Here is a 129423-nt window from a genome sequence, read left to right on the forward strand (position 1 = left end):
TTACAGAGAATAAAGTAACATGCCATTTGTTGGTCACACAAGTTTGTGACTCCAAATTCAACAGTTTCAAATACAAATGAAATAAACTAACCACATTTGCTAGCAGTTAATTCTACTTAGGCATCTTTTTCCTCCAGGGAATGTGGGGCTGCTGTTCTTTCTTTCTTGACTGTAGTATGTAGGGCAATGCTGATTTCTCCAAGTGTTGTGAATTTGGGGTCAGAAGACCTGGAGTCTATTATTTAGGTCTCAATTCTGTTCCACAAACTTTAATTGAATACTGTTTATCGAGAACTGTGAAGGTTGTGAGATTTTACTCTATTGATTAAATAACAATTTAGCCTGTCACAGTTTCATGATTGCTGATGACATGAGACTCTCAGATCAGGGATAAAGGACTTTATTACTCATGACACAGCAAGCAGAATGAGTAGCATATTTTTATCATTCTTCCTTGTCTTCAAGTCCCGCAGAGGCTACACTGATGGGCCTTAATTGGTGCCTGCACATGGAGTGGACTCCATTTCAGTAAAGGAAACTTGAACTTAGGGAACTTGAGTCTTTCATACTGAACAACAAGCATGCCTGCTTTTTGCTCTAGGGGAAACACTATCTCCGCCTTCAAAGGCTAAACAAACCTCCTTGGAAAGACATTCCAGAGCAAAGAGCAGTCCATGTCTCTGGTTCCAAGACATGCAGAAATATGACAGACACATGGAAAATTGTCTCCCAGCAGTGGTAAGCCTGCTCTAGCACTTATAAAAACTAAAGAAACATGACCTCAACCCTCAAAGACTCCAGTAAAAGAGATCCATTAGCTGGTATGGGACTATAAGCAAAGAACTTCACTTTTCAGTGCTTCTCTTTCTGTGATTATAAAATAGCAGTGATATCTGCCCACTCACTGCTTATTTTGAGAAATAAAGGAAAAAGAACAGTCTGACAAATGCTTTGAGTTTAATGATGGACATTCTAAAATAGAAAAACATCAGATAAAAAACATACTGGTTTCTAATCACACTTTATTCTCTGATGCCTTTGTAAGAAGCATGAAAAACATATAGATATTTCATTCAGACACGGTAGAGATACTGATTTTTTTTTTTAAATGCTGGACATGCATATAGCCAGTATCATCAAACTACAAAGCTGACCAAATATGCTTAAATGCTCTGTTCCATTTGAAATCACTGTGCAGATTTCTGGAAGAAATCAAATATGTTTGCTGTCTCTTTATCACATCAGTTATAGCTGAAAAGGACTACTGATCTGTGATCCCAGAGTCCTCCTTCCCTGCACCCGTTGTCATCCACACACACAGTTGGCAGGACTGCTGGCCTCTCTGTCTTCTAGTTGGGGGGTAACTCATCTCTTCTTCATTCTCCCAGTCTTAACTTCCTCACTGCTGCTTACCTAGTTTCCACAGAATGTCAAAACTAGATGTGCTTAGAGACACAAGAATCATCAGACTGCACAGACTATCTTTAGAAGTTTACCCAAATTCAGACATAGAATCTCTAGCATTCTATGGTCAACTCTAATACCACATGCATTAAAAGATGTCCTATATTTCCCTGAAGTCAGGATTTACCTGTGTGCTCTATAACCCCTGAATGAAAGTGCCTAGGGCCACACCCCAGATCTAACTAATCAGAACATCTGAAGATGAGCTAGAAATATGCATTTTGGGGACACCTGGGTGGCTCAGTGGGTTAAGGCCTCTGCCTTCGGCTCGGGTCATGATCTCAGGGTTCTGGGATCGAGCCCTGCATCAGGCTCTCTGTTCAGCAGGGAGTCTGCTTCCCTTCCTCTCTCTCTGCCTACTTGTGATCTGTCTGTCAAATAAATAAATAAAACCCTTTAAAAAAAAAAAAAGAAATATGCATTTTGAAGAATACCACAGGTGATTCTGACAGCCACTATGTTTGAGAACTGCTCCTTTAAAATCATCACCAATAACTTCAATAGTTATGTTTAGTTTAAATTACAGAAATACAAGATAGGAACATAAGCCATTCACTGAAAGGTTAAATAAAATAAAAGCAAGAGGCAAAAATATATTTTTTAAAGACTTTATTTATTTATCTGACAGATAAAGATCACAAGTAGGCAGAAAGACAGGCAGAGAGAGGAGGAAGCAGGCTCCCTGCTGAGCAGAGAGCCAGATGTGGGGCTCGATCCCAGGTCCCTGGGTTCATGACCCAAGTGAAAGCAGAGACTTTAACTCACTGAGCCACTCAGGCGCCCCAAGGCAAAAATATTTTTAATTAAATAAAATGATGTCTAAAGACCAAATGTATCTTAATAATATACGTACATAAATCTCCTGATTACCTTTATTAAGAGGCAGAGTCTACAAAGATTAAATATCTGACAATAGGAAAATGGTTAACTAAAATATAATACATCCACTCTATGGAATATTTTGCTGTTGTTATAAATGACCATTATGAAAACTATTAAGTAATATGAAAGTATTTATGAGAAAATAAGCAAAAATGTAGAGCACAAATTGCATGCACATTATACTACAGCTAAATATATGTATGTATTAGGCGAAAACTAAGAAAAGGTCTGAGTTATAAAAATTTTAAGTGAATTGCCTCCTCCATTTTTTAAAAAAATATATATATAATGTTGTCATTTTCCTAGAATTTAAGCTGAAGAAATAGATCGTGCTAGAACCTGAGAATCCAAATTGCAATTTAAATCTTCTGACAAACGTATCAAGGAGATTAACAGCACTATTTTGCAGGTATTATGGAACAAGACAATCAGTGACAGTGACTAATTCCTCTTACCTTGATTTCTGATGGAGCCAGATTTCACTCTAACATTTTAAAGTCTTCTCATTTCCCATCATCTTCTCACTAATATCCAACTACATATCAAGACCTCTTCTCAAACTAGAAATCAAAATTCTCTCCCTCTTCCCTTCCATCCCTTAATGACCTCAGTTACTCTCCAGAGAGTGCCTGCATTTCTGCTCCCTATAAATCCACAGGTCATCTGTCCAAACTTAGAATTCACAATAAATCTTGCTCTGCAGTGCGAAAGCCACTGATTGACCTATCAAAATTGAACATACTTGGATTTTTTGTTGTAGTTGTTCTTCTTAGAGTTTCAACTTAGGAAGAGAGAATTTTTTCCTCTACTTTTAAGTTGAAAACATCCAATATTGAAAACCTCAGGATGAAATACTCTTCTTAAACCATCCCCTTATTTTATAAGCAGTAAAACAGTACAAGTAAATTAAGTCCTATATCAGGATGCCATGAAAGTTTGTTTTCAAGTTGCAATACGCAAGAGCTCAGGCAAGACGTTGAATGGCAGCCAACATCCAGCCAGAGCTCTGCTCACCAGATCTGTTCTTTTGCTGAGGTAACACCTGGAAGGGAATGCACATTCTCTGATGGGAGAAGAAGTCTGCTGTATGTTTGTCTATTTTTAAAGCTCTTTGATTGCGTGATTTTCACTCCATCAAAAATGCCTGCCCAGGAAGAGTTTTAATATAACAGACAACCTGTGAATACAGGATTATTCCCTTTCTTAGCATCTTCCCACCCCCACCCCCGACCTCCCCACTCTTCTAACTGTACTGGGAAACAAAAGTGCTGGATCAGACCCTGCCGAAACTAGTCTTAGTGCTCAACTTTTTCAGGGCACACAGACTCTTGAACAGAGTAAGACCCGGATTCCCCTGACTTAAGGGAAATATCCTCAATTCTAGTATCTGTCCCACCCAAGCACAATTCCAGGGAAACTCAGTAATAATGATGCTGGTGTCCCTGATAATGGCATAGATCCTCAGGGTATAGCGTATAAGATGTAAGCTAGCACTATATACCTACAATAAGTCTATTTATGAACCTTTAATTTCATAAGCTACAGTGTATATATGTTTTTATATATGGACAGTCATCAACATAAAGAATTACAAATATTATTATCATCATCATTGCATCTCTCATCTAAACTCTGAATAAAGAGGAAATCATCAAACATTAAATTGTAGGTGGGGATATTCCAAAGCAATGCACTGGGTGGGCTTTGTACTAGTTACAAAACTGTATTTTCCGCTTAGCTGATCCTCACCCAGATGAATGAATATTTACACCCATGCCTGGTACTGAAACCACAACTTGTGACAATCATGTGCCCATACAGCTGTCCCAAACCACCACAAGACTGCTTTTATAGCCAAACCCATTTTACAGGTATTATTAGTTCTTTACTCATTGGTATTTTTCATAGACGTGCTTATTTTTAGCACTTCCTCCAGTTCAAATCCAACAGAAAGTATAGCTTTCATTTAGTTATTCAAGATTTGTGTCCATTTTGTGGAGTCTATCAAAAAATTTTCTCATGTGCTCCACCTTAGTGACTCAAACAAGTAGTCTCGAATATATTAAATTATAGTGAAGAGACAGCCCCGGAATTAACCTTTGAAAAGAGTCAGTCCCAGCAACTTCCAGAAATATGCAGGGTCTCAGAAATTCATAACACTGATTTTAAGTGTTAAATCTGAACTAATTTCTGAATTAGACTGTTTGGGGCTACCACTCTATTCCAATTCCTCCTGGGTCTAACTCAAATCAAGGCTCAAACCCCATGTAGCTCCTTGAATTCTCTTGCAAGTCTCCTGCCTTGGAAAATCTGACCCTCCACCTAAATTTGCAAAGATTGCCAGTCCAGAATCAGTGGCTACAGGATTTAGAGAGAGTCTGGGAGGGGAAACCAACATTTGACTCTTCTGCTCCTCAAGGAGAAAAGGAGAATATCATAGGATGGTTATAGCCAAAGATTTACCAGAAAAAAGAGTTGATTCTTAAAGAAACAATTGTCAGCAATACGGCGTGTGTAGGAAACATGGTGATGGACATAAAGAAATATGATCTCACAGTGCGGAACACAGCATGTGTGCCACAGAGAGACCATAGGCTCCAGAGACAGACATACCTGACTTCAAATCCCAATCTGCCCTTTATTACCCATGTCCAAGTTCCTGAGTCTCTCTGAGCCTCCTTTACCTAGGGAAAAGTATCTAATTCAATACAAGGTATTTGTGAAAACAAAATGAGAGTCCAGCCCAGCACAGAATGGGTACCCAATAGAAGTTAGTGTTTTGCTGCTTGCCTTCCTAGGAATTTGCAAACTAGGTGTTAATGAAAAGAATTTCCGCATTTCTAAGATTAGCCTTTTGTGGAGCGCTCCTCTTCAAGGCAGTCTAATTAACACCCATTCTCCACTTCACCCCTGCATTCATCAGCTTAATCACTAGCATGAGGTCATGGAGCACTTCCAGGCCTCCGAATTCTTAATCCCAATGTAAACTTTGGATATCCGCTTGTGACCGTAAATTTAAATGAAATGAAAACACAATACTTTATTTGTAGTTTAAAAAAAAAAAAAAAGAAGAAGAAGAAGAAGTCGATCTTCAAACTTGTACCCTTCCCCACCTCACCTTCTCGGTTCTAACGTGTTAAAAAGATATTTCTAATCAATTATTTACTCTGGTTTTCATATTAATTTATACAGCATACATTTATGCTGTGGTACAGCTGCTTTTTTATAGAGTATAAATACTTATTGGTTTTTCCCCTGCAGGTCTTTATTTTAAAAGTCTTTAAAGAAATAAAATATTAGAGACTTTGCAGTGCTGCTTGCACATAACAATAAACTGAGGACGTTTTTAAAATTCTGACGCATGGGACAGACCTCAAACCAATTAAATCAGAATCTCTGGAGATGGTGTCCAGGCACAGGAGGGTGTCTGAGGCCCCCAAATAACTTTATTGAGCAGCCTGTGGAAAGGGGGATGGAGGGACATGATTCCTTCTCTCCCCTTTTGCTTATTACACTTCAGAGCCCTGCTCCCTACTGATTAATCTTTGAGTCCCAACTGGAGCCAAAACACTGGCTGGGAACTTGGAAGAGCCACATCATCTCTTCCCAGGAAGGAGCCCTTTGAGTCTGCAATGACTTTCCAGGCACAGCCTGGCAGCATTTCCTATGACACAGCTGTTCCTTTCAAGCCTCCTTATGACTTGGCCTGACCCGTGTCCCGGCCAACCGGGGCTCCTCTCCTAACCTGGTGCTAAGAATGCCCCCATCTTTTGGTCATTGACTTGGTTCTGTCTGCCATTCCTCCGGGTCCTGGTTTCCTCAGCAGAGCAAGAATCACCAGGCGTGTTGTCAAAATGCAGATTCTGGTTGAGAAATGTAGAGGCAGGGCTCCGCGATTCTGCATTTTAAAAAATCTAATGCTGCTGATGCTGATCAATCAACCACACTAAGGTAGCAAAGGCATAGATGGTCTTTTTCATCTCTAAATTCTAGGGCAGAGCACAATTCTATTGTTTCAAGACCAATTTTCTTTGTCCCTTCCAGAGCCCTTGGCAAATATCAATGACCATTCATATCATTCTTTGTCTTTGAACCCGTATTTCACCTTAGAATCCTTCTTAGCACAGGGACCTACTCAGTATCCAATACTGTCATCTCTGGTAGGGATATAATGGGAGTTCAGAGGAGGAAAGAATCTGCTTCAACTAGGGGCATTCCCAAAGGGAGTTGGTTTTGTTCAGACCAGACAGACAATTCAATAGGACCTCTTTCTTTGAGACACCAAGCTCCAGTGATAATAAACCAGTGTATTTAAGTGTTCATACACTTAGGATAACATTAAATATTCATTTTATCTGTAACTACATAATCATAATTTGTGCTTTATTGATACTTCTCCTGAAATCTTTGTTGTCTTCCTGATTTGCTATTAATAAAAGGAAAACAACAATTTCAAATGGTACTCAGAAGTGGCATTGATAGAAAACCCCTGGGTGACATTTATGATGGGCTCAGCTCTTGCTGATGACAGGAAATTGGGTTTGAAATTTGAAGTCATTTTTGTCCCACACTCTGCCACGATCCAAAGAACATGGTCTCTTCTTGACTCTGTTTCTTGTTTGTTTGTCAATGGTATTTTGCTGGATATTGTTGTGGCTTAACTCAACACTTCCAAAATGTTTGGATTTTAGTAATATTTTCTAAAACATTTTGGGGACCAACATAAGGTTGTTAATCTTTAATTTGCTCGACAAAGATATAAAAACAAATAACTGCTATCCACTAACTCTGTTATTTTATTTTTAAAAACCACATATTGATACCAAAAAATAATGTAGGAAGGAACAAACCTCAGAGTGAAAAGCACTTCCTTAAAATGAATAAATTTAGCTTTACAGGAAAAAGCACTACCTTATCCTTCTCATTTCACATGGTCTAATCAAAATTTTATTGATCAGTGTCCTTTGGGTACTACATGCTTAAGCAACTGGAGCTTTTGAAATCAGGTAATGTTTTTCTCATCAGTAGCAAGGACCAGGGACTTTGTTCAAGGAATGAATTGGCTCTTTTGGAGCCAGGCTTCATTACCTGCCTAACTTAATCTTGTGCATATCGTGCTTTTAGTGCTCTGCGTAGTGGACATCCAGCTGCTCCTGGAAAACCAGTTTCTGTATCTGTTTGTCCCATCTCAGCTCCCTTCTCCTACTTGCTTGTCCATACTGATAGGTTCTAGCATGTTCAAGTTATGACAATCTGGCATGAAATGCCAGGTTATGGGGGAGAAAAAAGGGCTTTTTCCTTTTTTCAGTTTTTCCAGAAGTAGAATCTCTGAATTCCATCAAGTTGCCACAGACTGTTTTACACTGTGTGGGTTGCATTCGTGAGCCCATTTATGGGCAGCCTACACAGTGTAAATACCTAGAAGAGGAACAACATTCTGAGTCTCTGTCAGGATTTAATTCTGCCATCATTTTTAAGAACTTGTGTTAGCTTTGAAGAGAAGGCAAAACTACATTTTCTCCTTTTTTTATAAAAGATTGATTTATTTATTTTAGATAAAGAGAGCATGTGGGGGGTGGGGAAGGCAAGGGGAGAATCTCAAGCAAACCCCACAAAGAACTGAAGCCAGAATCAGGGCTCTGTCGCACAACCCTAAGACTACAACCCACCCAAACCAAAAATCAACACTCAATCAACTGCACCACCCAGGCACCCCTCCCAACTTTTTAAAATGACTTCACAATAGTAAAGGTGAAATCAAAGCAAGGACTTTAGGAATTAGATATATTAAATTTATTATAATATATCTAATATTAAATTAGATATATTAAATTTTGAAATCTTTATTAGTTAGCCAATTGTGAAATTGGTAGGATCCTTCCTTCTGAATCATGACAATGGGATGAATCATAGCGAAGAAAATTCAAGGCCACAGACTCCAGAACCCAAGCAAAGAAGGAGCAGGAATCGGCCCAGACTGTAATCAAGAGCAAAGCAGAACTGGCACAGAAACTTGAGCTGTTTTGAGTCTGGTGATTATGCCAAAATTAAGAATACAGTAGATGAGAATTAGGTCATTATTTGAGGATCAGGAATACAAAAGACCAGACACAGATGGATACTATGTGAAGCCACTTCGTTCTGGCTGTCTGGGAAAGAAGGCCTAAGAGATCCTACATAGAGTTTCCAGAAATGTTCTCCTCTATGAGCTGTAGCCTACAAAATAACTCCCGTTTGCTCAGACTATCCATTTGCCTGTCTGTAGGGAACCACCCGAAAGAATGAGGAAAGTCTCTGAGACTGATTCTACACACCAAACTGGTCCAACTGTATTGACTAAAGGAATACTTTGAGAAAACGAGTCTGTAGATCAAGCCATCTTGTTTTATTTTTAGATATACCCTGCATTGAAACTTTGTGTTTAAATTATCTCAAGAGTAAAATTACTGATGTATACAACAATATAAGTAGATTTGTTCCTGTTGCCTTTGATTCTCATCTGAAGCCCCAGAGCAGAGAACAGTGTTAAGAATCATATTACCTTGGGGCACTTGGGTGGCTCAGTCAGTTGGGCATCTGTCTTTGGCTCAGGTCATTGTCCCAGGGTCCTGGAATGGAGCCCTGTATCGGTGCCTTGCTCAGCGAGGAGCCTGCTTCTTGCTCTCCCTCTGCCTGCCGCTTCCCCTGCTTATGGGCTCCCTCTCTCTCTTTCTTTCTTCTCTCTCTCTCATAAATAAATAATTTTTAAGAGTCACATTACCTATAAATTTGTTCCAGGATCACCCAAAAAGTTAATCTAGAAACTAAACCTGAAAAATAAAAGGAGGCAAGGTGATGAGGAGTGGAGGAGTTGTTCAGAGAGCAGTCAACGTGTAGTCATTTTCTCTACGCATCTCATGATAGAATTCTGAAGAGTATTTACAAACACACAACCCTTCAAGCCAGATGAGGGGAGAGTTTCCAGAGAATCTCTCAAGGAGTCTGGCTTGTAGCCACCAAGGTTGGTGGGTATAGAGACTCTTCCATGGAAAAATATCCAGGCAAGAGGCCAACCTGGACCTGGTGTTCAAAATGGAACAATGAGACAGGGTCATCGTAGAAATGGTCCACACTTCTAAGAGCTGAGCAATGACACAGGTTTTCTGGTGGCCCCAGTGGGAGGTAACAAGGTCTAAGTCAAGTTCTCAAAATAAAGAATCTCTGTAGGATGTACTGTTGAAGCAGGGACTGAGGAGCAATAGTAAGAAACCAGACAGAGATTGTATTGTTCACAACAGGGACATGATGAATGTCTCAAAACTACTGGGCATCTGCCCTGTAAGAGACCCCCAAAGTCAGGTTATCACTCTAACCAACCAGTAGTGCCTCTTCTGACTCATACCTCTCCTCCCTTGGAACAACCCCTGGAAGACCCAGGGAACTGGGAAATGAAAGAGTATGACAGGAAAAGAATGAAGAGCTCTACCATGCACTCTTTTGCCTCTTTCCTTATTACATGTCCTGAACTAAAACTGGGAGAAAAGTTATTTTTTGTTTATATAGAACAAGACATTTTCAAACCTGAAAGAAGACCGCACAATAAAAACAACAAGGGGGGTGGGGCACCTGGGTGACTCAGTCAGTCAAGAATCTGTCTTTGGCTCAAGTCATGATATCAGGGCCCTGGGATCCAACCCCATTTGGGGAAATCTCTGCTCAGCAGGGATTCTGCTTGTCCCTCTCCTTTTGCCCCCTCCCCTTCACCCCTGCTCATGCTCACTCTCTTTCGCCCTTTTCCTCTGCCTCTTCCCCTGCTCATGTGTGCACAGTCTCTCTCTCTCTCTCTCTCTCTCAAATAAATAAATCTTTTAAAAACATAATAAAAATTTTTTAAAAAATAAAAACAGCAAGGATACTGGAGACACTTTAGAATTTAGTTAGACTTTTTTAGGTTCAGGGAAAAACTCAAATAGATGAAAGGCAGTGGTCAGGGAAAAAAATTAAATTCAGTTCATATAATGTTATGGGCTACACTATGTTCCACAAAATTCATATGTGAATATGAATATTAAAGCTCTAAACCCCTGTATCTCAGAATTTAACTATGGAGACAGGACCTTTAAAGAGGTGAGTAAGTTAAAATAAAGGCCATTAGGTAAGCCCTAATCCAACCTGATTGGTGTCTTTATAAAAAGAGGACATTTGGACATACAAGGAGACACCAGAGACATGCCTACATAAAGAAACCACCATGGGAAGAGGCAGCAAGAGGGCAGCCATCTGCAAGCCAAGGAGAGAAATCTAGAACAGTTTCCTCCTTTATAGTCCTCTTTTTCTGTCCTACTCTTTCCTTTCCCAATCCCCTATCTCAGTGTGTTGCCTCTGAGTCCTCCAGATATGTGAGGAATGAGGTGTGGACAGATGATGTACTACTGGTTTGCTGGAGTGATAACCAGACTTTCAGGGCCCTTTGCATGGCTGATGACCAGTTGCCTCTATCTTCCAGGTTTTCTTCAGAATAATGAGAAAATAACTTTGTCATTAAGCCATCTAGCCTCTGATATTTTCTTTTGGCAGTCCTAGCAAACCAATATATCTAAAAAACCAACCAGTAGAGGGGAAAAAATTCTTCTGCTTATTTTTTATTTGTTCTTAATGTAAGCTTTATGCCCAATGTGGGGCTTGAACTCATGGTCCTAAGACAAAGAATTGCATGCTTTCCCAACTGTGCCAGCCAGGCACCCCAAAAATTCTTCTGCATATTAATTTAAATGCTATATGTCTTATAGCTACACAAAACTTCTGAACCATACCTCTTTTAAAATTAACCTAATTTAAAATTAACCTAAGGGAGGAGCAAGTTGGCAGAGGAGTAGGGGACCTAAATATCATCAGGTTCCAGGAGTTCATCTAGATAGTTGCCATTCTGAATAGCTACAAACTCAACAGGAGATTGAAGAGAAGAAGAGCAGCATTCTAGGAACAAAAAATCAACCACCTTCTGGAAGGTAGGACATGAGAAGAAGTAATCAAGGTGATATACAGGAAGATAGACAGAGGGGGAAGGGGCTGGCTCCTGGCAAATGGTAGAGCAGTGGAGCACAAAATAGGAATTTTAGAAGTCTGCTCCAGTGAGGGACATCACCCCAGAGGCGAAGTGGGTGATGGAGCCTCACAGGGACAGCGTGGTCTCAGTACTCCCAGGGTCACAGAAAGACCACGGCTGTCTGAGTGTAGCAGGGATCCCAGGTATCAGAGTGGAGAAGCCGGCTACAGAAACAGAGCCAAGGAGTGGGCTCTCAGCTCAGGGTTACCTTAAACCATGATCCGAGGCAGAGTTGGACCACTGCTCTTCAGGCAGGGACCCTGTGCGTGGCAGAACCAGGGACACCCCCTCCTTCCTAATTCTGGAGGAGCAGCACGGGAACACACTGCAGGAACCTGCTGGGTTTGGAGACTTCAAACAGGGCAGTGCACCAGATATCAAAATGCTGGGTCACAGGCTGGGTTAGCTCACAGTGCAGCTGCAAGCCAGGGAGATGGAAGTCATTGATGGCTTTTTTCCAAGGGTACACTGAGGAGTGTGGCCCTGAGTTATCGGCTCCTATGGGGCCAGAGATTGGGAGGCTGCCATTTTCATTCCTATCCTCCAAAGCTGTACAGAAAGCATTCAGAGAACAAAAGCTCCTGCTCCAAGCAGATTACTTAGCCTGGCCCCTGGCAAGGGTGGTGCAGTTCCTCCTTGGGCAAAGGCCTTTGAGAATCATGGCAACAGGCCCCTCCCCCAGATGCTTAGCAAGAGCATTCAACAAGACCAAGCTCATTTATCAATGAGAACTGTGGAACTCCAAAGCTAGGGAAAAGCAACGTGTAAAATTCATGGCTTTTTCCCCCATGATTCTTGAGTCTTTCAAAGTTAAATTTAAAAAATTTTTTTTCTTATTCTATTTTTTAAATTTTCCTCTTTCCTATTTTAATTTTTTAAACTATTTTATCTTCTTAATACCTTTTTAAAAATCTATTTTAATTTTCATTGTTATAGCATATTCTACTCCTTCATTGTATCTAATCTTATTATTTTACACATATAGGGGTTTTATTTCTTTTAAAATCTTGGGATACAGTTTCTCCTAATAGACCAAAATATGCCCTAAATCTAGTGCATGGCTTTGTTCTACTCTCCAGTCTGATCACATTCTTTCTTCTTTTCTTTTTCTTTTTTCAACCAACTTCTTATCTTATCAATTTTTTTAAGAGTCTTTTAAAATTTTCATCTTTACAGTCATATTCCATCCTGTCATCATATTTACCCTTATTTTTGTGTATATATATAGGATTTTTCTTTCTTTATAATTTTGGGAGGTAGTTTATTCTAACAGACCAAAATACACCCAAAATCAAGTGTGTGGCTCTGTTCTATTCAACAGCCGTATATGTGTATATGTATATGTATATGTGTATGTATATACATAATTTAAAGTGAGGGGGTGGAAAACAATTCGCCATGCTAATGGATATCAAAAGAAAGATGGAGTGGCAATCCTTACATCAGATAAATTAGATTTTTAAGCCAAAGACTATAATAAGAGATGAGGAAGGACACTATATCATACTTAAAGGGTCTGTCCAACAAGAAGATCTAACAATTTTAAATATCTAGTCCCCTAACATTGGAGCAGCCAATTATATAAACCAATTAATAACAAAATCAAAGAAACTCATCGACAATAATACAATAATATTAGGGGACTTTAACACTCCCCTCACTGAAATGGACAGATCATCAAGCAAAAGATCAACAAGGAAATAAAGGCCTTAAATGACACACTAGAACAGATGGACATCACAGGTATATTTAGAACATCCCATCCCAAAGCAACAGAATACACATTCTTTTCTAGTGCACATGGAACATTTTCTAGAATAGATCACATCCTGGGTCACAAATCAGGTCTCAACCAGTACCAAAAGATTGAGATCATTCCCTGCATAATTTCAGACCACAATGCTCTGAAACTAGAACTCAACCACAAGAGGAAAGCTGGAAAGAACTCAAAAACATGGAGGTTAAAGAGCATCCTACTAAAGAATAAATGGGTCAACCAGGAAATTAAAGGAGAATTAAAAACAATCATGGGAACAAATGAAAATGAAAACACAACTGTTCAAAATCTTCAGGATGCTGCAAACGTGGTCCTGAGAGGAAAGTATATAGCAATACAAGCCTTTCTCAAGAAACAAGAAAGATCTCAATACACAACCTAACCCTACACCTAAAGGAGCTGGAGAAAGAATAACAAAGAAAGCCTAAACCTAGCAGGAGAACAGAAAGAATAAAGATCAGACAGAAATCAATGAAATAGAAACCAAAAGTACAGTAGAACAAATCAATGAAATGAGGATCTGGTTCTTTGAAAGAATTAATAAGATTGATACACCCCTGGCCAGACTTTTCAAAAGAAAAGAGAAAGGACCCAAATTAATAAAATCATGAATGAAAGAGGTGAGATCACAACCAACACCACAGAAATACAAACAATTATAAGAACATATTATGAGCAACTATACACTAGCAAATTTGACAATCCAGAAGAAATGGATGCAATCCTAGAGACATATAAACTATCAAAACTGAACCAGGAAGAAATAGAAAACCTGAACAGACTCGTAATCAGTAAGGAGATTGAAGCAGTCATCAAAAACTCTCCCAACAAACAAGAGCCCAGGGGCAGATGGCTTCCCAGGGGAATTCTACCAAACATTTAAAGAAGAATTAGGACCTATTCTCCTGAAACTGTTCCAAAAAATAGAAATAGAATGAAAACCTCCAAACTCATTCTATGAGGCCAGCATTACCTTGATCCCAAAACCAGACAAAGACCCAATCAAAAAGGAGAATTACAGACCAATATCCTTGATAAACAGATGCAAAAATTCTCACCAAAATACTAGCCAGTAGGATCCAACGTACATTAAAAGGATTATTCACCACAACCAAGTGAGACTTATTCTTGGGCTGCAAGGTTGGTTCAACATCTGCAAATCAATCAATATGATAAAATACATTAACAAAAGAAAGAACAGGAGTCCTATGATACTCTCAATAGATGCTGAAAAAGCATTTGACAAAATACACCACACTTTCTTGATCAAAACTCTTCACAGTGTAGGCTTAGAGGATACATACTCAATATCATCAAAGCCATCTATAAAAAACCTACAGCAAATACCATTCTCAATGGGGAAAAACTGACAGCTTTCCCCCTAAGGTCAGAAACACAGCAGGGCTATCCACCATCACCACTGCTATTCAACATAGTACTAGAAGTCCTAGCCTCAGCAATCAGACAACAAAAAGAAATCAAAGGTATTTGAATCGGCAAAGAAGAAGTCAAACTTTCACTCTTTACAGATGGTATGATACTTTATGTGGAAAACCCAAAAGACTCCACTCCAAAGCTGTTAGAATGCATGTAGGAATTCAGTAAAGTGGCAGGATATAAAATCAAGTTTACATTTCTATACACCAACAGCAAGACAGAAATTAGACATAAAAGAGAAATTGAGTTGATCCCATTTACAATTGCACCCCAAAACACAAGATACCCAGGAATAAACCTAACAAAAGAGGCAAAGAATCTGTACTCAGAAAACTATAAAATATTCATGAAAGAAACTGAGGAAGACAGAAAGAAATGGAAAAATGTTCCATTCTCATGGACTGGAAGAACAAATATTGTGAAAATGTCTATGACACCTAAAGCAATCTACACATTTAATGCAATCCCTCTTAAAACACCATCAATTGTTTTCAAAAAAATGGAAAAAATAATCCTAAAATTTATTTGGAATCAGAAAAGACCCCAAAGAGCCAGAGGAATGTTGTAAAAGGAAACCAAAGTTGGTGGCCTCACAATTCCAGACTTCGGGTTCTATAACAAAGCTGTAGTCATCAAGACAGTATGGTACTGACACAAAAACAGACACATAGATCAATGGAACAGAAAAAAGACCCCCAAAATGGACCCTCAACTCTATGGTCAACTAATCTTCGACAAAGCAGGAAAGAATATCCAATGGAAAACAGACAGTCTCTTCAACAAACGGTGTTGGGAAAATTGGACAGCCACATGCAGAAAAATGAAATTGGGCCATTTCCTTATACCACACAGGAAAATAGACTCAAAATAGATGAAGGACCTTAATGTGAGACAGGAATCTATCAAAATCCTTGAGGAGAACAGAGGCAGCAACCTCTTCAACCTCAGCTGCAGCAACGTCTTCCTAGGAACATCGCCAGAGGCAAGGGAAGCAAGGGCAAAAATGAACTATTGGGACTTCATCAAGAGGAAAAGCTTTTGCACAATGAAGGAAATAGTCAACAAAACCAAAAGACAACTGACAGAAAGGAAAAGATATTTGCAAATGACATATCAGATAAAGGGCTAGTATCCAAAAATCTATAAATAACTTAATCAAACTCAACACCCAAAGAACAAATAATCCAATTATAAAATGGACAGCAGACATGAACAAACATTTCTGCCAAGAAGACATCCAAATGGCCAACAGACACATGAAAAAGTGCTTCACATCACTCAGCATCAGGGAAATACAAATCAAAACCACAGTGAGATACCACCTAACACCAGTCAAAATGGCTAAAATTAACAAGTCAGGGGATGACAGATGTTGGCGAGGATGCAGAGAAAGGGGAACCCTCTTACTCTGTTGGTGGGAATGCACGCTGGTGCAGCCACTCTGGAAAACAGTATGAAGGTTCCTCAAATAGTTGAAAACAGAGCTACCCTATAACCCAGAAATTGTACAATTGTACTACTGGGTACTTACCCTAAAGATACAAATGTAGTGATCCAAAGGGGCACATACACCCGAATATTTATAGCAGCAAAGCCCACAATAGCCAAACTATGGAAAGAAACTAGATGTCCAACAACAGATGAATGGATAAAGAAGATGTGGTATGTGTGTGTGTGTGTGTGTGTGTGTGTGTATACATATATATATATATATATATTCCATTGTATGTGTGTATATAAATATATAAATGTGTGTGTATATAAATATATACCCACATACAATGGGATACTGTTCAGCCATTAAAAAACCGAAATCTTGCCATTTGTAATGAGGTGGATGGGACTACAGGGTATTATGGTAAGTGAAATAAGTCAATCAGAGAAAGATAATTATCATAATATCTCTCTGATATGAGGAATTTGAGAGGCAGGGCGGGGTTCATGGGAGATAGGGAGGGGAAAAATGAAACAAGATGGGATTGGGAGGGAGACAAACCATAAGACACTCTTAATCTCACGAAATAAACTGAGGGTTGCTGGCGGGTGGGAGGAGAGGGAGAGGGAGCCTGGGTGATGGGCATTGATGAGGGTATGTGCTCTGGTGAGCGCTGTGAAATGTGTAAGCCTGATGATTCACCGACCTGTACCCCTAAAGCAAATAATACATTATATGTTAATAAAAAATAAATAATAAAATTAAACTAAATTAACCTAAACATTCAAGTTAAAATGCAGTTCAGTATCTTTTCAGAAATTTTACCATCACACTAGAACAGGGAAATAAAACTCTGCATCTTCAAATCTTCATATTCCATAATGTCTGAAACTTGCAGCCTCATACTGCTTCTTATCATGTGTCAGAAAAATAAAGAAATTCCCTCTACATAAAGTAAATGATCTTTTCTCATTAACATAAACGTATATTTAGACAGGAACACTATCTCCAAGGCTTTAGTTATGTTTCTGTAGCTCTGTAGAGAATATTGAGAGCTCAGTTTCATACCATTTGTAGAAAAGCTGCAAAAAAGAATGACTAAGATACAGAGCCTCAGCTGAAGTCTCCTCCTCAGCCACCTTAATACTCTATGGGTAAAAGGAAATCTTGATGGAATTCATGTCCAAGTACTTACTCGGTATCTCCACACAAATGCCCTACACTCTGTAGAATGGCAACATCTAGAAAGCTGAACATCTTTGCCATCATGGTCTTGCTCTTCTTTCTACCTCCTTTCATCTCAGTTCTAGTGTGGGTGAGAAGATTCTGCGAGATGACATATTTGTGTGTAGCCCCTAGTACGGTGCGGGGCATAGCAGCTACACTCAGTGTCACCCAGTGAGAAACCCGGCAGCCTCATCAACAACTCCCTTTCTGTGGCTTCCTACACTAGGCAGTCCCCATACCCTGCCAATTTTAGATTAAATTATAACATGTGATTCTCTGTAGCCAACATAATAGTATGACATGATTTATTCTATTCAATCAGAGCTTTCAGCTATTAAATAATCATTTCCTCCAAACCCTCAGAAAGACCATTGTATAGAAAAGGTGCCTCCTCTAGTTGACAGAAGTCAAATATAAAAATGTAATGGAAAATTCCAAGAAATAAATATTTAAGTTACTTTTATCTTCAAACTTTATAAGGCGCCAAAGCTAGACCAGCTGGCCCCACCTGTTTCCAGACCATACTCCCTCCCTCTGGCAAGGAGCACCCCACTGGAGAGTCTTTACCAGCTCACCCACCATGCTGCTGGGCCACCAACTGGACTAAAACTGGCTTTCTTATTTGGGCAGCTTCCCTGACAAGCCCCGACTCCCTTCCAGCCAGTCCCCGTGGAGGTGTTATCTGTTTTTAGAGAATATCCATGTCATGGGTCTAAACTAAATGAATGAATTTTCTACTGATTCTGATTATTATAGATTCTCTTCATAAGAGAGTTATATGGGGGCACCTGGGTGGCTCAGTGGGTTAAAGCCTCTGCCTTTGGCTCAGGTCATGATCCCAGGGTCCTGGGATCCAGCCACGCATCAGACTCTCTGCTCAGTGGGGAGCCTGGCTTCCTCCCCTCTCTCTGCCTGCTTCTCTGCCTACTTGTGATCTCTGTCTGTCAAATAAATTTTTTAAAAAATCTTTTAGAGAGAATTATATGGTAGTAACAGCATAAGCTCCAGAGGTAGACCGACCTTGATTCAAATCCTGGTTCCATACTGGTAGCTATGTGACTCTTCCACCTTTTTTTCTTATCTGTAGAATAAGAATAAAATTTACTTCATGATGTGCTTGAGATGATTCAGGAAGATAATATTTTTTATATAGCCACTAATGTGATAGCTGGAACAGTGAAGTTAATAAACATAGTTTATTTATCTCCTTTAGTAATTTATTTTTGGTTCTTTCATCTTGCATTTTAAATTACCTTGAAGATCTTGGAATAAAGACTGGAATCCTCCTAGCAATGACTTCAGCTTACACTATGTATTGTTATAAATTTCTTTATTTACTGTCTTGTACTATAATTCTTTCAAGTGTGTAGGGACAAAGTATTCAATTGGGTAGTTTCCTCAAGTTTCTGGGTGAAAATCAACTCAAAAGAAGAGTGAATGAAATCCTTTAGCTTCTTATTTCTTTGAAGAAGAGTCTTGCTACCATGAGAAGGTTTTCTTAATATATAGTACCAAAAAGGAAATTCTCACTTCAGTAATGTAAACTCATCCTGTGTGGCCACCTATTGAGCAATAATAATAGAGAATGTCAGGTCTCAAACCCAATCCTGTACTTCTTTATACACCAGATATATTGTGAACTATTAAGTCCCTAGCAGAGGCACAGTACTTCTAGCCATTCTTGAGGTACAAACTACATTCAGGTCATGGCCTCTGCTCTCAAAATACAATTACAGAACAATGGAGGAATGTATAAGATAAAGTAAACTGCATGTCTGAGTCTCAGTGCTGGGAAAGCTCAGAAGAGATGGGAAAGTCTTCTAACTCACAGTAGCGAATAGCTTCAGCTTAGGGTAAAAGGACATCTAATTCAAGAAATAGATGTCCATTGGTGTCTCAGTTGCTCAGTTGGTTAAATCTGACTCTTGATCTTAGGGTTGTGAGTTCAAGCCCTGAGTTGGGCTCCATGCTGGGGGTGAGGCCTACTTGGGGTGGCGGGGAGGGAGCAAAACATAGAAAACAAATTAAACACTAAACACACTGCATTCATCTGTGTTTGGATAGCTTCGTTTTTTCTTCTCAAAAACCCTAACCTCACCCTTGCACACAGGCAGGAGCTTTCTCTGTGCAGCCAACCTGAATGCACCCATCATTTTTCACATTTTTCCTTTGCCCACCTTTACCCCTACTTCCTCTGCTTTTCTTCTCAAGTTTTTCCTGTGTCCTCTCCCAGCCTCACAAACAAGCTCTGTGTGAGAAATTCAAGAGTTCTTGGAGAATAGAATCAGAAAACATTGGTATGTTAGAGCTGGTGGACATTTGACACCTCATAGAGTTACTTACTCTTCCCTTCATCTGCTGTTTGCAGTCAAGGACTTTCCACCTTCTGGTATCATTCAGTCATTTTTCACTCTTTTTTATTCACTGAAGAGGATGTGAGCCACCCTATCATATACAAAGTTCCCAGTGACTGTTATTTCTGCCAAATTTCCCAGATTCTTAAGAATTTCATCCCCTGCCTCTTTCCACGTAAGCAGTTTAGACAGAATTGAGAAATGGCCAATTTGTACAATGCCTTTTGTACTTGTAGACTTTTCATTCTTCGCCCATGTTCCTCTTCAGCGACCACCTCCAACCTAATTCCTCAAAAATTCCTCATTTCCTTTATCAACTGTTAGCATTAGAGTCTCAGCCACCTTGAGGTTTAATGGTCCACAATAGTATAATGGTTCTCCTTAACTAGATAGATTTAATTGGATTCAAAGTCCTCTGTTACAAATAAAGGTCACACCTATTTCAGACATCAGTCAAGGAGGATTTGGGGAGCCCCAAGATTTTGGTGGGGACCACACCTGAAGTTTTTTAGTTTTATAGTTAATACTATTTGACCTATCTTTGAGTAGTATATAAATAGGCTTACATAAAAGCTACTGTTGAATATTGACTTAACAGAATATATGAAAACAGATCCCCTACATTCAAAAGTATGCCAGCTAAAAATATATTACCTCCCAGTTCCAAAGGTACTCTTTAATGTCTACACTGAAAACTGGAGCTAGAATATTAAAATATATCTCCTTGGTCAGTGAGAATGATGTTAACCTTTGTCAGTATAAGGACCTGGAGAGAGAAAGAGAAAGAGAGAGAAAGAGGGCTTCTCTTTCTGGGTCTGGTGTTTTCCATTTGCTTCTGTTTTCTATCTCACTGTTGCTGGCTTCATATGTAGGGTTCATCCAGTGGCACACACCCCCACTGAGTTTCAGTGACACACATATAGATGGCTTCCCATCAAGTTTCAGTGGCATCTCTATTGACAGTTTTCCAGTGGGTCTCACCAGTGTCCCAGACATCACCATTACAGCCTTGGCCCACCTGCATTTAGTAAAAGTGTTTCCTGCTTGCCCCAGCATCTGTGGATTAGTTCTGGCCTGGCAATCCATCAAAATTCTTGCAATCCAGTGATGTGAAACCACATCTTTCCCAACATGGCCTGATTTCCAGCCTTGGAGAGAAGGGTTCTTTTTCACATTGCTCCTTCCTTAGGTACCCTCTCTGAGTACCTGGAGAATTTTTTGGTTGTTGTTATTTTTTGTTGTTTTTTCCCCCTTTATAGATTACCAGCTGTTATACTTAATAATTCTTTATATTTAACTTTCCCTAATCAAATTACTATATGGTGTCTATTTCCTGATTGGACCTGACTGATATAAGATGAGAGATAAGAGATCTTCATCTCTAAAGAATAAATCTTCAAAGCATTTGTTTAAAAACCCCAAAAATGCAAACAACCAGAGAGATAGTTTGGCTTTCTGCCAGAGTAATCTATTGCAAATGAGGCTTATATCTTGGTTATAATAAATAAGATGGGGGGGGGGAGCAGTAAACATTTAAATCCAAGAACAATAGATTCTCATATTAAACCTACAAATAAAATAATATAAAATAAAATAAAAATTCATACATAGATATATAAGAATCTTAATCAACTGTCAAGTTTCAGTATTGTGCTTAAATGAATGTCATCTGGGGCACCTGGGTGGCTCAATGGGTTAAGCCTCTGCCTTCGGCTCAGGTCATGATCCCAGGGTCCTGGGATCGAGCCCCACATCCGGGTCTCTGCTCAGCTGGGAGCCTGCTTCCCCCTCTCTCTCTCTGCCTGCCTCTCTGCCTACTTGTGATCGCTCTCTCTCTCTCTGTCAAATAAATAAATAAAATATTTTTTAAAAAATTAACGCCATCTGAATTTAGTTTAAAAAATCATCTGGGGGGAAAAATTATCTAGGGGAATAGGGAAGAGGAGGCTTTCTAAGTTGAGGCATAATTTACATATAACATTATATTAGATTCAGGTATACAACATAATGATTCAATATTTGTACATATTGCAAAATGATCACCATAATAAGTCTAGTAAATATTCATCACCATACATACTTACAATTTTTTTCTTGTAATGAGAAATTTTAGGATCTACTTCCTCAGCAACTTTCAAATATGCAATACAGTATTATTAACTATAGTCCCTGTGTTGTATACTACTTCTCCATGATTTACTTATTTTATAACTAAAAGTTTGTATTTTCTGACCCGATTCACCCACTTCACCCAACCCTGACCCCCAGTTGGCATCCACCAATCTGTTTTCTATATCAACAGATATAGATAATAAAATTTGTTTGTTTGTTTCTTTGGTGTTTTGGTTTTAGGGTTTTGTTTGATTGTTTGTTTTTTAGGTTCCACATATAAGTGAGATCATACAGAATTTGCCTCTGTCTGACTTATTTCATTAGTATAATGCCCTTGAGGTCCATCCATGTTATTGCAAATGGTAAGCTTTCATTCTTCTTTTTTTTTTTTTTTAAGATTTTATTTATTTATTTGACAGAGAGAGACAGCACAAGCAGGGAGATCCACAAAGGGAGAGGGAGAAACAGACTCCCCACTGAGCAGGGAGCAAAACACAGGGCTCCATCCAGGATCCTGGGATCATGACCCAAGCTAAAAGCAGATGCTTAACTAACTGAGCCACTCCATTCATTTTTATGGCCCAAAACTATTCTATGCACCACATCTTCTCTATACATTTATCTATTGATGGATACTTAGATTGTTTCCATATCTCAGCGATTGTAAATAATACTGCAATGAATATAAAGGCACAGATATCTTTTCGAGTTTCTTTCTTTCTTTTTTCCTTTCTTCCTTTCTTTCTTTTAAATAAATACCCAGAAGTGGAATTGAAGATCACATGGTAGTTTTATTTTTAACTTTTTGGGAAAACTTTTCCACAGGGGCTCCACCAATTTAAATCCCCACTATCTGTGCATGAGGGTTCCCTTTACTCCGCATCCTCCCCAACACTTGTTATTTTTTGTCTTTTGAAAATAGCCATGCTAACAGACATGAAGGGATTTGGTGGTTTTGATTTGCATTTCCCTGACGATGAGTAGTTTTGAGCAGCTTTCATGTCCTGTTGGCAATCTGTATGTCTTCTTTGGAAAAATGACTATTCAGATGTTCTGCCCACTTTTTTTTTTTTTTTTTAATCAGACTGTTTTTTGTTTGCGTCATTGAAGTTTATGTATTTTTAATGTATTTTGGATATTAACCTCTTCTCAGATATTGTATGTGCAAATATTTTCTCCTATTCAGTAAGTTGCCATTTCATTTTGTTGATGGTTTCCTTTGCTGTGCAGAGACTTTTTAGTTTAATGTAGTTTCACTTGTTTATTTTTGCTTTTGTTTCCTTTGCTTTTGGTATCAAGTCCAAAAATTCATCAAGACCTATATCAATGAACTTACCATCTATGTTTTCTTCTGGGAGTTTTGTGATTTAATTAGGTTTTACACATTAGTTTCTGCAAAAATATTAGCAGAAAATAGGCCACAGGCCATGTTGGAAATATAAGATTCACAGTCATGTTATTTTGCACACGGTATTCAGAATTCCAAATTTTGAATGACAGAGAAAAAGAATCATAATACCTGTGGCAGGAATTTGTTATAAAGGTCAGTACCTAGGACAATGTTGGCCAAGTAGCAACTTCTCCAAAAGGCTATTTCTTTGTGGTTATTACTATCATTCATAACTTCTTTTTTACTATATTGATTAGTATGGAAAGAAGATTTCACTTGCTAGTAACAGAAAATCCACCTCAAACTAGCTTAATAAAAAAGGACTTCAGGGATTACATAATAGCAAAGTCAGAAGGTAAAGAGTGCTTCAAAATTGATTGATCTGGTGACTCAGCAATATCATTAAAGACTCATTTTTGTCTATCACTCTTTCTGGCTACCCACTGGTGCTGGTTTTCCTAAGGCTGAAACTTTTTGTAGAGTTAGGTGGCTGCCAACCATAGTAAGTGTAGTGCATCTTCGTTCACTCTTGGTGAAAAAGTGAGCTCTGTCTTCCAAACAAGAGTACTGGGATTCACCCCTATTTTAGCTTACCCATGTATCAGGAATGGAGTTAGCTTCCCAAATAGCACATAAGGTGTAAGGGGGAATAGGAAAAAGCAATATGGATGTTGCATAAATGAACCAAAATCTCTTGCTTAAATAATTTAATTTCCCTCTGTCAAATCTTCCTTAATCCTTGAATATATTCACATTATGATTTTACAGAGACAGTGAATAAAAATATGGCAAGGAGTAAAGAATATGACAAAAAAAATCTTACATAGCCTTACCATGTGCTCAGTGTTTTAAATGCTTTACATATACTCACCCATTGGATCTTCAAAACTACCATAAGATTAAGACAAGAAGCTATTCAAGAATGGAATCAGAATTTAAAACCTAGGTAATATGGTTCAAATAACTATATGCTAACCCTTCTGGCACACTGCCTTTCAACAAAGAGGTGATTTTCAATTCCTCTGATGTGCTAAACAAAGAGCTTGGTTCTGTGATACCCTCTCCCCAGAAGTGATCAGCATAGAGCAGTGGATGAATAAAGGATTAATGAATAAATGAATGATAATAATAATGAATAATAAATAAATGACATGGGAAAGAAGTGTTCTATGAAGATTTTTTCCCCCATTCAAACACTATTTTAAAACCTCCATACAAATGGAGTGATTAGAAACAGTTCTCTACTCACCTCACTCCACTTTCTAACCTTTATGGCATCCTCAAATTACGGTCAGAGATGATGAAGTACTTTGGAGCTAGGTTCTCCAATGCCGGTGGAAATCTGCTAACAGCGTCAATCAACTGCTTGATATTGAGAACATCAACCTGTTTGAATCTCAGTTCCTTTCTCTTTGAAGTGAAGGGATTCAACCAGATTATCTAAAGAATAGCATGTACACACACACACACACACACACACAGGGTTACTTCTACACTGCTGACACTACTTCAGTCTTTCCCACTCAAACAATAGCTTGTGCTTTTCCTTAGAACCATGTTTATTGACTCTTTCATCACAGCTCTGGCATCCCTCCAAATATGATAAATTAGAAGGTAATTGGTAAACCAAAGAATAAATAACACACAAGGAACCTTGAAATCTTTCAGTGAGCTTCAACTAGTTAAGCCTCCCAGTGTCCCCCTTGAGTCAAGCTAAATATCTCCAAAGGGCAAATATCTTTGAAAGTCTGACTTATATTATTAAAGCCACAGAAAAACGCGGAGTTTACAGATTATTTTTTGTCTTTCCCTCTCTTCTCTGTAATTTCTATCTTGTTGTCACTGTGTCTTAGAGTTTATAGATGGGCTAAGATGGTTTTTTAATCTCCTCAAGAGAATTAGGAGTATGAACTATTAATCCTGCTAATATTAGAAACTATACCGGGAATAAATTACTGTACTGTGTGTGTTTGCATGGAAAAGTATTGATGACCTTAAGCATCTCACAGAAATTTTAATTTCATGAATTCATAAATCCAGAAGAAATATGTTTCCGATAATGCAAATTTTTTTCTACCATTTATAAATTCTGGATCTCTGTGAAGGAGTCAAGTAATTTTTATTTTCTTTATTCCGATATCTAAACCATTTGTCTGGGTTTCTCAGTTTAGAGCAAGAAATGCCTGTGAGACTCATTCTTTTGGTTAGTGCTTCTCATTAACTTGGACAGGAGGAATCCCAGTACATAGATCAAAATAAAAGGGCCATTTGGCAATAAACTGTATGTATTGCTACCTTGGCCACTAAAAGAGAAAGTTGAATACATAATACCTGAAACAGACCTTTCTTTGGTGAGGTGACTTTATTCCCTGATGAAATTTTGTCAATTTACAGAGATTTTCAGTGGAGAATTAGATAGTTCACCATGTACCCTGTAGAAAGTACCATGAGGTTTGTTTATGTGCAACTCACTCAACTATACATAACAGATTAGAAAGGGAAAAAACTGAAAGATAAGTGAATCTTCACAAACAAAATGTGCACTGTCATCTATCTTAACTAATGATATTCCGTCTTCTCTGAGTCTGCCCTATTTTTCAAAATTATCACTGAAGAAAAGGCATCAAGTCTAATTCTCTCCTCCACTTCTCAGCAAGAACCCACCTTCTACATTGACCTTCTTTTCCTTTCCCATCATCGTGTTGTCTCTGATTACATCACTCCCACAACCCTATCCTAAAGCCAAATTAGGCCATGTGGAGCAGGGATTGGAGATGGTATATTCCCAGTTCATTAACTTCTTATCAGTCTGGAAGCTTGCAAAATTGGGCATAAGAAGAGATAAGACTTGGTAGGGAAAACATCTGAACTTCTTTTTACCGCCTCTAAAATTCCATATTATCAGCGAATGAGAGGATCTGTATTAAATGAAGGGTCCTATAATGGGCATCCCGGCTGTGCTATAGTAAAGTTGTTAAAAGCATGGACTTTGGAGACAGATGCCTATTTCCATTTATTAAGCTATGTGCACTTGATTAAATTAGTTAACTCCTTTATGTCTTTATCTTTTTTCTATAAGAGAGCACTCTCCTCATAGGGTACTTACCAGAATTAAGTGAAATAATACATGCAAAGTACTTAGAATTGTGCCAGGCCCACAGTAAATGTTATGTAGTTATTAGCCATTATTATCTAATCTGAGACTTTAATGCCCTTGCAGGATTCCCAAGCAGTCGTCATTCATCTTATGCTTGATTTTTCCCAGTAATTGGGAACTCATTACCTCCCAAGGTGATCTATCTCATCTTCTCACTATTGGAGTATTGATGTTTCTATAGTGAGTCAAAATTTGTTTTTCTCGTAGTTCCTACTTAACTAGTCTCAGGTCTACCTTGGAGCTACAGAGAAGAATTTAATTGATATTTGAACACTGTCATTTTGTTCTCATTTTCTTAAAGCTAAACGTCCTCCATTCCTGCAATCATATACATGTAATATGGATGAGTATTTTGCAACTAGTTTGTCTATGATGATCTTAAAGAGTGGTACCTAGAAAGTTAGAAATGAAAGCAAGACTAGCATTCCCCTTATTCTCAAGAACATCCCAAAGTCCTATTCATTTTGGAGCTTTTTAGCATCCCCAGATTACTACCTCAAATAAAACTCTTAAGCTGTGTTTGTATAACTTCTACTAAGCTACATCTCATCATCTCCTTTCTGGGCTCAGGCCACTTTTCCTGTTTTTTTTTTTTTTTTTTTTTGTTTGTTTGTTTGTTTCTAGGATGGTGGTAGGAGTGGCATTAGTAATTAGACAACTTTATAACTACTACTTTTTTTTTAGATTTTACTTATTTATTTGAGAGAGAGAGAGAGAGAGCATGAGAGGGGAGAGGTCATCGGGAGAAGGAGACTCCCTGCTCAGCAGGGATCCTGACGTGGGACTCCATCCTGGGACTCCAGGATCATGATCTGAGCTGAAGGTAGATGCTTAACCAACTGAGCCACGCAGGCGCCCACTACTATTAAAGTACATGTTGGCACTGGCCTGTAACTTGAGTTTCCAAATATTTTTGGATTTTAGTTCTATCAATCTTTTTATCATACATCACTAAGTGTCCTCTTTATTTTGATAATCAAAAATATATAGACATCGTAAGATGAGGAGGACAGAATACTGGGAAGCCACAGCTCTACTTTTATTCCTATTCTCAAAAATAACAGGTCTGAGGTACTTATTAACTGCACAGTCTATCTATGTACCCCACACACTTATTTTTTAAGGAAAAATACCAGGAACACTAAAACAGTGTCTATCATCAAGACTATAAATAATCCTCTACAGCATTAAAAAGCAAATTAAGATTTTCTGAGAAATTTTACTTATAAAGCTTTGGAAACAAGCAAAAAGTCACAAGTTTAGCCCAAAAGAAATCAAAGTAGAAAGGCATAAAGTATGTTTTTAACACTTGGTCCTTTGCTTGTTCAGTCCCTGGATATCTAGGCAGCTCTTCCTGAGTTGCTCAGGCTCTGGGGACTGCCTTTCAGCCCACAAGCACCTTGTATCTCCGGTTTTACCTTTGGTATTGGGAACAGGAAAACGCTGTTCGCCTACCTGTCTCTTCCTTAAGGTCATGAGCTCCTTAAGGTCAAGAAAAAGCCTTTTAATAATCCCTATATCCAGCACAGAACCTAACACATAATAGATAATAAATATTTGTTGAATAAATAATTGAGCAAGCATGCTAACTATATATCCTTACTCATATAAGGCCAGTCATTAAATGAGGCTACACCCTAAGTATAGGAACTGTAAAGACTAAGGCTATTTTCCTTTCCCTAACTCTTCCTACTTCAACCACATTTCCCTTTCCCCATTCATTATGGCCAGAAATTCCATTAAATGGGGACACCTTCAACTCTACAACTCTCTAAGATATAAAATGCAAATATCCCCACCAGAGAAGCAGTACTTTGACATAAATTTATATTAAGTTGCAAATTAGTGATACTAACTACTCCCTCCAGTGCAGTTTACAGAGATTTCAGTGTTAGCAGAAAAAGAATATCCATTATCCCTGCAGAGTCCAGCCCTGCTTTAGCCATGGGCTAATAAAACTGTAGAGCTTTAGCCCGCCAGCAAGTAGAGGCTAGAAAATTCTGCTGCTTCCACACATATTATGCCTGGACCAAGGATCCACCCTGAAGTTTCCCATGTGATCATCTGAACCAAGTTCCTCGATGGGACACCTAACCCAGGCAGCCCAGCTGGTGAGCCAGCTTCTAGCTTCAGAGTTGCAAGTATCTGTGGCCTCTCATGGAGGAGAGAGCCTATCCCTGAATCCCAGTTAGCAATGAAGAGCCCTGACCTTCTTTTTTTTTTTTTTTTTTAAAGATTTTATATATTTGTCAGAGAGAGAGGGGGAGAGAGAGCAAGCACAGGCAGACAGAATGGCAGGCAGAGGCAGAGAGAGAAGCAGGCTCCCTGCCGAGCAAGGAGCCGGACTCGGGACTCCATTCTAGGAGCCTGGGATCATGACCTGAGCCGGAGGCAGCTGCTTAACCAACTGAGCCACCCAGGCGTCCTGAGCCCTGACCTTCTTCACCAGGTACTGTCCCCAGAGGATACTCTGCTTTCCCGGGATTCTTCTTAGGGGGACCTTGGGGATCTGCCCCTGAGAACCCTGCTGTCCTAAGGTGGTGATGATAGCTTCCTTACTTGATTAGGAACTCCTTGGCCATTCACCTCTGCCTAAATGGGAACCTGACTTTTGCCTCTCTTTCTCTAGTTTGGATTTGGATCACCCTCCCATCTCCTCCTGCCTTGGTCATTGTACCCTAATCTTTGCCATCTGGCTTGGTGCCATTTTGCTCCTTCCTCCCCCACAGTAATCACCATATTTCAATCTGCCTGGTCACGTGGTTTATGACTCTGAGAGGAAAAAAGGAGGGGGAGGGAATAGGAAAAGGAACTGCCAGAGACAACAAAGATAAAAACTTCCATCTGTCTCACATGTTTTGTCTAGAGCCAGAAATGCTCCATGGCACAGGTTTTAAATTCCATGCACTCGGACAGAATTCCCTCAAAAAGCATCTCTAACTATAGCTTCTCCATCTTGCCTCAAGACCGTCCTGCAACCAGCACCCTACCAGGTTGAGACCAAATTCCCAGGACTAGCCAGATCTGCTCGAGCTTGGGCATCAGCCAAACGCACATGCCAAAGCAAATAGAAGAGGGAAAGGGCATAGAATGGAGAGACCAAAGGGGCATTCCCCAGTTAAGCCAACACACTGCTTTAAAAAAAAAAAAAAAAAAAAAAAAAAGCCGCGTTTATAAAATTACACTCCTGCAACAATATAAATTCTTTTTTTTAATTTAAAAAAATTTTTTTAAGATTTTGTTCTTTTTATTTGACAGAAAAAGACACAGCAAGAGAGGGAGCACAAGCAGAGGGAGTGGGAGAGGGAGAAGTAAGCTTCCCGCAGAGGAGGGAGTCCGATGTGGTGCTCAATCCCAGGATCCTGGGATAGTGACCTGGGCTGAAGGCAGACACTTAACGACTGAGCCACCCAGGTGCCCCCAAAATATAAATTCTGGAGAAGAAAATTTTCCTTCCACTTTTTGTTTTATTTTGCTCTATTTACAGTATTAGATAGGTTTTACTTATCCATTGCATATAAGAAAGTTTAAAGTTTGCTCTCGGTAAGAGAGTTGTAAAACACAAGTGCTGAAAGAAATTAATACTTCACTCTATATTAGATGAGTAAATGGAATGTTTTTCATTACATGCTTATTTCATCTTTTTAGATGCCCTAAAACGTATTTCCTTTTCACAGAACAATTTCATCATGAGTAGAAATATCTCCGGCTTACTTAACATCTTATTTAAGAGAGAACGGTACGTTAAAGTAGAAAACCAGACTGAGAATCAGAAGCTTGAAATTCTAGTCCTTCTAACAGTGGAACTTCGGGTAAAGTCTCAAAGTCCTCATCTATAAAACGCAGGAATTGAACAGGCTTTCCATCTTTTGTTGTTGTTGTTGTACAGTCATTTTCCTGTCCAGCAACTTGGTGTGCTAAGAGTGTGGTACAGTAAAAAAAAAAAAAGAAAGAAAGAAAAGAAAAGAAAAAGAATGCACTTGGATTCAAAAGACTCAGCTGCCTCTAACTTAATGACTTTGAATGTCTACCCTCTCCTGTTTCCTCATCTGTAATAAAAAGGAAATGGAACATATGGGGTCTCAGGACATTTCCAGCTCTAAAATTTTATAACAAAGACAAGTGTCTGCGGTGCATATGCTGCCTTCCATTAGCATGTTTTGCTCCAAGTAGCCTGAGAAGAATGGATGCATTTGTGAAACATTTCCCCTGCGTGCTGGAACACACATGCCCTCAGCCATACAAACAGGGCACCTTATTTCCCAAGGAGAAAGCTGTCTTAGGAGCCTTTCTGGCTTCATTTTTCTTCTTAGTCTCCGGGACCATGCTCTGGAATCCAGTACAGGCTTCATCATTACTAGGCTTCTTCCTAGTGACCTCTGTAGGCCTTAAAGCAAAGGCAACCTCACTCAAATCTAGTCTTTGCCTGCTGTTTATAAATATACTGCTCAGGTTTAAAAAAAAAAAAACAAAAAACAGTGCCTTCTTTAAAGCTAAAAAAAGAAATTTTTCAAACAGACTTTAACATTTTCTTACATGAAAATGTGCTTAATCCAAGAATATTTTTGTGTTTACAATTTCTGATGCCTTAACTCTTCACGAAAAGAATCTTTGATTCAAAAGGAAGTCAGAGCTACAGGCACGGGTGGTTTACAGAACATTTTCTGGTAGTCTTTGCTTCATTTCAATATCTTGCCACGATTGGCTGTTGAGAGCTACAAATAAGGAAGTCTTCAATTTAGGGGATTTCTCAGTGGAAGTTCCCAGTGCAACACAAGGGAGAGCTCAGGACGGTTTGGGCAACATTGCTAGAGCCTGCAGATAAAGCTTCTAGACTTCGTAACTGACCACTTCTTTCAAGAGCACTAGTCTATGAAGGAAGACTGATAACCTGGAGAAGAGGTAACCAAAGTTTTAGTTGTTCCTATCAATTTAATTCTCAACCTAGCAAGGTGGCGGGCATGTCTTAGACTAAAGTATTGCAGATTTGTTCTACTCTTTGCATCAATTACAAAGTGAGTAATTTATGACATGATTCGATAATGTCTTTGTATTTGTTGTCATAATTGGAAATTTGGCCCTTAAAAGGTGGAGTCCCTAACCAAACCAAGACTAAAGAAAATTTTTAAATGCTGTGATCTTTTTACATTCTTCCCAACTTTTAAGATCAAATTTATGTCTCTACTTGAAATAATTTTTTAAATTTATATCTGGAATATATGAGCCTTCTCCAATAACTGGTTTTTATAACATAATGTAAGACTTAAAAAGATATGTATTTGGCATAATTAAGTTGTATGTAGCTTACTAGGTTGAACAGTAAACTAATACTATATATATATTTATACTTTGGGGGAACTAAATTTTTAAAGATCAATTCTGGCCTGATCCAGTGTGTCCCTTCAAAAATTAACTCAAGGTTAGTATTTTTTCATCTCCTAAGAAACACACGTAAATGAATATTTTTTAGAGTAAAATATTAACCTTACAGACAACATTGCGTTTCCTATCTTAGAACATTTAAATTTTGGCCATTATAGTAATCCAGTCTTATTTGCACAAATTGGCCTTTATTTTCACAATCAAAAATGAATGCTGCAGCGCCTGGGTGGCTCAGTGGATTAAAGCCTCTGCTTTCGGCTCAGATCATGATCCCAGGGTCCTGGGATCGAGCCCCACATTGGGCTCTCTGCTCAGCAGGGACCCTGCTTCCTCCTCTCTCTGACTGCTTCTCTGCCCACTTGTGATCTCTGTCTGTCAAATGAATAAATAAAATCTTTAAAAAAAAAAAAAAAAGAATCCTAAAGATTATGTAGTATTTTCTCAAGAATAATCCTAAGAGGGGTGGCTCAGTCATCATGCCTCTGCCTTCAGATCAAGTCATGATCCCAGGGTACTAGGACATGTTTCCCTACTCAGCGGGAGCCTGCTTCTCCCTCTCCCACTCCTCCTGCTTGTGTTCTCTCTCTCACTGTGTGTGTGGTCTTTCTCTGTCAAGTAAATAAATAAAATCTTTAAAAAAAAAACAATAATCCTAAGAAAAGTTGATAGTTTGAAAAGACTAAACAGCAAAAACCATTATCAACATAGCTGCTGTTTATTGAATGTCTGTTGGAGAAAGACAGTAACAGAATCTTCCAGCTAGTAAGTGGTGAAGCCAGGGCTCAAACTTGAGTTCATACTGCTTCTTCTTCTTCTTCTTTTTTTCTGACTCTCTGTGACTGCTGCTCTACCTTCGTACAATACTGAAATAACATTTTGAGATGTCTTTGCCGAAGTGCATAGTGATGGGGAAAAAAGGAAGATGACTTGGCCAAGGTCACAGAGCAGCAAAGTCATTCATAGAAGCTTAGAAGCCATTCCATGATCTCCCTTTCCTCACTCTCCCACCCCATTCCCCTCCTTCCTTCCAGGATGCACGTCCACCCATGCACACATTTGTCTACTTCCATGCAGCAGGGGACATGGGGCTGTAGACTAGGTCCAACCTGATGGGGTTCCTCCAAGCAGCTACTTTGGGCCCCAAAGCACACAGAAACACATAAAGAAGTGTTTATTTCTTTTGAACACTTGTGACAATGAAAGAGATGGCCAAGTCGAAAATTTTAAATCAATTTGTTAAATTCTTCCCAGAAAGTTCTAGTTGGAATTCCATGGGACTTACACACTAATTAGAGGGAAATGATCATCCTTACAGTAAAGAACCTTCCTATCTGCACAATTTTTTTTCTCTCCATGTATTAAAACCCCGGGAAATACCATAAGTTATTCATTTATTACAAAATATATTTCAATGTATTTTATTTATATTTATTATAAAATATACCTCAATATATTTTATCTTCTTTGTGTATAGGGCTGGGGATGTTTTTTTGGATAGGGACGTTCTTTCCACTGTATTTTCTAACCAATTACTGCTAGCATTTAGAAAAGTTCTTTATTTCATATTTTTATCTTGTATCCAGCTATTATGTTGATCCTCTATTTGTTCCAAGTTACTTTAGGTAATCCACATGTGATGCCTAGTTAAGAAAAATACAATTTTTCTTCTCTTTTTTTTCTTCTCACCAAAACTCCTAAAACAGTGTTTAATAACAGAGGAGACAGAAGTTAACCTTGTCTTGTTCTGATCTCAGTGGGAATTTCCCTAGTGGTTAACATTAAGAATGATGATGGCTGTTGGTTTGAGATAAACATATTTATCATAAAATACAAATAACTACAAAATCCACTACTCATACTGTTTTACAAAAGGTATATTAAGACTTCATGTTAACCTATATTCAATGTCTTTTTGGTGTTATTAGAGATAACTGTAAGGTTTTTGTACTTTAAGGAATATAGTGCTCTGCTATTACACAATGCAGTAATTATAGGGGGCGCCTGGGTGGCTCAGTTGGTTAAGCCTCTGTCCTCAGCTCAGGTCATGATCTCAGGGTGCTGGTATCAAGGTCTGCGTCAGGCTCTCTGCTCAGCGGGGGGCCTGCTTCTCCCTCTCTCTCTGCCTGCCTCTCTGCCTACTTGTGATTTCTCTCTCTGTTGAATAAATAAATAAAATCTTAAAAAAAAATTCAATGTTATCAAAAATCATTCCTCCATAATAAAGGTAGGTTTATAATTATAAAATATATTTAGTTATTGCTCTAGTTAAAATAATAAATCGGTTGATCAAAATGAACCAAGCCAAACCTACACATTTCCTCATTCTCTCTTTAATCCACATGCTTAGATGTCTCTTCTCTATTATTTTGGCTTCCCAATTCAGTTCACAACTCAAATTAGCAGAAAAGAATGAAAATAATGTGGCATAGCCAAGGAACCCTATCCAGGCAGAGCAACCAGATACTCAAACAAAGCAGCTGTTCCTATGCTTTGTGCAAAAAAGCTTTCCCCCTATGATGACTGTGCTAGTTGCAAGCCACAATTGTGTTATAATCAACAGCAGTATGCAAAATGTGTGTCCAAATTAATTAATCTTACACCAATTTATATTAAGAAAATGTATGTTAAAAGAAATCTGTAAATTGTTGAGATCTTTTGCTTTCATTTTCACAAGTGAAATTACTTTGTATTTTTATTTTTTGATTAAAAATACCAAAGTTTTCCATGTTCTAAAAAGTTTAATGAGAGTTATCTGCTCCTTGAAATGTTTAAAGAGCAAATCTTCACACTGTTTATCCTTGGCACTCACTTTTGGAAGTAATTCTTTAAAAGCTTTCCAATATTTTCTATTGTTATTGATCTAGTTGGGTTTAATGCTGTTTTTTCCACCCAGTTAAGATGGTTTATAAATGATCTTTTTCATCAAATTTTTCAAAGGTATTAGCATACACAGCATTCTCTTGTACTTTTTTTTATCATCTCCATAACTATGTGGATAAACTTTTTCACCAATAATTTTGTTCATTAATGTTTTCTCTCTCTCTCTTTTTTTTTTTTCCTGATTGAACATGTCAGAGAATTTATCCCTTGGATTTATCATTTTATGATCAGCTCTTTTTTTTAGTAGTTTTTGCTTTTATCTTTACCTGCATTTTCTCTTTTGAGATTCATCTGTTTAAGGGGGGAGGGGGCTAAAGGAGAGGGAGAGAGAATCTCAAGCAGACTCCCCACTGAGTAGGGAGCCTGATGTGGGGCTTGATCTCTGGACCCCGAGATCATGGCCAAAATGAAGAGTTAGAAGCTTAACCAACTGAGCCACCCAGACACCCCTCTTTATTTTCTTAATGTCTCTTATTAGACTACGATATTTTACTTTTTCTCTTTTCAGTTTTTGAGTTAAATGCTTAGTTCATTTATTTTTATTATTTCCTGTTCTTAATGAAAGTACTTAAAGCTAAGAGTTTTCTGAGCACCATTTTAACTATGTCTTACAACTTTTGATAGGTCACTTTCACATCATTGTTATTTTGTTTTTAATTGTAGCTTTATTTCCTCTTTGATCCAAGAGCTATTTAGGACAACCAAGTTGTTTTCAGTTAATGGCCTTTGTTTCGAACAGTTTTAGATTTAGGGAAAAATTGCGCCAACACAACAGAGAGTTTCCATATTATCACCCTGCCTTGTCTCATCACGTAATTTCCCCTATTACTAACATTTTACATTAGGATATACATGTGTATGTGTTACAATTAAGGAACAAGTATTGATATGCTTTTATTAACTCAGTCTATAGTTCATTCAAATTTTCATATTTCTTTCCTATTTTAAAAAATTGAGGTAAAATTCACATAACATAAAATTAAACATGGTAAATTAAATAATTTGGTAGCATTTATTGCATTCACAGTGTCTTGCAATGAACACCTCTATCAAGTGTCAAAACACTGTTATTACCCCAAAAGGAAACCCTTTATTGAATTAGTTAAGCAGGTGCTCTGCATTTCTTGTTCCCCTCAATGCCTGGCAACTGCCAATCTGTCTTCTGTCTTTATTGATATGTCTGTTCTTGGTGTTTCATATAAATGAAATCATATCATATGTGTGTTTTTCTGATTGGCTTCTTTCACTGAACGTAATGTTTTCAAGATTCATCCATATTGTAGGATATATCCGTACTTTATTCCTTTGATGGCCAAGCAATATTCTATTGTATGTATGTACCACAATTTGTTTATCCATTTATCAATTTTTGGGTAGGGTAGTTGTGCTATTTTTACTTTATGGCTATTGTAAATGGTTTTGCTATGACCATGTATTTGTTTGAGTACCTGTTTTCAATTCTTAGGAATATACCAAGTGGTAGAATAGTGGGTTATTCTGTTTGACTTTTTAAGGAAGAGCCAAATAGTTTTCCACAGTTGTCAAGCCATTTTAAAATGCCCACCAGAAATACATGAGAGCTCTGATTTCTCCACATTCTTGCCAACTCTTGTTATTTTCCTTAGTTGTGTTATCATTATTATTATCTTAGTGCAGGCAAAGCGGTACCTCATTGTGGTTTTGATTTACATTTCCCTGATGACTAATGATATGGAGAATCTTTCATGTGCCTGCTGGCTATGAGTATAATCTCCCTGGAGAAATGTCTGTAAGTCCTTTAGCCATTTTTAAATTGGGTTGTTTGTCATTTTGCTTTTGAGCCTTTTGTGTTCCTTATGTATTCTGGATTCTTAGAGTTTCATCAAGTATGTGACTTGTAAATATTCTCTCCCATTCTGTAGATTGTCTTTTAATAATGTCTTTGATAGGGCCTTTCAATGCCCAATTTTTCTATTAATTTTTTATGAAGTCAAATTTATTTTTTCTTTTCTTGTTCATGAGTTTGGTATCATATCTAAGAATCTAGTGCCAACTTCAAGGTCATAACGATTTACCACTATGTTTTTATCCAAAAGTTTTATAGTTTTACTTGTTAAATTTAGATCCATTTTTAGTTAATTTTTGTAAATAGTGTAAGGAAAGAGGTCCAACTCATTCTTTTGATTATGACTGTGAGTTGTCCTAACTAACATCATTTGATAAAGAGGCTACTCTTTCTCCATTGAATAGTCTTTGTGTCCATATCAAATATCAATTCATCAAATATGTATGGGTTTATTCTTCACTCTCATTTATAGTCCATAGATCATATATCTATCCTTATACTGATACGTCACTGTTTTAGTTACTGCAGTTTGAGTTTGAGTCCTTCAACTTTATTTTTCTTTTTCAGTATTCTCTCGGCTATTCAAGGTCCCTTGTAGCTCCATCTGAATTTAAGGATCAGCTTTTACATTTCTGACACGAAAAAGGCCATTGGAATTTTGATATAGATTACATTAAATCCATAGATCATTTTGAGAAGCATTGTCATCTTAACAATATAACTTCTTTTAATCCAATGGGAATGTCGTCCCATTTATTTAGATCTTCATTTCTTTCAGCAATGATTTGTAGTTTTCAATATACGAGTGTTTTACCTCTTTGGTTATATTTATTCCTAGATATCTTATTTTGGAGATGCTATTATAAATGGAATTATTTTTTAATTTCCTTTTTGGATTGTTCATTGATGATGTATAGAAACAACTGATTTTTGAGCATTGCTCTTGTATCCTGCACTGTTGCTAAACTCATTTACTAGCTCTACTAGCTTTCTTGTGGATTCTTTGGGACTTTCTATACATAAGATAATTTCATCAGCAAATAGAAATATTTTTACTCCTGGCATGCCTGGCTGGCTCAGTCAGTAGAGCTTGCATGCAACTTGGAATTGTGAGTTTGGGACCCATGTTGGATGTAGAGATGACTTAAAAACAAAATCTTTAAAAAACAGAGAGAGAGAGAAATATTTTTTTTATTTTTATTTTTTCTTTCTTCTTTTTAAAAAATATTTACTTATTTATTTACTTGAAAGAGAGAAAAAGAATGAACATAGAGGGAAGAGGCAAAGGGTGAGAGAGAGAGAATTCAAGAAGATTCTGTGCTGAGTGTGGAACCCCATACAGGGCTCCATCTCAGGACCCTAAGATCACAACCAGAGCTGAAACCAGGAGTCTGATGCACTCCGGCCCCCTTATTTTTACTTCTCTCTAATTTATATGCTTTGTATTTCTTTTTCTTGTTTAATAACTCTGGCTAAAACTTTCAGAACAGTGTTGCATAGTAGTGGTGAAAGGATGCATCCTTGTCTGTACCTGAAATTATTGGGAAATGTTCCAGTCCTTCACTGCTGAGTACAATGTTAACTGGAGGGTTTTCATAAATACTCTTTTTCATTTTGAGGAAGTTCCCTTCTAGGCCAGGTTGCTAAGTCTTGTCATTTTTTTTTTTAATATTCATGAAATGGTATTGGATTTTGTCAAATGCCTTTTCTGCATCAATGGAGATCATCATGTGGAGTGTTTTTCCTTTATTCCGTAATGTGGTGTGTTGCACTGAATAATTTTTTTCTTCTTTAACCACCCTTGCAGTCCAGGGATAAATCACACTTGGTCATGATGCATAATCTATTTAATATGCTATTCGACTCTGTTTGCTAACATTTTGGGAATTTTAAATTTTTATTCATAAAGAAAAACATTAGTTTTTAGTTTTCTTTTTTCTGTTGTTTGTTGTTTTTATCTGGCTTTGATATCACAGTAATGCTGGCTTCATAAAATGAGTTAGGAGTATTCCCTCCCCCTCTGTTTATTTGAGTTTGAGAAGGATTGGTGCTAATTCTTTTTTAAGTGTTTGTTAGAATTCTCCAGTGAGGTCATCTGTTTCTGGACTTTGTTGGGAAGTTTCTGATTATTGATTCAATCTCTTAATTTGTTATAAGACTGTTCAGATTTTCTGTTTCTTCTGATTTAGTTTTCCTTGTGTGTTTCTAGGAATTTCTATCTCTCAACTAGATCATCTTATGTGTTGGTCTGTGATTCATAGTAGTCTCTTATAATCCATGTTATTTCTATTTGGCTGGTGGCAATGTCCCCACTTGCATTTCTGGTTTTAGTTATTTATTATTCTCTTTCCTTTTTTCTTCTAAGTCTAGAAAAGTTTTGTCAAATTTACACATCTTCTCAAAAAACCAAGTTAGACTTCATTGATTCTATTGGGTTGGGTGTTTTTGTTTTGGGGGGGGGGTTGGTCTATTTCATTTATCTCTGTTCTAATCTTTATTATTTCCTTCCTTCTATTAGCTTTGGGTTTAGCTTGCTCTTCTTTTTCTGGTCCTTGAAGGGTAATATGCGTTATTGATTTCAGAGCTCTCTCCTTTTCTAATGTAGATGTTAACTACTATTAATTTCTTTCTAAGCACTGCTTTCAGTCATCTCATAAGGTTCTGTATGGTACAATTTTGTTTTCATTAATCTCTAAGTAAATCTAATTTCCTTTGTGATTTCCTCTTTTGATCAGTTGTTTAAGAATGTGTTGCTTAATTTGCACATATTTGAATTTTCTAGTTTTCCTTCTGTTATTGTTGTCTAGCTTCATTTCATTTTGGTTGGGAAAGATACTTTGTATGACTTCAGTCTTTTTAAATATATTGAGTCTTTTTTTGTGGCTTACCATTTGTTTATCCCGGAGAAGTTTCCATATCTACTTGAGAAGAATGTATATTCTGCTCTTGTAGAGAGCTGTGTAGAATGGCCTATATATGTCTCTAGGAGCTTGTTGATTTATAACATCATTTAAGTCCTCTCTCTTTCTTGATTTTCTATTTTTCTACCCGTTATTAAAAGTGGTGTAGTAAATTCTCCAACTGTTATCGTAGTACTGTCTATTTCTCCCTTCAATTCTATCAATATTTGTTTCATATATTTGGGGGATCTATTGCTTGATGTGTAAATGTGTATAATTGTTAGATCTTTTTGATTAGTGACCCTTTCATCAATATATAATGTCCTTCTTTGTCTCTTGTAGCAGTTTTTGACTTGAAAGGTATTTTGTGTTAATTTAACTGCCATGGGGGCGCCTGGGTGGCTCAGTGGGTTAAAGCCTCTGCCTTCAGCTCAGGTGATGATCCCAGGGTCCTGGGATCAAAACCCACATCAGGCTCGCTGCTCAGCAGGGAGCCTGCTTCCCTTCCTCTCTCTGCCTGCCTCTCTGCCTACTTGTGGTATGTCTGTCAAATAAATAAATAAAATCTTTAATTAATATATATATATATATATATATATATATATATATATGACTGCCACATGTTTCTTTTGGTTACTGTCTGCATGGAAAATCTTTTTTCCATCATTTTACTTTCAAATTAGTTGTGTCTTTGGATCTAAAGTAAGTATCTTGTAGTAAGCATATAGTTTGATCATGTTATATTATCCATTCGGCTAAGTTTGCCTTTTGATTAGAGAGGTTAATTCATTTATATTTCAAGAAATTACTGATAAGGAAGGACTTACTTCTGCCATTTTGCTATTTGATTTCTGTATGCCTTATACCATTTTTCTGTTCCTCACTTCTCACATCAGTGCCTTCTTCTGTGTTTAATTGATCCTTTGCTTTGTACCCTTTTATTCCCTTATCATTTTATTATATATATATGTATACTTTTTTTAAAGATGGTGTCTTAGTTTTCATTCCCTTCTCATCTTATTTTATATATATATATACATATATATATATATATACATATATATTTTTTAAGATGGTGTCTTAGTGCTTACTGTGGAGATTATAAATAGGAACTTAAATTTATAATTATTCAATTTTAATTAATGCCAACATAGCTTCAATAATATACAAAAGCTTTACTCCTATACAGCTTAGTTCCTCCCTTATGTTGTTGTAATCACAGACTTTATACATTATGTACCCCTTAATATAGATTTATAATTTTTAAAGCATTTGTCTTTTAAATCATAGGAAATAAAAGAGGAGTTACAAACCAAAAATACAATTATTTTTGTTTTCATGTCCATCAATGTAAATGTCAATGTCAAATTTTTTCTTTGTAATGCTTTGAATTATTGTCTAGTAGCCTTTTATTTGAGCCTAAAGGATTCCCTTTATCATTTCTCATAGAGTAAGTAAATCCACTAACACTGAACTCCCTCAGTTTTTTATTATCTCAGAGCATCTTAATTTTTCCTTCATTTTTTTTTTTTTAAAGATTTTATTTATTTATTTGACAGAGAGAAATCACAAGTAGATGGAGAGGCAGGCAGAGAGAGAGAGAGGGAAGCAGGCTCCCTGCTGAGCAGAGAGCCCGATGCGGGACTCGATCCCAGGACCCTGAGATCATGACCTGAGTCGAAGGCAGCGGCTTAACCCACTGAGCCACCCAGGCGCCCCGATTTTTCCTTCATTTTTGAAGAATGATTTTACCAGATAGAGAATTCTTGGTTGACATGTATTTTTTTTAGCACTTTAAATTTGTCATCCCACTGCCTCCTAGACTCAATGATTTCAAAGTGAAATTGGATGTTAATCTCACTGAGGATCCCTTATGCATAATGAGTCACTTTGCTCTCAGTACTTTCAAGATTCTTTCATCTGCGGCTCTAAACAGTTTAATTATAATGTGCTTCAGTATAGGTCTCTCTGAGTTTATTTTATTGGAGTTCATTGAGTATAACATTTAGAAATCGACAGGAGAGAAAATGAAGAATAAGAAGAACCATTTGGAGGCTAGTATGGTACATAAGAATTGATGGTGCCTTGAACAAGGGGTTGGCAGTAAGGACAGAGAATGGAAATGAAGACAGTGTGTAACAATGAAGAGAGAAAGTATATGCATGCAAGAAATGTTGCAGAGGAGAACTCATGTGAATTACCTTATTGGGTGACTGATTAAATGTCAGAAAGTAAGAGTTTTATATCTTTGTTCTATGGGGCAATTTTTTTTCTTTCTTCCTCTATTAATGTGAAAATAAACATACAGTTTTGAATTCTATGTATAGCTACTTACCTTCATATTAAAAAAAGAACCCTAAAATAATATATGTCCAATTATCATAGAATGACATCCTATCTATCATTGGCTTATTTCTATAAGAAGAAGATTTTAAAAAATGATAAATTAGAACTTTTCACTCCCTGCCACCTCTCTTCCACCCACTTGAGTTTTTGTTGCTATAAACAGGAATTTTAGAATACATTATTATTAAATTATTTATTTATACTTGTGCCCTATATCTTCAAAATTACTTTTAATAGCCTCATTATATTTGCTGCAAATTTTCACTTAATCCAGTAGTTATTTCTAATATTTACAAATATTTCTTTTATCTCAAATTTTACCTTTCCTTTGTTAAAAAATGTGATTCCCTTCTTGACTATCTAAAGTGTTTCTTCAACTATTTCAGGAAATGGGTAGTATATTTCTGAACCTTGACGTATCAAAGAATATCTTTGTTTTCATTTCCTATGTGAATGATAACTTGGGTGGCTATAGACTTTGTCGGTTAAAACTTTCCCACACAACTGTAGATGTTATTCTAATCAGCTTCTGAAGTTTAATATTGAAAATAGTCTATTTTTCTTTCATTGCAAATAATTTATTCTTTTCTACCTGTATTCTTCTTCTTTTTTTTTTTTTCCCTGCCTGTATTCTTATTGAATTCTTTCCATACCTTAGATATAGAAAAACTTCCCTTACCCTCTCAAGCCTGGACTCCAGAGTGTTTTCAAAGTACCCTATTCTGACCCTTATTATAATACTGTAATAACCATTGTGCAGCAATTACCTTCTTTTTCTACATATGTTACCCACCACAGACACTAAGTTCTTTTAAAGTAGGACTGTGTTTTGGTCATCTTTGTATCTCTAACTTTTAGCATATAGCAAGCACTCACAAAATATTTGCTGAATATATAAATAAATTGATAAATACTTTCATATCAAAACTTTTATCAGGATATGTCAAAGTGTTTTGTCTCTTTTCATTAATACATTTCAAAACTTATTGAGTCCTTTGCATCTCCAATTGCTTTGGATATATCTTCTGATATATCTTTGGTTGCTATTTCTTTCTTTTTTTTTTTTTTCTTAAAGATTTTATTTATTTATTTGACAGAGAGAGAGATCACAAGTAGGCAGAGAGGCAGGCAGAGAGAGAGGAGGAGCAGGCTCCCTGCTGAGCAGAGAGCCCAATGTGGGACTCGATCCTAGGACTCCGAGATCATGACCCAAGCCGAAGGCAGTGGCCTAACCCACCGAGCCACCCAGGCGCCCTTTGGTTGCTATTTCTATTCTATTTACTCTCTCTCTTCTTCAGGAAGATGTTAGAGCACTTTCTTTCCACTGTCCCATTTCATGGTTTTCTTCTGTTTGTCCTTTCCATTGAGATTTGAGAGAGTTTTTCAGGCTTTTACTCTAATCATTGATTTAATATTCTGCAGTATTGATTGCATCCTTGATTATGACCAAATAGTTATTTTTAATTTTGCAATTGTGTGTTTTATTTCCTTACAGTCTTAACTTATCCAACTTTGTTTTTATTTCTCCCTGTCTCTTAACTAGGTCCATCTTTTCCTTAGTGTAATATTTTCTAATAAGACATCTCTTTTTTTTTTTCACAGAAAATGCAAAGCACATTTTCCCATTTACTTATGCTTCTGGTAAGCCATTTTCCAAAGTGTTCCTTTTCTCTGCATTTTGAAAACTCTTTTTTTTTCTTCCTTTATGCAGCATAACCTTTTCAAAGGGATGCTTTGTTTTCTATTTTCTCATTCCAATCATTCTGTGGCCCTTACTAACCAGATGTATGGATTTTCCTTGGCTCTTTTCTGCCTGCTTTCTCTTAGTTCCTCAGCACAGATATGAAGCTGAGAGACATGTAGACATGCACAGGTCACAGGGACTTTTTTGGCCTGAACCTGACATTTATTAATTTTTCACTATAGGTATTGACCTGAGGTGAGATTCCTTACCATTATTGCCTAGGTATTTTAGTATGAAGAGGAGGATTCTTGGTTAATCAGAAACAATCATTGGTCTTTTCCTTGTTAGGAACTCTATAGGAAAAATCAAAGTCTCAGGGATAGTCAAACACAGAGCTCTGGGTTTGCTCATTGCTTTCATTATTCGCCTCACATAAAGCATCACATTTATCCACTTCCATTGGGCTTGTGTTAGTATACTCCAAATCATAGCTCCAAAGATAGTAATAAAGAGAAGTACTCATGGGCACACTGAGGCAAAGAGAGGTAAAATACTATGTGCAGGTCACACATAGTAGTGGGGTTTCTACCCAATTCACTAGCAGGTGCCATGAGGCCGATCATTTTACCACTGTTGTTTAGGCCAGCAGATTTACTCATTCTCAAGCAACAAAGGTTATGTCCATTTCAGCCCCACAGTTCTTGGAAATGACTGGTAATCCTGCCAAATTTTGTTCACTATGATGCCTGTGGGTAAGCTTACAGCTATTCTTTTGATGTTAGCTGTTTTGTTGTTGTTGTTGTTGTTGTTGTGTTTGTTTGTTTTCTTACTCAGAAAAAGGCATCCTTTGGGAAAGACTCAAGCCCAAGAAGGCAAAGCTTGGCAAGTGACCAGCCGTGTCAGCCAGGTGCTCTGTATATGGCAAAGTCTGCTCAGCCGTATGTGCTGGATCTGGTCATCAATTCTTTCTTCCAGTGCTATTATGAGTTCTCATATTTTTCTGATTTTTTATTAGGCATTTAATTTAGAGTCTGAGACACAAACAGCTAGTCCAGATGTCATCCTAAATCGGAAGTCAACCAGATTCTATTAATAGTGATACTTCACATCAAAGATTTGACAGAGATCATTGATGCATACCTGACATTCCAAGTTGTAGTAAGTGCTTATACTGGCAGCTTTCCTTGTCTCTAGATTTATATTCAGAACACTCAGTAAAATATTAAGCATTTTAGAAAATAGCACTTAAAATATTTTTAATGAGTCTGCAGTTCTCATTTGCATCCCATTCTACCCCATAGTACTGCTCGCTAGCCTAAGGTATATATAAATACAATATAAGTCGAGGAAAATTGAAGTGAAATTATGTCATTCTTCTAAAGGACTAAACCTCAAATAAATGTCTCCATTTGATTCCTAATCTTATAAAATATACTGTATGTCAGTTCTAAAAAATTCATCATCATTATAGACAAAGGAAAATGATTGATGTTATCTTAGCCTAAATTTTGTCTATTTACCCCAGCATTCATGCATGTTTCACACACTAGAGAAGTATGCAGCCATTTCTGTTTATGACTACAACATCATGAGATTGAAAAGAGAGAAAAATATATATTTAAGAAATGTGTATGTTTAATTTTTTTATTCCCTTTTCAAGGGTCTTAACACCTCCACTTTCAAAATGCTTATCATTTAGTTTTAGATTCTAGATATATTATTAACATCCCATTATTTCAATTAGAAATTATCAAAGCAGCTCCTTCAATTTGCTCAAAAGTTGGGTGAGATGGACTTCACTAAAATAAAAAAATTCTGCTCTGCAAAAGACACTGTCAAGAGAATGAAAAGATAAGCCACACACTAGGAGAGAATATTTGCAAAAGGTACATCTGATAATGGACTATAAGCCAAAATACACAAAGAACTTTTAAAGTTCAACAACAAGAAATCAAAGAACACAAATTTAAATGGGCCAAAGACCTTAACAAATATTCCACCAGAGAAAATATACAGATAGATGGCTAATAACCATATGAAAAGATGCTCCGCATCATATGTCATCAGGGAATTGAAAATTAAAACAATGAGATAAACCCCATGCCTGTTAGAATGACCAAGATCTAAACACTGACAACACCAAATGCTGGCAGGGATGTGGAGCAAAAGGAACTCTCATTCATTGCTAGTAGGCATACAAAATGGTGCAGTCACTTTGGAAGACAGTTTGACAGCTTCTTTCAAAGCTAAACATACTAATTATATATATCATCCAACAATCCCACTCCTTGGTATTCACCCAAAGGAGTTGAAAACTTATGTCCACACAAAGACCTGCACACTACTCTTATAGCAACTGTATTTATAATCGCCAAAAATAGGAAGCAACCAAGATGTCCCTCAATAGGTGATAAATAAATGGATAAATAAACTGTGATACATCCAGACGATGGAATACTATTCAATGCTAAATTCAATACTATTCAGTGCTAAAAGACAAGCTATGAAAAGACATGGAGGAAGCTGGAATGTACATTACTAAGTGAAAGAAGTCAATCTGAAAAGGTTACATACTTTTTGATACCAATCATATGACATTCTGGAAAAGGCAAAACTATGGAGACCATACAAAGATGAGTGGTTGACAGGGATTGGGGGTGCGAGGGATGAATAGGTGGAGCTCAGAGGGTTTTCAGGACAGTGAAACTACTCTAGTATAGTATGATACTAAAATGATGGATACATGTTATTATATATCTGTCCAGGATGAACCTTAAAGGAAACTATAAACTTTGAAAGACAATGTTATCTTTATGTAGATTCATCAGTTGTGACAAACATTCTGCTCTGGTGGGAGATGTTGATAATGGAAGAGTTTTCTGCATAAGTTGGGATAGAGAGTATATAGGAAACTCTGTGTCTCCCACTCAATTTTGCTATAAAACTAAAACCACTATAAAAATTATTTTTTTAAAAAGTGCTTGACTGTCATATTTAACTTGATTGCTTATTATAAGAAACTGTTCAACTGATCACAATGATATATATGAAAAGTTTCTATTTGTTTAAACGTTTTTTACAATACATTTTGGCTTTGACTTTTAAAACTAAGCCCAATATTAAAAAGAGCACTGTAACTTGGTAAGTTTTAAATCCTTGGATTTACAAGCCTAAGGAAAGAAGTACAAACATCCATGGTTCAGAAGTGTAAGGAGAAAGTGTGGCAATCATAACCCGAGTCTCCTGCTCTAACAAAAAATACAATCCCAGGAAGAGCAAGATGCTAAGCTCCCCGAGAAGATAGCAGCTTCGAAGTTACGTAGGACTGTATGATCAGAAAAAAGAGAGCTCAAGAATTCCAGACTGGGCTTGAATCTTTCAGGATGAAGAAAGAATCATTGGCTAAAGACTTAATCAAGCATGGGTTGGCCAAAATCTCCAGGACAAGAAAGTTCTCAACTTCAGAAATTTTGTGAAGCTTATGGATGTAAAGCTATGTTCTAGAGGAGGCTGTGCCTGATAACAACATATAGTATTCATGGTCATTTTAATCCAAGCTATCAAACTTTACTTCAATGTCCTGAGGATGCTTGTGCTTGGTGATGGGGTCTTTTTCAAACCCTCCCAACCCATGTCAGGTAGATATGTGCAAAAGTGGTGAGATTTTTAAAAAATATTTTTAAGTTAAATAAATAACATAGGTCATTACTATGGAAGCTTCAGAGACGCTTCTGAATGCTACATGCATTCAGCCAGGTGCAATCAAGCTCCAGTCAATGTGGAAAGTCCTAGACTTCAGGGCTCTCAGGAGGCTTCCGCAAGTGCTGTGGATCTGAATGTTCTGTTTTAGTGCAAGGAATCTGAGGGAAAACCTTTTTGGTGCAAGGATCCAGCCTGACATGAGTGACTCTGGACAATATCTTTCATTTGAAGAACATTCTAAAATTTACCATGTGGTTTTGCTCACGTTATTGGATTGACCCTCACAACCACCCATTCAGTGAAGTAGGTTATCACTATCTCTATTTGTCCAGTAAAATATTAAGATTCATTAGGTTAAGCAACTTGCCTGAGCCCGGAGTTATCAGAGCTAAAACTGAGAGTTCACGCACTTCTAGGGGTATCTGTCTAAAATTTCTATCTTTGAGAGTGTTCAAGTCGAGCTAGGAAATGGAATAATGAAGTCTTAATTCATGAGAATTTTCTGTAAAGGTTTACTTGTATCTGGCAACCAATTCAACTTTAGCAAGCACATTTACTGAAAGGTATTACAACTGGGGAGAAACCAAATGGGTGTGCGTGTGTATGTGCATGTGTGTTGTGTTTCTCAGTGTGGACTTTAATCACCTTAATCACATTCACCTGAGAATCCTATAAAAATGCAGGTTCCAGGCTTCACCCCAGTTGCCCTAACTCTACCATCTCTAGGGGTGAACTAGTAAACCTACATCTTTAACAAGCGTCTCAGACGATTCTTGTGTATGCTAACCCACATACAGGGTGATATTAGACCTGGCTATTTTCTGTTTAGGAAAAAAGTCTTCCTAAGTCCCTCAGGTGGCCTTTAACCTTGACATTGTTGACTTTCGGCCGCTGTACTTCAGCTAGGCGAGGCCCGGCGGGGTGAGGCGGGGCGGGGCGGGGCGGGGCGGGACCGTGCTTGGGTGGGCGGGGCGGTGCTTGGGTGGGACGGGAGGGGTCCGGCCTGGCCTGGCGCGGTGGAGGGTGAAGGGTTAAAAGCTCCGCGCGCAGGCGCTGCCCTCTGAACTGGAACGGAAAACAACTTCCGGCCGACACATTCGGCCGGGCGCCGCCGCTCCGGGGTGTGAGAGACAGGCGCGGAAACCCTGAACTGTGAGTAAGAAACTTCGCGAACGAGTTGGTTTGTCGGAACCCGTCGAGCACAGCGGCGGGGAAGTGGTGTGTGTGAGCGAGGGCGGTACGCTGGCAGTACGGGTGCCGCAGGGGAAGAAGCCGACGAGCCGCGGAGACGACCTGTGCTCAGAGTGCAGAGGAACGTTGAGCCCGAAAAACTACCCGAGGGTGCGTCCCGGAGCGGACCCGGGAGGGGCTTTCCGAGCCCGCGACGTCAGCGCAACAACGTTCTCCCCGCCGCGACGCTCTCTGGGGAGGGATCCAGCCCTGCTCCGCGTCCACGGCTCGCGGTGACTTGACTTCCACGCCGGGGAAGAGGGGAGGCAGGGCTTGCGATGTCCGGGTGAGCAGTGGGCCCCGTCTCGAGTGTCCCAGACTCCCTTCGGCGCAAGGGTTGTCTTCCGGGAGCTAGTACTGTCGTGGTGGTTCTTTCGAAAACTTTCAAGTTGGTCTTTCTGTTCTTCCCAACGTGGTTGCTCAGTTCCGCTCTCTGCTTCCCTGTGGGGTGTCATCACAGCCGTGTCAGTGAGAAGTGGGGTAACTTCCCCGAGGGTCACGGAAAGAATGGGTGGGCGAGTGGAAAAAGCAACTGGGAACCCGGGCGTCAGGTAGGGTCTCAACTCGGATGTAAACTGAGTAGCAACGAGTTAAGGTGTAAAAATCTCTGCCTGTCAAGAAGTGAAGAAAGTAAGGGGAAGATACTCAAACCAAAGACAAAGAGTAGGTGTGTCTCCCTTGTTACAGTGTAACAAGCAAAAATTGAACAGCCTTGCTATGACGAGGGTCCTTATCTCTCCGATGCTTTTGACAAGTTGTCCAAACGGAGAAATAAATGGTAGTAATGCGAGTTAGGTGACATGAAAATGAGGGAAAATGAAAAGATCTGCCTCCTTAACGTGGTGGAATACGCATTTCAGACGAGGGGGAGCGGAGTGCTTAACCACGTTAAGGAGCAGTGTAATCCATTGAAAAATTATTTTTGCATCATTGGGAGGAGAGGGAAACCCTAAAATGATACTACCATGTATGAAGCCAGCAATTTATAGAGAAAATGAAACTTTTTTTTTTCTCAGCTTTCCCCAGTCGTAGTATTTCATAAGGCCTTCCGGGTCACTCTTCCATGTGCATAAATATGTTATTTCATTTTCTTGTGAAAGTGAGAGTATATATGCATACTGCTCTGTTATCTGCATTTGCAGACAAAAATATAAGGTGAAAGTTTTCCCATACAAAGCTCTGCTTTATCTTAACGTCAACGTGGTATTCTTTGTCAGGGTGTACCATAATGTAGTTAACTATTTCTTGACATGACCTTTCAATATATTTTGCCCATTATGCTTCAGAATTATTTATCTGTATTTTATTAGGATCCAGGTATAGTAATCCTTTGTGAAATATATGGCAGATATTTTCAAGAACTGTCAGTCTTTTGGTTTAAAATGCCCAGATTTTTAATCGCTTAAGAAGACAGCTCCCACTCAAAAAATGATTAAACTGGTTTCCCTATATTGTCTGTTAATTCTTTTATCGTTTTTTTATGCTTTACTCGTTAAAATATCTGAAAATTATTTTTGTACAACATATAAGGTAGGGATTTAGCTGTTTTTCCTGAAATCATTTGTTAGAATCATTTCTTTATGACTAGAATACTACCTCAGTATAATAAACTTCCGTGTATACATGGGTCTTTTGTTATTATTATTATTATTATTATCATGTTGCTTTTTTCTGTTTGTCTCCTCCTATACAAATACAAAACTCACATCGCTATAAAGAATAGAGGCAGGGGGCACCTGGGTGGCTCAGTGGGTTAAAGCCTCTGCCTTCGGCTCAGGTCATGATCCCAGGGTTCTGGGATCGAGCCCCGCTTTGGGCTCTCTGCTCAGCAGGGACCCTGCTTCCTTCTCTCTCTGCCTGCTTCTCTGTGATCTCCGTCTGTCAAATAAATAAATAAAATCTTAAAAAAAAAAATCTGATTGTACCATTTTTTTAGTAATTCATAAAGCAAGTCCTTCGTTTGTCTTTTTCAAAATTTTCTTGAATATTATTGCATTCTTTTGGGGGTAAAGTTTAAAGTATAAACTGTTCATGTTTCATCAAAATAATCCTTTTGGAGGTTTTAGCTATTATATTAACTACTATTTTGTGGCTGGTATGTAGATAAGTGATTCTACATCTGGCCAACTTTCTGAACTTAGTAGTCTTAATCAGTTGTTTCCCTTGAATTTTCTAGGAAAAATCATCTTAATATAATCTTATCTTTACTTCTTCTCTTTGATTTAGTGAATTGCTAGCTTCTCCGGCACAGTGATATGTAATAACAGTGATTCTGGTCATCCATATATTATTTCTTAGTTTGTGGCTGTTATTACTATGTCATCATTAAATAAGGGGTTTAATATTAACTTACAATAAATTTTGTTTATCAAGGAAGTGTCTGTAATATTTCTAGTTTACTAGGATTTTTGCAGGTTGAATTTTATTTTATTTTAGAGAGAGAGCAAGAGAGGAGGGGGTAGAGGAGGGAGAGAGAGAAAGGATCTTAAGCAGACTTCATGCTCAGCTCAGACCCTCAAGCAGTGCTCAGTCTCAGAACTCTGAGATCATGACCTGAGCAGAGATCAAGATTCAAATGCTTAACTACTGAGCCACCCACGCACCCCACAGAGAATGGATTTTAGTCTAGGGTTGTGTGTTTATGTGTGTTTACATTGGCACATTGAAAGCAATTTTGAATAATAGATGTTGAGTGTTTATTTGGTCTATGTATTTCTGGCTATTAAGATGATGTCTTTCATTACGACTTAACTATTTTTATCAAGAGTGGAAGTTGAATTTTGTCGTATGGCTTTTGGCATCTCTCATGACCTATTGTGTGCTGCCTTTTTTTTTTTTTTTCGACCTATTAGGATTATGGGTTATTTTAGTTGAATTATAGTTTGTGAAACAACCTTGGGCTTGGTCATGGCGTAATACTTAAAAATACAGGTTTCTTTTTGGTAACATTTTTACTTAAAACCAGTAATTTGGTATCTTCTGTAGCATCATTTTCTGTGTTATCTTTGCCACAGTTTGATAGCAGGGTTATTTATAATGGTTTCCTAAAAACAACTGAATTCCTGCTTTCTCTGCACTGAAGTTAAACAGCGTAAGAGCTTTCTATTCTTAGAAGGTTTGAAAGAATTCACTCATGAAACTATGTTGGCCTGAAAGTACATTGTTCTTAAAATAGCAATAATATTCAGCAAAAAGCCTCAGAACCTTAAACAAGCAAACAAGCAAAAACTCTTCAGTAAATCCAAATAAATGGAAGAGTCTAAAATACCAGGATATTAAAAACAAAGAACTTCTGTGTTGATCCTCCTCCTTTCTCTCCCCTCCCCTACCTCTTTTTTTTCATGGTCAGAGAAGATGCTATAGGTAGGTTGAGGCTAATGATAAAATGTATTGCTGTTCCTTCTTTACTCTGCTCCAGTTATACTAAAAGTAAATGGTGGTGCAGCGTCTACATGGGCAAGTTCTTCTCTGCCCTGAAGGAAACCAGCAGTGACACTTAAGTGGGAGAGCATCAGTTTCACTTTGTTGTCATTAGCTTCCCAATTTTGTTGGGAAATTTCTTTCTTTAGAGGTACTAACCACGCTAACATTCTACTGTAGCCAAATCCCAGAGGAGAGTTTCAGAATGAGTAGGTGAAAAAAAAAATACACAAGCTCAGCATGCCTGTACTTAGTCAATATGAAGTGAAAATTATTAGCATGGTCCAGATATGCATGTGACATATGTATTGTGTACTCTTTGGTTGAGTTGTTACCTCTTATAGATGATTATTTCAGGCATTTTTAATCACTCAAGAATATGACCTTAAGCGGGTAATGTAATTTAGCAGTATACATCAGCGAACTGTGGAAGGCTTCAAGACACTCCTAAGTGTTACATACAGAGGGATGCAGACATTATGTGAATGCTTGCATATTTGAGTATTTTAATTGATCATGTATCAATCTAGATAAAATAATTATTAACATGATTTAGGAGTGTGCCTTATAAAAACAAAGACGTTGCATGTTTTTTTAAAGTCCTACTCATTATTCAAAAGGAAATGGTAAATAAAATTAAGTAGCCTGTGATGTAAAACTTCACTATTCTAACTATTCCGATATGATGGATTAACTGATTAGCTGTTAGTATTTTGTTTGTTTTCTGGCCCCTTATAAGCATGTATATTACTGTTTAATTTCATGTAGTTTGCATTTCATTATGTCAGGCCAAATTTTGGGTTCTAGTTCCTCTAGGATTTATGTTGTGGCTGCCATTCCCCTTCCCCCATCTCGTTGCTTCTGTGGGTAGAGGGAAAGAAGAAGCTGTTATCTAGAATAGGTAACAAAAATCTCTTTATAGTCTGGGACCAAGATGCCAAGTCATCTTTAAAAAAGAAGAGCAGAGACTATTAAATGAACTGCCTTGTGGATAGATAGCTAATAAGTGTACAAAGTCTTTTGAACTATACACAGTATTTGACACTCTTCAGAAAAGTTGAGGAGGACCAGAACAGTCAGGGGTACCAGGTTGTTTACAACTGAAAACAAGCCTTTGGGACCTATGTAATACATATGTCATAGTTTTTCAATCCCTAGTCTATAAAAACTTTTTGAAATTATGGGGAAATACATAAAATGGAAATTTATCATAGTAACCATTTTTAAGTGTACAGTTTTGTAGTGTTGAGTATATTTATATTGTTGTGAAACAAAAACATTTCTTAAGGGACTTTTTTTTTTTGAAGAGTAAGAGTTGGAAGTAAATAATATTTATTTCACAGGGAAAATGTTCTATATAGTAACCTGAGTTTTCTTCTACTTTCTGTGATAGTAATTATCAATATTAAATTATGAGAGTAAACTGAGCACTGATGCTGTGCATTAGCTTTCACTTATTACCAATAATTTTGCTTTGAAAAAAAGTGTCTCTTACAAACAGGTTGTGAAAACAAGGTCTTTCAAGTCATTTTAGTAAGGAATTACTGGGAATTGATAGATGAAAAAAAATAACATGAGTTCCATTTTGATGGTACTTAAGTTGAAGTTTTAAGAATCTTTGAAATAGTCGCATGGAGTGAAGGATAGAGAATTGTTCTCGGGAGCAGCAGAACAAACACAACCAGGTAATTTTGCTAGGGAGATGCTAGGGAGGACAGAAATCAGGGACTTAGGTATTTTCTAGAAAATATATGATCTCAAATCATTTGAATAAAATCACCTGCTCTTATGGGATATTTAAATGCTTGTATTATTCATAGCCACTTGTTATGTGGTGTTTCCTGTAATATAATTTCATATATTTCCTATCTCTAAACTAGAAATGCCTTTCCTTTGATATTGATGGTTCTTCGTTTTTTAAAAAATCCTTATCCCTTTTTTCATAAACATAAAATCTCACACATCCATGGAGATTTAATGTTTGCTTCTCCTTCCCACACAGTCTTCTTTTACACTTCCCCATACTGAATATAACTTGCTCTTATAGTTCCCCCATCCAAGAATATTCTATAGAGCACTACTTTTTATGATTTATGAAAACATTTTTAATATTAAATAGCCATTTTAAACTGCATAAACCCCATTCTACCCCCCCATCTCTAGATTTTAAAATGACCTTTACTCAAGTGAGGATACCCCTTAGCCTGCTGAGCAAGCTAACTGAGCATTGACATGTTTCTGTTTAGGTTGGGGTAGAACATCATGTGCCATGCCCAGTTTCTCTTTTGGTGTTACACAGTTTGGTTGTGTGCTTCAACTCCTAGAATTTGATAAACAGTCTGAGAGAAAGAAGTAATACTGGACTAAAAAAGGGAAGTAAGGCAAAGCTGAGACACATGGGTGTGGTCTTTGGCTGTGAAATCTTTTAACTCTTAGAAGATAACACAGAAAGTTTCTCCAAGTTTGAACATCCAGCAAAATGGAGAACCTGATCTGGGGAGCTTTTGGGTTGATCACTGGGGAGTCATCTCACCTTGTTTATCCTGATACATTTAGCCTACTATCAACTTACAGAAAAAATACAAAATCTAAATTCTGACACTGCTGCATCAATGGTATTTAAGTTTCTATTATTTCAGCTGCCTGACTGCAACACAGTCACAGTTGTAGTGCAGCATGCTATGGGTATATCGGAAAGTGAGACTGGAAATACAAACTGTCATTTTGGGGAATTGGCTGCTTATGTTAGGGAACTCTCTTAAAAGTGGGAAATGATTATAACTAAGTGTTAGGAGTGACAGTTCTTTTCCATTTCCTTTCTTTAAGTGGGGAAAACACACATACTATTGGTGTCGTTAAAATTTTACTGTAACTGAGACAGAGGATGTCCTTTTATTTAAGTATTTACTGTGTTATTGACTTTTGCTTTTTGCTTCTGATCTTTTCCGTGGGTGAAAAGGTGAACAAAGAGCTAAAATACAAAAAAGGAAGGTTGTGTCTTCCATTACTTATTTACATCTTCTTTTGCTAAGGTGACAGCTTTTCTGAAATAGAATGTGAATGCTTATTATTTTTCATAGCCCAGGGGGTTGGAAAAAAGCAGATGACTTTTCTAGGATGGAGTGATTTCCTCTCCCCATCTTGAAACTGCTTTAGATTTCAAGTGGCCTCTCACCACAAGTGTGAACCTGGCAGAACACTTACCCAGACACAGAATAGTCTCAGCAGTGGGGGAAACCCAACAGAGGGGCCTTTTCCACCTCCCAGATCACCAGTACTTATCTCTACCACCCCACAAAAAATAGGCCTTACTAAAGCATTATAAATCATTATGGGTGGAGGTGGTGGGGGTCTGATACCTTTAAGCCTGTGATTCTTTTCAAACTTGAAATCCCAAAATATATATCTAATCAAAGTTGAGTTGTTCTGGTTGAGCTGGGCAATTGGTGGAACATTGTTTTGGTTCACACACACACCCAACCTCAGTAGAGCTCTGGAAGCACCACTACTTACTTTGATTATTCTGTTATTTATTCAGGATTGGTTAACCATCGCTTGGCAGAATAATACTGGTTACCAAAGACAGCAGGCTTAAGATATTTTATATATGAAAAAAGAAAAACAAGTTCATTCAAGAGGAAGGAGGCTGGGAGGAATTAGAGTATCCCTTCAGAAGATTCAGCATCCAGGTAGAGGAGTTGCACAAAGGAATACAGAAGAAATGAAATTGCCCAAAAAAATAATTGAAGAACATTTCCTAGAAGTGAAGGATGAACTTCAGGTGAGTTAAGTACAAGATCAGAAATCAAAATGGCCCTGGGCTTCCACAAAAACAAATGGAAGCTAGAAGACAGTATAGCAAAGCTATGAGCTGAATCCTTTACTTTGCATTGTGGAAAGACAAGTAAAACTGAAAAATCAATAATGGCAATATTAGCATGTTAATAGAGATACCAAGATTAATACCAGAAAGAACCAAAAGAACTAAGAATTATTGCCAAGGTAAAGTGGGAAATGAGGGGAAGGAAGAGAGCAAGGGATTGATAGTTTTTCTTAAGCCTTGTGAAACTCCTTGACTCTTTAAAATATTGATAAGTATACCTTTGTTTAAAAATAAAAACTAAATTGGAGTGAAAAGAGCTAGAGATTGGACTTTCATATCACAGACCCGGATTTTTCTGCGTCTTTTATTGTCTAATTCTTTGACTTTAGTCGATTTATATAACCTTTTTCTTTATGTGGAAAGGGAAGATAATCTATGCTCCTGCAGAAGAAAAATTAAAATAAGGTACTTTATAAAGCACCTGGTAAGTAATATTAACTCAGTAGGTATCAATCCCTCCCCCATCCCTAATGTTTCCCAAAAGGAAATAGGGAAATGCCCCTCTTGGAATGCTTGTCATTCAGACACAAAACTGAAATTGTCCCTAAGGTCTGGGGTTCTGTGCCTTTCTGCTTTCTGAATTGAAGGCATGTCATTGAGTTTTATGCCCTTTCTCAACTATCTATACATAGTTCGAGAATTTAAATAGAACTGAGATGATTAGAGTATTGTAGATAGAACTGAGGTGATTAGAGTATCGGTGGGGGGAGCAGCAAGTGAAAAGGACCATTGCTGCTTGGTAGGAGAAGAGCTGTGGTCACACTTAAATCTTTCTCAAAATGAACTTCAGTGCAAATGCCATTAATGGAATCTCTTCCATTCCATTAATAGAGGAAACACTCATATAGACTCACGAGTTGTGGAAGTTTCAGGGAACCAAGACCATTAGAGTGCTATTGCTCTGAGCGATCTGCCAAAGTATCAAAATACCTCCTTTTTTCTTTCTTTAAGAACATCTACCTTAGCAACTGCTGTTTTTGTTTCCAAATTCTATTTACTTCTTCTGGGAAGATTCAAAAAGCAGATCACTGTGAAACAAAAAAAGACAGGATAAAAAGTCTGTTTCCCTGCCTTGGTGCGTATTTCTATAGTGTTATACAGAGTACAGTGCTTTTCCAGTTATGAATTGACACCCTATGGCAGTGATTCTAAATTTGTCTCACTCTGGCTCTTCCCTCTTTTCCCCTTTACTGCCTGCCCTTCCAAATTATCCAGAAAGTCTGACAGGGTTTGCTGATCTGTTTTTTTTAAACCTGGATGATTCCATTGACCCATGTAGGACAGTATGTTCTAACCCAAACATCCTAAACTGGAGCAGATGAGGGAACTGAGGTCTACAGAAAGGTTAAATGACTTCAATCTCACCTGTCAACAAGCATGTATTCTATACTTCCATTTATCTTCAGTTGACTAGGCTTTTAAATTTGATTTCTAATGTTCAACTTGTCTTAATAAAGAAGAAATTAATATATTTTATACAGGATATGGTCTCAGTTAAAATTTAAGTTTGGGGTCTTTATTTTATAGCATCTTCTTATTTTTTCCAGATACAAAAAGAAGTGAAGAGTGAAAAAAGTGAAAATTTTTAATAAACTCTTGATTCCCCACAGTAGGATAGCACAGTAGGTGGTAAAGATTTACTAAGATCTGCATATTCACATGTAAGAAAAACTGGCTTTGAAAAGAGTGGAAACTCAGTCAATTTGGGCACAGATGCAGGTTTGAGAGGTTGGTTTGTCAGGGTACCCAGGGATTTGGGAGTCCTGGCTTTAGGGGTATTCAACAACTGGAGTAAGATTGTGTTTAATGGAATTATATCTGGTTTTAAACTTTTATCATACTAAGCATTTAAAATCACACCCTAAACATCTTGGGAATGACTGGAAATAGAGATTTGGAAATCTCTGAAACCTTATTTATTTTCTCATTGGAGTTCTCACAATTACTTCTAATAAAGCAAGTTGTGACTTGCAAACATTTGCCCAACAGCCTCGAGGTGTCCTCAGGGAAATTAAAAGCGGGGGTATGAAGAGCCGGGGAGTCCCGTGCCAATGGTTAAGAGCACAGAATACAGCTTTATAATTATGTAAGCTTTTGCCTATTCCCATTTATCATTGGTAATATTCTCAAAACTAAATGACCGCTCAGCAATATAAATGGTGATTTAAGAGAAATTAGGCCTTATTATGAAAAGGTTACCTATCTCTCTCCTGAAGTTTTCTATCTTCATAGAAGAGCTCTTTCCTTTTATAGTAGTTTGGTTTTGTTCTGAGAAAGTAAATGACTCAGAGATGCTGGAGGGGTCCCTAATCTGTTAACTCGTGATATTTTATTTTTTTTATTTTTTAAGATTCTATTTTTTATTTGAGAGAGAGAACACGAGAGACAGCACAGAAGCAGAGAGTGTATTAGCAGGATGGAGTGGCAGAGGGAGAGGAAGAAGCAGGCTTGCTACTCAGTGGGAAGCCTGACTTGGGCCTCAGTCCTTGGATCCCAGGATAATGATCTCAACTGAAGGCAGGTGCTTAACCAACTGAGCCACCCAGGTGCCCTAACTCATGAGATTTTAACTACTTTATCAAAAGCAACTTTTCCTTTTATGAATCTTGCGCAGCCTGTGACATCTCATACATTATTGTGTTCTGTTTAGGGGGACTTTTTTAAGATTACTGAAAATATTTTTTTTCAGACTCTTTTGGTTAAGACCAAAAAATAGGTACAAACTATCCTACTCCTGTGAAAGATAATTAGTAATGCTACTTGTCATAAATTTGGCAGAGTAGAAGGGAGATTTCAAAAAGATCACGCATTCACTTTACCAGGAGTTATTTTTCCTGTTATTTAGCAGCATGTAAGCATTTGCAGAACACAGCATTAGATAACGTTCCTAGTTTTTTGTCTAACAGTGTCTTTCCATAAGATAACAGACTTCTGCTAAAAGGCCTGTTTTATGCACTCGCTAGTTTATTATTTACCTTCAGACATTGTCCAGATAATAAGTGGCCCATCCTCTCTTTTGCTTACTATCTGAAAGGAAAAGAGTGTACATCTTGTGACATGAAGTGATGCAGTAATGAGCATTGCTTCTTTCTCCACTTTTCTTTTCAAAAATGTTTTTTGTAAAAATATTTGGGCTTGGTTGTCTGTCCAAGGACTTACCAGCATCAGAAGACATTCAAAACAGGTTTTTAGGAATAAGAATATATACAGGAGGGAAGCCATGCTTAATATTTATTTGATCCTCTAGATTTGGTTATTACTCAGTTGGTACATTTTCCTGCCTACTGTTAATTATGTCTGTTTCAGCTCTTCTATCCAAAATTGTATTCTTTTTTTTTTTTAAAGATTTTATTTATTTATTTGACAGAGAGAAATCACAAGTAGGCAGAGAGGCAGGCAGAGAGAGAGGAAGGGAAGCAGGCCCCCTGCTGAGCAGAGAGCCCGATGTGGGACTCGATCCCAGGACCCCGGGATCATGACCTGAGCCGAAGGCAGCGGCTTAACCCACTGAGCCACCCAGGCATCCCCAAAATTGTATTCTATATCGTTTTTTCCCAAAACATTTTTCTTCCTGTTTTTCTATCTGGCTATCATCACTGTCTGCCTAGTATTCTGAAAAATATGGCTGGTGAACCATCTTCAACAAAGTCACCTGGGTTATTTATTAAAAGGAAGATTCCAGGACTCCATTCCAGGCCAGCTGATTCAGAATTGCAAGGGCCTGAATGCTGCCTTCCCGTCTAGATCCACTTGGCCAACAAATCCTGTTTGTTCTGACTTAAAAATGTCTCTTGAATGTATTCATCTTTCATTTCCCCTGTTCTTGTTTAAGCCCATCTTTGACCCACCTACAGCAGTAGTTTCTTATGGATATCCTTACTTTGTCTCCCTCATTCGTTTCTGTTCTACAGTGGGTATTCAGTTTACCTTTCTGAAACATGTTTATCTCCTGCTTAAAAATCCCCTATCCCCCCCCCTTTTTTAAAGATTCATTTATTTACTTTAGAAGGAAAGAGATGCGTTCACATAAGTGGAGGGAGGGGCAGATAGAGAGGAGAATCCTGAAGCAGACCCTACTGAGTGCAAGCCCAGTAGTGAGCTCAGTCCCTGGACCCTGAGATCATGACCTGAGTAAAAGTAAAGAGTGAGATGCTTAACTGGGAGCCACCCAGGCACCCTGAAAATCCTGCATTACTTCTTAGTGACAGGTTAAATTCTATAAATTTAATAAAGTAACAGTCAGGGTCCATTACAATCTGGCCAAACTGACTCTGCTGCATATTGTTTATGCACTGAGTATACTCTGTAACTCTAGGGGTTTCCATTCCAGTTATGGTCTGCCTGAATGGTGCCACTAGGGCTTTTGTAGTTCAGCTCAAGCTCACATGGAGGACCTGACCATTCTGTCTTAACACCCTCACTCTCCATTTTATATTCACGTGTTAGACTTCCATAAATCGAATACCTCCAGGCCCTAAATGCGCTGTACTAGTAACTTCTCAATTCCTTTGCTCTTTCAGAGTGAATATTCTTTATTCCCTCTCATTCTCTGCTTCTTGAAATCCTCATGTTGGGTGCCTGGGTGGCTCAGTTGGTTAAGCGACTGCCTTTGGCTCAGGTCATGATCCTGGAGTCCGGGGATCGAGTCCCAAATCGGGCTCCCTGCTCAGCGGGGAGTCTGCTTTTCCCTCTTACCCCTTCCCTCTCATTCTTTCTCCCTCTCTCTCTCTCTCTCAAATAAATAAATCCTTAAAAAAAAAGAAAGAAAGAAAGAAATCCTCATGTTTTAGGGCCTAGTTTAAGTGTCAGATCTTCTGTGAAGCCTTCCACAATTCCTCATTTTAATTGTTCTTCCTGTTGAGCTGTTATCCTGCTTACACCTTTTATTTAACAGGTTTTTTTTTTTTCTTTTGAGATAAAACTTATATGCAGTAAATCTTCAGTGAACCATTGGACAAATTTCTACAAATGCTTCTACCTGTGCTTCCCAGATCCCTATTAAGATATGATCATACCGGGGCGCCTGGGTGGCTCAGTGGGATAAGCCTCTGCCTTTGGCTCAGGTCATGATCTCTCAGGGTCCTGGGATCAAGCCCCGTGTCGGGCTCTCTGCTCAGCAGTGAGCCTGCTTCCCCTTCTCTCTGCCTGCCTCTCTGCCTGCTTGTGATATCTCTCTCTCTCTCTCTCTGTCAAATAAATAAATAAAATCTTAAAAAAAAAAAGATATGATCATACCTTTTTACACATTTATAATTGGCCTGCTAGTACGGTTTAATCATTTTCTTGCTTGTCTGCCTTACTAAATTATAAGTTCTGATTAGGAAAAAGGCAAAGAGTATGACTTTCTCTTTCCCATGGAAAAAAGGGGCACGTACAATGCATTCAGAACTAAACCAGTGTTGTCTGGTGTACTGATTAGTAAATAACTCAGCTCCTCTCTTAAGAGATTCTCAAAGACAGTGGCTTAAATTAGACAAATTTTATTCCTTTCACATACTATAAAGTGTAAGATGTTCAAAGCTGATCTGGCAGCACCGTCGTGTCAAGGACCCAGGTATCGTTCTTGTTCCCTCATCCCCTTGTCCTTCCACCACCCCTGAAATGTTGTCCTCACTATGGTGTTTTAGGTGACTCACCACAGCATCCCATCCATTTGGGGAAGGGAAAAAAGTGATGAGCTCCTCTTGGAAGTTGAAGTTACTTGCCAATGACCAGAATATAGTCCTCTGATGGTAACAGTTAAAAGGTGGAAATAACAGAAGAGAAGAGGATAAGAACTGAGGAACCAATAACATATATACTTCATAAATGATTTCATTTAATCTTCATAATAACACTGTAAACTGTTTATCAAAAGAAAATGAATACTCAGAGAAGCCAAGTAAATGGCTAGAAAATTGCAGATATGGGATCTGAATCCAAAGCCCTTACTTTGTTCATTCTATGTAATTGTGTTAGGAAGACATACATAAATGTTATTAAATAAATAGAGTCATCTTCACAGTGTTATTGCACATATTTTTATATCACACATTTTCACAGTGTCATATCATCTCTTTAATTCCAGGACACCCTATATAACTTTTACTCCATGCTTCTCACCATCTTGAAATTAAATGCCGTATCAGCTGGTTTGTAACCAAGGCCTAGTTTATAGTACAGTTTAACAAAATGACTACTACTTTTAAAGCTGGTATCCTATGAGGAAAAGTATATTGCTGTATTTCCCAAGAAATAGCTTCAGTCCTCTGTATTTGTTTGGAAATGCTATATAATCATAAAGTTGAGGGAGATTATATCATTTAGCCCCTTCATTTTAAAAGAAAGGAAAATTGAGGTCTATTGAAGATACAAGATTTATCCTTTATTTCATTCTCACTGCTGCTGCTTTTTAAGTATCATGGGAAGAGCACTAGCGTAATCAGTCATTTCTGTAAATAACCATCACTGTTATGCTGAAGAATTGTCTTAGGTTTAAGAATAGCATGATCAGAAAAATGAAGTGAAGCCTGGGTGGCTCAGTTGGTGAAGTGCCTGACTCTTGATTTCTGCTCAGTTTGGTGGCTTAGGTCATGATCTTGGGATCCTGAGATCAAGCCCCATGTGGGGGTTTCTCACTGAGGCACCGAGTCTGCTTGAGATTCTCTCTCTGTGCCTACCCCCATCCATGGCATGCTCTCGGTCTCTCTCAAGTAAATATTTAAAAAAAGAAAGAAGAAGAAGAATCAAGCTGAACAATGCATAAAGAAATGCTTATTATCCTAGCCTTTTTTTCATGAAGAATGGATATTATCTTAACACTAAAAACATCTTTGTAGCCCTTGGGAACCTGCTGTAGAAAGGATGACTGCTATTTGATAAATAAAAGGAATGGGTGAGATCATTCCTATCCATAATTCAAAACCTAGTGCAAATGTTACCTACTTCTCAAAGCCTTTCCTAAACCTCAGAAATAGATGTGACCACTTTCCCAATTCTGTAGCCTTTGGATACCTCAGAATGTGTGTGTGTGTGTGTGTGTGTGTGTGTATGTGTGTGTATTTTAAATTATAGCTAATGGTGCTTTTGTGAGGATAGGTTTTGTATTAGTTTCGTTCTCATTGTCAGTGGTGCCCAGTACAGGCTTTGTTTGTACTTGGCAGTGTTTTTATCAAATGAACATATCCACCGTGGCATCCTGGGAGAATACTTTGCAGTTGCCTTTATTTTATTTTATTTCAAGATTTATTTATTTGACAGACAGCAAGAGAGAACACAGTGGGGGGGGATGGGGGGGCGGGGAGAGGGAGAGGAAGTAGCAGGCTCGATCCCAGGATTCTGTGATCATGACCAGAGCCAAAGGCAAACACTTAACAACTGAGCCACTCAGGCGTCCCTGCAGTTGTCTTTAATAAACTGTTTTTGAATGAAGAATTTCAAAGCTATAGTCCCAGTTCCCTTGCTTATTGCTTTGTAGCTCTAGGCAAGTCATTTAATGCCCCTGAGCCCTTATCCGTCAAATGGGATGTAAATTTAAAAACAAAGAATTGGTGAAAGAACTTTGTAAAAGGAACATAACTCTGTGGTGGTACTCTCTGAAGCTCCTTGCCATACCCCACAAAAGTGCCTTACATGTAACAAGTAAACATAAACTTTATTTTTGCTAATTGATTTGAATAGTAATGGGATCCGTTTTATTAACATCTAAGTTTGGTCCTAGCAGTTGACAAACCTTTGTTGGAGCTGGGAAACTTTGGCAAACCTTTGTTGGAGCTGGGAAACTTTACAAAGGGAAGATAAGTTATCTCCCTTGCATAGACTACCTCTCCTACCTTAGAACAGTTTAATTACTGACCCAAGGAATTAATGAAAGAGGAAGCAGCCTGCTGCCCAGGGATTTTTTTTTTTTTTTTTTAGGGTGCTTCCTCCTGGGTTGGGCACACACACAGTAGACCCTGGGAGGAGGCAGAACAGGAACTTGTCCTTCATTTTCCTTCTCACAGGAAACACACTGGGGTGGGGTGATGGGGGAGGAACTACTGCCAGAGGGTCAGATGTGGGTGGGTAGGGACTATCCTGGCTTCAGGGGGATTGCCTTGGGTAGGTGGGAGTGCTTTGCATTCTGCTTGCCCAGATACCTTCTGGGGTATCAGTGACTTAATCTTCTTCTCCAGTGATGGAAGGAAGCCAGCAGATCAGACCAAGAATAAAGATACTACCATGGGAGGCTTTCCTGAAAATGTACTTAGAAGAGTGTTTCCAAGGCGGAGGTTGCCTTAGCTTGGATCTCCTGGGTTTAGGCAATGAGATTTGGGTTTGAGCATGTTTACTATAAATAAAACCATTTCCCTGGAGCCTGGCAAGTTTTGCAGCAGGCATACCAAAATGTAATTGAAATGTGACTGCCTCTTAAATTGTGAAATTAATTTTACACTTAACAAATCCTTTAAAAAAAATAGAGGAACAAGTGGCTTTAAAGTTCAGAGTGTTAATATTTGAAATCTGTCCAATTTAATTAGTTGGGTCCCAGCGACTGTTTCCTTTTTCTCTGGTCAGTGTCACTGATCTAACACCCGATTCTCTTACTGGATGTGAGATAGAAATTAAATGTATCATTTATTTAGTTGTATTGACCTGAATCATATCTCTCCAGCTTACATTCTTATTTCAGGAAATAGGATGCATCCATGTGGAATTTATTCAGTAACTCTTCTTAGTGACATTTGTGTGATCTAATTCAAGGACCTGAAGTGAAGCATCCACATGATTTACTTGCATATGATGCAGCTATTTTTAGTACTGCATTTACATTTTTAAAAACAAGAATGCACCTTTTTGATGGAACAGACATGCATTTTTTAGACTCTCAGACTCAAGAACTGTTGAACAAAGAAGTTTCTTCGAAATCAAGTCCAAACATCTTTTTTGTATTGGAGAGAAAGAACCTGGGGGTCAGAAAGATTTAGTGGCCCTGTATCAAGGTCACAGAGTCATTCAGTGATAGAACAAAATAAAAAGTTAGATGGGTTTCCAACTCAAGGTCTTACTTGTCTCTGATTTTAAAATATAGGTGTGTTTTATGTTGACATTTTGTGCAGCTTTTTAAGACAGCAATAGGTAAGTTAGCCACATAGTTACTTAAACCTCTCATTTCTGCATTAGCATTTTATACTGTATTACTGTCCTGATAGCTGCCTGTCCTTCATTTCTTTGCCTGCTTGTATGCCTATTTTTAATCTTGCTTATATTTTTATAAGCTGCCTTAAATCCTTTGAATGATAGAAAGTTATACTATTTGTATGCATACACAAGTATGGAATTAGGTAATGATGATTGTACAACATAGTGAATATACAAAAAGGTACAGAAATGTACACTTTAATATGGTGAATTTTATGTCACATGAATTGTATTTTAATGTAAAACACTACATTTTTTTAAAAAGCATTGTGTACCCAAAATGAAAGGACAGATGAAAGATTAGAGACTGTGATTATGAAGGATTTCCAATCATAAAGAAGTGAAATAATTTGGTTCCCCCAAACCCCACATGACTGATAGAGAACTTTATCTATTCTGTGGCTTTCGGAAGATTAAGAGAAAAGTCCTGTGGTATGGTTTTTACAGCTGGACAGGAAAAATCAGAATCATTACATGGCCCTCTGCTCAGAGCCAAGGAATGTGGTTAGAAATGTTATGCAAATTGCGATGATAAAATCAAATTACCTCCACTCTGTAAAGCACCTGTAGTTCAGAAACAGCAGGGAGTTTGGAAAACTAATAGGGAGTGTGGGTAGGACTGAAGGGATGTGATTTTTCTTTTTTAATGTACAATCCAACAGCAACTCTCCCTAGATTTTGTGCTAAAATAAGAGCATTTTCACACATTTTAATTGCTCTGCGATAACAACAGTGTGAACTCCATCCACAAACATTTATTATCTATTTAATTTCACTCTAATTTCAGTGTAGCAAGAATTCACCTTGTAAGTGGGAATAACTGTCCGTTTAGTAAAAAGAAATCCCTTCCCACATTGCTAATCCTGTTGTGCATTTCTATAATAAAATATTAATAACAAATGGCCTTTCATATTTCTCCATTTTAAGGTTGCATTTTTAGATTACTATTTTCAAAGTAGCATCTTGAACTGAAACCCCACTTGCATCTTGAACATCAGTAAAGAATATTAAAAATTGAAGAAGTTAATGTTTCTTAAGATTTCTAATCAGGGGTGCCTGGGTGGCTCAGTGGGTTAAAGCCTCTGCCTTCGTCTCAGGTCATGATCCCAGGGTCCTGGGATCGAGCCAGGCATCGGGCTCTCTGCTCAGCAGGGACCCTGCTTCTCTGTCTCTCTCTGCCTGCCTCTCTGTCTACTTGTGATCTCCTGTCTGTCATATAAATAAATAAAAATATTTAAAAAAAAGATTTCCAATCAGGATTTTAGATGAGACTTATTTGCCTTTATAAACCTTTATAGTACTTGGGGCTATAATCTTCATGATAAACTGTATTGAGCTGTCTATAAGATGCATTTTAGAAATGAGATTTGTATAATTTTGTATAATTTAATAGCTAACTAAATTGTTCTTATTATTTTCCAGACCTGTCATTTACTCCATCCTTTATAGTGATGCTACAGAACAGAGAGGAATGGATAAAAATATTGGTGAGCAACTCAATAAAGCTTACGAAGCCTTTCGACAGGCATGTATGGATAGAGATTCTGCAGTGAAAGAACTACAACAAAAGGTATATGGTTTTGGTTTTGAAGGTTCTTATTTGTCTTGGTAAATGGAAATTTGAGAATCTTTTGCAAGTGGAAAATACTGTATTTATTAGAAACTTTCTTGAACTACAATAACTAAAACACAGATATATATTGATGGAATTTAAGATTCTTATTTGTTGTTTTTTTTTTTAAATTTTGACCCAAGGGAAGAGTTCATAAAGAGCATTATCCTCCATAAATAATTTTTTAATTTTCAGTTTCAAAAGAGGGTTAATTAGAGGAAAGTTATTTTTGCATAAATGTAGTTTAATAGTTCCCAGGCAGATGTCTGTTACTGATCCATGATTAGGTCATCACTGGTCTGCAGCAAAATGAGAAAAATAATGTAGTGAACTTCTCATAATGCTAAAATTCTGTTCTTTATTCTCATACTATACTTCCATACGATCAGATTGTAGGGCAGAATTTTATTAACACTATTGTGAGATGATAATGAAAGTGTTTTTGTTTTTTTTGTTTAACGCCACTATTTAGGAGTGTTTTGGGGGTCCCCCGATACCATAAAACATATCCTGTGTTGGCTAGAGGGACTCATAGGATTTAGTATACAGTAACACTCATAGCTAAGATGTATTACAGTGACGTGATAAGACACAGAGCCAGATCATTAATGTACAACATCAAGCAGACTCTAGAGGGATCCACATGCAGGCCTCCTATGCTCTTTCCCTCCTGTGAGGGTTCACACAGAGTGTACCCTACCTCCAGCTTCAAAAACTTAGTCACACATATACAGTCCTTCTACATAGGGAACTCCATTTGAGACTCAAGAATTTGGGGAGTTTATTAAGAGCTGGTCACATAGATAGCCTGTGTCAACCAAAATTTCAGACTCTCAGATATCCTGTATCAGCCAAAATTTCAGATTCTCAGAACGAAAGTAGGTCTTCACCATAAATCTCATGGTATAGTCTAATTAAGCTGGCACAGCAGCCAACTTTATCACTTTTATCAGCTTTAAAACAAGTCAAGTTTCCAGATGCCAGCCAAGGGCCAACCTTGCAATAGTTTCAACAGGCAGTGGAAAGTGGGGATCTTAAATTGATTACCTCATTTAAGAAACAATTTTATTAGCCTTAAAATTCTGAAGTCTAAGAAATACGCTGGCCATGCAATTCTTAGTTTCTTCTATAAATATAGGAACTGCACAATTCTCTTCATCCTTTCTACTTGACACATCTGTAAAACTAGATGTTATATATACTTCCTTGTATTTCTCAAAAATCATTATTATTTGTGATTTTCCTGTTCATTTACAAAAGATTACTTCCAGTTATATGGGTAGACTTATGGACTAGGTCTTCCTTAATGGTATGTAAGAGAAATGGGCATAACAGTAACAGGGAGTTTTCCAAAATTATTGAAGTTTAGAATTTGGATTTCTTTGCCTTTCTAGCTCAGGTATAAGGCATAATCACTTTTTTAAAAACAACATAAAAAAATCCCAACTTTTATTCTTATTTTCCCATTAGGTTCAGTAAGAAACTTCAACAATCTTACACTTGTTCTAGGAAAGTTAAGAAACAGAGTTAGGGAAGAGGAGTACTGAGATATTCTTAGGTTGAAGCAGAAACAGAAATTTCTCTAACTACTCCTCTGCCTTCACTGGTAAGCAACCAGAAACTTGTGATTTAACCTTTTAACTGCCATGGGAGAAGCCTTTGCTCACATCAGCAATTATCCAAAGGAGGTTAAAGGGGTTTTTGGGGGGTTTTTTTTTGGTTTTTAAGTATTTGTCAAGTACTCAGGAATAGAAGAAAACATGTATACTCTCTTTCTTATATACTAAACTCCAACTATGCTGATTTATTTAAGAAAAATCAATGTGTGCATGCTGTATACTGGGCCTTTGATGAGGTTTTGAGGATGCTGAAACAAAATATAGTTTACACCCTTAAGGAACTTTCCTTAATAAGGATAAGTTCCAATAAGAAGATAAAAAGGAAGATTTATAGTTATGACCACAGTATACTAAGTGTTAGAGTGGAGATCTGTGGGGAATAACAGATAAACACAAGGAAGAAGTACCTAAATCAGTCTGAGAGAATCAGGTCATAAGCTCACTCTCAAGTCCGATGCTTGTGCTAAGATTAGGAGTTGGGTAGATGAGGAAGAAGAGTCCTGAAAGCAGGGGGATCAGTATATATAATAAAAACACAAAAGTAAGGGAATACATGGGACATTCCACATACAATAAGGTGATTCTATGGCTCCAACAAGAACAGTAGAGCAGTACAGGAAAAGCAGCTGTGAAGGTAGATTAGGGCCCTATCATGAGGAATGTGACTAAGTAGTTCATACTGTGTTCTTATTCAGTCCAAATTTACTGAAGGATTAATATATATGCTTTAAAAAAGTCTTCCTGGCATTGGGACATATATAAATATATATATACTTATATATATATATAAAACATGTATAATTATATATAAATATCTATTAATATATATGTTAGTTGGCCCTTGAACAACGCATGGGGGTTAGGGGTGCTGACCCCCAACATAGAGATCTGCATGTAACTTTTGATTCTCTAAAAACATAACTACTAATAGTCTACTGTTGACCAGAAGCCTTACCAATACATAAACAATTCATTAACACATATTTTGTATGTTATATGTATTATATACCATATTCTTAAAATAAAGTAAGCTACAGAAAAGAAAATGTTACTAAGAAAATTATAAGGAAGAAAAGTACATTTATATAGTAATGTACTGTATTTATTAGAAAAATATCCACATATAAGTGGACCAAGGCTGTTCAAGAGTCAACTGTATATATATTATATATCAGTGTAAAAAAAAATAAATGGCACTCATTTCAAGCAGTTAACATGAGAACTTAAGCATTAGGGATGAATTAAGAAAGAGGTCTAAGATTATTTAGGAAATAGAATGGAAACCAGGTGCCACCTGAATGCAGGCCACTTCTGAGTGTGATAACATAGATTCTAGGATGATACCCAGGTAACTAGAATAGAAAACTAGATTGATGGTGGTGCTGATAACTGAAAGAATCAGAGAAGAAGATAGAAATTTATAGATGGGGAAATAAAATGCATAATTAGGTTTTAGTTACGAGGTTTAGTTACCTGTGGAACATGCAACTGAAATTGTCCAATGGATGGTTGCAATACAGATCCAGAAGCCTTTATTACAGCCTTCAAAAAAATAGCATTTCCAGGTTCGAGTGTATAGGGCAAAGGAGTATTTGTAGGGTAAGAGTGTGAGAGGAATGAAATAAGGCCAACCAGTTGGTTATTGGAGAGTCAAAACTAGGTTAAAGAATTGACTATGAAACAAGAGGAGAAATGCCTATTCCTCTGAGAACTGGAAGGAACAAGAAAAAAATATAGATGTACACAAAGATAAGTTTACAGATTGGAAATGGTGGAAATTAGCAGGATTATCACCTATCATTTATATGTGGAATCTAAAGAAGTCAGACCTATTAAAAACAGTAAAATGGTGATTACCATTAGGAGGTGGGGATAAGTCTGATGGTGTTTAAGGGTATAAACTTATAACAAGTTGTGAATAAGCCATAGACATCTAATGCACAGTATAATAAATATAGACAATAATATTGTGCTATAATTATATACTGTGATAAATTTTGCTACAGAGGCAATCATTACAATATGTAAATGTATCAAAGTACCCACTGTATACCTTAAATGTATACAATGTTACATGTCAAATTTATTCAATAAAAAAAAGAAGGGTTGTAATGTAAGAGACTCTTTTTATTTATATTTATATTTTCTATGAGATACAAGGTGGGGTCATCTGAGTGAAGTGATTTTAGTATATTCTGTGGTAGTAAAGAATTGAAACAATTTCATTTAACAAATGACAGAAGAAAAGTGTTGCATTCAACATTTACCATGAATTTTTGGTGGTATCAATCCATGTTTGTTGGTCATTTTTTTCAGCAGTTTTCTTGGTATAGAAGTAGAATGAGCAGATAGCCAAATCTAGGATTAGGATATTGCAGAGTTAAGATAGAAGCATGGTTAGGTGGCTAGAAAGTGGGTACAAAAGCAATTGAAATTGTGTGCTTTGAAATACAAACTAACATCAGAAAGAAGTTAATCTAGGAGTCTAATAGGCTAAGAACAAAAAGAGGGTTTATGTCTGAGGTCTCCATGAAGAGAGAGAAGAGATACAGAAGGAGTAGAATAATGTGAGAGGTCTATTAGTAATAGACTATTACTAATGAGTTTTTGAATTGATGTTTAGGAAATTCATAATGTTGTCATGAAAGTGGATAGCCGGAGTGGGATTGAGAAATTCAAGAAACTCAGAGCACTTCATCTAAAGTGGTGATAAGATTAGGAGTATTTGGAGAGACCGTGTGAAAGGAAGAGCCAAGGGGCACCTGCGTAGCTCAGATGGTTAAGCATTTGCCTTGGGCTGGGGTCATGATCTGAGTCCTGGGATCAAGCCCCACATCAGTCTCCCTGCTCAGCAGAGTCTACTTTTACCTCTCCCTCTGACCCTCCTCCCTGCTTGTGCACGCTTGTGTGAGTACTTTCAAATAAGTAAATAAAATAGCTTTTTTTTAAAAAAAGGGAAGAGCCATACATTTTGAATGTGATAGAATGCTGGTATGTTGTAGGATAAACAGTTCTGAGGAAAGGCAGGTATAATTGAATTCCTTGTGGATGGCCTTTTGCTTGAATTTAAAGGACTACTGGCTCAGAAGTAGCAATGGTGAGGCAAGATAGTGCTTATCTTTTTGTTCTCCCACTTTCTATACCATCCATTGCCCAAACCCTATGGTTTGATGTAGACTACTTCATATGAGGGGACTGCAGAGGCATCTGTATCCTCAGAAGACAATGTAATCATCCCCACTTTAAAGCAGTATACCAGTCATTTTGAAATTCAGATTTATTAGCCATTACATTCTCTATAGTATAATGAAGTAGGAGTTGTGACAGAAAGTTTTATACTTTGATCTAATTCATTGTTTTTTTTTTAAATTAACTTTTTTCTAAAATGTTATTCCAGAAAGACCTATATCCTTTTGACATTTCTTGGGATTTTATTTTATGAAACATTTATTGTTTTTTGAATTATAGAATCTGATATGCCAAGTGTAAATCACTAATTTGTTCGAATCTAACTACTCCCAGAAATGAAATTGAACTTTAAAGTAAAACAAGCTAGAATCTCTAGTAGTAAATGATACAGACAAGCTCTCAAACTTACAGTATGAAAATTAGAGCAAAGGCTCTGAGTGGTGATTTTGGTAAAGGAAATTATTACTTGATTTGATTTGAAAAATTTTTTTTAAGGGTGAGTCTGTTTCTGAATTCTTTATTCTGTTTTACTGATCTCTATGTGTCTGTCTCTCTTCCAATACCATTGTCTTCCATTATTTTTATACACACTGTAAATTTTTTTTAAGATTTTACTTATTTATTTTGGGAGTGAAGGGCAGAGGGGAAAGGCAGAGAAAGTCTCTCTTTTTTTTTTTAAGAGACTTCTATTTATTTATTTTTTAAAATTTTATTTATTTACTTGACAGAGAGAGACATAGCAAGAGAGGGAGCACAAGCAGGGGAGTGGGAGAGGGTGAAGCAGGCTCCCTGTGGAGCAGGAAGCTCGATACAGGGCTCGATCCCAGAACCCTGGGATCATGACTTGAGCCAGAGGCAGACGCTTAACAGCTGAGCCACTCAGGTGCCCCGATGTGGAAATTTTGAATTCAAATGTAAGATTACTCAGGGGAGCTGATTGGCAGGCAGTCATTTAAAAGTTCCGAACAAAGAACGCCTAGTACCCAGTGGCTTCGTGGTAAATTCTGCCAGACATTCAAAGAGGAAGTACCAGTAGTCTTTCCCATACTCTTCCAAAAAATTGAACAAGGTGGAACATTTCTTAATGTACTCTATGAGGTCGTCATAACCTTCATACCAAACCCATACACAGACATTGCAAGAAAACTGCAGACTAATTATTTTTTATGAATATCAATACAAAAATCCTCATCAAAATGATAGGAAATTCAACAGCATATTAAAAGGATTATACACCTTGACCAAGTAAGATTTATTCCTGTAATGCAAAAATGTTTTGGCATAAAAAACTAGTCAGTGGAGTACACCACTTTAACAAAATGAAGGAAGGGGAACCACATGATCATTTCAATTGATACAGAAGAAGCAGTTGACAAAATTCAGACCCTTTTAAAACCTTTTAAAAACACTCAACAAATCAGGAATAGAAGGAAATATTTCAACATTCCTACCCAGAGCAATTAGGCAAGGAAGACAGTATCCAGATTGGAAAGTTATATATAAAATGATGTCTTTGTAGAAAACCTCTTAAAGATTCCATCAAAACCTGTTAGAACGAATAAATTCAGCAGAATTGTAGGATACAAAATCAACACACAAAAATTAGTAGGATTTTCTATACATTAATATTAAACAATCTGAAAAAGAAATTAAGAAAATTCCATTTGCAGTATCATCAAAATAAATAATATACTTTATATAGTATAATTAATATACTTAATATAGTATATATTGATATACTTAATAAACTTAGCGAAGTAGGTAACAGACTTATACACTGAAAATTACAAAACACTGCTGAAAAAAGAAAGACATCAACAAATTGTAGAAAATTCTGTGTTCATGGATTGGATTTTCCTTTCACCATATACAAAAGTTAACTCAAACCAGAACCTAATGTAAGAGCTAATATTATAAAACTCTTCGAAGAAATAATAGAAAGTTTCTAGACATTGGATTTAGCGGACAAAAGATTAGGCAACAAAAGAAAAATTAGGTAACTGGACATCATCAAAATTAAGGCAGCCAAGGAATGTGAGAAAATATTTGTAAATTATATATTTGATAAGGGATAGATATCTAGAATATATAAAGAAACTCTTACAGCTCAACAGCAACAACAAAACCAGTATTAAAAAAAGGCAAAGTGTGTGAATGAACATTCTCCAAAGAAGTTGTACAAATGACCTGTAAGTATGTGAAGTGATCCTCAGCATTATTAGCCATTGGGGAAATGCAAATCAAAACCACAGTGAGATGCAAGTTCATACCCATTGTATTGGCAAAGATATGGAAAAGTTTGAATTCTTGTACATTGCTGATGGAACTGTAAAGTGTTATAGCCACTGTGGGAAATATATGGTATTTCCTCAAAAAAATAAACATAGAATTACCATATGACTCAGCAATTCCACTTCTGGGTATATACCCCAAAAACAAAATGCAGTATATACATACAGGGGAATTTAGTTAGCCTTTAAAAGAAGGAAATTCTGACACATAGTACAGCATGGATGAACCTTAAAGATATTATGCTAAATGAAATAAGACAGTCACAAAATGACATATAGATGATTCTACTTATAAGAGGTACCTAGAGTAGTCAGATCATAGAGCCAGAAAGTGGTAGGGTGGTTTCTAGAGGCTGAGGGAAGGGAACAGAGAGTTAGTGTTTAAAAGGTACAGAGTTGGGCGCCTGGGTGGCTCAGTGGGTTAGGCCGCTGCCTTCGGCTCGGGTCATGATCTCAGGGTCCTGGGATCGAGTCCCGCATCAGGCTCTTTGCTCAGCAGGGAGCCTGCTTCCCTCTCTCTCTCTCTCTGCCTGCCTCTCCATCTACTTGTGATTCTCTCTGTCAAATAAATAAATAAAATATTTTAAAAAATAATAATAAATAAAAGGTACAGAGTTTCAGTTGAGGAAGAGGAAGAAGTTCTGGAGATAGTTTGTGGTGATGATTACACAACATTGTGATATACATAATGCCACACACATAATACTGTGGACACTTAAGATTGGTTAAAATGGCAAATTTTATGTATGTATTTTGCCACAACTTTTAAAAAAAAAATTTTGGTACCAAAAAAAAAAGAATGGGTGTAGCCTGGATTCTCTTACTAGCTGTTTTATTGCTGTTCATCTTTTTGTAGAAACTCACCAGCCTTTTACAACTTAGTTGTTCATACTCCAAGCCAGTTCTCTCAGTATTTCTATGAGAAAGTACAATTCAAGAACTCAGTTTAAGACTCCTGTTTAAGAAGTCAATGTGCTACATCCATTTAAGAGCCTTCTGTCAAGCAAATGTTTTATATATAAAACATTGTTACTTGGAAGGCTATTAAACGGAATCCCCAGACCTTCACTAATTTTTCCTCATCTGTATCATTTCAGAGGAGTAATGAGTTTTACAAACTGCTCTGGAGAATTATACTGCCTTTTATTTATCCTTAATTACCTCACTTAAATTTCAAAGAATGGTTTCTCATTCTATTATTAGCATCCTGGTATTGATCATCAAGTATATTTACTTTCCCTGGACCCTAAGTAGTTTTTCTTTTTTAGTTCAATACCAAATTTTCCACTGTTGTATCTAGACACTCTTCCCACCATGCCATTAAATTGTATTAGAATCTCTCATTTAAGAACATAACTGTTCCTACCTTTTCCTTCCAGGATAGCCTTTATTCTACTCCATACTGAAATGTCATGTAACCCCAGATAATGCTGATCCAGTTGCATCCTCCTCTTTATTCAATCCCTAAATTTATATTACATCATAAAACAGAAAGGAAAGTTATCATTCACTGAATGAATATATTTTACAAGTTTCACATACTTCGTGTTTAAATCCTCCTAGCCTGGCAAAGTAGATATAGCCCATTTTCAAATGAAGAAACTGAGACTCGGAAATAAGTTAATTTTTTTCAGCCAACATGGCAGAATGTATACTGAAACTAGGTTTATCAGAATCCAGATTTGTTTTAGTAATCTAGCTAAATCACAGCCCATTCCAGGTATTCAAACTGTTCTTCCCATTACTGTGAATAACCTATTTCAAGTTCCTCTTTTCTTGGATGAATTCTTACTTTGTGATTTATACACCTCTTAGGAAAGGAGGCTTGAGTATAATGCTTGTTATTAATTTTTCTTTCATTCATCCTATAACTTATGATGTCCCAGGTATATAATAAATGCTAGTTATTCAAAGATAAATAAAACATAGAGCATGAACTTAAAAGGTTCATAATCTGATATCGCTTATTCTATATGTTGCCTAGTTATAAGCATTCATATGTTACCCATGCTAAGAGGACTTCTGATTGCTCCAAAGTAGAGGGATATTTTAATCACAGTAGCCCCTGACATGAACAGCTTTTAAATGCTTACAGAATAAGAGAAGAAACTCTTATATAGTGCTATGGTAGAGTTGGCTTGGTCCTTGAATTAGTTACTGTCCAGAATAAGCTGTTAACAGACCAAAAAATACTGTGCTTAGATAAGACAGACGTTTATCCTCTCATGCAGCAGCCCAAAGTTGAGTAGCGAGGGATGATAAGGTAGCTCTACCATCCTTAAACTGTGGTTTCCCTCTCTGGGATTGCAGTGGCCATTCTACTTTGTTAACATTTCCCTGCCAGTGAGAACAGAGAGAAGCATGGAAGAGCAGATAGCTTTCTTTTAAATATGCAGTTCAAAATTTGTATAGGTCACTTCTGTTCACATCCTGTGAACAGAACTTAGACATATGGTCATATGGCTGTAAATATATTCTCAACTGGATGACCATGTGTCCAGGTAAAAGTCTATATTACTGAAAGAAAAAACAAAAATAGGGCACCTAGGTGGCTCAGTCATTGAGCATTTGCCTTTGGCTCAGGTCATGATCCCAGGGTTCTGAGATTCAACCCCCATTGGGGGGCTCCCTGCTCAGCAGGAAGCCTGCTTCTCTCCCTGTCCCATTCCCCCTGCTTGTGTTCCAAGAAAAAACAAAAATGTATATGGAGGAATAATTAACAATCTTTGCCACATCTTTTGACTGACTAGGCTAAAGTTGCTGGAGAATATCAAATATCACAGGAGTCCATAATGTGGGCTTAAAATATTTAATCAGCTTTCTTACTTATACCAGGTTGCTTTTCATCTATTTCTGCCACTGTTCTATGGAAAAAACCAAATACATTTAATAAAGAGTTAAGTATCCTTTCTTGATTCTTTGGCCATCTTTTTATGAGAAAGATCAGTAATAAAATAAATAAAACATTTTGAAATTTTAAAACTGGTTGCCATTTAAAATCAGATTACCATATTTATAAACGAATTTTCAGAAAACTTCCTACAGCTGATCTCCTGCTTTTCCCAAGATCTTTGCATTATGTAAAAAGAAAATGGGGTGCCAACAGGGATACCTGGGTGGCTTAGTTGGTTAAGCAGTTGACTCTTGATTTTGCTCAGGTCATGATCTCAGGGTCCTGGGATCAAGCCCTGCATTAGGCTCTGCACTCAGTATGGAGTCTGCTGTCGATTCTCTCTCTCCCTCCTCTGTTCCTCCCTCCACTTATGCACTTTCTTTTTCTCAAAATAAAATCTTTTTTTTTTTTTTTTTTTTAGATTTTATTTATTTATTTGACAGACGGAGATCACAGAGAAGCAGGCAGAGAGAGAGAAGGAAGCAGGCTCCTTGCTGAGCAGAGAGCCTGATGCAGGGCTCAATCCCAGCACCCTGGGATCATGACCTGAGCCGAAGGCAGAGGCTTTAACCCACTGAGCCACCCAGGCGCCCCAAAATAAAATATTTTTTGAAAAAAAATTTTAGAAGGAAATGTGGAATATAACATACTTGTCTCTTCTTGCCAGTTCTTATTTAAAAGTGAAAATTCAGCAATGTCTTGTATACAGAGGTAGAAATCTCTTAATTATAAGATAGTTCAGGTGCTTACAAAGAAAATTCCCTTTTTTTGTACTGCTGAGAAAAGTGAATGATACAGAATATTTAGAGCCATCTCATTTACCAAGAGCCTTACTGACTAACCAATGAGTCTAAGATGAAATCCTCGAATAAGACTAAATTTCACCATGTATTTTTTGTCATAAATTACAGATAAAGATTTTATTTATTTATTTGATACAGAGCATAAGCTGGGGTAAGGAGCAGAGGGGAGGGAAGAAGTAGACTCTCCCGCTCAGCAGAGAGCCTAATGCAGAGCTCAATCCCAGGACCCTGCGATCATGGCCTGAGCCAAAGGTAGTCGCTTAACCAACTGAGCCACCCAGGTGTCCCAGATCTAAACATTTGTGTGACAACAAATGTTAAGCCATTAAGGATTGTTTTGTCAGATTGCTTTATCCATAGTCTTGACCCATCTGAAATGTAAAGTGGCAGGGTTATGTTACCTCTAAAAGCTTGTAGAACATGTTTTCTAGGATTGTATGAAGGCATAATATTCCTTTATTATAGGTTCTATTTTATTTAATAATGCCTTTACTTTCACTTAAGATGTGAGTGGCTTCATTGTTTACCACTCTTCTTTTTTCCTTTCTTTGGTCCCCAAAATTTCTGTATAAAGTGTCCATGGGAATGGAGCTTGTTTTTTTCTACAGAAGCTGCTGGTATCAGAATAAAGATGCTTCTGGCCATTTCTGACTGAAGTTTTATTTTTTCTATTGTACATCGTCAGTACTTTGCCATAGACTTATTTTCTTCCTATCAAAATTTAAAATATTTGTGTCCTTTGTTCCCGAAATATGTCCTGTCAAAACTTTTAGGCAGGTATGCTAAGATACAAATTCAAGAAGATCCTTTAATAATAGGGAATGTTTAAATTACGATGTTCATTCAAAGATAGTCTGAGCAGCTACTCAGTGTATTGTATCAGGGACTGTTCTAAATACTGAGTCCATAATGATAAGCGTACATGCTCCCTGCTTCATGGAATGGTGGTATATCTAGTAAAACCGAGACTAGTCAAGAAATCTCATAAATGTAAATTATCAAACTCTGATAAGTATTAGGAAGAAAAGTGAACTGCTATTAGAACATCTGTTAGGGACTTGACCTAATCTAGGAAGTCAGAGAAGATAGTCTTTATGAACTGATTTTTGAAAGGGCAGGGTTGGGGTCCTTTGCAGGTATAAGGACGTGTGTTATAAAGACCCATTGGCCTAGAAGAATTTAAAGTATAAGGGAAATGTGTAATGAGAAGAATTAGGCAAGACTGTGTAGGGTTTTTAGAGGCTATATTAAGGATTTTTGGTTCTGTATTTTGAAAGCAGTAGAAAACGGTTAAAGATATTTATGGGGGAAGGATGGGAGGACTGAATGGGTGTTATGATTACCTATGCATTTTGCAAAACACAATGGCTACAGTCCAGAGAATGGATTGGTTGATACATTTAAGGCATGTAGTGTGAGGTTATTGAAGTAGTTAATTAAAGCAAGTTAATTCTTGCATGGTGATAGCGACATTGGAGATTTAAAAAAGTGGGTAGATTTGAGAGAGATATAAGATTAAAATTGATACTTGGTAATGGATTGACTATAGAACAAGTAGATGTGAAGGATTGTTCCAGCTTTCTTGATAGATAGTAGATATGTGGGTAGATAAATAATGGCGCCATATACAGAGAAGGAAGTGCGAAGGACTTGATTTTGCAGGGAACTAGGGTGGCAGGGAGAAAGAGAAGTTGGGGAGAGGAGATTATCAGTTCCGAATATGTAAAAGTTGAAATGCTTTCCCAACAACACTTGGCCACATAGATCTAGAAGAGAGACCTAGAAACCTCAGAGAAGAGGTCTGGGTTAGAAGGAGAAAGTTGATAGTCTGGTATATAACCTACCACTTCAGATGAGATGAAGAAAAAAGTATTTAGCAAAAAGAGAATCTTGGTAGAACTGGATATACTTACACCATATGCCATAGTGGTTATTTAGGGACTTGGACTTTGGTGGTCAGGCAAATCTAAATTCAAATCCCAGCTCCACTGCCTACTGAGAAACATTGGTCAAGTTACTTTGTACCTCTTTATGTTTCTTTTCTCACCTATGAAATGTGGGAGATAATCTACTCAGATTTAAAGAACTAAAATAAAATAGAACACTCTGATTTTGGTACATAGTAAATGTTCAGTGAAATGACCATATGATGATAATGTATTGTTGAAAATTTTGGTTACGAAATAGTTCAGTTTTTGAAAAGTAAGATACATATATATGTGCACAGAAGTTCTGAGAGAGTACATACCAAAGTGTCAGTAATTAACTCTGAGAAGGAATGGAAGTCACAGTTAAGGAAGAGACTCACTTTTACCTTGTACATGTGTGGGGTTTTGTTGTGGACGTGATGGTAGACATTTTGTTGTTGTTTCGTATTTTCTCAACAAATGTGCTGCTTTTGTAGTTTTTAACAGCCGTTAATTGTTCCTTAATCATTTTTTATTATTTTTTTTCTCTTTGTAAACTTTGAACAACCGGGGACAGCTGGGGTTCTTGGTTTTTTTGCTTGACAAAATGTTTTTGATTCAATGGAGGTACCACAATTCTTTCTCAGAAAAAAACTTCAGAGTCCTAGGTTACAGTGAACTAGAAGAAAGACTGAGAAAACTGGCTTAGAGCATGGGGAGGTTATAATATTATATATATATAATATAATGTATATAATATGACATATTATCCATGTTCAGTGGTAATCAAAGCTTTAGTTAATGGATGCATACACTGCATATTATGCTAACAGATATTATATAGATATCTTGCTCATTATTAAAGGAAAGGAACTAACATTTGCAAAAAGCTTACTATGTTCCAGATAATTTATACACAACATTTTCTTCGGTTCTTCAGGCAAATACCATTTTCATTTCAGAAAAAAAGAAGCCAAAGCTCAGAGAAACTAAGTAAATTAATCAGAACCAGAACACAAGATCATAAAATAAAAATAGTTTTTCATTCTTTATCATTTGACATGCTGAGAAATTGGTGGCAGCACTGTCATTAAATAGTAGATAATCAGATTGATTATCTGATCTGTCAAATTGCAGTCTAGGTAATTTTTTATGGGACTGGGGACCCTGGGGTGGGGGGGGAATATAACTAGGTTATAAGAAACTATAGCAGAGAATGGTTGAAGAATAAGCTGTGTAAACCAGGATCTCTGAGTTGTTAATCCTATACAATCTCTCTCTCTCTCTTTTTTTTTACTTAAAATTGAAGTCGATATTTAGTTTACCCAGAGTTTCAAGATAAGGTAGTTTGTGATTGAAGTGTTGCATATTGGGACAGTCGTTGTTTAATTGTCTATCTCATGAACTGTGGAGTTTCCTTGTTGAGAGCATTTATGATAGCCTTCTATAAAGCTTTTGTTCTCTTTGTTAATCTTGGAACAGTCTGAAAGGTTTTAAATTAAGATTCTTTTTTTAACCAATTCAATTTGTTTAATTCCTGTTGTCTTTATACCAGAAGAAAATAGGAAAACAATGGTATTTTTGAGAATATTGAGATTAGTTCTTGAGGATGAAAAGAGATGATGTTTGACCTTTTGTAAGTATCATTGATGATGAGGGGCACTTGAACTTTTGTTCCTCCATCTAGGAAATAAGTGCTTTGAGAAATACAAAAAAATGACAGTTTTCAGTGTCAGCAGTAGGAAAAAAAAATTCAATTTATAGAACTCTTTTAATATTTATGAAACCCATGAAAACTTGAGCAGCTGTATATCCAAAATTATAGAGAATATGCTGCCTTAGTTTTGAAGATGAATTGAAATTTTCCCTGGATAAAGGGGCAGTTCTAAAGATAAGCTTTATTTTGTTTATGACCAGGGAAGGACATGTATGGACAACCATTTTTAATAAATAAAAAATGACTACTGTATTGATCAGCATTGTTTTAAGTTTTGCTTTTGAACACTAAGAAAGACTGCAGAGTACATTATGGCACAAGTACCTAAGTACCTGTTTACCTCTTTAGATGCTGGTAGACCACTTGTTTTGCTAGTCTTTGGAATTGGAAGGCATGTCAAATACACAGAAGCCAGAGTCATCTTGGCCAGATGGTGTTTGATACAGATGGATGGTTAGTTGTCATGCAGATCTCCTAGTTGGTAACTTGTTGCTGCCATCTGACTCAAAGAATCATTCACACACACTGGCTGTCAAAAGCATCTTCTCTTCTGTCTGTTTTAGCTGTCATGTCTGTGCTCTGTACAGAAGTGTTGACAAGACATTGCTGTTGTACATTTTCAATGTGGTTGTTAGTGATTTTTCTGTTTTGTGAGGTCTTTGATAGGGCTGCAATCTACTTGGTTTGTAATTGTATTGTTTTTTTTAAAAATACTGTGACAATACGATTATCTGACCTTTAAAAAGGACCTTTCAAGTTGTAAGTTTATTCAGATCTGTTCAGTGAACAAAAGCATTTAATAAAAAGAAAAAACCTTACTGTTTCAGTTTATATATATATAACAAATGTATATATATATACACACATATATAAAACAAATTTATTTCTGCTCTTTCCCAGTTTGATACAATATCTTCTTTTGAACTTTCCCTCATAACCTTGTGGTCAAAATCTTTATACTATTTTCTAAATATGTATTTTCTTTTCTTGAATTGGTACTTTTTTGCTAATGATGTAAGCTTCCCTTTTTTCCAAAAAGAAAACCAAAAAATCAAAAAACTTTCGATATTGCCTGTCTTTTGTGCCCATTTTTCAAACTTAATTTCCTTTTGTCTTATTCACCTACTGACCTGTCTCCATTTCTCCTGTTTCCTTTATAAAATATAAGCAAAGCTTTTTCTCCATTCTTTCAGGTAACTTCTGAAGTCATGTCTATTTCTCTGATACTTAACAACTTAATTAACAACTTATTGTCTATTTATTCCACTAGTATTTACTGAGCATCTCATTTGCCAGCCACTGTGCTGTATTCTAGAGGTACCAGAAGAAAATAGCCTCTACCCTTGAAGAGGTCATAGTCTAAAGCAAAATCAGAAATATAATTAGACTAGAATACTATAATTGCTATAATGTAAGTATGTGTAAAAAGCAGTTAGAAAACAAAGACCATTGCTATTCTTTCCCCCCCACTGAACTTCCAGAATATCAGTGTTTAAGTTATTACAAGTTTGCTGGAGTTTATAAAGTACTTTATTAAGTAGTTTAAGACATAGTTCAAAACTTCAACTTTTTTCTCAGCCAATGAATACATTTTCAGCGTTATTCATTTACTACACTATTTTATATGTAGGTGTGCTAAAATATGTTTCTAAGCCAGAGACTAAAAGATGAATATTACCTGGTAGAGCCTTTTGAGTTGGTTCCAAAAGAAAATACAAGTCCTTTGGTTTTCCATGAAGGTGGGGGAAAAAAACACATAGTAGAAGGAGAATGAGCTGAGGTTTGAGTAACTTACACACTTATTCTGGGCCTGTGATTGCTAAGTTTTCTGTACTGGTTACTTAGTGTTTGGATGGTAAAATATTTTTACCTATCGAAATGTAGTTAAAGAATGGGCAATTATTGGTCAGTGTTTATGAAGAACTTTGAGTTCTTTGGAGAAAGTTGTAAATACGCAGAAGTAGATTCTGAAGAAGTAATATCAGCATGTTTGCTGATTCCTCAGCCTGGTGGTTCTGTGTAGCCCAGGTAAATTTAAGCTATTACAGAATTTGCTATAGACCTTTAAATCCTTTCAGTCAACCTGCTCACTCTAGGGTTTTGATTATAAAGTTATATAGGAATAAGATGTCTTGTTGTAAGAGGCATGGCCCTGGTATTTAAGGTTTTGTTCTGAGACTCATAATCACAGGTCATATGGCCCAGATGGACACACAACATACATTCTTCTATTTATAAAAATAAAATTAGACTTCTTTTTCTTTCTAACTTGGATTCTTTATTTCCTTCTTTTTTTCCATCAAGCATGTACTATATACATAGTACAAGGATGTACTTACTATGTATAAGTTACTTTGCAGAGTTCTGTGGGGGGTATCAAGTTATATAACACTACTCTCGGGAAACATGCAAAGAAACAAACCACTTGAGTTACTTAGCAGCTCTGTCAGTTATTCTTGTTTGAAGTGTATAACTATAATATTTCACCCTTTATTTGGGAAAATGTGGTATTTTGCTTTAATTTCGTAAGCTAATTTATTTTGGGAAACTAGGAACAGCTGTGTAATTTATAAAGAACTTTTAAGCTTATTGGTCTCTGAAAATAATAATTTCACTAATTTTGAACTTTGATAAAAATTGAATTCAAAATCAAATATTTTTTTAAGATTTTATTTATTTATTTAAGAGAGTGAGAGAGCACAAGCAGGGAGAGCCCCAGAGGGAGATGGAGAAATAGGCTCCCTGCTGAGCTGAGCAGGTAGCCCAATGCAGGCCTCCATCCCAGGACGCTGGGATCATGACCTGTGCTAAAGGCAGATACCTAGCCAACTGAGCCACTCAGGTGCCCCTCAAAATCAAGTATTTAGTATCTACTAAAGAACATTCTGAGATTGTTAGGACCCTATTTTACATCCAGGGAATTTACAGTTTAGTCATTGTTGCACAAATGATAAAAATTGATAAAGAATTCTCTATTATTGGTTGGTAATATATTTTTAAGACTTTGTACTAATTTGGTAATTGTAATACAACATTTTAATATTTGCTCAAAGGTTTGTTAACGTCTGTTATTCTCCAATGCAAACTGCTATCTTCTTTCATTGCTTAATTCTCACAACCACTGCAATAATACAGCAAGACAAAAGGGTTAAAAATATAAGGGAAACTATGATTTTAAGATATCCAATAAGGATTAACCACATATTCTCTTGACTTCATAAAACTTAATCTGAGAAAAGAAGTTTCTGATCAATATAATTTCATAATTTGTACTTACTCCTTTGATTTTCATAGGGTCTCAGTTATGCTACTTCCTTTGTGGTTTTAAACTCTACATACAAATTCAAAACTGTTTATTTAAAAGCAATGAAACCTTAACATTTTTTAAGTTAATAGGTATTTTTATAGAATAATATAGCATTCATTTTGTCATTTATGCTTTTTTGTTGTTGTCATCAAGGACTGAATTCTAAATTACAATTTTTATCGTAACCGAAGAACCAAGAAACCATACATTGAACTATTAACTGAAATTTCTTTAATTAAGATGATTTTTTAAATTTTACAGTGTTTTAAGGGTTTTTAATTAGTGATGTTTATAATGACTATTAATACACTGTTGGAACCAGTTTTTAGTTCACAGATAATGTGCTCAATACCTGGGAATGGCAGTAGGGCAACTCATATCTATATGTAATTAATTATTAATGGACAGTAAATGTATGTACATACATATCTGTCAGTAAATATCAGGCTAACTGGTTTTTATGTCAGCAGACTGAGAACTATGAGCAGAGAATACGTGAGCAACAGGAACAGCTGTCACTTCAACAAACTATTATTGACAAGCTAAAATCACAGTTATTTCTTGTGAATTCCAGTCAAGGTATGTTCATATTAATTTTTTATGTATTTTTTGAACCTCTTGAAAAGAAAAGTGGAAATCAAGTTTTTCTTTTTTATTTCTCCATTGTTTCTCAGTAATTCTGATATTTTAATAACTTTGGTGCAGTTACATATTTTTATTTAATAAATGGATACTTGCAGGTTATGGGGAAATGAACATTCACCTATAATATATTATAGAACTTTAAGTTGATGAAACCTCCTAGAAGACCAGTAAATAGGAAAACTTTCTTAGATATCTGTACCCTTTTTTTTTTTAAGTTTTTTTGTTTTTTTAATTTATTTATTTGACAGAGAGAGAGAGCACAGGAACACAAGCAGGGGGAGTGGGAGAGGGAGAAGCAGGCTTCCCATGGAGCAGAGAGCCCAACGTGGGGCTTGATCTCAGACCCTGGGATCATGACCTGAGCCAAAGGCAGACACTTAATGACTAAGCTACCCAGAAGCCCTGATTGTGCCTTTTAAATGAAAAATTCAAGTCCTAAAAATATGTCATAGAAAATACTTGTTCAAGAACTCAAAGACATGTATATAAGGATGCTTATAACAATAAAATTTCTAATAATGGAAAAGTATAAATAAAGAAGTGGTCAACAATTAAATTAGTCACATAACGAACAGCTATGTAGCCATGAAAAAGTGATGATAATAGATGTTAACTTACTAACATAAGGCATATTCATAATATATAGAAGAATGAACAAAGCAGGATAAAAAATATATATAATTTTATGTGTGTAAAAAATTCTTATTTGAATTTATATGTATAGAAAAAGGAAAACTGGGATAAAATACAGACCAAAATGTTAATAGGAATAATTCACAGGTCATAAAAGTGGTGGGCAGCTTTTATTTATTTATTTTTGCCATGTCTGCCCATTCTAATTTTCCTAGAGTAAGTATGGGGTAGTTATGCAAATAATTATCTTAAACAAGGGATACATACCTGGAAATATGGCTTATTAAAAGTTTAATTGCTATTGTTGATACTAAGTTGCAAAGACTTAGAAAGATTTAGAAAACTAAATTCTCGGTATTTTTTAACACCGCTTATTTTGGGAGTGGGAGTTCTGTGTATTTAGTGGGAATGAAAAAAATCTAAATGGGAATATTTAAATTGTCAAAGTAATTTTCTAAAGATTTTTGAAGCTCATAGTTTAAAATCTCTTTAAAATTAGGGTTTTTGGTTTGTTTTTATTTTTCCAGGTGCTACCAAAGACAGGGGTTCTCTACTTATATCCAAGAGGTTTTTGTCTTGCAGATAACAGTTTTGGCAATGTTCCCCTGCTTGAAGACAGTGAAGCAAGGAAGAATAATTTGACTCTTGAGCAGCCACATGATAAAGTAAAATCAGGAATACCAAGAGAAAAAGAATTAAAGGTAGACTGCATTGCTGGTTTATTCCCTAAAGGAAATAAGAAATGAGAAATCAGGTTCCACAGATTTCCTGAATTATTCAGTCAGTATTCTGTCAAATTTGGGTGGGCAGAAACAGGGGAGAAGGTGGACAAGATCTTTCCAATCCTAACATTACTTCTGCAAAAAGCAACATTCAGATGCCAATACATAATGCATCTTGTTTTATTTTCCTGAGGTAGATCCACAATTAGAATTTATTTTTATTTATTTATTTTTTAAGATTTTATTTATTTGACAGAGAGATCACAAGCAGGCAGAAAGGCAGACAGAGAGAGAGAGGGAAGCAGACTCCCTGCTGAGCAGAGAGCCCGATGCAGGGCTCGATCCCAGGACCCGGAGATCATGACCTAAGCCGAAGGCAGCAGCTTAACCCACTGAGCCACCCAGGCACCCCCACAATCGGAATTTAAACAGAAATTCTGTTTATACACAAACAAATGACTTACAATGTTTCTAAATAGAAGCACTATTTCCAAGTAAAATAAAGGCTTAGGTTTGTTTCATGTTTCCTGGTATTTTCTTTTCTGTATCATAGGCATTTAACTAAAGGTAGATAGTAAGGCATAGATGATTCTGAGTTAGAAACAACACTCTGGTTTTTTTCTTCAATTGCTTATGCTTAATTTTTTTAAAAATATCCACCTAACCAGTTTAAGCAAAAAGAAACAGTATAAAAGGAACATTCTATATCTGCAAGGAGATATATAGAAGATGTTCAAGCTACATTACTTAGAAACACAGCTTAAACATCCATCAGTAGCAGAATAACACCTTTATGAGAAACACTTTAGAAAAATTAAAATTAACTAAATATATATTAGTATGCCTAGATTTCAGAAACAGTGCTGAATAAAAAGTAGAAATTATAAAATGATAAAATGGGAATAATTTATGTAAATTTTTTGAAATACAAAATGACATTATTTATAAAAACTTAAGTATGTAGTCGAAGTGTAGAAACATGGAAAGGAAAGTTACACCACTTTTTTAGAAAAATGATCACCTCTACAATTGGAGAAAGAAGAGTGTGATTCTGGAAGGGAATAAAGTGGGCTTCAGTTTTATCTACAACTTTTTTTTCTTTTCTTTTCTTTTTTTTTTTGAGAAAAGAGCTGAAGCAAAATGTTAACACTTGTTAAATCAAGGTAGTAGACATACAGATGCATTTTTCTCCCTCTTTTTATGAATCATTGAAATGTTATGTTTAAAAAGGAATTTTTTTAATGAGTTAGGTTTTAGTAGCATGAAACCACTTTTGAATAAAATAAGATCTCCCAGTAAATGAGGATTCTTAACATCTGCAAGACCAAGTAAGTCAAGAATGCTCTGTTTATTTCATTTCTTCTAGGTAAGGTAGAAGATTTTAGTTTTGCGTGCCAAGATTATTCAATTACCAGGCCCATAACTAAGACTATCTTAACTTGTTTTCATTTAACATCAAATATATCTAGATACATTTCTCTGTATAAAAATTTTAGAATGGGAAGTTCTCTAAAGTATCTCCTGTTTCTATTTTTTTTTTTTAATCATTCTTGTTTTTTTATTTGGATCATTCATCTCTCCCCCTCCCCTTTGCAGTTTCCATTTATCTGAAAATGCTGATAAACACAAGAAACCCTGGCACTGGAATATGTTTAGGTTTATTTTGCAAAAATAAGATTCAGAAACAGTGACTTCTGACTTCTGAAATGCAATTTTATGATTGGGTCTATTATAGTATATTACAAAATAATTGAACTACTGTACAATGGCAACTTACAAATTTAGTGCTTAAGTAAACTATCATTCTACTTCCCTGTTTCAGGGACTTCTAAATATTATTTACCATTTACCATTAATCTTCATTCAAAATTCCTATATTCCAATTATAATATTTCTTTGAAGATTATTATCTAGCATCTCTAGTTCAAAGTATAGAGAAGGTATTTTTGAAAAGATTAGTCTTGCTTAGAACAAATGGGATGATGTAAAAGGCTCTTAGATATGTTAATAATTTCATTTATTTTCTATTTGGTTAATTTGTCATTGCTTATGAAAGCTTTAGAGTTTATTTTTCAGTCAGTAAGCATTGACTTCAACAGAATTCTTTTTTAAAATACATTTGCTTTATTTTTATAAGATATCTTTTGTTTGTAAAATATATTTCTAGACACCTGAGTTAACGTTAAATATAAGTAACAGAAATTATGTCAGACATGACTTATTTCTAAAGAAATAATGTTGCATCAATTGTAACTTTAATTTGTAGACAGACAATAGAGGGAAAAAAAGTTCCAAGTAAGAAATAAATCTAAGTTCAGTGAGTTCTCCTAATGATCTTTACTAGTGAGAGAAACATTTATCTGACAGCCACATATTTAATACTTTGAATAACTCATCAACTCAGTCTTCTTATACTGTAACCATTTAATAAAAATAAAAATTAACTGTCTTGTGTTTCAGCTTTCTTAATCTTTATATATCTGGAGCCAAACTGCTCATGAGCACTAAATATATAACAAATTAAAAAGAAGAGTAAATATATTCTAAAAGAATGAATAAATTGGATTTATTGAATATTTGAGAGCTGGCTGTATATTGTAAAGTTATGCTTCATTTAGAAAAATACTGCCTAATTAGGTAATTGAAATTAAAATCTTTTCAACTGGGGCGCCTGGGTGGCTCAGTGGGTTAAGCCGCTGCCTTCGACTCAGGTCATGATCTCAGAGTCCTGGGATCGAGTCCCGCATCGGGCTCTCTGCTCAGCAGGGAGCCTGCTTCCCTCTCTCTCTCTGCCTGCCTCTCCATCTACTTGTGATTTCTCTCTGTCAAATAAATAAATAAAATCTTTAAAAAAAAAAAAAAAAAAAAAAAATCTTTTCAACTGGCATATATATTGATCTATACATACTGAGTTATAATTAATTTTAGTTAATACAAGGGAAATCCGTTCCTAAAGAACTTCAATTTGGGATACATCAGGGTTTTTCCAAAATGAGGAAATATATTGGTTATCAGTTGTGATTTTATAAAAGTATTTCTCTCCATATAAAGACTGCAAGACTGGGATGCCTGGGTGGCTCAGTCAGTTAAGTGGCTGCCTTCGGCCCAGGTCATGATCCCAGCGTGCTGGGATCGAGCCCCACATCAGGCTCCTTGCTTGGCAGGGAGCCTAATTCTCCCTCTACCACTGCCTGCCATTCTGCCTACCTGTGCTCTCTCTCTCTCTTTCTCATAATTAAACAAAATATTAAAAAAAAACAAAACTGCAAGACATGATGCAGAAATGGCTAAGATAAAGGTATAGTTCATTTTTTTTCTATTTTCAGTATACTTTTATAGTATTGGTCTTCTTAGAAACTGAATGATTTCCAGAAATCACATTCCCAATCAGTTGGCGTAGCCTCTGTAATGAATTACTAAGTTAATAGATAGGCTTTGAACCAATAACACAAAGTTACTAATCACCCACAGTCATTTCCTTCAGTTTTGTGAGTGGTTTGAGGATTTGTTTTCTTTAAACTATATATTTTGTTCAGGATTTGGTTAGGATATTTCACAGGGGAAAGACCCTGTGACATTATGGTGAATACCAATTTTGAGTGCCTTGGCAAATGAGACAAAGAATGGAGGAAACGGGTATATTGAGGAGAAAGAAGCTCTTTTAGAAAATTTTATTTGGGAAACATGAAATTTATAGTTTAACCTCTGTTCATGGTGTTCCTACACAGAGCATGCAAGGATCCTTTGACTTCTCAAAGGACATAAAGAAGTCAAGGGGTGCCTGGGTGGTTCAGTCAGTTAGGCGTCGGGCTCTTGATTTTGGCTCAGGTCATGATCTCAGGTTTGTGAGATTAAGCTCTGCATAGTGCTCCATCCTCAGCGGGGAGTCTGCTTGAAATCATCTCTCCACCCCACCAGTGCCCAGCCATGCACATACACATGGGTGCTCTTTCTAAAAATAAATCTTTAAAAAAAGAAAAAAAAGTCAAGACAGCAGAGCCTGTATAATTGAATGACCCTTAGTACTCTGTTTATATGTTCAGAGCGTTAGGAGAACATTTAACGAAAACCTGAGTTTCACTTCTTCTTTTTTTTTTTTTTTTTTTTTTTTGGCGGGGTTGGGGGAGGGGAGCAGGGGGCGAGAGAGAACCCCAAGCAGGCTCCATGCCCAGTGCAGAGCCTGACACTGGGCTCAGTCCTACATCCTGAGATCACAACCCTAAGCAGCACCAGGAGTTGAACACTTATCCAACTGAGCCACCCAGGTTCCCCTGAGTTGCACTTCTTGTACGCCACCAAAGTTTGCACGGTCTTTATTGATGAGACATTATTTTGGTGAAGGGTCATTGCATCATCCATCATACAATAAAGGACCCCAAATTTTACCCCCAAACTTAACCAGCTTAAAACAACAAATATTATTATCTCAACGGCCTGTGGGTCAGAAATTTGAGAGTCACTTAGCTAGATGGTTCTAGTTCAAGATCTCATGTGATTAAAGTCAGGACATGGGCAAAGGGTTCAGTCATCTAAAGGGTTGGTGTCGTTGAAGGACCCACTTCCAAGATGGCTCACTGACATGACTGTTGGCAGGAGACTTCTCCCTGTGGATCTTTCCTCACAACCTGGCCAATAACTTCTTCAAAGTAAAAAAGTAAGAGATCCAAGAGTGCAAGAAGGAAACCTCAGTGCTTTCTATGATTTAGTCTCTAATAATCACCTACCTTTCCTTCACTTTATTCTGCTCAGTAGAAATAAGCTAAGAGATGCTCCAGAGGCAAGGAAATAAGCTCCTCTTCTTGAAAGGAAGAGTACCAGAGATTTTGTAGATGTATTTTAAAAGTATCATGGGATTGTAGACTGTGGTATACAGAAGAGGGTACCAAAGAGCACGGGTGTGGGGTGTAATATTTAATTCATATGATAAAAACTAGTGAAAAAAAGTAGAGGACCTTGGCAGAATTTAATAGTAAATTCAACTTCCTGAATCCTATCACTGTTAATCTCAGAAGAAAAAAAATACCATAGCTTCTCCTCTTAAGAACAATTTCAAAAATTCTAAACATGAATGTAGACTTTCCAGAGAATAGCTGAGCGGTGTTTTAAAGAACCAAGAAACTGTTGCCTGTTGTTACTCTTTTCTCGTAGCCAATTTTAAAAATTGAAAATATGGGGGCACCTGCGTGGCTCAGTGTGTTAAAGCCTCTGCCTTCAGCTCAGGTCATGATCCCAGGGTCCTTGGATCGAGCCCTGCGTTGGGCTCTGCTCTGCAGGGAGCCTGCTTTCCCCCCTCTCTCTGCCTGCCTCTCTGCCTACTTGTGATCTCTGTCTGTCAAATAAATAAGTAAAATATTTTTAAAATTTTTTGAGAATATGTAGGAAATCAAATAACACAAAAATATACATACTTATTCTTCACAAAACTACTCTGTTATTTGTAGAACACTATTGTCAAACATAGTATCATGTCATGAGAGCAGTTATTTAAATAACAAATTGTCTGTCTTAATGTAAATATGAATTGGTATTGTTTAATTTACTTTTTTTAAAAGCCAGGATTGTAATACACTGGGTCACTTTTAAGATCTTGGAAATAAGAGATTTCTGTAATTCTGCTTCTGGAAAGCACTTAAGTTGTCAAACTAAATACTGTTCTAGCTGCGCAGGGTTTAACAAATATTGTGTGCTCTCATCTTTCGATCCTATTTTTTATTTTTGTGGAACTTACACAAAAGTCTGGATTAGAGTATTTGGATGCAAGAAAATATGTAGAGAGCAATAATATAGAATACATAGAAGAATTCAGTAATAGTGGTAAATTCTCTTCACTCATTCATTTACTGCACTGCATGTGTACCTGACATTGCAAGCCACTGGAAGAACAAAGATACTGTCTCTGCCATCTGGCTTAAAGTCTTGATTTAGTTAAAAAAAAAAAAAATGGCATTACTGATTGTTGTAAAGTCATTTCAGAGTTGAGGATCCAGGATACAAAGTATAGTGTGAGTTTATTTGAACTTCTAACTATTTTAAATAGAGCTCATGTGTTTATGTGTCCAAAGAGCTGATTTTTGCTTTACTTTTGATTTTCTGCATATATATCTAGTTTATTCTTTATACATGTCTTTTTTCATCTGACTTACATGCTTGAAACCAAAGTATAAAAATACAGAGAATGCAGTTGTTACTGAAAGATGCCAGTTAGTTGGCACATTTCTAATGTTACCTGTCATTATGATTAGGTCAGTGGATATGGTAGCTTTGAGGAGCCCAAAGATTTTGTGGGTCTAGAAGAGTGAAACAGTGATGGAGCTGTGGAGCTGCCATCAGTGCTAACAGTAAGGAAATCACATGCACTGTACCTGGCAATTCTAGTATATACAGAGGCTCTGTCATGTTTGAAGAAAGATGATGTCTAAAAATTCACTTGTCAGTCATTTAGGCAAGAAGTGTTTGAACTCCTCCTATTTGCCTAGTCTTGCTAGTCACAGACAGAAATGCCAAAAAAAGAGTAAGACAAGATCCACCTCCTTTAAGGAACTGTATAACCTAGTTGGCGAAACAAGGATTTAGAGACGTTAAGCAATAGCAAACATTATAAGACAATGAGAAGTCTTAATTATATGATAAAATGAAACATTATAATTTTATGGTACAGATAAAACATGTAGGACCTTAATTTAAAAATAAAAATTCCTGGTGAGCTGAAGATAGGCTTGCAGGGACTCAACATTTAGTTCAAGTAGAGAAAGGAAAACATATTCTTAAATGCGTATTTTTGGTAATCTATGGAGATATGTAGATTTTCTGCAAGATTTTAATGGAAAAAAAATTTCTAGGCAAGAATCAAAATTATTACAGGCCACTTTGAAGAACATTATGTAAACTGAAAGCTGGGGTGCCGGGCTGATTCAGTCAGTAGAGCATGTGATCCTTGATTTGGGGGTCATGAGTTCAAGCCCCATTTGGGTGCCAAATTACATACATAGATACATACGTATATACATATATACATAAATTAACTAAGTTAGCTAAAACTGGGATTTTGAAAGAGCATTTCATTTACTATAACCTTTTTAAAATGACATAATCATGACTACAGAAGACAAAATGCTTCCCACCATTTTGTTACTTTATTCTATCGATGGTACTTCAGTGAGAGACATTTGCTGTATTACTCTAGTTGTGTGTATGACAGTTTCAGCAGACAGGTTATGAACTTTAACCCTGCTTTACTCTCTGGGCTTCTGTAACTTATAAAATCCTAGCTTCACAAGTCTACATCTTGGATAGTATCCCCATCCTTGAACTGTTCATTTGTTATATATACCGGATTTCAGATGCAGTGCCCACTTAGGATCTCTCTGAGTTTAGGCCACCTATAGTTTCTCTTTTCTATTGCAAGTCACTTAAACTATATTTGTCAAGTGGCCATATATTGTCCAAGTACCTGGTTTTATATGCATTATAAAAGCTTTATAATAGACCATTGTGATTATGAATACCTTGATAGATGTTAATGTCAGTACATACAGCAATTTTTGTGAAAATGCAGCTGATAAAGCCTCCCATCTATAATTTTTAAATACCGCTCTAACAACAAAACCATAACATGAAACCAGTTAGGTTTTGCAAGAAGAGCTCTTAAAATGGAACTCACAGCCTTTCCCCACTACCTTTAGCAGGTTAATATCTGCAGCCATTAATAATTTGGTTGGGTTGTTTGATTTCTTTTTTTTTTTAGCTAAAAGGTATATAGAAACCTTTTCAGATTTTTCTTCTTCATATAGATACTGTTCTGTTGAAATACCTTATTTTGGGGCATAAGCATCTGACTGTTGATCTCAGCTCAGGTCTTGATCTCAGGGTCACCCTGAGTTCACCCACCATGTTGGGTCCCACCCTGCGTGTGGAGCCTACTTAAAAACAACAACACCTGCTTTACCTTACATATATTTGTTGCTCAGGCAGACACTGCTGTATTTAGAAATTTCTATTTTAGTCCATTAAAAACTGCAAGACCAGTCTGTATCATGTACTGAACTGATTTAAAAAATAGATTGTCATATGTTTTTCATCATTTGACTAAAAGTTAGAAATCAGACCATTAGTCAAGATATGTAGTAACTATCAAATGATTTCTGTGGCGAAGTCAAATTTGGCTTACATCACCTGAACAGAGTACCTTTTCTAAGAGAGGAACTTGAAATAAATTCATTTATGTTATATTACTCACCTTGGTTAAAAAAGAGTTCCTGTATTCTTTTGATGATCAGTTCTCTCTTTTCATCATCTTTTATTAGATAGAAGTAGTGATTATACCATCTATACAATGGCACATGGCAGCTTAAGGTGGGGCTTACGTAGGATCAGAGAAAATGTGTGTGAGCACCCTACTCTGCCTTCTCGGTGAGAGCTAATGTCCTAGTCCCCCTAGTTTTGTTACTAGAGACTGGATTGAATGTACCTTCTTTTAATGTGTAATACTTCTGTATGACTTTTCTTTGGAGACTGGTCTTTGTTTGCAGACCCTCTGGTAGAATAATAATTGGAAGGAAGAAAAACTATCCTCAGCCAGTTCATTCATTAAAGTTCAGAGTTTTTTCTCAAGTATAATAAATATATCAGAGACTTAAGAAGCAAAAAAAAATATGTTGATATCTGAAGCATTTTAATATTTACTTTGAAATTTCTGTGGCAGAAATTTTTATTGTTTCCAAATCTGAATTTTTTTTTAAGATTTATTCATTTATTATTTTAGAGAGCGTGCATAGCAGGGAGGGGCAGAGGGAGAGGGCAAGAGAGAATCTCAAGCAGACTCCCCCTGAATGTGGAGCCTGATCCCATAACCCTGAAATCATGACCCAAGCCAAAATCAAGAGTTGGATGCTTAATTGAGTGGGCCACCCAGGTACCCCTCCAAATCTGAATTGTTAATCCAGCCTAGCCCTTTCCTGTTCTGGGCCTCTTTTTTAATTCAATATGTCATTTTAGGATTTTTGTTTTTATAATAATGGAAGTAATTTTTGAGGAAAGGAAAAAGATGAGAAATGGCTTATCACTTTTTAAATTTTCTTACCAGGCTTTTCAGCAAATTTGATTATTTCTAGTGATGGCTTTTCTCTGCTTCCTTCCCCCTTCCCCCTTTTAAGCCCTTTCCTCACATTTCCCATTTTTCTTTTTTCTGCTCTTCTCTAGACACCACAAAACAGAGTTCATATACTCTGCTCAGCCATGATTTTTCTTGACCCAATCATGAAATTCTGTTCTGTCAGCCTTAGTAGGTTAGTACTAGCCTCCCCATACAATCTAGTTTTCTCTTACATTATAATGTGTCATCCTAAAAATCTCAAAATTTGTTTTGAAAACATTTGTTTTTCAGCATTATGAAATGCCTTTACATTTGATCTGTTATCTGTTGTTTTGTTTTTTGGTTGAATTATGTGGAATCTAGTTTCATACAGATACATAATTGGGAAAGGGAAGAATATTTTAATAACCTTTTTAGAAATTGCAGCTATTCTCTTTTGATACCATGCCAAAATTCAGTAAGTAGTAGTCTGTTAATTGTTAATTGCAATATAAAAGCTGAAACCAGTGAACTTTTCTACTGCTTTAAAAGCCAGTGGTCTGTTTGTACTTTAGATCTTTAACCTATGTGATTTTGTAGCATCATGAATTGGTTATTTGGAGAATATTGGAGCTATGCAGATCTTACAAATATTGACTATGATATAATGCTTAAAAATCATATTTAATATCATACTGATATCATCATAAAAGTATTTTAAGGATTGGGCCATTGTCAAGCTTACTGTAACAGGTATACATTCCCCAAGCTTTTAATTTTCACTTGGAAACTTAAATTTTTTTCATGGACAACAAATCTTGTCAGTTGTTATTTTGAAAGTGAGAAGCTAACTTCATTTGCTTTTGAGAATGTCTGAATAACCATAGCTTACATGTCAGTCATTTTTTTCAAGTGAAAATGGCATTCCATTAAAAAAGTGACTAGTTCAGCTTGCAACTCAAACAGTTGAACCAGTGCTAGTCCCCAAGACAACCTTTGTACTTTGGTATGAACAGAATTTGTCTGTATTTCCTGTTTTATCTCACACAGTATTTAAAAGCTAATAACTCGGGATCAAAATTTAGTAAAATTAATAATTTTTACTGTCGAATCAAGAAGAAAGCTTAGGACCCCCCCCCCCAGGGATCCTTTTTTTTACTGAATGTGTGGCATTGAAGAGTACAGTGACTCCAGTTTAGTTCCATGGCCTCAATCATACTCAGGTGCCTGCAGTTTCACTCACTGGCACTTTCACTCACTGTTGTTTGTGCGTCATTAGTATAAAGGCCAACAAAGTAAAAAAGGCAAATAACATCTAATAGTGTTGTAATAAGAGTTGACTCCATGGATTTCAGGGTCAGGGATTTGATCTTCCCCTACTTACTAGCTAATAAGTTAGCCGGTTACTGCTTCAGGGGTGCTCTAAGAAACGAGACTCCTGAATCAGAGAAAAAGATCTTTATTATACACAGCACAGCAAGCAAGAGCTTTATTATTTGCTTTGGTCCCTCCTGGGGATGGGGAAGGGTAATGCAGTGAGACCAAGATGGATGCCTGCATACGCATGAGTTGCATCAAAGGTGAGAAACCCTAAGCTTGGGAGATTTATCATTTTATAGCAAACAGTCAGCAGCCTGTTCCTTGTCCAAGGGAAACATTATCTTTCAGGTTTACCCCCTACAAACACAATCCCGAGAACTATCCCACGTAAATAACAGTCAGAGCCTTGTATTCCTGGCATATGCAGCAAAAATGTGCAGGGACACTCAGGTTCTATGTAGATTTCTCTCCCAAAAGTAGATCCCCTGAAAAGATCTCAGGACCCTGAAAAGATCTCTGGGATACTAAGCCATATTTTGGGAACCAGCTTTTACGAGATTATGATTTTCTGTTAGAAAAATACAGCTTTTTCTCAGTAAGTTACTTCTCCTTTTTTTTTTTTTAAGAAGATTTTATTTATTCATTTGACAGACAGAGATCACAAGTAGGCAGAGAAGCCGGCAGAGAGAGAGGAGGAAGCAGGCTCCCTGCTGAGCAGAGAGCCTGATCCAGGACCCTGGGATCATGACCTGAGCCGAAGGCAGAGGCTTTAACCCACTGAGCCACCCAGGCACCCCAGTTACTTTTCCTTCTATTGAAATAATGTCATGCTGTAAGAATACCTCTCCTGAGGAATCCTTATTTATGCAAAGAAGTTGTATTGCTTGTTCCTCAGTCCTTTTCACATTTATTAAATAATTGTTCTACATCTTTATCCTTTATGTTGTTGTTACATAAATTAACCCATTTATTATGGGCTAGCACTGTTTCAAATGGTGGAGCTCCTACTGGTCTTTCAACTATTTCAGTCTGCAGACTTTACGGTGTTAGCAGAAGTGGTGCTGTAGGTCCAGGCACCACCATTTTCCCACAGGAACCACAAGGCCAGATCCCCAAAGCTCATCTTTTCACATTGGTTTTGCCGCAGAAGGAGCTAGTATACTTGGCATGCTTGTTTTTTTCAATCTTCACCATTTTCCCAAGGTGGGGCACCAGAACAGGTCCTGTATTTACCAGTGATTCCAACCCTCTTGGTGTGTTCAGCCATGTCGCCACAAACTAGATCTGAGCCTAGAGACCTATATCCTTAGACTTGAAATCATAGTACTTATATATTGCTCCTGGTTATTTCTCTATACCTATTGTATTAAGTCTAGAACAAACTGAATTCCTATTCTAATCTGTTAAAGATAGTGTGGTGCCTGATACATTTCCTGGGGTATCCACAGAGCTCCAGACCTATAAAATGCTACATACTGTGTATTCTTTCTGACAGTTTTTAAAGGCATAAGAATATTATGGGATCTGAAATCAACAGTAAAACAACCATTTAGCTTCATTTAACCACAGAATTTCCAGCTAGCATTTTTCTCAATATTGTATTTCAACAAGCTCTTAATGGGCTTGTAGTCTCCTTAAAGATATTTTACAGAATTTGGTCGGGGAGAGGCATGGAATGCTCACCTAATTTTTCATTTTGTACCTAATATGTTATACTTAGGCAGTCCTGCCGTGTTATAAACCTAAGTTTTTTTACTGAAAGATTTTTTTCTATCCAAGATGGATATCTTTTGTTTTCTCTCTCCCATTTTGTTTACCTGTAGTGGTGTTGTGATTTTTGTATTGCAACTTAATTTTCATCTTAGTAATTCCCTATCAGATGGGTTTATGCACATTATTTCTACCCCTAATTGTCTGTACTATTTAACATTAGGAACAGTATGCCTCCCTCTACATTGCATCCACATAATGTTGCAGGGGCTCACTCACTTGTCCTTACTCCTATAGTGTGTCATCTGGAATTTACTTCTGCTGGATGGCCAGACAGCTGCAGTAACTCTTGCTTTCCTTCTTGCTACAGCTGATGAAACATTCTCTTCTCCTCTTGTCTTGAGGACAAAGTGGTAACTTTTTTCCTAAAGCTGAATCTAAAACTCTCTCCTTCCTACTTTTTTTCTATTTCTTTTTGACATGAAGAAGATAATACATCTTGGCATTTTATTGCCCTTTGTCAGACCTACAGTTTTGTTTTGAATTTTACTATTCCAAGAAAGTGTAATCTCACTTTCTTTAAGGTTTTATCTTACCGTAAGATCTTCTGATGCTAAGAACATCCTTGTATTTAAAAAGGAAAATGAAGGTTAGAAGTATGAACCATATTTGAGGAAAAGTAATTAGGTTATGTTTTAAAATTTGGTCTACAGTAGACAACACAAGTGAAAAGGTATTGATCAAAAGAGAGGAGGGATTATAAAGAGAGAAGGAAGGGGTGCCTGGGTGGCTCAGTGGGTTAAAGCCTCTGCCTTCAGTTCAGGTCATGATCCCAGGGTCCTGGGATCTCTGCATTGGGCAGAGATCACATTGGGCTCTCTGCTCAGCAGGGAGCCTGCTTCCTCCCCTTTCTCTCTGCCTGCCTCTCTGCCTACTTGTGATCTCTGTCTTCAAATAAATAAATAAAATCTTTAAAATTTTTTTTAATTTAAAAAAATAAATAGGGAAGGGAGGCCTGCAAATATAGACTGTAGAAAATGAAAACTCAGTAAATTTGATGTGACAATGAATGGTAAGAAAAGTATATAATGAGAGAAGAACAGTGTACCCATGTCTGAACCCTAGAGAATGCCCACTTTTCTGTATGGCCTTGGTCAGGGGGCAATGCAAATATCAAAGCTTAAGAAGAAACCTAAATAGTTATACTGGTAGCCCAAAAAAAAATGTTTCAAGGAGGAGGGTATGGTCAGTAGTGTGAATACTGTCAAATCAGCAGTGAACAGAATGACAGCTTTAGGAAAAGCCAATGGATTGGTGATTAAGACTGGAAAATTATGGTGAAAGCTCAGAAAAATGAAGGAATTTTTTAAAAAAGCAAAAAATACCCTTGAGTTTGGGAGTCGGAGCTTCTGTATGAAGAATGAGTACCTAACCAGCTCTCTACAAATAGTATTAACTGTGGTAACATACACAGGAATAACTCCCCAAGGAACTGGACACTGAACTTTGCATATTTTAGAAAGGAGTCAAATGTGGAGCAAGTAGTCACCTCAGAGTAAATTACTGATTTTCTGTAGTTCTGTCCTGAGAGTGGTCATAGTTGCAGTGGCTGAAATTGCAATAGAAAGCCCCACCATCATTCTGCCTGGAAGAAACAGGAAGGAGAATGAGCTCAGAATAAGCATGGTCACCAGAGAGAGTGAAGGAGCCCCAGAGAGGAGAGAGCCAGAGAAGAAAGGACTCAGGCCAAGTCTCTGGATGTACCCTGAGGTCATGGATGTGCAGGGGCAAATAGGAAGCAGTTTGCAGCTAAGGCTTCTAAGACAGAAGTGGTATCTGAATTGTCCTTCATCAGGTTAATTGCCTGCAAAAACATTACCACTCTTGGCACCATGTAGCATAATCTTGCCACAACATATTCACAATGTTCAGAGTACAGCCCAAAGTTATTCAATACATAGAGTCCGTTCTGCCCAATTTCAACGGAACACACCAACCCTAAGTGGATCTATATAGTGAAATTGTTAGACAAGGGGTTTGAATCAGCTATGATTTAAAACCGTTACTATGCCCAGTCCTCTATTAGGATATTGTTCGGGGAGGGGAGTAGGAAGATAATTGAGGTTTTGAGAAGATGGAATTAATGATAAGATACTCTACATTGTCATGGTTAACTTCTAATAGTAAGTTTGAGAAATAAACAATGAAATTTCAGTTAAGAAACTACTACCAGATTATTTCTAACAACAAGTGAACTGGTTTGGCAGAAATCCAGTAAATCTATCTAGGTTATTTTCAAATGTAAATTTCTACTTGGACATTATTGAGCACAAAAAAAAAAAGGACATACCAAAGGTTTTTTCCCAGGCAAAATTTAAACATCAAAACTTGGCTTATCACTGCTTCTCAGTGAGAAATGTATTTGTTGTATGACAGGTTTTAGAATCTTAAAATTAGTTTGTACTGGTGCGATGTGTAAATGTTACCGTTCTGTATCCACCTCACCGTGCTAACTACTACTGAGCTGCCTTGGCAGCCAAGTCCTATACTTGAGAAGTTAAGAGCCTAGACTGATGATGTATCTGGGGTTCCACTTGCAGCTACTCCATCTACTGGACTGTAGGCAAATTATTGGACCTCTTCAGAGCCTTATTTTCTATGGCAAACTTTAAAATCAAAGTATCTAATTTACAAGATTATGTGAGTTAAGTTAAATAATAAATGCAAATTGCTTAAATAACAGCTATTTTCATAAAGATATTTTCAGTTCAACCTGGTAATGATATAACATAAAATTTGTAGTTAATATTTGAAGATGATTTTTCCAAGTCAGTTCATTTTAAATCTAGTGTTTGGAGAAGGGGTGGGACCAACTTTTATAAATTGGTCATTTAAGGTATTCATTTTTCTATTTTGCATAAAGAGCCATTCTCACAATTTGATATTTCTTCTTAAGAAAATAAATTCAGAAAGATGTGCAAAAGGAACCTAATGCACAGTTAAGTTTCAAAAGACAGACTGTAGAAAAGTATTAATCTCTCTTAGCTTCAAATTAACTTAATAGAATTGAAATTATAGTCATTGTGACAGTACTGGTAAAGGATTTTAACTTTTTTTTTTAAAGAATGTCTTATTGTAGCATTGATAAACCAGAATCCTGTGAAGAACTTGGAAGTAATTGGGGTATTTAATTTTATCCTTATATTGTTTATTTTCTTGCTGCTTCCTTCAGAACCCTGGAATGGGTCCCATTTTGCCTTGAAATTGTTCCTGCACTGGCAGTAAGTTTGCCTGGCACACTGTGTCATGCCAAACAGACAAGACTTGTAGGATTTGTGTTCCTCTTGCTTTGCTAGATTTTCAGTAATATTAATGAGGGTGAGAGAACCATGGATTTCACACATCCACGAATTCTTATAAATATAATTTTCTTATATTTTTTTATTTGCCTTTTGTCCTCAAACGTTTTTTTACTATGCCTTTATATTCCCATCAAGTCTCTTTTTTGTAATTTTTTGGTCATTCTTTCCACCTTAATCTCTTCCTTGTCTCAGCCCTTTTCTCACTTTCTCCCTGTTTTAGCCATATTCAGTGCTTGACTTTATGCTAACATCTTTGTCTCAGTATATCTAAAACTGTTAAAAAATACTCGACCTCAGTTTCTCCTTTAACATTTCATTCTTCGATTCAGTAATCTAAGTGATAAGTGAATTCTTGTTTTCAGATTGTTTTTCTACTGCTCATTTATTTCTCCTTCTTTTTTTTTTTTAAGATTTTATTTATTTATTTGACAGAGAGATCACAAGTAGGCAGAGAGGCAGGCAGAGAGAAAGGAGGAAGCAAGCTCCCTGCTGAGCAGAGAGCCTGATGCAGGGCTCAATCCCAGGACCCTGGGATCATGACCTGAGCTGAAGGCAGAGACTTAACCCAGAGCAACCCAGGCGCCCCTCTCCTTTTTCTTTTTTCTTTCTTTCTTTTTATTTTATTTCTGGAAAGAAGAGGGTGGAGGACATGCAGGAGCAGGAGGGAGGGGCAGAGAAAGAGGGAAAGGCAGACACCCTGCTGAGTAGGGAGGCTGAATGCAAGGATTGATGCCAGACCCTGGGATCATGACTTGAGCGGAAGGCAGAGCTCTCTCCCTGGCTGAGCCAGCCAGGCTTCCATTTCTCATTTTTCTGTAGAAGACTTATCAAGCACAGTTTATATTTTCTTTACTAATCCATCCTATCTTATCCTGGTTTATTTCTTGAATTACATTGTTCGAAGTAAGAGCATAGCTTTCTTTTCTATCTTAAAAGTATACTTTTAGGGGTGCCTGAGTGGCTTAATCGGTTAAGCGTCTGCCTTGGGCTGGAGTCATAATCTCGGGGTCCTGGGATGGAGTCCTGAATGGGACTCCCTGCTGAGTGGCAAGTTGGCTTCTCCTCTCGTTGCCCCTCCCCCACACTCTTGCTCTCTCTTGCCCTCTCAAATAAAATCTTTAAAAGTAAGTAAATAAAGGGTGCTTGGGTGGCTCAGTGGGTTAAGCCTCTGCCTTCGGCTCAGGTCATGATCTCAGGGTCCTGGGATCGAGTCCCACATCGGGCTCTCTGCTCGGCAGGGAGCCTGCTTCCCTCTCTCTCTCTCTCTGCCTGCCTCTCCATCTACTTGTGATTTCTCTCTGTCAAATAAATAAATAAAAATCTTAAAAAAAAAAAAAAAAGTAAGTAAATAAAATCATAATTTTACCAAGCCTCATTCAGAAACAAAATCAAGTATTGGCTACACTCAGTTTCCTCAGCCATCTAAAAATAAATATTCCTTTTGCATCAACTAAATTTTAGAGGGAATCTTTGGTATGAACACTGAAATAGAATGATAGTCATTGTTGTAGTTCAAAATGTGTCATTGCAGACTTACCGCTTTATTTAGTGTTAGCCTTTTAAAGTTTAAATTCCATATAGGAGTGATACATTGTATTAATGAATATAGTATTATCTTTAAAAGTTTCATAACAAAGTTTAATTTCCTAACCTCAGTTGCTTAAAATTTTTAAGAAAAAACATAATTTTGAACTTAAATTTTATTGCATTGCCCCCTGCTTTATGGAGGTATAATTATCAAATAGAAAATGTATATATTTTCAGTTTACAATATGATATACTTTTTAAAAATTATTTATTTGAGAGAGAGAGAGAAGGGCTGGGAGAGGCAGAGAGAAAGAGAATTTCAAGCACACTTCCTGGTGGTTCTCAATCTCATGACCCTGAGATCATGACCTCAGCCAAAATCAAGAGTCATACAATGATATATACAGTGGGGTAGTATTAACTACAATCACTGTGCTATACATGACTTCATACATCTTCAGAACTTACTCATCCTGCATGACTGAAACTTTGTACTCTTTGACCGACATCCCTCCACCATTTCCCCCACCACCACTATCACCCCGAACCCTGGCAACTACCATTCTACTCTTCTACTCTGTAATTCTATGATTTTGGCTTCTTTACAGTCCACATATAAGTGAGATCATTCAATATTTGTCTTTCTGTGCCTGCTTCATTAGGATGATGTCCTCCACATCCATGTTGTCTTAAATGACATGATTTCCTTTTTTTTTTTTAAGGTTGATATATTCATTGTGTGTGTGTGTAATTTAGGGATACTGACCCTTCGCATAGTTGAAAATCTACATATAATTTTTGACTTCCCAAAAACACAACTACTAGTAGCCTACTGTTGACCAGAAGCCTTACTGACAACATAGTCGACTAACATATTTTATATATGTATTATATACTGTATTCTTTGAGTAAAATAAGCTATAGAAAATAAAATATTAAGAAAATCATAAGGAAAATACATTTACAGAAGTATACTGGATATACTGAAAGAAATCTGCGTAGAAGTGGACCTGCACAGTTCAAACCAATGTTGTTCAAGGATCAACTGTATAATATTCCATTGTGTATGTGTGTGTAATATATATATATATACATATATATACACATAGTACATTTTCTATATGTATTCATCTGATTGTGGACACAGGTTGAATCCATATTTTGATAATTGTAAGTTTTCTTTATTTTTCAAGTTGGTTTATAAAAGGCTTTCACTTTTAGTGCTAAATATTAAAAAAAGGCAAGCATTGGTGGAAGCCTACATTTCTTTCTTTTAAGATATTGATATCTAACAGATCCTGGACTCCCAACATACACACACACACACACACACACACACACACACACACACACACAAAGTTTTCTATTATCTTTGCATGAAGAATAAATCTGGTTTGGGACTAACAAAAATATTAGCCACTTTTTCTTTTCCCTCCTTAAATATCATTGCATATTCAACTGGCCCTGGAACATATATTTTTTTATATGATACCCATCTATGAGAAACTTAAATTGATTTACACTAAAACAAAATTCTCCCAATTCACATAAGAGGCAATTTAAGGAATCATTTCACAACATCTTTCAACTGTTTTAAATGGGTTTATCTTAATGATTTAGTTGAATGACTTATCCAGTGCCATAGTGGAAGTGTAAATGAAAAGTACGACGTGTAAAGCTCTTATTTCAGTATTCATTCCACAAGTTCGGCATTTCCAAACTAGTACTTGGAACATTTCATAATGTTAAGTATTTTAAGTTTTAGTACCTCAAAATAAACTCATTTGTTGAATGATTTAACGTTTAAAGTCTCCTAAAATATAATGTTCAAAGTTCCCTTGCTTTCTTATTTGAAGTTGCAGTAGCTTCAGCTTCCTGCAGTGCAGGGTCCGCTTGGATAATAGTTGAGAATAGAAAGAAAAGTACAAGTTACCTCTTTTAATGTTTACTTACTCTCTGGGATGCTCCACGAACTGCATGGTCTTTATTAAGTAAAGTAATTTAGCATTGAAAAGCAAGTCTTGAGTTTCTGGGGATAATGTTGGAGTTGCCATTGACAACACTAATTCTACATCTTTTGAAAAATAAATGACTGTTTTCAGAAAGTTGTGTCAAATAGCTACAGTAGAAAATAGCACTGATGCATTATACCCATTCTAGATAAACCCTGCTTCCCATTGTCAGAACTGCTCACCATTTTTGTCATTTGTTGAACTAACATATTAAAATATCCCTTTTGAAATTTTTTGGGGGGATGCTGGAGACCAGAAATTTTCATTCAGACTATATCAAAAGATTTATTTGCTATAAATGACAGAAGATGCACTGTATTGCCTAGTACAATTGTAATGTTTTTCTTCAACAACAACAATAATAATAATATGCAGGGGCCTTGTTCCTAATCCCAAAAAAGTTGAAGACCTTAAATTTACGTACTTCATGGAAATTTCTCAGTAAGAGATTTTACCCCCTACCATTAAATCTTTTCCAAATAAATTCACCCACACCAGTTATCAAATTTAAATGTCAGAGGGCCACCTGGGTGGCTCAGCCTGTTAAGCGGCTGCCTTCAGCTCAAGTCATGACCCAGGGTCCTGGGATTGAGCCCTGTAAAGGGCTCCCTGCTCAGTGGGGAGTCTGCTTCTCCCTCTCCCTGCTGCTCCCCTCCAGCTCCTACCCCTACTCGTGCATGTAGTTGCACTTTCTCTCAAATAAATACATAAATAAAATCTTTTTTAAAAAATCTAAATCTCAGAGTAGTAGGTTGACACAGGTTATTTGCCAAACCATAAAAAGTCTATCATTCTTTTCCTTCGTCTTCCTTCACCTTCATCTCATCTCCACTCCCACCCCCTTTGTTTTTAAGATTCCTTTAACATCAGAAGCAATCATTCCAGGTACTGATCCCCAAATGAGTCCTTTGGAAAACGAAATAGTCTTTATGACTTTCTGTAAATATCTTAATTTAAAGGTTAAAATTATAGAGCACAGCTTGAACACCACAGGTTTGAGCTGAGTGGGTCTGCTTCTATGTGGATTCTTTTTTAACAAATACAATACTGTAAATGTATTTTCTCTTCCTCCTGATTTTTGTAATAACATTTTCTCTAGCTTTGTTACAAGAATACAGTGTATAACATACAAAATATCTGTTTCTGTTATGTGTAAGGCTTGTAGTCAATAGTAGGCTCTTGGTAATTAAGTTTTGGGGGAGTCAAAAATTACACATGGACAGACGACTGGGTGGCTCAGAGGGTTAAGCCTCTGCCTTTGGCTCAAGTCAAGATCTCAGGACCTGGGATTGGACTCTCTGCTTTGCAGGGAGCCTCCTTCCCCCTCTCTCTCTGCCTACTGCTCTGCCTACTTGTGAGACATCTCCCTCTCTCTCTCTCTCTCTGTCAAATAAATAAATAAAATCTTTTTTAAAATTACACATTGATTTTATATATGGGGGTTGACACTTCTAACTCCACATAGTTCAAAGGTCAACTGTACTTCTTTTTGGTCCTTTCTGGCTCCTAATAAAATAATTTTGTTTCATATTAGAATTTCTAATAGTAAATTTTTAAAGGAGACTAGTCATTTCATTTAATCATATTTTATTTTGATTTAACATAAAGTTGTCAAGTGTTTCTGTCCTCTTAATATTATTACCTTTTCTCTAATTTTGCTGATACAAATTTAATATAATTAAATATAATTTAATATATTTATAATATGATTTACTATATAGTATAATACAGATAATTTAATATGATATAATTTATTTAACATATAATATATAATTTATTATATAATTATATACAAATAATGTTTACATATCTTTTAATATATTTAATATATTTATATTAAATATAATTTATATATCTTATATATTTATATAATATAATTTAATATAATATCTTTTATTTTTTCAAGTATGCTCTATACCCAATATGGAGCTTGAACTCATGACCCTCAAGATCAAGAGTCACATGCTCTGCTGTGTGAGTCAGCCAGGCACCCCTTAATAAAGTATATATATAACATATATAATATAGTTTGCTTTCATACTTGTGTCGTCCTGAATGGTTGGCTGTCTTAAAATGTTGCCTTTTTTCCTAGTCCACACTAAAATCCGTTGAGTGTTTAACTGTACATAACAGTAATGAAAAACCTTGTATACTGCTTTTAAAAACAAACTAAAAATGTCTTCTACTGTGACTGCTTTGCAAGCTCAGTAAAGTGCTTTTAATCCAGAAGAAGATATGGCCTAAATGTTTTCCAGACAGAAAGTGTGCAGCAGCAAATGGTATTTATTTTACCTTAGTGTGACAACATGAAGTATATAAAATCACAAATTTTGGGGGTTGCCGAGATTTTATTTTATTAATTAAAGGAATACTGTATTTTAGAAATGTTAAGCAAACACTCTTAAGAAAAACTAGAATAGTAAAGCAGTAAACTAAAGTAAATTGGGTACGCCTGGGTGGCTGAGTGGGTTAAAGCCTCTGCCTTCAACTCAGGTCATGGTCTCAGGGTCCTGGGATCGAGCCCCGCATTGGCCTCTCTGCTCAGCAGGGAGCCTGCTTCCGCCTCTCTCTCTGCCTACTTGTGATCTCTGTCTGTCAAAAAAATAAATAAATCATTTTAAAAATAAAAAATTTAAAAAAACTGAAATAAATTGGAGAAGATAATAATTTTTTTTAAAAAATCGGAATCAAGGCTTTTTCTTAACAAATGAAACTCCTAAGAAACTGAAAGACCTTAAAGCAAAATTAAAAGGATTTGTACTCAGATGATAAGAAACAGTGAGATAAAATCATCAATTTTAATAATGGCTACAGTGACCAAATACAAATGTCACTAAATACAAATGTCCATGGTTTTAGTTTGAACTTAAATAAGACCTATAAAGTTTTAGTAGACTTATAATTTATAAAGATATCTTCAAATCTTTGAATTTGTCAGTTTGTGTCTTTAGAAGATACACAGTTTTCTAGGTATGATTAACAATTTTTTTTAAAAATCCAAACCATGCAATGGATTTATTACATGTTCTTTAATGTTGACTTTTAAGTGTCAGAATAAATGTAATACCAGAATAAGCCACAGGGTGGGAGTGAAAGGCAAGAACTTAGCTTCAGAAAGTAGCTTAAATACTTCGTTGTGCTAGCTTTAATATGCTTGTTAAATACTAAGGTGCTGTAGATTGGTTTTCTTTCTTCCTCTATATATAGCTGCATTCCTCAGCAAAGAATATATAACAAAATACAAAAACATTGATTTAAACATCTAGGCCAATAATGGGAAAGAAGTAATTGCACATACTACAGTTTTTTTCCCTAGTTGCTGGTCATGCCAGGTGCTTGATAATCAAAGTAACAATTTTAATCAGTACTTGAATTTGAAAGTTCTTGAATTGTCAGTACTGGAAATAGTAATTACAGAAGTTACCAGAAATACTTCTTGTCTCCATCCTATTTTTCTACCTTAATTTTCCTTTTTCCTGATTGTTCTCATTTAAAGAAAAAAAAAATTATATATATCTATAAGCTACCTAAATATACTTTTCCATGAGGAAGGTGAATTTTCCATTGTATTTTCTGTTAACCCATTCTCATTTGAGTTTAGAAGCAATTTAAAGTGGTGATTATTTTGTATCTTTAAGGTAAGAAGACAAGAGGTTTCTTCTCCTAGAAAAGAAACTTCACCAAGGAGTCTTGGCATTCCTTTATTCCATGAAAGGTAGTTCTATATCTTTTTTTTTGCCAACTCTAAATATCATGAATTTTGAAATATATTTTTATTTACATATTTTTAAACTTTGAAATTGTAACAAAATAACAGCCCTTTAGAACTAGAAGAGACCAACCCAAGGCTCCTCCAGGTTAAAATGACATATATAAGTCATACAGTGAATAGCAGAGATGGATTTAAAAACTAAATTAAAGCTCTAATATTTAATAAAGTATTATGTCACATTATTTTATATGGACAGATTTTAATGTAAAATGAGGAACATTTAATTTTCTTCTATTTAAAATGCTTACTGAGAACAAAAATCAATACATTGAAATTTCTAATGTGAGAATGAGATAACCAGCAAAAGTGTGATTTATGAACAAGTAGATATGCTAGTCTGTGCTACATGTATGTATCAGAACTTCAGAACTGGTTTTTTTTTTTTTTTTTTGTATTAGAACTTTTAATTTGTTGCTTACTTTGTGCCTTTGTTCCTAGTTCTCCAAACATTAAAGTAATTCTTTAGGACATTTTCTAGGATTTTAAAATAATTTTTTTTAACTTTAACCTTTCAGTAATTATTTTGTGGTATATAAAATGGTGCTAATAATGATTAAATAAATATCATTTAATAATGATTAAAAAATATTTGAAGATAAAGCTTTATATTTTAAAATATTTATTTTTAGGGCTAATATAGAGAAGACTTTCCAGGATCTAAAAGAAGAATTTCATAGATTATGCATGCTAGCAAAAGCACAAAAAGACCACTTAAGCAAACTTAATGTACCAGCAACTGCAACTGGTAAGGTTTGATTTAACACACAGTAATATTAATTTGATTGATTTAAATTTATTTCTTTTTGATTATGAAAATATTTCTAAATGCTTATTAAGTGCTAAGGATCTGCAATTTGCACCTCCCACCACTTATAATGGGAAAGTGCTGTCTAAGTTCTGTACTGTATTACATTATCTAAAAATTGGCTTTTTTTCTTTATTGTGTGTGGGACTTTATAGAATGAATTGAGTGATGTAATAACTAATCATCTGAATGAGAAGTCCCACCTTGGAAGAAGTACAAAACAAATATAGAAAGTCTTTCTCAAGGTTTTCAGTTGCTATTTGGGGGTTTAATTAAACATTAATTTATAGGTTAGTAAGCAACCGTGAACTACCATATATAAGCTAAGTAAAATTATAACATCAGGTTTGTTTTTAACTTCTGCTTGAAAGTTGATTGAACACTGGATTTTTTTAATTCGGTTTCAGAAATAAACATTTCACATTTCGTGAGGCCAGTTCTGTTGGAGATATGAAGTACAAATTTAGTATAAAATATAACTTAAAAGGAACATCTGTCTTACACATGTGTTACAGTGTGTGTTTTAAAACCTTTACCCTTTCCTAAAACCCCAGCCTGGTGTTTTCTTCAGTCGTTCATATGAATAGCAAAATGTCAGGGATTGAATCTGGCTACCAAGCACTTCTGTAAACAAAAGGAAGGTAAACTGATCATTTAAAATGATAAATTCTCCTTTACCTTTGTGATTTGAGATATTCTGCGTACCGTTCCCAGGAGATGTGATTTACAGTTTTCACTCTGAAAGATGTTGCAGCAGTGCTGTTACCCCTTTAATTAAAGATCACTTTCCATTTCTAACAGCTCTTATATCTGGTCTATTTAAAAATCATTTTATAGTGTAAATTTACTTTTTGCATACTACTACCACTTTATTTTCAGAAAAGGTACACAGTGTGGTAGAGAAGCAAAACAGTCTGTGTAGACTGACATCATTTATTTCTTCCCCTTTCCCTTCTACCTCCCCTAAAAGAACTCTAATTCTTTCACCTGAATCTTTGTCGTTTTCATGAAAAATTGATCTTTTGTGTAGACTCAAGGTAAGAAGAATTATTTTTATTTAAAATGTACTAGCTTGGGCGCCTGGGTGGCTCAGTGGGTTAAGCCGCTGCCTTCGGCTCAGGTCATGATCTCAGAGTCCTGGGATCGAGTCCCGCATCGGGCTCTCTGCTTGGCAAAGAGCCTGCTTCCCCCTCTCTCTCTCTCTGGCTGCCTCTCCATCTACTTGTGATTTCTCTCTGTCAAATTAATAAATAAAATCTTTAAAAAAAAAATAAAATAAAATAAAATAAAATAAAATGTACTAGCTATAGAGATGCATTACATAGAATTCATAAACATTGTTTTTTTAACATCAGCATCTTTTCAAAACATTGTAATGGTGATATATTCATTGTTACACAGAGAACCTACCCCATTATCAATGGCTTAATACTTTGACCATTTTTAAATTGCACAGGTCTAAATCTGAGTATGTATCTGTCAACTAGGACACTGAGTGTTTAACTTCAATTTCTTCCCCACTAAAACTGCTTCCTAATGTTATTTTTATGTTTTATATTAAACATGTCACAAATAATAAATACAACATTATTCTTGAAATATTCTAGATCTGTGTCCCACAGACTCCAGGAAGTTTTGCTGGGTCCAAACAAAGACCAAAATATTAAGTAGTATTCTGGTAGTAGTAGGTCAAAAAGGGAAAGAAAGAAATATTTTGGGAAAAGATGACTATTCAGACTTTATAAGGATGAACATTACATTGAATAAAAATTTAAAGAAACCACTTCAAATGTGATTTGCATAATACAGCTGGAAATTAGTATTATTGTCCCCATATTATTTTTTGTGAAAATTTGACTTTCACTTCTAGATAAATAAACAATATGATTCATGAAAATTGCTGAGTTAGTAGAATTGTACAGTTCCTTCTCCATTTTTCTTCTCATTCACTTACAGCAATAATCTTGTGAAGAGATAAAGATAAATGTATGTTTAAGCAAATGTGGCTTCATAAAAAGTATTATTTGGTCCATAAGGAAGGTCCTATTTCAGGAGAGATCACGAGAGTAAAATATAGGATTGCAGGTTACAAACAACCATCAGATCTTTTCCTTTTGTCAGTATGTAAGGTAATTAAACCAAGAAGTAGTCTAAATGGACAGCCTGTACTTAAAATTTAGAAATCTAAAAATGTTTCTCATTTTGGTTTTTTTTTTCCTTGCGAAAATAAGTGTTCTTGAAATAAACAAAATAGAAAAGCAATTTGCTCCCCTGATCATGTTTCTCAGTGTCAGGATGACAAGTACTTTTCTGTACCTCGTTTAAATTTTTTTTTTTTTTTTTTTTAGAAACTCATTGCTGAAACAGATTAGTTCAGAAAATTACTTTAATGTGGCTGAAGTATGCCTGCTAACTATACAAAAAGAAAATACCTGCTTTATTTTAGCTGTTTTGAGTTTTCCAGGTTTTATTCACAAAGGGGATAGGTCAGCTACTGGAAAAGAAATTCAGAACACATTTCTATCATTTTGGAGGCTCTTCTGTACATATAGAAAGCAACATGTTGGATTTAGCTTAGTGGTTCAGACCACAGGCTCTAGAATTAGGTTGCCTGGGTTCCAGTACCAGATCTACCACTCACTCATTAGCTGTGAAGCCTTAGAAGTAATCTCTTCATGTCTCAGTTTCTTCACATGTAGAGTGGGGATACTATAGTGCCTACCGTGTGATTATTTTGAGTATGAAATGAATTAAGGCATATACAATAATTATAACAGTGCATGGCACATAGAAGTGCTATTAATGTTAAAGTTGTCATTATCATCAGCAGCAGATTCTTCATCATCCTTCCTGTTCTTGTGAACATCATTTTGATAAGCATTTCCTCCTCACTGTTAGGGAATTTGGTTACCTCAACATTTGATTTTCCTGATTTGTTTTTTGCAATTAGCAAATGTTACCTACAAAGAAAGTACTGTTTCCTAGAATTTCCTGCTACTGTTATGTCTACTATCAAGAAAAATAACTCGAGTTAATGGACTTTAAGACACCTCCAAGGACAAAGAAATCCTGCCAAACAGTTGAGCTTGGTCTCAGTTACTGTACCACTCCCAGTCACAGACAGGTTATCTGGTGAATGTAAACTGTCATACTATGCTCTGTTGGGAACAGAATACAAATTCATTTAGAATACATTTGTGGACAGGGTAATGGGGTTAAGTGGGAGACAAAACATAGCTGAAGATCTTAAGAAACCTACTTTAATGGGAAAAGGACAGTATACTTGGAAACATAATGCAAGGTGTTTAACCCTCAGGGCCACCCAAGAATCATGCCTAAAACAGTCTTGGGGAGCCAGAGATAGCTGAGAGAAATTAATGTCTACAACCAAGAAATGAGGGACAAATAAGAGTTAGGTAAACAGTAGTTGGAGAGGAAACTTTAGTCAGTCTGCACAGTGTGTACACAGGCCCAAAGGCAGGAAAGCATGGCTGTTTTGGAGAACTGTGCAAAGTTCCCCACCATTAGAGTTTGGTGAAAGGTAAGAGCATGGAGAGGCGACCAGGGGCTGGTCATGAACAGTTCTATATGACTTTTCTGAGGGATGAGGCTTTGGAGAGCCATGAAAAGATTTTATTAGGAAGGTAATGACCTTCCTAATGACCAGATTTGTATTTCCAAAAAAAAAAAAAAGTAGGGAGCAATGTAGAGAATGAATTGGATATGAGCTAAATTTAGAGGCAAAGAAGCAGTTCAAAGGCTGTTGTAAATGAATAAGATGGTATGTACTAAAGAGAGGTAGTAAGTATATAAGAAGATAAACCAAACAAGTTTGTTGCACTGTACTGCCATCATGACCAAGCAGAAAATACCTCGTGTTGGAATGTGCTGTGACAAAAGATGGAAAGGTGGCATGAGACTGCAAGGACCAGAGGGAAAGGAACTGACATTTGTTAAGTGCCTACTAACCTGGACAGTTGTGCTGGGGACTCGCTGTTTCCTCAGTGTCCTTGGGAAAGCTTCCTTTTGTGAGGGTCCAACTTCTCTGGTGACTGCCTTTTTAAAGTGTTTTTTTTTTTTTAATTAAATTTCTACCTTTCGTCCATTTAATGAAAATCACACATTACCAGCCTTAACTGTCTTCTTGGGTAAAATTATGGAGCACAGTTTAGCTTTTTCTGATGTCTCAGGATCATCAACATGGAGAGTGCTTTGATCATTGTTTTTTTTTTTGCATCGAGAAATGTAGCTCTTACTGGCCCTACACCAGAGTATAGTGTTTTCTGAGTTGTTATATCTGCCTTTTTGTTTTTCTTGTCTCCTCTTATGCTTTTAGCTCTTGTTGATAGCTATATCTGTCTTCAACAACTCCTATCCCTACCTTTTAATTTGCTGCTTCTAACCAGCTCTGAGCTAGGGAAATATCACCAAGCTTGTTAGAATAAATCTAAAAAGAGAATAAGAGCAAAATGCATGTATCTGTGGGCCTTTTGGCTCTAATTCTGACTCCTCAGAAGCTCTATTTACTTACTTTCTAGCTTTTGCCTGTGTCCTAGAGAGCTGAATTTGTTCTAGAGAGCTGAATTTGTTTGAGAAGCAGCTTCTTGTTAAATGAGCTGCAGAGGCCATGGTATCCTACCTGATACCTACCTACTATCTTCAGAGGTCTGCATATAAAATGAGAGAATTATGTATTCACATACAGTTTTCTGAACATGCATCCCAAAATTTCATCCTTCTTTTGCCTCTGCTCTTTTTCTCCTACCCCCACCACTGCTACTTCCTCACATAAGGATTATTGAGAGAACACACAATGGCTAAATTGATTGGTGAAACACTGTGTCACACAGTGATATTTGGAGTAATAAATGGCTAATCCGCGTAAATTCTTAACCTGTCTAATGTTACATATGCCTAGTAAGGATTTTCCTTTTTAACAACTTATTTGTCTGAGCAAGCTCACAGTTGCAGCTTCCATTACTGACAAAATGTTTAAATGTATACACTACAAGCAAATGTTTTTTTAAGCATAGAGCAGGATAACTGTGAAAAAGATGCAAAGCTTATAGCAAAAGACCTAGGAAGAGACAAAGTAGTTTAACTGTGACTAATAAACTGCGTTCCAGTTCACCCACTGGAGACTGCTAATATGTCTGTGGAAGATGGTAGCAATTGTAAAAAATCCCAGTTATCTTCAGTTGCTGTAAAACCAATAGAAAAAATAATGCTCCTCTGTCCAAAGCTAATTGAACGTTCAGATTTTTAAGAATGATTGGAATGCAACTGTTTTCCCTTTGTGTTCTTTTCCCTGCAGATGCACAGTGCTCTCACCCTATACAGTGTACGGATAAAACAGATAAACAAGAAGCACTGTTTAAGCCTCAGGCTAAAGATGATATAAATAGAGGTGCACCATGCATCACATCTGTCACACCAAGAGGACTGGGCCGAGATGAGGAAGATAGCTCTTTCGAATCACTTTCTAAATTCAATGTCAAGTTTCCACCTACGGACAATGACTCTACTTTTTTACATAGTACTCCAGAAAGACCCAATATCCTTGGTCCTGTCACATCTGGGGCAGTGTGCCAGGATAAATTTAACATGGAGTTCAGAGACAACCCGGGAAACTTTGTTAAAACAGAAGAAACTTTATTTGAAATTCAGGGAATTGACCCCATAACATCAGCTATACAAAACCTTAAAACAACTGACAAAACAAAACCCTCCAATCTTGTAAACACGTGTATCAGGACAACTCTGGATAGAGCTCCGTGTTTGCCACCTGGAAACCATAATGCATTATATGTAAATACATTACCACTTCAGGACTCATCTGATGCACCTTTTGCTTCACTTGATTCCCCGGGAAAAGCTATCCGAGGACCACAGCAGGTAACCATTTTGCATTAACAAATATATTATGTGTGAACACATGCACAGAAATGCATCTTTTTTAGGTTATCAGTCACCCTTCTTAAACTAATGACTAGCTACAGTTAAGGGTTCTAATAAAAAAAATAAAAATAAAAATAAAAAAACAGGTCCTGTAATAAATGACATGAAATTAGAAGCTGAATATGGTAAAGCTCTATTATAAAGTACCTTAAAATGTAGGGCACATTTTAAAATATATGTCAGCTTTATCCATACCTAGTGTGTGTTGCTTTCTTAGTCCCTTATTCAAAGCTTTTTACTCAGCATCAGTGTTACAAGAGGATTCTTTGTTAAATTTCATACTGTGAAACAAATGGTATTTTTTTATTAAAAAGTTTGTGTGTGTCATTTCCCTCTTTACAAGGATACATGTTTTTCATAAGTAAATAATTGTATCGTGTATTCCTATTTATCAGAATAAATGAACTGTCTTTCATCTAATATTTCCATTACATTTTCTGTCATACAGTACGTAGAACTGTAGGGTTTGGTTTTGGTTTCTAATCTGGCAATGAACATGCAGCCTAATATATTTTTTAAATAGTCTCTACATATGTATGATTTTAATCAAACACTTCAATGTTTCTAAAGCTCACAGACTACTCACAGCCCCCCAATCTACTACTACCCTCCATTTATCCAGGTTCTATCACAAAATGATGCACTTAGTTTAAAAAAAAAAAAAGTGAAAATTAGTGCCTGAAAGTAAATGAAAAATATATAATTGTTAAAATAAGCAGAAGCTTGTGAAAATACAGAAGGGTGCAAATCTCTGGATAATTTGCACACATTTGTTTAATTTCTCTTTGCCTTTAGATATTTATTTTTAAAAATCCAACAATTTGATGAATACCCTTTGGCTTTCTAAGTACTGGTATAGGTTACAGACTTTTAAATCAGCATACAAAAGAGGCAGTAGTCAAGCTCTGTGGTATTTTAGTGGTGAGGAAAACTAGGCATCTCTGACAGTAAGCTTTAATTATAAACTCACAATGTTCTACATTGTGCCTATTTCACATCATAGTCTCAGTTATAGTTACTACTAAATGAAACAAATTAAACAATTTCTTTTATTACAAGTAGAATTCCTGTGGAGCTGTGAAGTACATCAGTTCTAATGCTTGTTACTTTTTTTCCCCATTATATCTCTTGCTTGTTCTTTTACTAGTTAGTCTGTGCATTCATGTTTCAGTAGATGGCACCCTGCATTGTGCATTTGCTTTCTATGCTACAGCAAGGGAAACAGCTGGTATGTGATTACAACTTGATGGAAAAGTATTCAGCTTAAAAAATGCAGGAGAATTGGTGTTGAGCTGTCACAAGACATGGGGCATAAGGTTAGATAATTGATATTTTGGCAGAAAAGGCAAAGAAATTAGTTTGTTTTGAAGGCCATGTTGCAGTTTAGGATTGAAAGAATATTTCTTAATTTTTAAAAACACTTTGCCATTTTATTTGTATTAATAAAGCTAGTATGATAAATACAAAATTCTTGAATTGTTAGTAATGATGAAGAAAAGTGAAAAATTTGAGTTGTGTATTTCAGATTTTTATTTTATATCAATCACCACTACTACTTTTTTATACATTCAGCTATCGTAACAAAGCCTCAAATATATCTGCTTATTTTTGCTCTGTGTAATTTTCTTTTCTTCCTACTTTTGCTGAGTCAGTGAGTGGGGTCCCAACTGAATTCTGTGAAAGGATCAAATCTGAACCAGTAACTCCTAATAGAGAAGGATAAACATGGGCTTTAAAGATAAATTGGCAGTAGAAGATTGTTTTACCAAATTTAGAAGCTAAATTGCTTCTAAGCTTTTTTCTTACTATTGTATAGATCTTAGTAAGAATTATCTTTAATGGAACAATTTTTTATTTATGTCATATCAGTTTCCCATTAAAGTGATGCATATTAATCACTTGTACTTTTTCTTTAAACTGCAAGCAGTAAAATTTAAATATGATTAACTCTTATTTTTGCTTACATACTCACAGTTATTACGGCTGCTTTTAAACATATTTTCTAAAGAAAATTATCTTAAATTTTAAAATAAATATTTTTAATATTACTATTTTTTGTGATAAAATTGTCACTTCTTAAAAAGGGAATTGAGTCAATGTTGTTATAAGCCTCTGCTCTAATATTTGAATGTATCTCGGTGCCTAGACAGACTTTGTATATTTACACCAACTGTACGCAGCTGTCCAGTAAAATGTTTATAAGAAGACAGTGATGTCGTGAAACTCAAATGCTTCAATTAGTAATACACTGTTTATTGTAAATGATTGGTTAACTAGAATGAAAGAGATTGGTTAAGGGAATGAGAACTAACACTGTATCAGGTGTTGGACTAGGCTGTCACTTTAAAAACATATTAGTAATAGGAGCCCAAAGGGATATCTTTAAATTAACTTTCTGAGGTGACTCTCCTCAAAATACCAGAAATTAGATGTGTCAAGATAATTTACCTATGTCAAGGTATGCCAGAGTAATATTTCAGGAAAATAAGATACTCCAGTCAACAAACATTTATTGAGCACCTACTATTGAACTAAATGCTGTTTTTTTCTTGCCCTACTAGATTCTTTTTTAGAAAGAATTACTGCAGTATTTTCAGAGTATTTATGTCTTGCTTATAGTGGAGATAGTTCTGTTAAATTGTGATTTTCCATACTTCAGTTAGGCAGCTATTGACAAGTTTCACTGTGTTCAGTCACAAGAAAGAGTAAAGAAGGCAAAGCGATGCACTATATAACAAGAGCAAAATAAGTCAAAAGGATGCATCCCATGTTAGATTTTGTTGAGTGATTAAATATTTGAGGTTTCAGAAAACAACTCATCAGTAGAATTTGTTTAGTACTTTAAAATTTGAAAACCAAAACTATACTTATTCCTATATGTTTTATTCATTGTTTGCTTATAAATAGCAAAATTTGAATGGCTCTTGATCAAAATACATGCATACACAGTTCATGTCTAGTGTACTAATAAGTATTAGTAAGAGCCCTATAACTTAAGATTTCTGTTGGAAAATAGAAAAGATAATTTAATTTTTAAAGTCTTTAATTGTTGACTGTTGTTTCAAAACTACTGCTGTTTGATAATGGGTATTAAAATTTGCTGGTAGTAAAACTGAAAAATTTTTAAATATGTGAAGATAAAGTGCATGTATATATTTTAAGTGACTTCTAATCAAAGTTTAGCTGTGCCTTTAATGAAGAGGATTGAGTCATGTCTTCATGCTAATGCCATGGAAAGGTAATTTGTTTTCCTATAGGGGAATTTTGTGTTTATGCACATACCTACACAAAAAAATTAAATTTGAAATTCATTGTAAGTTGATTTTAAATACAAATAACAGAAGATGTTTTTGTTTCCTGCAGCCCATTTGGAAGCCCTTTCCTAATCAAGACAGTGACTTATCATCGGTACTAAGTGGCACAGGCTCAGAACTGCATATACCTCGAGTGTGTGAATTCTGTCAAGCGGTTTTCCCACCATCCATTACATCCAGGGGGGATTTCCTCCGGCATCTTAATTCACATTTTAATGGGGAGACTTAAGTTGCAGTTGAAAACAGCTCTGTGTGATGATTCTAGGTGATCATCAAGTTCTGTGTGATGATCTTGGGTTTGTAATACTATAAATAATTGATTGCTAACTTAGTTCGAGATTGTTTATTGAAAAATAGCTGGGTCAAGATTGTTTATTGAAAAATAGCTGGGTCACAGCTATTTGAGTTTTTCCCTAAACTTGCATTGTAACTTTTCTTTTATCATCTTTTAAAAGATCATTCTGTACGAAACTAATTCATTGTATTCATGTTTACAGTGTTTCTTACCTTAATTTATGTTTGTTTCAAATATCTAAGCTTATTGCTTGGATTTCTAGTTTGATCTGTTGAATTTGGTGATGTCAAATGTTTATAGGGTTTTTCACCTAAAAATTAGATTATTTATGCTATAGGTGATTTTTTAAAAAAAATAAACCTATAATACAGAACAGCAGACAACATAAATGTCTAAGTAAATACCCAACCTAAGACATATCACTTGGTGTTGCCAAGTGATAAAATCACTGGTAGATTTAAACACTTTAGATTGTTTTGTTAATAATATACATAGTTTAAATTTTACTGTGTTTATAGCTACATGATGAAATGAGTTAAATATTTAAAAAATTACTTGTGTTGTGATCCTTAAATGTGTTCTTTGTTCCTGAGTGAAAAAAATAAAGGAATAAATCACATTTTGGGGAAGTTCATAACATTAATGTTTTCTAATGATAAAAGGGTGATGATATTAGATCTGGTGATATTTAATTATGAGTAGGAGATCACTTTGAATTTAAAAATTATTTTTCAAACCAAACTTGCTAAAGAAACTTTGTATTACCTGGGAGCAAATCTAAAGCTCTGTAAGGACTATCCATATACAGTGGTTTATATTAGAAATATTTACATTGTTGTTCAGAAATTGGTTATTCATTGTCAGCAGCCTGACTGATGGCCACTGGAAGACATTTGAAGGAGAGGATACCAAATCAGAGGGCTGCAGAATTTTGTTTAAAATGAGATTTGTCTTTCATTTTTTGACCCTGTGGTGCTTGTTTTTTAAGTTTCCCCTTGCCCTCCAATTTTTAAGAACGTTTGAGGCATGGCTTCCATTTTAGAAAGTGAACATTGATTTGCAACTCTCAAAACACGAATTTAAGTCTTCTTTGGAGTAAGTGTATTTAAAAATTGGAGGGTTTTAGGATAGGGGAATTTGAGAGGCCCCTGTGCCTCAGTAAAGAGCCTTAGCTTGGAAGAGGAAGAATGAGAATGGTGCCTCAACTTCTCAGGTTGCCAAGCACATCATGTTGACGTCTTCCTCACCAAGGTGACATAGCGATGATTAGGCATTCGCTGTGAAGGGTTCTGAGATACGTACATCTTTCCTCCATTGCCACTGGGGCTGAATGGAAATACCTAGACAATTATCCAAGTCTCTACCCTACCTCCCACCCACCCAGCACCACCACACACACAAAATTAAAAATAAAAACTTTTCAGCCTGTACCAGCCAGAATACACCACTGTACCCATCTCCTGGACGGGGATTCTTTTTTCTTCTTTTCTAGAAGAGAAAGAGCCCCTCACACAGTTGCCATCTACTAGCCTGCTGACAACCAAAGGAAATTATAGCCCAGAAAGTGACTCAAAGTGTTATGAGGGACTCTTCTCCAGTCCACTCTTTCCCACCTCCAGCACTGTTAGTAAGAGCGGGAAACTTGTTTCCTTTTGGACTCCAGGGCTCCCAACTTCCGAGGGACAAAGGCCCTCTTGGGCCACAGGAAATGCAGCCCCGAGAGCAGCCTCCAGTCCCGCACTGCAGAGGCGGCGCCGGCTGCGGCTTAAGAGGTGGAGTGGACACCCGCCAGGTCGCTCCCTCTGTCTCTCATTACTGAGTCGTGCAGGGGCTGCATCTTGGCATCTGCTCAGCGTGGCCGGGTAAGAACAGCTCCCAGGTAAAAAAGCTGCACACGCGAAACGCTGAGTCTGAAAAAACCACCCCCGCCGAGACGAGGCAGTTGTGAGCGGGATGCCTGAGAAGTGGGAGGTGAATGTCCTCGGGGGGGCCCCCCCCCCCCCCGGTGCAGCTTTCCCTGGAGGCTGAGGCTGCTGCCAGCGGGGACATCTGCTTTCTTACACTCCAGCCTGGCTCACCCCGCCCCCTCAGCCCGGGTTGCGTGGTTATTTTACCAACACCGAGGGAGGGAGAGCTCGGGGAGGTAGAAAAGGGGTGGATGGAAGCTCAGGAGATGTTCTTCCCACTCCCTCACGTCCCCTCCTTTTTTTTTTTTTTTTTTTTTTTCCACATCTTTTAACCTTCAAGGTAAAGACTTTATAAATATGAAACGATAAACGTGTCCGCTGGCTCCCAAGCCCGCCTTCTGCTCGCGGGGCTCTCGGGTGCGGGGCCTCGCCCTTCTCTCCATCCTCCCCGGAGTCGGGCCGGTTTGGGCGGTTGGGCCGGGCGCAGGGGCCGCTCCGCCTGTGGCGCCTTCTCTCCCGGGCTGCTGCCTCGACAGCTGCTTGTAGCTACAGTAATTAGACTGTCAGTGCTTGTTAGAGGAGAGCGGGGAGAACACGCTTCTGACAGCAGATTCCGAGACTCCCCAGTTTGTTAATTTCGAAGAGATCTTTAAAGCATTAATTGAGGTCTCCCCAACTCTCCCCTCCCGCTCCTCTCCCCAACTCCTCCCTTCCCAAAAATATCTTCAAGAGAAGAGAATTCTCTCCGCGTGGAAGCAGTGTTTCCCGCAAAACTGCCAGGCCGCCCCCGACTCCCGCGCATACACCCTATTTTACATATACGCATATACGCGCGCATGTATACGCGTTCGGTTAACTCCGCGGAGGCCTCGTCCAAATAGGAACCAGGCTTGCATTTAAAATAATAATAAATAAAGAAGTAAATAAGTAAATAAATAAATAAATAAATAAACTGGGGGGGTGGGGTGGGGAGGGAAGCAGAAGTCGGGAAGAAAAGAGAAAAGCAGCAGGCTGATTACGAGGTGTCAAAACTGCCAGGAGCAAGAAGGTGATAGCAATCAGGGGTGAGAAGAGTGCGGCATTCGTGCGGGGCAACTAATTATCCGTCTCATTTGAGAAGAGCAGCATTTGAGGCAGCAGCGTTCGCCTGCTGAACGGTGACAGATTGGCGCGGAGGAGAGGGGAGGTGTTAAAACAATGGAGCCGGGCGCGCGAGCGCTGCTGCATGCTAATCAGCCCTCCCTCCGCCTGCCTGCCGCGCTCCCTCCTTCCCCCCGGCCTCCCTCCTCCGCGCTCCCTCCTCCCGCCTGCGGCGCTCCCTCCTTTCCAGCGGGCCCGCCGCCGCCACCACCCGCTTCCTGCTCCCTCGCTTTCCCGCGCGTCCTTCCCGCCGCTGGCGAGTGGAACTCAGCCACCGCTCTCGCGTCCCTCGCTGGTCGGGAGCCCCCGCGCAGCTCGCCGCGGGCGTCCCCCTCTGGGCCCGGCCTAAGCGCGCCGCGGGCCAGAGCCACCCGGCGCTAGTGCGCCCAGCGCCCACCCCTGGGCGCCTCTTGGGGTAGGGGGGGCGAGGGCCCGCGCTCTCGCTTCCACCTCTTGGAGGAGAGGCCAAGGAGCCTGCATTCTCGTGCTCGCTTGCTTTCTGCTGGTGGACTGAACGAGTTGGGCAGCGAGTGAGAACCCAAGCGAATTCGCGAAGGGCGAGGGACAGGAGGGACAGACAGGAGTGGGAAGAGAGGGGAGACCAGAAAAGCAAAGATGGCCCTTGGAGAGACTGCAGATCTGACGCCTGCCCAGGGCTGCTGCCATCCCCCAGGCCTCTCGTGGCCCGCGGCCCGCGCCAGGGCAGCAGAGGAGCTAGCGAGGTCAGCCCCTAGCAAAGGCTCCCTCGTTGTGCCCCACAGACAACCCCAGAACCTTCCTCGTCCCGCCAAGCCAGAATAGCGCCCACGACTTAGAAATCAGAGAGAGGTAGACAAAGGGCCTTCGCAGTGGTTGACCTTCCAAGGTTTGACCTCTGACCCAAGACTAGACTGGACCTCCAGAGACACCCCCACTCCCCCCATTAAACTGTTACTGGTGAGAGAAAGCCTTTAGAAAACGGCCACCCCACCCTCTGCCGCCTAGACTTGGAGGCAAGAGGACGCTGGGGCATTTCTGGAGGCACAGCTTGCTGCCCTGTTGCTCCTCTCAGGGGTCAGACCTGAGTAAAGGTGGTCGCTTGATGGAGGAGAATCCACCAGACCCTGAGTCTCTGCTCTACCTGTTGCGGCAGGCAGGCCCAGGACCTGAGGTTGTGATACAACTTCCTCCTACTTTTTGAGTTTAAAAGCTGATTGTTGAGCTCAAAGCCTTTGCTTAAAATGCGCTTTTCCCCATACCCTACATTTTTACTATTCTGCATCCACATAAACTACCCTTAGAGACTGAAACATTGCAACACTGCTGTTCTTGTTTCTTCAGTGGGTTAAAGCAAACAGCTTCAGAGGACTGGCAGGAATTTGGACTGAATGAGAATGCGATTCCTTCCAACGGTATTCTGTGCTATTTAGCTAAGCAGGTGTCTAAATTAACATCATAAAACTTCCTTCCCCAAAAATGTAGATGGAAAAGAAAAGCCCCTGAAAGATAATCCCACCAGTATAATTTTTTCTCTTCCGCTGACCTTTACCATTGCATCAATTTACACACACAACTGTTCGTTTTTTAAAAAGATCAATTTCAAAACGTGAAGATTCGATAAAGCTGTCATTTTATACACGAGAGTTTCATTTATATTATTCTCTCTACCCTTCTCTGTTTGTAATGTGTCATAATTAAAGTACAACACAAGAGAATAAAATAAAAACGACTTGAGTAAATTTTGGTATTTTATATCATCATCATTGATCTAGTGAAAACCTGCACAGACACACAGAGTGAATCAGTTTTCCTTTTAGAATGTGTCCAGGCATACCAATACAATAGCTAAATGCAAAATTGTTGGGATCTACAACAGAATAACACAGAATGTTATACATTTGAAAATTAAGAATTCTTAAAAGAGTTACCTCAAGAGTTTTGTACAAATGATGGCTTTTTTCATTTCTACTCCTTGGAAAACCACTAAGAAGGCCTGTCTGCCCTCACTGCATCCCAGACTTTTCGGTGCAAGAGTATCATCTGGCATTTGGAAAACTCTCTGGCATCTGAATCAGTTAAAACAGCAACCTACCTAACAGGGGAAAAAAACACCTTTACATTTACTAATGTAAATTTGGAGACTCAGGTGCTCCATTAGCATCAAAATTAACCAACTCATTAACTATCATTAGCTTTTTCTTCATTAACCAATTCTATAGAACCAAAATCTCTATCTCTCTGAAGTGTTAAACCTATAGCGTTCAAGTACATTTAGTTCAGTTCTGCACTGTGTATGTATTTCTAATACCTAATCAAACTCTTTACCTTCCAATGTCTTGGTTGTTACGGGTTTAATGCAATTTCTTCTCAGTCTACAGACTTCACAAATTTGCATGGTTGTTTTAATGGTGTATTTACAGATAAGTTTTTATTTGCACATAAGGACAAAAAGGTGAAGTGAAATTTGGTCCCAATGGAAACCTGTTAGTTTCCCTGAACATATGGCTCATTGGGCTGTTACTTCCTTTTTGAGATCATTTTCCAAGATTTTTTAATATATACATCAATTTGACACCAGTTATAAAGCAAATATATTGGCTTTGAAGATGCCTCCACCTGGGGTATATTTCTCAGTAACAACCCATCTAGTCAGGTGAACCTCTGAAAGTACCTGTTTCCAGTCTCCAAGAACAGGGTATGATTTGAAATCAGTCAGAACGGATAGTTGCTTACAATGTCTGAAATCAGGTAGTTCTCTGGATTCTTAGAATGCCACAGTGATTTGATTAATACAGTTTCAGGGAGACTGCTTAAAACTCTCTTTACGGACAGAGGCCGCACATTTGGAATCCACAGTATTACAATGATTCCTCTCAGTAGACACAAGTGATGTAAGTCTCATTTATTGAAAGTATGTGATGCCAGCTTAAGACTTAAGGGGAAAATCACAGCACTTTGAAAAAGATGTAAATGTTCAATTGGTAAAAAAGGGGGGAAAACCGTGCTAAAACATGTGCCTATTTCCATTATGCTTAATTTACTATTCAAAACAAGTTTTTCCTAATAAGCTCTATTGTTTCTTTCTGTTTTGTAAAATTTAATATGTGTGAGACAAAAACCAGATTCAGAATGTGAATGAAGTCTGTTTAGCGAAAGCTTGTTGGAGCTTCCAGCACAAGGAGGGCCTCAAATTAAAAGACATACCACTTTATAACCCTGATAGGATGTCAGGAAGTGAGTTCCTTGGGTCTTTTCTAGAACCAGTTACAGCTAGATCACCAACTTTCTCCAGCCTCAGAGAACCTCATGGATGAATTCATACACTAAAAATGCAGCAAACACTAGAATATTGAGAATGATGATGCCACGTACATTCACTAAACAACTTTAGCTTTCTCTTTACTGCAGTCTTCTTCTTTCTCAGGTTCAGACCCCCAAATAGGAATCTGCTGTAGGTTCTCAGACGTGTTATCCCCTTGTCCTGTTCAGTCACTCACCCTTCCCCAGGGTACTTGTACCTGCTTACGTATCTCCTGATGTTGAACTGGTCTCCCTCATTTGAATATTCCCGTGGAATCTGGACCGCCTGGCCTGCGTAACCTGAAGTGTGCCCATGATTCCTTTGTTGTTTAGAGCCATAGTGTGAATACATTCTTTAAATACCTTACTTATATCTTTTGGAAGCAGTGTACAAAAGATAAGTCATCGCTTACTAATTAATTCAAGGAATAGTTGTTTTTGAAATAACGAAATTTTAAAGATTGCCTAATCCAACTTTCTTTCTGCGTGGATGAAAAAAAAAAGGAACAAACAATAAACCCCAAATAAACTGCATTTAAAGAGAATGAATGAGTCCCTCAAACCCACTCCAGTTGTTAGAACTTAACTCAAGTTCTCTTGTCTTTCAACCCACTGCTTTTTCTGTAATCATCCTTCACCTTAAAATAAGTATACTTTTTCATTGGCTTTGTACTTGGCTTCATAGGAAGCTTAAATCATTCTCTCAGAAGACTTTTGTACACCAAGAGACTAACCATTATACTAAACCACAGGGACAGTGGGAGGCTGACATTACCTGACCACGGGTGGGGTGTATTATTTAGGGATTATCCATTTATCACCACCCTGAGGCAGGCCTCAGAACATTTCTGCTGGGAGGAAGAAGCACCTTAGTGCACTGCAGCATTTCTCTTTCCTCGCTCCAAGCAGCAAGTGTTAGAACGTATTTTTGAAGCTTAAGGCACAAACTAAGGAGAGAAAGTAAAAAAGATTTGCTTCTCAAAAGCTTGGAGTTAACCGTCACCATAACACCCAAACCACAATGCTAACTTCAATTGTCAAAACTCCACCCCGAAGGTTAGCATTTGTACGGTAAAGAAAACAAAGTAAACCAGTATGAACTGGAAGTAAGCCTATATATTTATTTCCTGAGACTATCCAGCTGGAACTAAAACATTCTCTAAAGCAAGCAAATGTTTCACTGGTTCAGGAGTTGGCCTTCATTTGTCCCAAGATGGCCCTGAGGCCGATGGAGCGGCCCTGGCTTTGTATCCTCTTCCCTTACAATGTTGGCGAATCAACTCTGGGAAACAGCTCTCATTAGACAAATAGTCTCTCCCTTTGCAGTTGTGAAAGGGGCAGCCTGTGTGGGTGTACTCATGCAACTTCAAGCAATTGGCTTAAAAGGAAGGCAAGCTCCCTGGGAATCCAAAGGATCAGTAAGGGTGATAAAGCTTCCTTGAAAAAGCTCTCACTAACCAGGACTGAGGGAGAAATGTAAGCAGCAAGCTTCCACCGTTCAGCTTCTCAATTCCCTCACACTCACACACACACACACACACACACACACACACACACACACACATTCCAATATGCAAAGACCCACTGTTCAGTTTTTCCTGAGGTTTCTACCACTGCCGCTTTGAAAGTCTTTTCTTTCAACATCTGTAGGGCCTGGATGAGATCTGTTTATAGGTGAGAGCACTTGTGAAATTTCAAAGCAGATTTTGTTGTTCTGTTTCACCTTTAAAAGTTTTCAGGGCCCTGGGGCGCCTGAGTGGCTCAGTGAGTTGGGCCTCTGCCTTGGGTTCAGGTCAAGATCTCAGGGTCCTGGGATCAAGTAGCAACCAGCTCTCTGAAGGGCAGGAAGCCTGCTTCCCTCCCCACCCCCACCCCCCTTCACCTTCTTACCCCTCACACCCCCACAACCCCTTCTGCTGCTCTGCCTACTTGTGATCTTTCTCTGTCAAATGAATAAAAATAAAATCTTAAAAAAAAAAAAGTTTTCAGGTCCCAACTTTGTCTCTTTCCAGATAAATACCAATGAGTACTGTGGTTCCACAGTAAGTGGTAGAAAACATGTAATCCTGACATGGGAGTGTACCACTGTCAGGTTAATTGCAGGCAGGATGTGGGTACCCTGTACTGGCCAGGAAAGGAGCCAGCCTCAAGGAAGGAACCCTGGCCCATTTTCTAGTCAAATCAACAATGACATTGCCACTTCCTCCAACATAGGACATTTCCAAGTGTTTTCACCATTTCTTCCTCCTCCACCCTACAGTGCGCTTGGAAAAGTATCCTGTGAAGGTAACTCATTTCCTTTCAAAGGCAAAGTCCAATTGAAAAGTCCTGATTGTCTTGATTATTATATTAATGTACATCAGAGCATAAGCCTTCTTGTATGGTTTCTTCAAAAATTTTCTATTTTATTTATTTATTTATTTATTTTTAGTTAGAATTGCCAGATTTGGCAAACAGAAATACAGGAAGTGCAGTTAAATCTGAATTTCAGATAAACAACAAATCATTTTTTAGTCTATGTTTACCCTACGCAGTATTTGGGAACCGTATCTTTAATATTTTATTGACTGTAAAGATGTGAAATCAAGTCTTACTTAACATATTTTCCTCTAGTTTTTTGGATTTGTTTGTTTGTTTGTTTGTTGTTTTGGGGGGAGTTGTTTTGGGTTGGTTTGGGGGTTTTTGTTGGGGTTTTTTGTTTGTTTGTCTCTTTGTGCATTGGGGGGGGGGGGGTGATTAGGTGTGAGGCAATTACTTCTTTTTGCGCCTGGAACTCTTTCTTCCTTTTTCATTCCTCAAGGGAAATCTCAGCGCCTCTTCAATCTCTGTCAGCATTTGCTGTCCATACTTCCGCTCGTGCAGTGTTTTGTTGTGTTCCGATGTGTGTATATAGGCTCCTCCGCGATGCCGAGAGCTCAGTGAGGCCGGGTCCCGTTGCCTCTTCTCCCTTCCAGGGTTGCCAGGCCCCTTCCCGGCCTCTCCCTCCAGGTGGGGCAGGCGGGCGGGGAGGCGCGCCCCCCGAGGGCTTCCCTCGCGCCTCGGACCCGGAGCCGAGGGGAGACTGAGGCTCCGCTGCGGGGCCCCTGGAGCCGACCGAAGGGGGAAGGAGAAAGCGAGGAGGGCTCTTCGGTCCCCGCAGCCCAGCCCCGCGGAGGCGGAGGGGCCTAGGCAGGCCCTTCCCTGAGGCCTGCACTGGAGGCCTGCGCGCTGCGAGGGCCCGCGAGGCCTGGAGGCCGGGCGCCTGGCCGGGGAGCGGCGCGGGGGACCCACCGCTCCGCGCCCGGGGTCGGGGAGGCCGGGGAGCCCGGCTCGGGCTCCGGCTCCGGCTCGGGCTCCGGCCCCGGCTCCGGCTCCCGGGCGGAGGCACCCAGGCCCGTCCCCGCCCGGCGGCCGCGCGCCTCGCTCCAGCCGCGCTCCAGCCGGGCGGTTCTTCTCCTCATTTGTTGCATTGTTTGCATTAATATGAATATCTTGTTCTGTTTGTTTTGTCTCCTGGGAGCCAATAAAGCTGTGAGTTTTTTCTTTACACCAAATGCAGCTCTACGGGCGATCAATCAATGGGTAGTCTTCGGATAATCTGTGAGAGTGAGAAACCTAATAAAGCTAGCGACTAAAAAAGGAAAACAATCTATTTTTCCTCTTAGGTTAACTACGTCAGGAGGAGTGTGTTCCACTTCGGCTGCTCGAGGTGGGCTTAACTCTTGTTCTTGGGGGGTTCGCTTTGGGTTTTGTTTTTTAAACAAATGGATTAAAATGTCAAGGTGGGAGGGGGAGCCGGACAGGGCTGTTCAGGGCCTCTTAACAGTTTCTGATGATTGGTCGGTTCTCGCAAGAAGAGGAAAGAAGGTACTTTCTAATGTCCCGGGGGGGGGGGGGGGGGGGG

The 129423-nt window shown here is 37.2% G+C and overlaps 1 protein-coding gene across 8 annotated transcripts; it reads left to right on the forward strand.

Annotated features, from left to right (window-relative positions):
* The first annotated feature begins 31050 nt into the window (after positions 1-31050).
* Positions 31051-119833, forward strand: TANK (TRAF family member associated NFKB activator). 8 transcript variants are annotated; one of them, XM_059394071.1, is made up of 9 exons: positions 31051-31222; positions 43256-43294; positions 66154-66301; positions 84537-84648; positions 85930-86048; positions 108709-108785; positions 109472-109587; positions 114962-115542; positions 118969-119833. In XM_059394071.1, exons 3-9 carry the CDS (start codon positions 66203-66205, stop codon positions 119146-119148), a joined length of 1284 nt encoding a protein of 427 aa, XP_059250054.1. In that variant the 5' UTR covers positions 31051-31222; positions 43256-43294; positions 66154-66202; the 3' UTR covers positions 119149-119833. The 8 variants fall into 8 exon arrangements, with proteins under 8 accessions (XP_059250054.1, XP_059250048.1, XP_059250053.1 ...); XM_059394065.1 differs by lacking the exon at positions 43256-43294 and adding an exon at positions 55228-55470; XM_059394063.1 differs by lacking the exons at positions 31051-31222; positions 43256-43294 and adding exons at positions 48035-48555; positions 55228-55470.
* The last annotated feature ends 9590 nt before the right edge of the window (positions 119834-129423 follow it).

Source organism: Mustela nigripes, chromosome 3 (assembly GCF_022355385.1).
Source record: "Mustela nigripes isolate SB6536 chromosome 3, MUSNIG.SB6536, whole genome shotgun sequence".
In the NCBI taxonomy this organism is placed as follows: Eukaryota; Metazoa; Chordata; class Mammalia; order Carnivora; family Mustelidae; genus Mustela; species Mustela nigripes.

Excerpts from the sequence above, each read along its gene's own strand:
- TANK (XM_059394065.1), top strand. Across the intron at positions 84,649-85,929 it reads TCTTGTGAATTCCAGTCAAG|ATAACAGTTTTGGCAATGTT; the intron begins GTATGTTCATAT and ends TTTGTCTTGCAG. Across the intron at positions 115,543-118,968 it reads CTATCCGAGGACCACAGCAG|CCCATTTGGAAGCCCTTTCC; the intron begins GTAACCATTTTG and ends TGTTTCCTGCAG.